Genomic DNA, 144,179 nt, shown 5'->3' on the forward strand with positions numbered 1-144,179 from the left:
AAATCAAAAGTATCCAAAAAAGAAAGTGGAGCAAAAGGTTCAGCAAAGAGTGCTAAAAGTAAACGGGCACCAAAAGAAAAGAAAGCCACAACTACATCATTGGCAGCCAAAAAGCCTAAAGCAAAAAAAGCGACTCCATCATCATCAACTGCTGCTAAAAAAGTTACTGCAAAATCATCAGCGGCATCAAAAAAAGCACCAGTTAAAGCAAAACCAGCAAAAAGTACAAAATCCGCTGCCAAAAGTAGCCCTGCTCGTAAACCGAAAGCACCAAAAGCTAAGAAAGCTTCTGTTGCCAAATCATCTCCTACAAAAATTAAAAAAGCAGCACCAAAAAAGAAATGATCTGTTACTTTAATAATATATTGAAATATTTCATTATTTTTGCTAAAAAATGAAAATAACATAGGCCTTAATACAGGCCACAAATTAATATTTGATAAGAGTAAATTATTTTTTGTATAAATATTTTATAAAATAATAGTTTAGAAACATTTGCCACAGTCAGTACCACGGATGGGTGGCCACTTGAGAATACTGTGTGCGGTTGCATTTTTATTTAAAATATATGGTATAATAAATAAGTATATATTTAAATTGATTACTTCATTGAAAATTTTAATAATATACTTTAATATTAATGATATTTATGAAAAATATATATTTGTAAAAATTTTCATTTATTACTGGCAACAGCCATACCACGTTGAAAACACCGGTTCTCGTCCGATCACCGAAGTTAAGCAACATTGGGCACAGTCAGTACTTGGATGGGTGACCGCTTGGGAACACTGTGTGCGGTTGCCTTTTTATATTAAAAATATAAATTATTTTTCTTCTTTTCTTTTTTTTTACACACCATATATAAATATATGTTATTTAGAAATGTAAACCTTTTATATTATTCGTCAACAAATAAATATTATTTTTTGTATAAAATTTTATTGCATTTATAACTCATATCATGGTTACTTTAAAGCGAGAAGTTTTTTTAATATTTCAAATGAATATAAAATAATATAAATTTTATGAAATTTATTTATTTTTAGAAATAGCAATCGCTTATAATTATAACAAAATTTTAATAATGTTTAATTTTATTTCAATAATTTATATATATATATATATATATATATATTTTTTAATAAAAATAATATACTCTTATTTAATAATATATGTTGGTCCTATATATAGGACCGAAAATATTTCTTATTTGTTTTTTTTTTTTTAAATTGTCATTTAAAACGCTTATGCACGTTCTCCACGAATACGTCTTGCCAATTGTATATCCTTAGGCATAATTGTAACACGCTTTGCATGAATTGCGCATAAATTGGTATCTTCAAATAAACCTACTAAATAGGCTTCACTAGCTTCTTGTAATGCCATAACAGCTGAACTTTGGAAACGTAAATCGGTTTTAAAATCTTGTGCAATTTCACGTACTAAACGTTGGAATGGTAATTTACGAATTAACAATTCAGTACTTTTTTGATAACGACGAATTTCTCGTAAAGCTACTGTACCAGGACGATATCTGTGTGGTTTTTTTACTCCACCAGTTGCTGGTGCACTTTTACGTGCAGCTTTCGTTGCTAATTGTTTTCTTGGTGCTTTACCACCAGTTGATTTACGTGCAGTTTGCTTGGTTCTAGCCATTTTCAAATAATAATGTTTTTACAAAAAAACACACAATTTTAAAAATTATATTCGACAATTTGATACTACAAAGTCAAATGTTTAAATGCGAAATAAATGTGTTGTATTTATATTTATATGAAATTTCAAAATTTTTGTTGTCATATCCTATTGGATAGCTATCAGAGTATGGACTAATCAAATTGTATAGGCGTGGCTTAAAAAATCTTTAATGCTTTATATAAAAAGGCACAATTGTACCGGCGCTCACATACATTACAATACTTGTGAGGTTAACACACGTGTTATCCGTTCGTTAAAATATTGTAAATAATTTTTTATTAAAATGACTGGCAGAGGAAAAGGTGGAAAGGGTCTTGGAAAAGGGGGTGCAAAACGTCATAGAAAAGTTTTGCGTGATAATATCCAAGGTATTACAAAACCTGCAATTCGTCGTTTAGCACGACGAGGTGGAGTAAAACGTATCTCTGGTTTAATTTATGAAGAAACACGTGGTGTACTTAAAGTATTCCTTGAAAATGTTATTCGGGATGCTGTTACATATACTGAACACGCAAAACGTAAAACAGTTACAGCTATGGATGTTGTATATGCATTAAAACGACAAGGTCGTACTTTGTATGGTTTTGGAGGTTAAGAAAATATAATAATTTACTTAAAATATTTAGTAAATTTATTAAAGAATATTTAATACATCCGATAAATTTAAACAGGCTTTCCTTTTTGGGAAGCCACTAATTTTATTTATATAAGAGTAAATAAATTTGTTAATAAATATAACATATTATATAATTTGTTTACAACAAATTATTTTGTTTATAACATACATTACCAAATATTTTTATTTATTTTTTTTTTTTATTGTAATATATCTGCAATAATAACTTATAATTTGTATATTATCTATTTTATTTTACAATAACTTATTGAATTTTTGAAAAAATTTTATTATAAATTAATATACTATTATATTTTTTATATATACAAGTTAAGAGTAACAAGTATCGATAGGAGATTATCGAATTTATAACTAATAAAACATTTCGCCTTAATCAAAGAAAATAAAGATTTTGCTATACCATTTTTTATACTTTCAATAAATAATTTATTATTAAATTTTTATTATTTCATTTATTTTTTAAAATTATTAAAAATATTTTTCTAATAATTATAAGCGTACATAAACAAGTAGTAAATGTAAAATGAAAATAATAAAGGTAATGTAATGCATTTGCATTACACTGATTTACGGTATATATTCCGCGATATCCTTTATTATATTTAAAATTAATAATATTGATATACTAATAATAGATATATTCAAGCTATTAATATATAAAATTTTATATTAAATATGATATTAATAATTGTTTATTTTATTTTTTTGTATATATAAAAATAATTTACTCTTATTTAAAAAATTTGATGGCTCTCTTAAAAAGAGAGCCATTTTTATATGTTGATGTATTTTTATGTTATCAATTAAATAATATTTTCGATTTATTTATTTTGAACTTGTATATTTTGTAACAGCTTTAGTACCTTCACTAACAGCGTGCTTTGCCAATTCACCAGGTAATAATAATCGAACTGCGGTTTGAATTTCCCGACTTGTGATTGTTGAACGTTTATTATAATGTGCTAAACGTGATGCTTCAGCAGCAATACGTTCAAAAATATCATTAACAAAACTGTTCATGATACTCATAGCTTTACTAGAGATACCAGTATCAGGATGCACTTGTTTTAATACTTTGTAAATGTAAATTGCATATGATTCCTTGCGCTTCCTCTTCTTTTTCTTATCACTCTTTGATATATTTTTTTGAGCTTTGCCAGCTTTTTTTGCTGCTTTTCCACTTGTTTTTGGTGGCATTGTTACAAACAATTAATATACACAGATAGTTACAGAACACCAGTCAGTATATGTATGAGCGTGTCGTGTATACAACTAGCGTATTATATACGCGAAGATGGATATAACAATAAAAATGAATACTACTCTCTGATTGGCTGAAAATAATACTATAAGGTGATTGGTTTATTTTTAAAGTTTTATATTTTATAAATATTATAAATTAAAATACCCAAATAACATTTTAAACATTTATGTTACAATCCCCGTAACGTACACATCTGTGTGATTATATTTACAAAAAAAAGTATTAATTAAATAAATTTATTCGCTATGTCTGGACGAGGTAAAGGTGGTAAAGTAAAGGGAAAGGCAAAGTCAAGATCAAGCCGAGCAGGATTACAATTTCCTGTTGGAAGAATTCACAGATTATTACGAAAAGGAAATTATGCTGAACGAGTAGGTGCTGGTGCCCCAGTATATTTGGCTGCTGTTATGGAATATTTGGCTGCAGAAGTTCTCGAGTTAGCTGGTAATGCTGCCCGTGATAACAAAAAAACACGTATCATTCCACGTCATTTACAATTGGCAATTCGTAATGATGAAGAATTAAATAAATTATTATCTGGTGTAACAATTGCTCAAGGTGGTGTATTACCAAACATTCAAGCAGTGTTATTACCAAAGAAAACTGAAAAGAAAGCATAAATTAAAAACATTGCATTAATTTTTATAATAATAATACATCGATCATAGGCCTTTTAATAAAAGGCCACAAATTTATTTAAAATAAGAGTAAAAATTATTTTTATAAATAATATATTATAATATTTTTTTAAAGAATCAATTTAAATAATTATAAATTAATGATTCTTTTTTTTTTTTCTTTTTTTATATGTTATTATGGAAATAATTCATCATATTATGATGACATTTAGGTAACATATTATAAGAATATTCATAAAATATTATCAAAATAATATTGTATTATGATGATATTTAGACAAAATATTATAAGAATATACACAAAATATTATCAAAATAATATCATTAGATAACAAAACTGTTCATGATACTCATACCTTTACTAGAGATAAAAGTATCAGGATGCACTTGTATTAATACATATTATCACAACATCACAAAATATTTTTTAAAAGGAAAAATTTTTTTAAAATTATTATAAAATTTGATTGAATTAAATTTCAATTTATTTTTTTAATAATTAAAGAAAAAAAAAAACAAAGCATATAAACTTTCTATTGAAAATGTTATTTTAAACTAGATGGCCAAGTGAACTTCGTTACACAAACAATATATGACGTATTCGTTATTTAAATAATCAGTATCCTTTGATATTATATCAATACGTTACTCTCTTCTTTTGATACATATTAATAAAATTTCAATTTATAAGATTTTATGTCAATTATATAAATAATATTATAAATTTTCTAAATACATAAGTTAAGTAACAAAAAATTTGAATAACAAGATAAATTTATATATTATGTTTTAATACTCGATACTATAATATATCGCATCCGTTACCAATTATTCGGTATCCTTTGATTTATACACAGAATGAACTAAAAATATATATCAAATTTATTTTATTTATTTATATATTTAATATTATTATTATTATTTTATATTACAAAGTTTCTTAACGAAGCTTACAATGATTTCTCATATCGTACTTAACAAAATTATTTAGATCATATAAAATTTAAATTGTTAAAAAATTTGTATATTTATTATTATTATTATTTATTTTTATTAAAATTACATAACATAAAATTAATAATATTTTAATAATTATATAAATTAATTCTTATTTAAAATAATCTTATATTAATCTCAACAAATACTCTAATAATATATTTTGTCATAAATTTTTTTATATTTAAAATAAATATTATAATATATAAATACTTATATCAGTATAAAATTTCTTTATATAATTATGAAAAAATTAATTTAATAGTTAATTATTGATATTAATGCATAAATAAAAGTATTTTCTAATGAAATATATTTTGTCAATGTTCGATTAACACATTTCATAATAATACGTTTTCATTATTGACAAAAAAAGTTTTTCTAAAAATGAAATCTTATACTATAATATATATATTTATATATTAAATTTTTTAATTATTTATATACTAATAATTTATAATAAATCGATATTAAATAAAAAATAAAAATATATACTTTTTAAGTTTACCTTAAAAATATTATTGTTTTGTATGATTGAAATAATTAATATTAAACTATGTTTATTAATAATTGTTAATAAAAAAATTAAATATATTTTAATTTATAAAATAAATATTATTATTAAATTTATAATTTATTATTTTATATATTATAGAAATTGAAAAAATAAATCATGTTTACTACGACAGTAAATTAGAAATACTATTTAATTTTTATGTGTTTTCTACATGGTACTTTGACTTACATAGGGACTTATATTATTGTGAATAATGATATAATTGAAAACCTTTATTTTTTATTTGATAGAATTATTATATTTTATCATTTAAATATTTATAATAAATACATTATTTTTATAAAGTAAAAAAATATGGCCGAAGAAAATTCTACAGCTGTTGCAGCAACTGCGGTTACTGCTGCTTCTACAACACCAACAAAAAAAGCAACAGCTTCTGGTGCTAAACGTACAAAACAACATTCAAAACCAACACATCCACGTACATCAGAAATGGTTGTTAACGCAATTAAAAATTTAAAAGAACGTGGTGGTTCATCATTACAAGCAATTAAAAAATATTTAGCTGCAAATTATAAAGTGGATTCTGATAAAATTTCACCATTTATTAAAAAATATTTAAAAGCTGCTGTAACTGAGGGAGCCTTGGTACAAACTAAAGGTAAAGGTGCATCTGGTTCATTCAAATTGGCTGCTTCCGCTTCATCTAATTCTTCAGCTAAATCAAAAGTATCCAAAAAAGAAAGTGGAGCAAAAGGTTCAGCAAAGAGTGCTAAAAGTAAACGGGCACCAAAAGAAAAGAAAGCCACAACTACATCATTGGCAGCCAAAAAGCCTAAAGCAAAAAAAGCGACTCCATCATCATCAACTGCTGCTAAAAAAGTTACTGCAAAATCATCAGCGGCATCAAAAAAAGCACCAGTTAAAGCAAAACCAGCAAAAAGTACAAAATCCGCTGCCAAAAGTAGCCCTGCTCGTAAACCGAAAGCACCAAAAGCTAAGAAAGCTTCTGTTGCCAAATCATCTCCTACAAAAATTAAAAAAGCAGCACCAAAAAAGAAATGATCTGTTACTTTAATAATATATTGAAATATTTCATTATTTTTGCTAAAAAATGAAAATAACATAGGCCTTAATACAGGCCACAAATTAATATTTGATAAGAGTAAATTATTTTTTGTATAAATATTTTATAAAATAATAGTTTAGAAACATTTGCCACAGTCAGTACCACGGATGGGTGGCCACTTGAGAATACTGTGTGCGGTTGCATTTTTATTTAAAATATATGGTATAATAAATAAGTATATATTTAAATTGATTACTTCATTGAAAATTTTAATAATATACTTTAATATTAATGATATTTATGAAAAATATATATTTGTAAAAATTTTCATTTATTACTGGCAACAGCCATACCACGTTGAAAACACCGGTTCTCGTCCGATCACCGAAGTTAAGCAACATTGGGCACAGTCAGTACTTGGATGGGTGACCGCTTGGGAACACTGTGTGCGGTTGCCTTTTTATATTAAAAATATATATTATTTTTCTTCTTTTCTTTTTTTTTACACACCATATATAAATATATGTTATTTAGAAATGTAAAACTTTTATATTATTCGTAAACAAATAAATATTATTTTTTGTATAAAATTTTATTGCATTTATAACTCATATCATGGTTACTTTAAAGCGAGAAGTTTTTTTAATATTTCAAATGAATATAAAATAATATAAATTTTATGAAATTTATTTATTTTTAGAAATAGCAATCGCTTATAATTATAACAAAATTTTAATAATGTTTAATTTTATTTCAATAATTTATATATATATATATATATATATATATTTTTTAATAAAAATAATATACTCTTATTTAATAATATATGTTGGTCCTATATATAGGACCGAAAATATTTCTTATTTGTTTTTTTTTTTTTAAATTGTCATTTAAAACGCTTATGCACGTTCTCCACGAATACGTCTTGCCAATTGTATATCCTTAGGCATAATTGTAACACGCTTTGCATGAATTGCGCATAAATTGGTATCTTCAAATAAACCTACTAAATAGGCTTCACTAGCTTCTTGTAATGCCATAACAGCTGAACTTTGGAAACGTAAATCGGTTTTAAAATCTTGTGCAATTTCACGTACTAAACGTTGGAATGGTAATTTACGAATTAACAATTCAGTACTTTTTTGATAACGACGAATTTCTCGTAAAGCTACTGTACCAGGACGATATCTGTGTGGTTTTTTTACTCCACCAGTTGCTGGTGCACTTTTACGTGCAGCTTTCGTTGCTAATTGTTTTCTTGGTGCTTTACCACCAGTTGATTTACGTGCAGTTTGCTTGGTTCTAGCCATTTTCAAATAATAATGTTTTTACAAAAAAACACACAATTTTAAAAATTATATTCGACAATTTGATACTACAAAGTCAAATGTTTAAATGCGAAATAAATGTGTTGTATTTATATTTATATGAAATTTCAAAATTTTTGTTGTCATATCCTATTGGATAGCTATCAGAGTATGGACTAATCAAATTGTATAGGCGTGGCTTAAAAAATCTTTAATGCTTTATATAAAAAGGCACAATTGTACCGGCGCTCACATACATTACAATACTTGTGAGGTTAACACACGTGTTATCCGTTCGTTAAAATATTGTAAATAATTTTTTATTAAAATGACTGGCAGAGGAAAAGGTGGAAAGGGTCTTGGAAAAGGGGGTGCAAAACGTCATAGAAAAGTTTTGCGTGATAATATCCAAGGTATTACAAAACCTGCAATTCGTCGTTTAGCACGACGAGGTGGAGTAAAACGTATCTCTGGTTTAATTTATGAAGAAACACGTGGTGTACTTAAAGTATTCCTTGAAAATGTTATTCGGGATGCTGTTACATATACTGAACACGCAAAACGTAAAACAGTTACAGCTATGGATGTTGTATATGCATTAAAACGACAAGGTCGTACTTTGTATGGTTTTGGAGGTTAAGAAAATATAATAATTTACTTAAAATATTTAGTAAATTTATTAAAGAATATTTAATACATCCGATAAATTTAAACAGGCTTTCCTTTTTGGGAAGCCACTAATTTTATTTATATAAGAGTAAATAAATTTGTTAATAAATATAACATATTATATAATTTGTTTACAACAAATTATTTTGTTTATAACATACATTACCAAATATTTTTATTTTTTTTTTTTTTTTATTGTAATATATCTGCAATAATAACTTATAATTTGTATATTATCTATTTTATTTTACAATAACTTATTGAATTTTTGAAAAAATTTTATTATAAATTAATATACTATTATATTTTTTATATATACAAGTTAAGAGTAACAAGTATCGATAGGAGATTATCGAATTTATAACTAATAAAACATTTCGCCTTAATCAAAGAAAATAAAGATTTTGCTATACCATTTTTTATACTTTCAATAAATAATTTATTATTAAATTTTTATTATTTCATTTATTTTTTAAAATTATTAAAAATATTTTTCTAATAATTATAAGCGTACATAAACAAGTAGTAAATGTAAAATGAAAATAATAAAGGTAATGTAATGCATTTGCATTACACTGATTTACGATATATATTCCGCGATATCCTTTATTATATTTAAAATTAATAATATTGATATACTAATAATAGATATATTCAAGCTATTAATATATAAAATTTTATATTAAATATGATATTAATAATTGTTTATTTAATTTTTTTGTATATATAAAAATAATTTACTCTTATTTAAAAAATTTGATGGCTCTCTTAAAAAGAGAGCCGTTTTTATATGTTGATGTATTTTTATGTTATCAATTAAATAATATTTTCGATTTATTTATTTTGAACTTGTATATTTTGTAACAGCTTTAGTACCTTCACTAACAGCGTGCTTTGCCAATTCACCAGGTAATAATAATCGAACTGCGGTTTGAATTTCCCGACTTGTGATTGTTGAACGTTTATTATAATGTGCTAAACGTGATGCTTCAGCAGCAATACGTTCAAAAATATCATTAACAAAACTGTTCATGATACTCATAGCTTTACTAGAGATACCAGTATCAGGATGCACTTGTTTTAATACTTTGTAAATGTAAATTGCATATGATTCCTTGCGCTTCCTCTTCTTTTTCTTATCACTCTTTGATATATTTTTTTGAGCTTTGCCAGCTTTTTTTGCTGCTTTTCCACTTGTTTTTGGTGGCATTGTTACAAACAATTAATATACACAGATAGTTACAGAACACCAGTCAGTATATGTATGAGCGTGTCGTGTATACAACTAGCGTATTATATACGCGAAGATGGATATAACAATAAAAATGAATACTACTCTCTGATTGGCTGAAAATAATACTATAAGGTGATTGGTTTATTTTTAAAGTTTTATATTTTATAAATATTATAAATTAAAATACCCAAATAACATTTTAAACATTTATGTTACAATCCCCGTAACGTACACATCTGTGTGATTATATTTACAAAAAAAAGTATTAATTAAATAAATTTATTCGCTATGTCTGGACGAGGTAAAGGTGGTAAAGTAAAGGGAAAGGCAAAGTCAAGATCAAGCCGAGCAGGATTACAATTTCCTGTTGGAAGAATTCACAGATTATTACGAAAAGGAAATTATGCTGAACGAGTAGGTGCTGGTGCCCCAGTATATTTGGCTGCTGTTATGGAATATTTGGCTGCAGAAGTTCTCGAGTTAGCTGGTAATGCTGCCCGTGATAACAAAAAAACACGTATCATTCCACGTCATTTACAATTGGCAATTCGTAATGATGAAGAATTAAATAAATTATTATCTGGTGTAACAATTGCTCAAGGTGGTGTATTACCAAACATTCAAGCAGTGTTATTACCAAAGAAAACTGAAAAGAAAGCATAAATTAAAAACATTGCATTAATTTTTATAATAATAATACATCGATCATAGGCCTTTTAATAAAAGGCCACAAATTTTAAATAAGAGTAAAAATTATTTTTATAAATAATATATTATAATATTTTTTTAAAGAATCAATTTAAATAATTATAAATTAATGATTCTTTTTTTTTTTTCTTTTTTTATATGTTATTATGGAAATAATTCATCATATTATGATGACATTTAGGTAACATATTATAAGAATATTCATAAAATATTATCAAAATAATATTGTATTATGATGATATTTAGACAAAATATTATAAGAATATACACAAAATATTATCAAAATAATATCATTAGATAACAAAACTGTTCATGATACTCATACCTTTACTAGAGATAAAAGTATCAGGATGCACTTGTATTAATACATATTATCACAACATCACAAAATATTTTTTAAAAGGAAAAATTTTTTTAAAATTATTATAAAATTTGATTGAATTAAATTTCAATTTATTTTTTTAATAATTAAAGAAAAAAAAAAAAAAAAGCATATAAACTTTCTATTGAAAATGTTATTTTAAACTAGATGGCCAAGTGAACTTCGTTACACAAACAATATATGACGTATTCGTTATTTAAATAATCAGTATCCTTTGATATTATATCAATACGTTACTCTCTTCTTTTGATACATATTAATAAAATTTCAATTTATAAGATTTTATGTCAATTATATAAATAATATTATAAATTTTCTAAATACATAAGTTAAGTAACAAAAAATTTGAATAACAAGATAAATTTATATATTATGTTTTAATACTCGATACTATAATATATCGCATCCGTTACCAATTATTCGGTATCCTTTGATTTATACACAGAATGAACTAAAAATATATATCAAATTTATTTTATTTATTTATATATTTAATATTATTATTATTATTTTATATTACAAAGTTTCTTAACGAAGCTTACAATGATTTCTCATATCGTACTTAACAAAATTATTTAGATCATATAAAATTTAAATTGTTAAAAAATTTGTATATTTATTATTATTATTATTTATTTTTATTAAAATTACATAACATAAAATTAATAATATTTTAATAATTATATAAATTAATTCTTATTTAAAATAATCTTATATTAATCTCAACAAATACTCTAATAATATATTTTGTCATAAATTTTTTTATATTTAAAATAAATATTATAATATATAAATACTTATATCAGTATAAAATTTCTTTATATAATTATGAAAAAATTAATTTAATAGTTAATTATTGATATTAATGCATAAATAAAAGTATTTTCTAATGAAATATATTTTGTCAATGTTCGATTAACACATTTCATAATAATACGTTTTCATTATTGACAAAAAAAGTTTTTCTAAAAATGAAATCTTATACTATAATATATATATTTATATATTAAATTTTTTAATTATTTATATACTAATAATTTATAATAAATCGATATTAAATAAAAAATAAAAATATATACTTTTTAAGTTTACCTTAAAAATATTATTGTTTTGTATGATTGAAATAATTAATATTAAACTATGTTTATTAATAATTGTTAATAAAAAAATTAAATATATTTTAATTTATAAAATAAATATTATTATTAAATTTATAATTTATTTTTTTATATATTATAGAAATTGAAAAAATAAATCATGTTTACTACGACAGTAAATTAGAAATACTATTTAATTTTTATGTGTTTTCTACATGGTACTTTGACTTACATAGGGACTTATATTATTGTGAATAATGATATAATTGAAAACCTTTATTTTTTATTTGATAGAATTATTATATTTTATCATTTAAATATTTATAATAAATACATTATTTTTATAAAGTAAAAAAATATGGCCGAAGAAAATTCTACAGCTGTTGCAGCAACTGCGGTTACTGCTGCTTCTACAACACCAACAAAAAAAGCAACAGCTTCTGGTGCTAAACGTACAAAACAACATTCAAAACCAACACATCCACGTACATCAGAAATGGTTGTTAACGCAATTAAAAATTTAAAAGAACGTGGTGGTTCATCATTACAAGCAATTAAAAAATATTTAGCTGCAAATTATAAAGTGGATTCTGATAAAATTTCACCATTTATTAAAAAATATTTAAAAGCTGCTGTAACTGAGGGAGCCTTGGTACAAACTAAAGGTAAAGGTGCATCTGGTTCATTCAAATTGGCTGCTTCCGCTTCATCTAATTCTTCAGCTAAATCAAAAGTTTCCAAAAAAGAAAGTGGAGCAAAAGGTTCAGCAAAGAGTGCTAAAAGTAAACGGGCACCAAAAGAAAAGAAAGCCACAACTACATCATTGGCAGCCAAAAAGCCTAAAGCAAAAAAAGCGACTCCATCATCATCAACTGCTGCTAAAAAAGTTACTGCAAAATCATCAGCGGCATCAAAAAAAGCACCAGTTAAAGCAAAACCAGCAAAAAGTACAAAATCCGCTGCCAAAAGTAGCCCTGCTCGTAAACCGAAAGCACCAAAAGCTAAGAAAGCTTCTGTTGCCAAATCATCTCCTACAAAAATTAAAAAAGCAGCACCAAAAAAGAAATGATCTGTTACTTTAATAATATATTGAAATATTTCATTATTTTTGCTAAAAAATGAAAATAACATAGGCCTTAATACAGGCCACAAATTAATATTTGATAAGAGTAAATTATTTTTTGTATAAATATTTTATAAAATAATAGTTTAGAAACATTTGCCACAGTCAGTACCACGGATGGGTGGCCACTTGAGAATACTGTGTGCGGTTGCATTTTTATTTAAAATATATGGTATAATAAATAAGTATATATTTAAATTGATTACTTCATTGAAAATTTTAATAATATACTTTAATATTAATGATATTTATGAAAAATATATATTTGTAAAAATTTTCATTTATTACTGGCAACAGCCATACCACGTTGAAAACACCGGTTCTCGTCCGATCACCGAAGTTAAGCAACATTGGGCACAGTCAGTACTTGGATGGGTGACCGCTTGGGAACACTGTGTGCGGTTGCCTTTTTATATTAAAAATATAAATTATTTTTCTTCTTTTCTTTTTTTTTACACACCATATATAAATATATGTTATTTAGAAATGTAAACCTTTTATATTATTCGTCAACAAATAAATATTATTTTTTGTATAAAATTTTATTGCATTTATAACTCATATCATGGTTACTTTAAAGCGAGAAGTTTTTTTAATATTTCAAATGAATATAAAATAATATAAATTTTATGAAATTTATTTATTTTTAGAAATAGCAATCGCTTATAATTATAACAAAATTTTAATAATGTTTAATTTTATTTCAATAATTTATATATATATATATATATATATATATTTTTTAATAAAAATAATATACTCTTATTTAATAATATATGTTGGTCCTATATATAGGACCGAAAATATTTCTTATTTGTTTTTTTTTTTTTAAATTGTCATTTAAAACGCTTATGCACGTTCTCCACGAATACGTCTTGCCAATTGTATATCCTTAGGCATAATTGTAACACGCTTTGCATGAATTGCGCATAAATTGGTATCTTCAAATAAACCTACTAAATAGGCTTCACTAGCTTCTTGTAATGCCATAACAGCTGAACTTTGGAAACGTAAATCGGTTTTAAAATCTTGTGCAATTTCACGTACTAAACGTTGGAATGGTAATTTACGAATTAACAATTCAGTACTTTTTTGATAACGACGAATTTCTCGTAAAGCTACTGTACCAGGACGATATCTGTGTGGTTTTTTTACTCCACCAGTTGCTGGTGCACTTTTACGTGCAGCTTTCGTTGCTAATTGTTTTCTTGGTGCTTTACCACCAGTTGATTTACGTGCAGTTTGCTTGGTTCTAGCCATTTTCAAATAATAATGTTTTTACAAAAAAACACACAATTTTAAAAATTATATTCGACAATTTGATACTACAAAGTCAAATGTTTAAATGCGAAATAAATGTGTTGTATTTATATTTATATGAAATTTCAAAATTTTTGTTGTCATATCCTATTGGATAGCTATCAGAGTATGGACTAATCAAATTGTATAGGCGTGGCTTAAAAAATCTTTAATGCTTTATATAAAAAGGCACAATTGTACCGGCGCTCACATACATTACAATACTTGTGAGGTTAACACACGTGTTATCCGTTCGTTAAAATATTGTAAATAATTTTTTATTAAAATGACTGGCAGAGGAAAAGGTGGAAAGGGTCTTGGAAAAGGGGGTGCAAAACGTCATAGAAAAGTTTTGCGTGATAATATCCAAGGTATTACAAAACCTGCAATTCGTCGTTTAGCACGACGAGGTGGAGTAAAACGTATCTCTGGTTTAATTTATGAAGAAACACGTGGTGTACTTAAAGTATTCCTTGAAAATGTTATTCGGGATGCTGTTACATATACTGAACACGCAAAACGTAAAACAGTTACAGCTATGGATGTTGTATATGCATTAAAACGACAAGGTCGTACTTTGTATGGTTTTGGAGGTTAAGAAAATATAATAATTTACTTAAAATATTTAGTAAATTTATTAAAGAATATTTAATACATCCGATAAATTTAAACAGGCTTTCCTTTTTGGGAAGCCACTAATTTTATTTATATAAGAGTAAATAAATTTGTTAATAAATATAACATATTATATAATTTGTTTACAACAAATTATTTTGTTTATAACATACATTACCAAATATTTTTATTTATTTTTTTTTTTTATTGTAATATATCTGCAATAATAACTTATAATTTGTATATTATCTATTTTATTTTACAATAACTTATTGAATTTTTGAAAAAATTTTATTATAAATTAATATACTATTATATTTTTTATATATACAAGTTAAGAGTAACAAGTATCGATAGGAGATTATCGAATTTATAACTAATAAAACATTTCGCCTTAATCAAAGAAAATAAAGATTTTGCTATACCATTTTTTATACTTTCAATAAATAATTTATTATTAAATTTTTATTATTTCATTTATTTTTTAAAATTATTAAAAATATTTTTCTAATAATTATAAGCGTACATAAACAAGTAGTAAATGTAAAATGAAAATAATAAAGGTAATGTAATGCATTTGCATTACACTGATTTACGGTATATATTCCGCGATATCCTTTATTATATTTAAAATTAATAATATTGATATACTAATAATAGATATATTCAAGCTATTAATATATAAAATTTTATATTAAATATGATATTAATAATTGTTTATTTTATTTTTTTGTATATATAAAAATAATTTACTCTTATTTAAAAAATTTGATGGCTCTCTTAAAAAGAGAGCCATTTTTATATGTTGATGTATTTTTATGTTATCAATTAAATAATATTTTCGATTTATTTATTTTGAACTTGTATATTTTGTAACAGCTTTAGTACCTTCACTAACAGCGTGCTTTGCCAATTCACCAGGTAATAATAATCGAACTGCGGTTTGAATTTCCCGACTTGTGATTGTTGAACGTTTATTATAATGTGCTAAACGTGATGCTTCAGCAGCAATACGTTCAAAAATATCATTAACAAAACTGTTCATGATACTCATAGCTTTACTAGAGATACCAGTATCAGGATGCACTTGTTTTAATACTTTGTAAATGTAAATTGCATATGATTCCTTGCGCTTCCTCTTCTTTTTCTTATCACTCTTTGATATATTTTTTTGAGCTTTGCCAGCTTTTTTTGCTGCTTTTCCACTTGTTTTTGGTGGCATTGTTACAAACAATTAATATACACAGATAGTTACAGAACACCAGTCAGTATATGTATGAGCGTGTCGTGTATACAACTAGCGTATTATATACGCGAAGATGGATATAACAATAAAAATGAATACTACTCTCTGATTGGCTGAAAATAATACTATAAGGTGATTGGTTTATTTTTAAAGTTTTATATTTTATAAATATTATAAATTAAAATACCCAAATAACATTTTAAACATTTATGTTACAATCCCCGTAACGTACACATCTGTGTGATTATATTTACAAAAAAAAATATTAATTAAATAAATTTATTCGCTATGTCTGGACGAGGTAAAGGTGGTAAAGTAAAGGGAAAGGCAAAGTCAAGATCAAGCCGAGCAGGATTACAATTTCCTGTTGGAAGAATTCACAGATTATTACGAAAAGGAAATTATGCTGAACGAGTAGGTGCTGGTGCCCCAGTATATTTGGCTGCTGTTATGGAATATTTGGCTGCAGAAGTTCTCGAGTTAGCTGGTAATGCTGCCCGTGATAACAAAAAAACACGTATCATTCCACGTCATTTACAATTGGCAATTCGTAATGATGAAGAATTAAATAAATTATTATCTGGTGTAACAATTGCTCAAGGTGGTGTATTACCAAACATTCAAGCAGTGTTATTACCAAAGAAAACTGAAAAGAAAGCATAAATTAAAAACATTGCATTAATTTTTATAATAATAATACATCGATCATAGGCCTTTTAATAAAAGGCCACAAATTTATTTAAAATAAGAGTAAAAATTATTTTTATAAATAATATATTATAATATTTTTTTAAAGAATCAATTTAAATAATTATAAATTAATGATTCTTTTTTTTTTTTTTTTTTTTATATGTTATTATGGAAATAATTCATCATATTATGATGACATTTAGGTAACATATTATAAGAATATTCATAAAATATTATCAAAATAATATTGTATTATGATGATATTTAGACAAAATATTATAAGAATATACACAAAATATTATCAAAATAATATCATTAGATAACAAAACTGTTCATGATACTCATACCTTTACTAGAGATAAAAGTATCAGGATGCACTTGTATTAATACATATTATCACAACATCACAAAATATTTTTTAAAAGGAAAAATTTTTTTAAAATTATTATAAAATTTGATTGAATTAAATTTCAATTTATTTTTTTAATAATTAAAGAAAAAAAAAAAAAAAGCATATAAACTTTCTATTGAAAATGTTATTTTAAACTAGATGGCCAAGTGAACTTCGTTACACAAACAATATATGACGTATTCGTTATTTAAATAATCAGTATCCTTTGATATTATATCAATACGTTACTCTCTTCTTTTGATACATATTAATAAAATTTCAATTTATAAGATTTTATGTCAATTATATAAATAATATTATAAATTTTCTAAATACATAAGTTAAGTAACAAAAAATTTGAATAACAAGATAAATTTATATATTATGTTTTAATACTCGATACTATAATATATCGCATCCGTTACCAATTATTCGGTATCCTTTGATTTATACACAGAATGAACTAAAAATATATATCAAATTTATTTTATTTATTTATATATTTAATATTATTATTATTATTTTATATTACAAAGTTTCTTAACGAAGCTTACAATGATTTCTCATATCGTACTTAACAAAATTATTTAGATCATATAAAATTTAAATTGTTAAAAAATTTGTATATTTATTATTATTATTATTTATTTTTATTAAAATTACATAACATAAAATTAATAATATTTTAATAATTATATAAATTAATTCTTATTTAAAATAATCTTATATTAATCTCAACAAATACTCTAATAATATATTTTGTCATAAATTTTTTTATATTTAAAATAAATATTATAATATATAAATACTTATATCAGTATAAAATTTCTTTATATAATTATGAAAAAATTAATTTAATAGTTAATTATTGATATTAATGCATAAATAAAAGTATTTTCTAATGAAATATATTTTGTCAATGTTCGATTAACACATTTCATAATAATACGTTTTCATTATTGACAAAAAAAGTTTTTCTAAAAATGAAATCTTATACTATAATATATATATTTATATATTAAATTTTTTAATTATTTATATACTAATAATTTATAATAAATCGATATTAAATAAAAAATAAAAATATATACTTTTTAAGTTTACCTTAAAAATATTATTGTTTTGTATGATTGAAATAATTAATATTAAACTATGTTTATTAATAATTGTTAATAAAAAAATTAAATATATTTTAATTTATAAAATAAATATTATTATTAAATTTATAATTTATTATTTTATATATTATAGAAATTGAAAAAATAAATCATGTTTACTACGACAGTAAATTAGAAATACTATTTAATTTTTATGTGTTTTCTACATGGTACTTTGACTTACATAGGGACTTATATTATTGTGAATAATGATATAATTGAAAACCTTTATTTTTTATTTGATAGAATTATTATATTTTATCATTTAAATATTTATAATAAATACATTATTTTTATAAAGTAAAAAAATATGGCCGAAGAAAATTCTACAGCTGTTGCAGCAACTGCGGTTACTGCTGCTTCTACAACACCAACAAAAAAAGCAACAGCTTCTGGTGCTAAACGTACAAAACAACATTCAAAACCAACACATCCACGTACATCAGAAATGGTTGTTAACGCAATTAAAAATTTAAAAGAACGTGGTGGTTCATCATTACAAGCAATTAAAAAATATTTAGCTGCAAATTATAAAGTGGATTCTGATAAAATTTCACCATTTATTAAAAAATATTTAAAAGCTGCTGTAACTGAGGGAGCCTTGGTACAAACTAAAGGTAAAGGTGCATCTGGTTCATTCAAATTGGCTGCTTCCGCTTCATCTAATTCTTCAGCTAAATCAAAAGTATCCAAAAAAGAAAGTGGAGCAAAAGGTTCAGCAAAGAGTGCTAAAAGTAAACGGGCACCAAAAGAAAAGAAAGCCACAACTACATCATTGGCAGCCAAAAAGCCTAAAGCAAAAAAAGCGACTCCATCATCATCAACTGCTGCTAAAAAAGTTACTGCAAAATCATCAGCGGCATCAAAAAAAGCACCAGTTAAAGCAAAACCAGCAAAAAGTACAAAATCCGCTGCCAAAAGTAGCCCTGCTCGTAAACCGAAAGCACCAAAAGCTAAGAAAGCTTCTGTTGCCAAATCATCTCCTACAAAAATTAAAAAAGCAGCACCAAAAAAGAAATGATCTGTTACTTTAATAATATATTGAAATATTTCATTATTTTTGCTAAAAAATGAAAATAACATAGGCCTTAATACAGGCCACAAATTAATATTTGATAAGAGTAAATTATTTTTTGTATAAATATTTTATAAAATAATAGTTTAGAAACATTTGCCACAGTCAGTACCACGGATGGGTGGCCACTTGAGAATACTGTGTGCGGTTGCATTTTTATTTAAAATATATGGTATAATAAATAAGTATATATTTAAATTGATTACTTCATTGAAAATTTTAATAATATACTTTAATATTAATGATATTTATGAAAAATATATATTTGTAAAAATTTTCATTTATTACTGGCAACAGCCATACCACGTTGAAAACACCGGTTCTCGTCCGATCACCGAAGTTAAGCAACATTGGGCACAGTCAGTACTTGGATGGGTGACCGCTTGGGAACACTGTGTGCGGTTGCCTTTTTATATTAAAAATATATATTATTTTTCTTCTTTTCTTTTTTTTTACACACCATATATAAATATATGTTATTTAGAAATGTAAACCTTTTATATTATTCGTCAACAAATAAATATTATTTTTTGTATAAAATTTTATTGCATTTATAACTCATATCATGGTTACTTTAAAGCGAGAAGTTTTTTTAATATTTCAAATGAATATAAAATAATATAAATTTTATGAAATTTATTTATTTTTAGAAATAGCAATCGCTTATAATTATAACAAAATTTTAATAATGTTTAATTTTATTTCAATAATTTATATATATATATATATATATATATTTTTTAATAAAAATAATATACTCTTATTTAATAATATATGTTGGTCCTATATATAGGACCGAAAATATTTCTTATTTGTTTTTTTTTTTTTAAATTGTCATTTAAAACGCTTATGCACGTTCTCCACGAATACGTCTTGCCAATTGTATATCCTTAGGCATAATTGTAACACGCTTTGCATGAATTGCGCATAAATTGGTATCTTCAAATAAACCTACTAAATAGGCTTCACTAGCTTCTTGTAATGCCATAACAGCTGAACTTTGGAAACGTAAATCGGTTTTAAAATCTTGTGCAATTTCACGTACTAAACGTTGGAATGGTAATTTACGAATTAACAATTCAGTACTTTTTTGATAACGACGAATTTCTCGTAAAGCTACTGTACCAGGACGATATCTGTGTGGTTTTTTTACTCCACCAGTTGCTGGTGCACTTTTACGTGCAGCTTTCGTTGCTAATTGTTTTCTTGGTGCTTTACCACCAGTTGATTTACGTGCAGTTTGCTTGGTTCTAGCCATTTTCAAATAATAATATTTTTACAAAAAAACACACAATTTTAAAAATTATATTCGACAATTTGATACTACAAAGTCAAATGTTTAAATGCGAAATAAATGTGTTGTATTTATATTTATATGAAATTTCAAAATTTTTGTTGTCATATCCTATTGGATAGCTATCAGAGTATGGACTAATCAAATTGTATAGGCGTGGCTTAAAAAATCTTTAATGCTTTATATAAAAAGGCACAATTGTACCGGCGCTCACATACATTACAATACTTGTGAGGTTAACACACGTGTTATCCGTTCGTTAAAATATTGTAAATAATTTTTTATTAAAATGACTGGCAGAGGAAAAGGTGGAAAGGGTCTTGGAAAAGGGGGTGCAAAACGTCATAGAAAAGTTTTGCGTGATAATATCCAAGGTATTACAAAACCTGCAATTCGTCGTTTAGCACGACGAGGTGGAGTAAAACGTATCTCTGGTTTAATTTATGAAGAAACACGTGGTGTACTTAAAGTATTCCTTGAAAATGTTATTCGGGATGCTGTTACATATACTGAACACGCAAAACGTAAAACAGTTACAGCTATGGATGTTGTATATGCATTAAAACGACAAGGTCGTACTTTGTATGGTTTTGGAGGTTAAGAAAATATAATAATTTACTTAAAATATTTAGTAAATTTATTAAAGAATATTTAATACATCCGATAAATTTAAACAGGCTTTCCTTTTTGGGAAGCCACTAATTTTATTTATATAAGAGTAAATAAATTTGTTAATAAATATAACATATTATATAATTTGTTTACAACAAATTATTTTGTTTATAACATACATTACCAAATATTTTTATTTATTTATTTTTTTTATTGTAATATATCTGCAATAATAACTTATAATTTGTATATTATCTATTTTATTTTACAATAACTTATTGAATTTTTGAAAAAATTTTATTATAAATTAATATACTATTATATTTTTTATATATACAAGTTAAGAGTAACAAGTATCGATAGGAGATTATCGAATTTATAACTAATAAAACATTTCGCCTTAATCAAAGAAAATAAAGATTTTGCTATACCATTTTTTATACTTTCAATAAATAATTTATTATTAAATTTTTATTATTTCATTTATTTTTTAAAATTATTAAAAATATTTTTCTAATAATTATAAGCGTACATAAACAAGTAGTAAATGTAAAATGAAAATAATAAAGGTAATGTAATGCATTTGCATTACACTGATTTACGATATATATTCCGCGATATCCTTTATTATATTTAAAATTAATAATATTGATATACTAATAATAGATATATTCAAGCTATTAATATATAAAATTTTATATTAAATATGATATTAATAATTGTTTATTTTATTTTTTTGTATATATAAAAATAATTTACTCTTATTTAAAAAATTTGATGGCTCTCTTAAAAAGAGAGCCGTTTTTATATGTTGATGTATTTTTATGTTATCAATTAAATAATATTTTCGATTTATTTATTTTGAACTTGTATATTTTGTAACAGCTTTAGTACCTTCACTAACAGCGTGCTTTGCCAATTCACCAGGTAATAATAATCGAACTGCGGTTTGAATTTCCCGACTTGTGATTGTTGAACGTTTATTATAATGTGCTAAACGTGATGCTTCAGCAGCAATACGTTCAAAAATATCATTAACAAAACTGTTCATGATACTCATAGCTTTACTAGAGATACCAGTATCAGGATGCACTTGTTTTAATACTTTGTAAATGTAAATTGCATATGATTCCTTGCGCTTCCTCTTCTTTTTCTTATCACTCTTTGATATATTTTTTTGAGCTTTGCCAGCTTTTTTTGCTGCTTTTCCACTTGTTTTTGGTGGCATTGTTACAAACAATTAATATACACAGATAGTTACAGAACACCAGTCAGTATATGTATGAGCGTGTCGTGTATACAACTAGCGTATTATATACGCGAAGATGGATATAACAATAAAAATGAATACTACTCTCTGAATGGCTGAAAATAATACTATAAGGTGATTGGTTTATTTTTAAAGTTTTATATTTTATAAATATTATAAATTAAAATACCCAAATAACATTTTAAACATTTATGTTACAATCCCCGTAACGTACACATCTGTGTGATTATATTTACAAAAAAAAGTATTAATTAAATAAATTTATTCGCTATGTCTGGACGAGGTAAAGGTGGTAAAGTAAAGGGAAAGGCAAAGTCAAGATCAAGCCGAGCAGGATTACAATTTCCTGTTGGAAGAATTCACAGATTATTACGAAAAGGAAATTATGCTGAACGAGTAGGTGCTGGTGCCCCAGTATATTTGGCTGCTGTTATGGAATATTTGGCTGCAGAAGTTCTCGAGTTAGCTGGTAATGCTGCCCGTGATAACAAAAAAACACGTATCATTCCACGTCATTTACAATTGGCAATTCGTAATGATGAAGAATTAAATAAATTATTATCTGGTGTAACAATTGCTCAAGGTGGTGTATTACCAAACATTCAAGCAGTGTTATTACCAAAGAAAACTGAAAAGAAAGCATAAATTAAAAACATTGCATTAATTTTTATAATAATAATACATCGATCATAGGCCTTTTAATAAAAGGCCACAAATTTATTTAAAATAAGAGTAAAAATTATTTTTATAAATAATATATTATAATATTTTTTTAAAGAATCAATTTAAATAATTATAAATTAATGATTCTTTTTTTTTTTTCTTTTTTTATATGTTATTATGGAAATAATTCATCATATTATGATGACATTTAGGTAACATATTATAAGAATATTCATAAAATATTATCAAAATAATATTGTATTATGATGATATTTAGACAAAATATTATAAGAATATACACAAAATATTATCAAAATAATATCATTAGATAACAAAACTGTTCATGATACTCATACCTTTACTAGAGATAAAAGTATCAGGATGCACTTGTATTAATACATATTATCACAACATCACAAAATATTTTTTAAAAGGAAAAATTTTTTTAAAATTATTATAAAATTTGATTGAATTAAATTTCAATTTATTTTTTTAATAATTAAAGAAAAAAAAAAAAAAAGCATATAAACTTTCTATTGAAAATGTTATTTTAAACTAGATGGCCAAGTGAACTTCGTTACACAAACAATATATGACGTATTCGTTATTTAAATAATCAGTATCCTTTGATATTATATCAATACGTTACTCTCTTCTTTTGATACATATTAATAAAATTTCAATTTATAAGATTTTATGTCAATTATATAAATAATATTATAAATTTTCTAAATACATAAGTTAAGTAACAAAAAATTTGAATAACAAGATAAATTTATATATTATGTTTTAATACTCGATACTATAATATATCGCATCCGTTACCAATTATTCGGTATCCTTTGATTTATACACAGAATGAACTAAAAATATATATCAAATTTATTTTATTTATTTATATATTTAATATTATTATTATTATTTTATATTACAAAGTTTCTTAACGAAGCTTACAATGATTTCTCATATCGTACTTAACAAAATTATTTAGATCATATAAAATTTAAATTGTTAAAAAATTTGTATATTTATTATTATTATTATTTATTTTTATTAAAATTACATAACATAAAATTAATAATATTTTAATAATTATATAAATTAATTCTTATTTAAAATAATCTTATATTAATCTCAACAAATACTCTAATAATATATTTTGTCATAAATTTTTTTATATTTAAAATAAATATTATAATATATAAATACTTATATCAGTATAAAATTTCTTTATATAATTATGAAAAAATTAATTTAATAGTTAATTATTGATATTAATGCATAAATAAAAGTATTTTCTAATGAAATATATTTTGTCAATGTTCGATTAACACATTTCATAATAATACGTTTTCATTATTGACAAAAAAAGTTTTTCTAAAAATGAAATCTTATACTATAATATATATATTTATATATTAAATTTTTTAATTATTTATATACTAATAATTTATAATAAATCGATATTAAATAAAAAATAAAAATATATACTTTTTAAGTTTACCTTAAAAATATTATTGTTTTGTATGATTGAAATAATTAATATTAAACTATGTTTATTAATAATTGTTAATAAAAAAATTAAATATATTTTAATTTATAAAATAAATATTATTATTAAATTTATAATTTATTATTTTATATATTATAGAAATTGAAAAAATAAATCATGTTTACTACGACAGTAAATTAGAAATACTATTTAATTTTTATGTGTTTTCTACATGGTACTTTGACTTACATAGGGACTTATATTATTGTGAATAATGATATAATTGAAAACCTTTATTTTTTATTTGATAGAATTATTATATTTTATCATTTAAATATTTATAATAAATACATTATTTTTATAAAGTAAAAAAATATGGCCGAAGAAAATTCTACAGCTGTTGCAGCAACTGCGGTTACTGCTGCTTCTACAACACCAACAAAAAAAGCAACAGCTTCTGGTGCTAAACGTACAAAACAACATTCAAAACCAACACATCCACGTACATCAGAAATGGTTGTTAACGCAATTAAAAATTTAAAAGAACGTGGTGGTTCATCATTACAAGCAATTAAAAAATATTTAGCTGCAAATTATAAAGTGGATTCTGATAAAATTTCACCATTTATTAAAAAATATTTAAAAGCTGCTGTAACTGAGGGAGCCTTGGTACAAACTAAAGGTAAAGGTGCATCTGGTTCATTCAAATTGGCTGCTTCCGCTTCATCTAATTCTTCAGCTAAATCAAAAGTATCCAAAAAAGAAAGTGGAGCAAAAGGTTCAGCAAAGAGTGCTAAAAGTAAACGGGCACCAAAAGAAAAGAAAGCCACAACTACATCATTGGCAGCCAAAAAGCCTAAAGCAAAAAAAGCGACTCCATCATCATCAACTGCTGCTAAAAAAGTTACTGCAAAATCCTCAGCGGCATCAAAAAAAGCACCAGTTAAAGCAAAACCAGCAAAAAGTACAAAATCCGCTGCCAAAAGTAGCCCTGCTCGTAAACCGAAAGCACCAAAAGCTAAGAAAGCTTCTGTTGCCAAATCATCTCCTACAAAAATTAAAAAAGCAGCACCAAAAAAGAAATGATCTGTTACTTTAATAATATATTGAAATATTTCATTATTTTTGCTAAAAAATGAAAATAACATAGGCCTTAATACAGGCCACAAATTAATATTTGATAAGAGTAAATTATTTTTTGTATAAATATTTTATAAAATAATAGTTAAGAAACATTTGCCACAGTCAGTACCACGGATGGGTGGCCACTTGAGAATACTGTGTGCGGTTGCATTTTTATTTAAAATATATGGTATAATAAATAAGTATATATTTAAATTGATTACTTCATTGAAAATTTTAATAATATACTTTAATATTAATGATATTTATGAAAAATATATATTTGTAAAAATTTTCATTTATTACTGGCAACAGCCATACCACGTTGAAAACACCGGTTCTCGTCCCATTATCTGTACAGCGTTCATACCGTACAGTACAGTGAATTGTTGAAGCAAATTATTGTATAATTACATTCAAAGCGAAAACAATTTCATACACACACCTACAGAACAAGTTAAATCAAATATAAAAAAGTATAAAAACAAACTATAAAATAAGTGACGGGCGTAGCCAAACAAAAAAAAGGGGGCGACCTAGTCGCTCCCCTGCTATCACTAAAATTTTAAAAGTGCAACCCGATGACGTCGGAATACAACAAAGCACCGAAGAAGAAGCCAACAAAATAGAAAAAATAGTTAGTGAAAATAGCGAGAACACAAGTGCAGTGCCTCCAAGAATGGAAAACCAAAACAAAAACAATATACAAAACATTTTCAAAAAACAAACAGAAGTGCAAGTGCAAGTGCCCACAAAAAACAGATTTAATCCCCTAACCACTGAAGAAGGTCAAACAGAGGAAGATGTGGAACAAGAAGGCACAGACCCAAAAGAAATTAATGAAAATGACAAAAACACAGAAAGGACACAAGGAGGTAAGAATAAACCACCTCCAATTGTTATACACAGCACTCCAAATAACCATAAGGAGTTCATGGAGCAAATAAAGGAACATGTGAAAAAGGGATTCCATGTGAAATACACGTTCAAAAAAACGAATCTATTCATCCATGACTCAAATGAATATAAAAACTACGTCAAAATTCTAGACAACGAAAACATGGAGTTCCATACATACACGGAAAGGACAGAAAAACACCACGCCTTCGTATTGGTCGGGCTACCAAGAGGAATCGACGAAGAGGAAATTAAGCAAGACATAGAGAAATGCCTCAAAACAAACATTATTAAAGTATATCCAATGAGATCCTCCTACAGATCTCTATATCTTGTGATCACCGGACAAAGCACGTCCCTAAAACAACTAACCCAAGAAGTTAAATATGTGTACAACGTAAAAATTACCTGGGAAAGGCACAGGAACGCCAAACTAATTATCCAGTGTCACAGATGTCAGGCCTGGTCACATGCCACTACGAACTGTAGAATGAACCCAAAGTGCCTAAAATGCGCAGGACCTCACTGGAGCCGTGACTGTACAATAAAAGAAAAAACGGAAGAAAATAAAAAACTTTTAAAATGTGCAAACTGTGAAAATAACCACCCGGCAAACTCTACAGAATGCCGAATTTATATCAACAAAATCGAGCAGATAGAAAGGAGAAGAAAAACAAACACGGTCCCTGTAAGAAATCAACAAAAATTCGTGACAGCACCACTACCTCCAACAAATCCCTGGGTAATGAGAAACCCATTCACTCAAAATGATAGACCCACCCAAGTGTACGCTCATGTACACAGCCAAGCACCAACACAAACAACATCCATATCTACTACTACTAACATAAACAATTTGGTAAGTGAGTTTGACACATTAAACAAATTAATAGATGTAGAAAGAATGCTAAAATATGTAAAAGACCTAAACCATGACCTTATGAAATGCAAAAACGAATTAGAGAAATTCATGGTTTTCAACAACTTTTGCACAAAAAATTTTAGCCAATGTCCGCCGTAAAATGTGCGACATGGAATGCTAATGGGCTACGCCAAAACCTTGGTGAACTTAGATCGTTCATCAGAGAACAAAAGGTGGACATTATGATGATAAATGAAACCAAATTATCAGGAGAACATAAAATAAAAATTAGAAATTTTAATATAATTAGGAAAGATAGAACAACACAAGGCGGAGGTGTAGCAATAATAATAAAAAATAGCATTCCGTTTCGCACATTTGAAATCAATGGTTCCGTATCCATAGAATGCGTCGGAATCGAACTATTAAATAATATAAAAATTATTGCAGTGTATAACACTCCCGCTAACAAGTTCCCCATGGAGGATCTAGCAAAATTGTTCAGGATGGGTAACAAAATATTAGTAATAGGTGATCTTAATGCTCGCCATACGGCATGGAAGAATCATGTATCAAACACAAACGGACGAACATTACATAAATTCACTAACGACAACAACATCGTCATCCAACACACAGACAACCCCACACATTTTCCAACTAACGGAATGACACCCACCTTCATTGATCTTGTGATTAATAAAAATGTTAACAACATCACGCACCCAACCTCAATACCAGAGTTATCATCAGACCACAACCCGGTAATATTTAATATTACAAACTTAAATAAAGACAACACCAAACACATTGTCACTTCCTATAAATCAACCGATTGGGCAGAGTTTAGAAAAAAATTAAATTCAACAATAAAAATCAATAATAAAATAAACAATGCCCAAGAAGTTGATCAGGAAATAGATAACTTCACAAAAGGGGTGCAACAAGTCCAAAAAGCTCACAGCCGACGGGTCGTGATAGTTGATAACAGGTATCTCCCTGATGACAACACAAAAAACTTAATCAAATATAAAAATGCGATGAGGAAACTGTACCAAAAAAGATTTATACCAGGCCTCAAAGCAGATATAAACAAAATCACGAAAATGATCAGGAGGAACATTAAAAACAAGATCAATGAACAGTGGGAAAAAACACTAACGGACTTGCGACCCGGTGACAGAACAATGTGGCGAATAACGAAGACGTTTAAAAAACCGAGACAACAAATCCCCACAATCACCACGAACGATAATAATTACATGACGGACAAAGACAAAGCTGACATAATAAGTGAAACTTTAGAGGAGATCCAGACTAACGAACAGACTACTCCACTAGAAGAGGACATAAAACGAAGCATACATGAATTCTTTCATACCACACAAACACCACAAAACAACACCAAAATAAAGCTCACAACCCCCCAAGAAATTAAAAACATAATTAAAACCCTCCCAAATAACAAAGCCCCAGGACAAGACGGGATAGACACCAAAATAATCAAAAACTTTACCACCAAAGCTATAGTACAACTTCAGTACATAATAAATGCAATCCTGAGGATAGGATACTTCCCTGAGTCCTGGAGAACGGCAATAGTGATCCCAGTACCGAAACCTAACAAGGATCATAGTAATCCCAAAAATTACAGACCAATAAGCCTCCTGAGCACGCTGTCCAAGATAGCGGAAAAAGTCATTTTGGAAAGAATAAACAAGATAAGTCAGTCCAAAAATATAATAATACACGAACAATTCGGATTCAGAAGAGGTCATGGCACTTGCATGCAAGTTGCCAGAATAGCAAGTGACATAATACAAAATTTTAACAAAAGTAACGTCACGGCCATGGCCCTTCTGGATATTGAGAAAGCCTTTGACACGGTATACATTGATGGACTGATTTACAAACTAATAAATTATGACTTCCCAAGATGGCTAATAGCACTACTGGACAGTTACCTCAGAGGAAGGGGATTCTATGTAAAAATAAACAACAGCACATCGGAACTCCGACACCCAAAAGCAGGTGTGCCACAAGGATCGGTACTTGGGCCCATATTGTTCACCTACTTTATTAATGATATCCCAAAATTTGCCAAAACAAAAACTGCGATATACGCGGATGACACTGCCGTGTACGCCCACTCCTTTAATGCTCAGGTGGCAACAAAACAACTACAAATACACCTGGATATGATACTGAAGTTTGCCAGGGACTGGAAAATCAAAATAAATAACAACAAAACTGAACATATAATTTTTAGCAAAAAATTTACAAATATCAAAATCTACGATCCACTTAAGGTAGACGGCGTAGCCATAGTCCCTGCCAAGCACAAAGTAAAGTACCTAGGTGTGTACCTTGACAAAACATTATCGTTTGTCCCACATATCAACCACCTGATCAGTAAGGGAAATGGGTGTATACGACAACTTTACCCACTCCTGAACAAATACAGCAAACTCAGCACCAAAAATAAAAAAATGTTATACACTGCAATAATAAGACCAACTATAACCTACGGAGCCCCTGTGTGGAACAGCGTTTCAGACACGACATATCTAAGACTGCAACGTATACAGAACAAATGCCTCCGACTTACACTAAACAAAGATAGATACGCTAGAATACAAGACATACATAGAGAGACAGACATACCGACAATCAAAGACTATACCAAACATGTAACGCATTCTTTCTACACTAAGTTGATTAAAAACAGCTACTTAACCAAAAATATGGTGAAGTCAAACTCACTAACCAAAAAACACAAACAAATATATACAAAATATTTAAATAATGTATAACAAAATATTTTACAGTAAATAATAAAGATAAAATACCCATTCCTTACAAGAGCCTGTGGCGTCGTGCCAGCGTTCCCGACTGGCACTCCGAAAGCAGGCGTTCAAGTCCCACGCAAGGCATTAAATTTTTTCTTTTTTTCTTTTCTTTTTAAATCTAATTTTACATGCAAAAACACATAGGCAATGGGCAATATAAGTTTGCCACAGCTATTGCCTAAAACATAAAACAGGTTTTTAAAAAATTTTCCTGTAAAGAGCATATCAACAAAAATTAACTTAACATATACCTGCTCAAACAAATAAATTAAATATCATAAGCATAATTGCGACACAGCAATCTGCATGAAAGAAAAATAAGTTAGGATGAAAGCCTTTTAAGGCTAATAACCTATAATAGTAAATAAAAGTTTTGTAATATATGTTATGTATGTAATGTATTGTATTTTTAAATGTTGATTAATAAACTGTTTTTGAATTTGAATTTGGTTCTCGTCCGATCACCGAAGTTAAGCAACATTGGGCACAGTCAGTACTTGGATGGGTGACCGCTTGGGAACACTGTGTGCGGTTGCCTTTTTATATTAAAAATATATATTATTTTTCTTCTTTTCTTTTTTTTTACACACCATATATAAATATATGTTATTTAGAAATGTAAACCTTTTATATTATTCGTCAACAAATAAATATTATTTTTTGTATAAAATTTTATTGCATTTATAACTCATATCATGGTTACTTTAAAGCGAGAAGTTTTTTTAATATTTCAAATGAATATAAAATAATATAAATTTTATGAAATTTATTTATTTTTAGAAATAGCAATCGCTTATAATTATAACAAAATTTTAATAATGTTTAATTTTATTTCAATAATTTATATATATATATATATATATATATTTTTTAATAAAAATAATATACTCTTATTTAATAATATATGTTGGTCCTATATATAGGACCGAAAATATTTCTTATTTGTTTTTTTTTTTTTAAATTGTCATTTAAAACGCTTATGCACGTTCTCCACGAATACGTCTTGCCAATTGTATATCCTTAGGCATAATTGTAACACGCTTTGCATGAATTGCGCATAAATTGGTATCTTCAAATAAACCTACTAAATAGGCTTCACTAGCTTCTTGTAATGCCATAACAGCTGAACTTTGGAAACGTAAATCGGTTTTAAAATCTTGTGCAATTTCACGTACTAAACGTTGGAATGGTAATTTACGAATTAACAATTCAGTACTTTTTTGATAACGACGAATTTCTCGTAAAGCTACTGTACCAGGACGATATCTGTGTGGTTTTTTTACTCCACCAGTTGCTGGTGCACTTTTACGTGCAGCTTTCGTTGCTAATTGTTTTCTTGGTGCTTTACCACCAGTTGATTTACGTGCAGTTTGCTTGGTTCTAGCCATTTTCAAATAATAATGTTTTTACAAAAAAACACACAATTTTAAAAATTATATTCGACAATTTGATACTACAAAGTCAAATGTTTAAATGCGAAATAAATGTGTTGTATTTATATTTATATGAAATTTCAAAATTTTTGTTGTCATATCCTATTGGATAGCTATCAGAGTATGGACTAATCAAATTGTATAGGCGTGGCTTAAAAAATCTTTAATGCTTTATATAAAAAGGCACAATTGTACCGGCGCTCACATACATTACAATACTTGTGAGGTTAACAAACGTGTTATCCGTTCGTTAAAATATTGTAAATAATTTTTTATTAAAATGACTGGCAGAGGAAAAGGTGGAAAGGGTCTTGGAAAAGGGGGTGCAAAACGTCATAGAAAAGTTTTGCGTGATAATATCCAAGGTATTACAAAACCTGCAATTCGTCGTTTAGCACGACGAGGTGGAGTAAAACGTATCTCTGGTTTAATTTATGAAGAAACACGTGGTGTACTTAAAGTATTCCTTGAAAATGTTATTCGGGATGCTGTTACATATACTGAACACGCAAAACGTAAAACAGTTACAGCTATGGATGTTGTATATGCATTAAAACGACAAGGTCGTACTTTGTATGGTTTTGGAGGTTAAGAAAATATAATAATTTACTTAAAATATTTAGTAAATTTATTAAAGAATATTTAATACATCCGATAAATTTAAACAGGCTTTCCTTTTTGGGAAGCCACTAATTTTATTTATATAAGAGTAAATAAATTTGTTAATATATATAACATATTATATAATTTGTTTACAACAAATTATTTTGTTTATAACATACATTACCAAATATTTTTATTTATTTTTTTTTTTTATTGTAATATATCTGCAATAATAACTTATAATTTGTATATTATCTATTTTATTTTACAATAACTTATTGAATTTTTGAAAAAAATTTTATTATAAATTAATATACTATTATATTTTTTATATATACAAGTTAAGAGTAACAAGTATCGATAGGAGATTATCGAATTTATAACTAATAAAACATTTCGCCTTAATCAAAGAAAATAAAGATTTTGCTATACCATTTTTTATACTTTCAATAAATAATTTATTATTAAATTTTTATTATTTCATTTATTTTTTAAAATTATTAAAAATATTTTTCTAATAATTATAAGCGTACATAAACAAGTAGTAAATGTAAAATGAAAATAATAAAGGTAATGTAATGCATTTGCATTACACTGATTTACGATATATATTCCGCGATATCCTTTATTATATTTAAAATTAATAATATTGATATACTAATAATAGATATATTCAAGCTATTAATATATAAAATTTTATATTAAATATGATATTAATAATTGTTTATTTTATTTTTTTGTATATATAAAAATAATTTACTCTTATTTAAAAAATTTGATGGCTCTCTTAAAAAGAGAGCCGTTTTTATATGTTGATGTATTTTTATGTTATCAATTAAATAATATTTTCGATTTATTTATTTTGAACTTGTATATTTTGTAACAGCTTTAGTACCTTCACTAACAGCGTGCTTTGCCAATTCACCAGGTAATAATAATCGAACTGCGGTTTGAATTTCCCGACTTGTGATTGTTGAACGTTTATTATAATGTGCTAAACGTGATGCTTCAGCAGCAATACGTTCAAAAATATCATTAACAAAACTGTTCATGATACTCATAGCTTTACTAGAGATACCAGTATCAGGATGCACTTGTTTTAATACTTTGTAAATGTAAATTGCATATGATTCCTTGCGCTTCCTCTTCTTTTTCTTATCACTCTTTGATATATTTTTTTGAGCTTTGCCAGCTTTTTTTGCTGCTTTTCCACTTGTTTTTGGTGGCATTGTTACAAACAATTAATATACACAGATAGTTACAGAACACCAGTCAGTATATGTATGAGCGTGTCGTGTATACAACTAGCGTATTATATACGCGAAGATGGATATAACAATAAAAATGAATACTACTCTCTGATTGGCTAAAAATAATACTATAAGGTGATTGGTTTATTTTTAAAGTTTTATATTTTATAAATATTATAAATTAAAATACCCAAATAACATTTTAAACATTTATGTTACAATCCCCGTAACGTACACATCTGTGTGATTATATTTACAAAAAAAAATATTAATTAAATAAATTTATTCGCTATGTCTGGACGAGGTAAAGGTGGTAAAGTAAAGGGAAAGGCAAAGTCAAGATCAAGCCGAGCAGGATTACAATTTCCTGTTGGAAGAATTCACAGATTATTACGAAAAGGAAATTATGCTGAACGAGTAGGTGCTGGTGCCCCAGTATATTTGGCTGCTGTTATGGAATATTTGGCTGCAGAAGTTCTCGAGTTAGCTGGTAATGCTGCCCGTGATAACAAAAAAACACGTATCATTCCACGTCATTTACAATTGGCAATTCGTAATGATGAAGAATTAAATAAATTATTATCTGGTGTAACAATTGCTCAAGGTGGTGTATTACCAAACATTCAAGCAGTGTTATTACCAAAGAAAACTGAAAAGAAAGCATAAATTAAAAACATTGCATTAATTTTTATAATAATAATACATCGATCATAGGCCTTTTAATAAAAGGCCACAAATTTATTTAAAATAAGAGTAAAAATTATTTTTATAAATAATATATTATAATATTTTTTTAAAGAATCAATTTAAATAATTATAAATTAATGATTCTTTTTTTTTTTTCTTTTTTTATATGTTATTATGGAAATAATTCATCATATTATGATGACATTTAGGTAACATATTATAAGAATATTCATAAAATATTATCAAAATAATATTGTATTATGATGATATTTAGACAAAATATTATAAGAATATACACAAAATATTATCAAAATAATATCATTAGATAACAAAACTGTTCATGATACTCATACCTTTACTAGAGATAAAAGTATCAGGATGCACTTGTATTAATACATATTATCACAACATCACAAAATATTTTTTAAAAGGAAAAATTTTTTTAAAATTATTATAAAATTTGATTGAATTAAATTTCAATTTATTTTTTTAATAATTAAAGAAAAAAAAAAAAAAAGCATATAAACTTTCTATTGAAAATGTTATTTTAAACTAGATGGCCAAGTGAACTTCGTTACACAAACAATATATGACGTATTCGTTATTTAAATAATCAGTATCCTTTGATATTATATCAATACGTTACTCTCTTCTTTTGATACATATTAATAAAATTTCAATTTATAAGATTTTATGTCAATTATATAAATAATATTATAAATTTTCTAAATACATAAGTTAAGTAACAAAAAATTTGAATAACAAGATAAATTTATATATAATGTTTTAATACTCGATACTATAATATATCGCATCCGTTACCAATTATTCGGTATCCTTTGATTTATACACAGAATGAACTAAAAATATATATCAAATTTATTTTATTTATTTATATATTTAATATTATTATTATTATTTTATATTACAAAGTTTCTTAACGAAGCTTACAATGATTTCTCATATCGTACTTAACAAAATTATTTAGATCATATAAAATTTAAATTGTTAAAAAATTTGTATATTTATTATTATTATTATTTATTTTTATTAAAATTACATAACATAAAATTAATAATATTTTAATAATTATATAAATTAATTCTTATTTAAAATAATCTTATATTAATCTCAACAAATACTCTAATAATATATTTTGTCATAAATTTTTTTATATTTAAAATAAATATTATAATATATAAATACTTATATCAGTATAAAATTTCTTTATATAATTATGAAAAAATTAATTTAATAGTTAATTATTGATATTAATGCATAAATAAAAGTATTTTCTAATGAAATATATTTTGTCAATGTTCGATTAACACATTTCATAATAATACGTTTTCATTATTGACAAAAAAAGTTTTTCTAAAAATGAAATCTTATACTATAATATATATATTTATATATTAAATTTTTTAATTATTTATATACTAATAATTTATAATAAATCGATATTAAATAAAAAATAAAAATATATACTTTTTAAGTTTACCTTAAAAATATTATTGTTTTGTATGATTGAACTAATTAATATTAAACTATGTTTATTAATAATTGTTAATAAAAAAATTAAATATATTTTAATTTATAAAATAAATATTATTATTAAATTTATAATTTATTATTTTATATATTATAGAAATTGAAAAAATAAATCATGTTTACTACGACAGTAAATTAGAAATACTATTTAATTTTTATGTGTTTTCTACATGGTACTTTGACTTACATAGGGACTTATATTATTGTGAATAATGATATAATTGAAAACCTTTATTTTTTATTTGATAGAATTATTATATTTTATCATTTAAATATTTATAATAAATACATTATTTTTATAAAGTAAAAAAATATGGCCGAAGAAAATTCTACAGCTGTTGCAGCAACTGCGGTTACTGCTGCTTCTACAACACCAACAAAAAAAGCAACAGCTTCTGGTGCTAAACGTACAAAACAACATTCAAAACCAACACATCCACGTACATCAGAAATGGTTGTTAACGCAATTAAAAATTTAAAAGAACGTGGTGGTTCATCATTACAAGCAATTAAAAAATATTTAGCTGCAAATTATAAAGTGGATTCTGATAAAATTTCACCATTTATTAAAAAATATTTAAAAGCTGCTGTAACTGAGGGAGCCTTGGTACAAACTAAAGGTAAAGGTGCATCTGGTTCATTCAAATTGGCTGCTTCCGCTTCATCTAATTCTTCAGCTAAATCAAAAGTATCCAAAAAAGAAAGTGGAGCAAAAGGTTCAGCAAAGAGTGCTAAAAGTAAACGGGCACCAAAAGAAAAGAAAGCCACAACTACATCATTGGCAGCCAAAAAGCCTAAAGCAAAAAAAGCGACTCCATCATCATCAACTGCTGCTAAAAAAGTTACTGCAAAATCATCAGCGGCATCAAAAAAAGCACCAGTTAAAGCAAAACCAGCAAAAAGTACAAAATCCGCTGCCAAAAGTAGCCCTGCTCGTAAACCGAAAGCACCAAAAGCTAAGAAAGCTTCTGTTGCCAAATCATCTCCTACAAAAATTAAAAAAGCAGCACCAAAAAAGAAATGATCTGTTACTTTAATAATATATTGAAATATTTCATTATTTTTGCTAAAAAATGAAAATAACATAGGCCTTAATACAGGCCACAAATTAATATTTGATAAGAGTAAATTATTTTTTGTATAAATATTTTATAAAATAATAGTTTAGAAACATTTGCCACAGTCAGTACCACGGATGGGTGGCCACTTGAGAATACTGTGTGCGGTTGCATTTTTATTTAAAATATATGGTATAATAAATAAGTATATATTTAAATTGATTACTTCATTGAAAATTTTAATAATATACTTTAATATTAATGATATTTATGAAAAAGATATATTTGTAAAAATTTTCATTTATTACTGGCAACAGCCATACCACGTTGAAAACACCGGTTCTCGTCCGATCACCGAAGTTAAGCAACATTGGGCACAGTCAGTACTTGGATGGGTGACCGCTTGGGAACACTGTGTGCGGTTGCCTTTTTATATTAAAAATATATATTATTTTTCTTCTTTTCTTTTTTTTTACACACCATATATAAATATATGTTATTTAGAAATGTAAACCTTTTATATTATTCGTCAACAAATAAATATTATTTTTTGTATAAAATTTTATTGCATTTATAACTCATATCATGGTTACTTTAAAGCGAGAAGTTTTTTTAATATTTCAAATGAATATAAAATAATATAAATTTTATGAAATTTATTTATTTTTAGAAATAGCAATCGCTTATAATTATAACAAAATTTTAATAATGTTTAATTTTATTTCAATAATTTATATATATATATATATATATATATTTTTTAATAAAAATAATATACTCTTATTTAATAATATATGTTGGTCCTATATATAGGACCGAAAATATTTCTTATTTGTTTTTTTTTTTTTAAATTGTCATTTAAAACGCTTATGCACGTTCTCCACGAATACGTCTTGCCAATTGTATATCCTTAGGCATAATTGTAACACGCTTTGCATGAATTGCGCATAAATTGGTATCTTCAAATAAACCTACTAAATAGGCTTCACTAGCTTCTTGTAATGCCATAACAGCTGAACTTTGGAAACGTAAATCGGTTTTAAAATCTTGTGCAATTTCACGTACTAAACGTTGGAATGGTAATTTACGAATTAACAATTCAGTACTTTTTTGATAACGACGAATTTCTCGTAAAGCTACTGTACCAGGACGATATCTGTGTGGTTTTTTTACTCCACCAGTTGCTGGTGCACTTTTACGTGCAGCTTTCGTTGCTAATTGTTTTCTTGGTGCTTTACCACCAGTTGATTTACGTGCAGTTTGCTTGGTTCTAGCCATTTTCAAATAATAATGTTTTTACAAAAAAACACACAATTTTAAAAATTATATTCGACAATTTGATACTACAAAGTCAAATGTTTAAATGCGAAATAAATGTGTTGTATTTATATTTATATGAAATTTCAAAATTTTTGTTGTCATATCCTATTGGATAGCTATCAGAGTATGGACTAATCAAATTGTATAGGCGTGGCTTAAAAAATCTTTAATGCTTTATATAAAAAGGCACAATTGTACCGGCGCTCACATACATTACAATACTTGTGAGGTTAACACACGTGTTATCCGTTCGTTAAAATATTGTAAATAATTTTTTATTAAAATGACTGGCAGAGGAAAAGGTGGAAAGGGTCTTGGAAAAGGGGGTGCAAAACGTCATAGAAAAGTTTTGCGTGATAATATCCAAGGTATTACAAAACCTGCAATTCGTCGTTTAGCACGACGAGGTGGAGTAAAACGTATCTCTGGTTTAATTTATGAAGAAACACGTGGTGTACTTAAAGTATTCCTTGAAAATGTTATTCGGGATGCTGTTACATATACTGAACACGCAAAACGTAAAACAGTTACAGCTATGGATGTGGTATATGCATTAAAACGACAAGGTCGTACTTTGTATGGTTTTGGAGGTTAAGAAAATATAATAATTTACTTAAAATATTTAGTAAATTTATTAAAGAATATTTAATACATCCGATAAATTTAAACAGGCTTTCCTTTTTGGGAAGCCACTAATTTTATTTATATAAGAGTAAATAAATTTGTTAATAAATATAACATATTATATAATTTGTTTACAACAAATTATTTTGTTTATAACATACATTACCAAATATTTTTATTTATTTTTTTTTTTTATTGTAATATATCTGCAATAATAACTTATAATTTGTATATTATCTATTTTATTTTACAATAACTTATTGAATTTTTGAAAAAATTTTATTATAAATTAATATACTATTATATTTTTTATATATACAAGTTAAGAGTAACAAGTATCGATAGGAGATTATCGAATTTATAACTAATAAAACATTTCGCCTTAATCAAAGAAAATAAAGATTTTGCTATACCATTTTTTATACTTTCAATAAATAATTTATTATTAAATTTTTATTATTTCATTTATTTTTTAAAATTATTAAAAATATTTTTCTAATAATTATAAGCGTACATAAACAAGTAGTAAATGTAAAATGAAAATAATAAAGGTAATGTAATGCATTTGCATTACACTGATTTACGATATATATTCCGCGATATCCTTTATTATATTTAAAATTAATAATATTGATATACTAATAATAGATATATTCAAGCTATTAATATATAAAATTTTATATTAAATATGATATTAATAATTGTTTATTTTATTTTTTTGTATATATAAAAATAATTTACTCTTATTTAAAAAATTTGATGGCTCTCTTAAAAAGAGAGCCGTTTTTATATGTTGATGTATTTTTATGTTATCAATTAAATAATATTTTCGATTTATTTATTTTGAACTTGTATATTTTGTAACAGCTTTAGTACCTTCACTAACAGCGTGCTTTGCCAATTCACCAGGTAATAATAATCGAACTGCGGTTTGAATTTCCCGACTTGTGATTGTTGAACGTTTATTATAATGTGCTAAACGTGATGCTTCAGCAGCAATACGTTCAAAAATATCATTAACAAAACTGTTCATGATACTCATAGCTTTACTAGAGATACCAGTATCAGGATGCACTTGTTTTAATACTTTGTAAATGTAAATTGCATATGATTCCTTGCGCTTCCTCTTCTTTTTCTTATCACTCTTTGATATATTTTTTTGAGCTTTGCCAGCTTTTTTTGCTGCTTTTCCACTTGTTTTTGGTGGCATTGTTACAAACAATTAATATACACAGATAGTTACAGAACACCAGTCAGTATATGTATGAGCGTGTCGTGTATACAACTAGCGTATTATATACGCGAAGATGGATATAACAATAAAAATGAATACTACTCTCTGATTGGCTAAAAATAATACTATAAGGTGATTGGTTTATTTTTAAAGTTTTATATTTTATAAATATTATAAATTAAAATACCCAAATAACATTTTAAACATTTATGTTACAATCCCCGTAACGTACACATCTGTGTGATTATATTTACAAAAAAAAGTATTAATTAAATAAATTTATTCGCTATGTCTGGACGAGGTAAAGGTGGTAAAGTAAAGGGAAAGGCAAAGTCAAGATCAAGCCGAGCAGGATTACAATTTCCTGTTGGAAGAATTCACAGATTATTACGAAAAGGAAATTATGCTGAACGAGTAGGTGCTGGTGCCCCAGTATATTTGGCTGCTGTTATGGAATATTTGGCTGCAGAAGTTCTCGAGTTAGCTGGTAATGCTGCCCGTGATAACAAAAAAACACGTATCATTCCACGTCATTTACAATTGGCAATTCGTAATGATGAAGAATTAAATAAATTATTATCTGGTGTAACAATTGCTCAAGGTGGTGTATTACCAAACATTCAAGCAGTGTTATTACCAAAGAAAACTGAAAAGAAAGCATAAATTAAAAACATTGCATTAATTTTTATAATAATAATACATCGATCATAGGCCTTTTAATAAAAGGCCACAAATTTAAAATAAGAGTAAAAATTATTTTTATAAATAATATATTATAATATTTTTTTAAAGAATCAATTTAAATAATTATAAATTAATGATTCTTTTTTTTTTTTCTTTTTTTATATGTTATTATGGAAATAATTCATCATATTATGATGACATTTAGGTAACATATTATAAGAATATTCATAAAATATTATCAAAATAATATTGTATTATGATGATATTTAGACAAAATATTATAAGAATATACACAAAATATTATCAAAATAATATCATTAGATAACAAAACTGTTCATGATACTCATACCTTTACTAGAGATAAAAGTATCAGGATGCACTTGTATTAATACATATTATCACAACATCACAAAATATTTTTTAAAAGGAAAAATTTTTTTAAAATTATTATAAAATTTGATTGAATTAAATTTCAATTTATTTTTTTAATAATTAAAGAAAAAAAAAAAAAAAAGCATATAAACTTTCTATTGAAAATGTTATTTTAAACTAGATGGCCAAGTGAACTTCGTTACACAAACAATATATGACGTATTCGTTATTTAAATAATCAGTATCCTTTGATATTATATCAATACGTTACTCTCTTCTTTTGATACATATTAATAAAATTTCAATTTATAAGATTTTATGTCAATTATATAAATAATATTATAAATTTTCTAAATACATAAGTTAAGTAACAAAAAATTTGAATAACAAGATAAATTTATATATTATGTTTTAATACTCGATACTATAATATATCGCATCCGTTACCAATTATTCGGTATCCTTTGATTTATACACAGAATGAACTAAAAATATATATCAAATTTATTTTATTTATTTATATATTTAATATTATTATTATTATTTTATATTACAAAGTTTCTTAACGAAGCTTACAATGATTTCTCATATCGTACTTAACAAAATTATTTAGATCATATAAAATTTAAATTGTTAAAAAATTTGTATATTTATTATTATTATTATTTATTTTTATTAAAATTACATAACATAAAATTAATAATATTTTAATAATTATATAAATTAATTCTTATTTAAAATAATCTTATATTAATCTCAACAAATACTCTAATAATATATTTTGTCATAAATTTTTTTATATTTAAAATAAATATTATAATATATAAATACTTATATCAGTATAAAATTTCTTTATATAATTATGAAAAAATTAATTTAATAGTTAATTATTGATATTAATGCATAAATAAAAGTATTTTCTAATGAAATATATTTTGTCAATGTTCGATTAACACATTTCATAATAATACGTTTTCATTATTGACAAAAAAAGTTTTTCTAAAAATGAAATCTTATACTATAATATATATATTTATATATTAAATTTTTTAATTATTTATATACTAATAATTTATAATAAATCGATATTAAATAAAAAATAAAAATATATACTTTTTAAGTTTACCTTAAAAATATTATTGTTTTGTATGATTGAAATAATTAATATTAAACTATGTTTATTAATAATTGTTAATAAAAAAATTAAATATATTTTAATTTATAAAATAAATATTATTATTAAATTTATAATTTATTATTTTATATATTATAGAAATTGAAAAAATAAATCATGTTTACTACGACAGTAAATTAGAAATACTATTTAATTTTTATGTGTTTTCTACATGGTACTTTGACTTACATAGGGACTTATATTATTGTGAATAATGATATAATTGAAAACCTTTATTTTTTATTTGATAGAATTATTATATTTTATCATTTAAATATTTATAATAAATACATTATTTTTATAAAGTAAAAAAATATGGCCGAAGAAAATTCTACAGCTGTTGCAGCAACTGCGGTTACTGCTGCTTCTACAACACCAACAAAAAAAGCAACAGCTTCTGGTGCTAAACGTACAAAACAACATTCAAAACCAACACATCCACGTACATCAGAAATGGTTGTTAACGCAATTAAAAATTTAAAAGAACGTGGTGGTTCATCATTACAAGCAATTAAAAAATATTTAGCTGCAAATTATAAAGTGGATTCTGATAAAATTTCACCATTTATTAAAAAATATTTAAAAGCTGCTGTAACTGAGGGAGCCTTGGTACAAACTAAAGGTAAAGGTGCATCTGGTTCATTCAAATTGGCTGCTTCCGCTTCATCTAATTCTTCAGCTAAATCAAAAGTATCCAAAAAAGAAAGTGGAGCAAAAGGTTCAGCAAAGAGTGCTAAAAGTAAACGGGCACCAAAAGAAAAGAAAGCCACAACTACATCATTGGCAGCCAAAAAGCCTAAAGCAAAAAAAGCGACTCCATCATCATCAACTGCTGCTAAAAAAGTTACTGCAAAATCATCAGCGGCATCAAAAAAAGCACCAGTTAAAGCAAAACCAGCAAAAAGTACAAAATCCGCTGCCAAAAGTAGCCCTGCTCGTAAACCGAAAGCACCAAAAGCTAAGAAAGCTTCTGTTGCCAAATCATCTCCTACAAAAATTAAAAAAGCAGCACCAAAAAAGAAATGATCTGTTACTTTAATAATATATTGAAATATTTCATTATTTTTGCTAAAAAATGAAAATAACATAGGCCTTAATACAGGCCACAAATTAATATTTGATAAGAGTAAATTATTTTTTGTATAAATATTTTATAAAATAATAGTTAAGAAACATTTGCCACAGTCAGTACCACGGATGGGTGGCCACTTGAGAATACTGTGTGCGGTTGCATTTTTATTTAAAATATATGGTATAATAAATAAGTATATATTTAAATTGATTACTTCATTGAAAATTTTAATAATATACTTTAATATTAATGATATTTATGAAAAATATATATTTGTAAAAATTTTCATTTATTACTGGCAACAGCCATACCACGTTGAAAACACCGGTTCTCGTCCCATTATCTGTACAGCGTTCATACCGTACAGTACAGTGAATTGTTGAAGCAAATTATTGTATAATTACATTCAAAGCGAAAACAATTTCATACACACACCTACAGAACAAGTTAAATCAAATATAAAAAAGTATAAAAACAAACTATAAAATAAGTGACGGGCGTAGCCAAACAAAAAAAAGGGGGCGACCTAGTCGCTCCCCTGCTATCACTAAAATTTTAAAAGTGCAACCCGATGACGTCGGAATACAACAAAGCACCGAAGAAGAAGCCAACAAAATAGAAAAAATAGTTAGTGAAAATAGCGAGAACACAAGTGCAGTGCCTCCAAGAATGGAAAACCAAAACAAAAACAATATACAAAACATTTTCAAAAAACAAACAGAAGTGCAAGTGCAAGTGCCCACAAAAAACAGATTTAATCCCCTAACCACTGAAGAAGGTCAAACAGAGGAAGATGTGGAACAAGAAGGCACAGACCCAAAAGAAATTAATGAAAATGACAAAAACACAGAAAGGACACAAGGAGGTAAGAATAAACCACCTCCAATTGTTATACACAGCACTCCAAATAACCATAAGGAGTTCATGGAGCAAATAAAGGAACATGTGAAAAAGGGATTCCATGTGAAATACACGTTCAAAAAAACGAATCTATTCATCCATGACTCAAATGAATATAAAAACTACGTCAAAATTCTAGACAACGAAAACATGGAGTTCCATACATACACGGAAAGGACAGAAAAACACCACGCCTTCGTATTGGTCGGGCTACCAAGAGGAATCGACGAAGAGGAAATTAAGCAAGACATAGAGAAATGCCTCAAAACAAACATTATTAAAGTATATCCAATGAGATCCTCCTACAGATCTCTATATCTTGTGATCACCGGACAAAGCACGTCCCTAAAACAACTAACCCAAGAAGTTAAATATGTGTACAACGTAAAAATTACCTGGGAAAGGCACAGGAACGCCAAACTAATTATCCAGTGTCACAGATGTCAGGCCTGGTCACATGCCACTACGAACTGTAGAATGAACCCAAAGTGCCTAAAATGCGCAGGACCTCACTGGAGCCGTGACTGTACAATAAAAGAAAACACGGAAGAAAATAAAAAACTTTTAAAATGTGCAAACTGTGAAAATAACCACCCGGCAAACTCTACAGAATGCCGAATTTATATCAACAAAATCGAGCAGATAGAAAGGAGAAGAAAAACAAACACGGTCCCTGTAAGAAATCAACAAAAATTCGTGACAGCACCACTACCTCCAACAAATCCCTGGGTAATGAGAAACCCATTCACTCAAAATGATAGACCCACCCAAGTGTACGCTCATGTACACAGCCAAGCACCAACACAAACAACATCCATATCTACTACTACTAACATAAACAATTTGGTAAGTGAGTTTGACACATTAAACAAATTAATAGATGTAGAAAGAATGCTAAAATATGTAAAAGACCTAAACCATGACCTTATGAAATGCAAAAACGAATTAGAGAAATTCATGGTTTTCAACAACTTTTGCACAAAAAATTTTAGCCAATGTCCGCCGTAAAATGTGCGACATGGAATGCTAATGGGCTACGCCAAAACCTTGGTGAACTTAGATCGTTCATCAGAGAACAAAAGGTGGACATTATGATGATAAATGAAACCAAATTATCAGGAGAACATAAAATAAAAATTAGAAATTTTAATATAATTAGGAAAGATAGAACAACACAAGGCGGAGGTGTAGCAATAATAATAAAAAATAGCATTCCGTTTCGCACATTTGAAATCAATGGTTCCGTATCCATAGAATGCGTCGGAATCGAACTATTAAATAATATAAAAATTATTGCAGTGTATAACACTCCCGCTAACAAGTTCCCCATGGAGGATCTAGCAAAATTGTTCAGGATGGGTAACAAAATATTAGTAATAGGTGATCTTAATGCTCGCCATACGGCATGGAAGAATCATGTATCAAACACAAACGGACGAACATTACATAAATTCACTAACGACAACAACATCGTCATCCAACACACAGACAACCCCACACATTTTCCAACTAACGGAATGACACCCACCTTCATTGATCTTGTGATTAATAAAAATGTTAACAACATCACGCACCCAACCTCAATACCAGAGTTATCATCAGACCACAACCCGGTAATATTTAATATTACAAACTTAAATAAAGACAACACCAAACACATTGTCACTTCCTATAAATCAACCGATTGGGCAGAGTTTAGAAAAAAATTAAATTCAACAATAAAAATCAATAATAAAATAAACAATGCCCAAGAAGTTGATCAGGAAATAGATAACTTCACAAAAGGGGTGCAACAAGTCCAAAAAGCTCACAGCCGACGGGTCGTGATAGTTGATAACAGGTATCTCCCTGATGACAACACAAAAAACTTAATCAAATATAAAAATGCGATGAGGAAACTGTACCAAAAAAGATTTATACCAGGCCTCAAAGCAGATATAAACAAAATCACGAAAATGATCAGGAGGAACATTAAAAACAAGATCAATGAACAGTGGGAAAAAACACTAACGGACTTACGACCCGGTGACAGAACAATGTGGCGAATAACGAAGACGTTTAAAAAACCGAGACAACAAATCCCCACAATCACCACGAACGATAATAATTACATGACGGACAAAGACAAAGCTGACATAATAAGTGAAACTTTAGAGGAGATCCAGACTAACGAACAGACTACTCCACTAGAAGAGGACATAAAACGAAGAATACATGAATTCTTTCATACCACACAAACACCACAAAACAACACCAAAATAAAGCTCACAACCCCCCAAGAAATTAAAAACATAATTAAAACCCTCCCAAATAACAAAGCCCCAGGACAAGACGGGATAGACACCAAAATAATCAAAAACTTTACCACCAAAGCTATAGTACAACTTCAGTACATAATAAATGCAATCCTGAGGATAGGATACTTCCCTGAGTCCTGGAGAACGGCAATAGTGATCCCAGTACCGAAACCTAACAAGGATCATAGTAATCCCAAAAATTACAGACCAATAAGCCTCCTGAGCACGCTGTCCAAGATAGCGGAAAAAGTCATTTTGGAAAGAATAAACAAGATAAGTCAGTCCAAAAATATAATAATACACGAACAATTCGGATTCAGAAGAGGTCATGGCACTTGCATGCAAGTTGCCAGAATAGCAAGTGACATAATACAAAATTTTAACAAAAGTAACGTCACGGCCATGGCCCTTCTGGATATTGAGAAAGCCTTTGACACGGTATACATTGATGGACTGATTTACAAACTAATAAATTATGACTTCCCAAGATGGCTAATAGCACTACTGGACAGTTACCTCAGAGGAAGGGGATTCTATGTAAAAATAAACAACAGCACATCGGAACTCCGACACCCAAAAGCAGGTGTGCCACAAGGATCGGTACTTGGGCCCATATTGTTCACCTACTTTATTAATGATATCCCAAAATTTGCCAAAACAAAAACTGCGATATACGCGGATGACACTGCCGTGTACGCCCACTCCTTTAATGCTCAGGTGGCAACAAAACAACTACAAATACACCTGGATATGATACTGAAGTTTGCCAGGGACTGGAAAATCAAAATAAATAACAACAAAACTGAACATATAATTTTTAGCAAAAAATTTACAAATATCAAAATCTACGATCCACTTAAGGTAGACGGCGTAGCCATAGTCCCTGCCAAGCACAAAGTAAAGTACCTAGGTGTGTACCTTGACAAAACATTATCGTTTGTCCCACATATCAACCACCTGATCAGTAAGGGAAATGGGTGTATACGACAACTTTACCCACTCCTGAACAAATACAGCAAACTCAGCACCAAAAATAAAAAAATGTTATACACTGCAATAATAAGACCAACTATAACCTACGGAGCCCCTGTGTGGAACAGCGTTTCAGACACGACATATCTAAGACTGCAACGTATACAGAACAAATGCCTCCGACTTACACTAAACAAAGATAGATACGCTAGAATACAAGACATACATAGAGAGACAGACATACCGACAATCAAAGACTATACCAAACATGTAACGCATTCTTTCTACACTAAGTTGATTAAAAACAGCTACTTAACCAAAAATATGGTGAAGTCAAACTCACTAACCAAAAAACACAAACAAATATATACAAAATATTTAAATAATGTATAACAAAATATTTTACAGTAAATAATAAAGATAAAATACCCATTCCTTACAAGAGCCTGTGGCGTCGTGCCAGCGTTCCCGACTGGCACTCCGAAAGCAGGCGTTCAAGTCCCACGCAAGGCATTAAATTTTTTCTTTTTTTCTTTTCTTTTTAAATCTAATTTTACATGCAAAAACACATAGGCAATGGGCAATATAAGTTTGCCACAGCTATTGCCTAAAACATAAAACAGGTTTTTAAAAAATTTTCCTGTAAAGAGCATATCAACAAAAATTAACTTAACATATACCTGCTCAAACAAATAAATTAAATATCATAAGCATAATTGCGACACAGCAATCTGCATGAAAGAAAAATAAGTTAGGATGAAAGCCTTTTAAGGCTAATAACCTATAATAGTAAATAAAAGTTTTGTAATATATGTTATGTATGTAATGTATTGTATTTTTAAATGTTGATTAATAAACTGTTTTTGAATTTGAATTTGGTTCTCGTCCGATCACCGAAGTTAAGCAACATTGGGCACAGTCAGTACTTGGATGGGTGACCGCTTGGGAACACTGTGTGCGGTTGCCTTTTTATATTAAAAATATATATTATTTTTCTTCTTTTCTTTTTTTTTACACACCATATATAAATATATGTTATTTAGAAATGTAAACCTTTTATATTATTCGTCAACAAATAAATATTATTTTTTGTATAAAATTTTATTGCATTTATAACTCATATCATGGTTACTTTAAAGCGAGAAGTTTTTTTAATATTTCAAATGAATATAAAATAATATAAATTTTATGAAATTTATTTATTTTTAGAAATAGCAATCGCTTATAATTATAACAAAATTTTAATAATGTTTAATTTTATTTCAATAATTTATATATATATATATATATATATATATTTTTTAATAAAAATAATATACTCTTATTTAATAATATATGTTGGTCCTATATATAGGACCGAAAATATTTCTTATTTGTTTTTTTTTTTTTAAATTGTCATTTAAAACGCTTATGCACGTTCTCCACGAATACGTCTTGCCAATTGTATATCCTTAGGCATAATTGTAACACGCTTTGCATGAATTGCGCATAAATTGGTATCTTCAAATAAACCTACTAAATAGGCTTCACTAGCTTCTTGTAATGCCATAACAGCTGAACTTTGGAAACGTAAATCGGTTTTAAAATCTTGTGCAATTTCACGTACTAAACGTTGGAATGGTAATTTACGAATTAACAATTCAGTACTTTTTTGATAACGACGAATTTCTCGTAAAGCTACTGTACCAGGACGATATCTGTGTGGTTTTTTTACTCCACCAGTTGCTGGTGCACTTTTACGTGCAGCTTTCGTTGCTAATTGTTTTCTTGGTGCTTTACCACCAGTTGATTTACGTGCAGTTTGCTTGGTTCTAGCCATTTTCAAATAATAATGTTTTTACAAAAAAACACACAATTTTAAAAATTATATTCGACAATTTGATACTACAAAGTCAAATGTTTAAATGCGAAATAAATGTGTTGTATTTATATTTATATGAAATTTCAAAATTTTTGTTGTCATATCCTATTGGATAGCTATCAGAGTATGGACTAATCAAATTGTATAGGCGTGGCTTAAAAAATCTTTAATGCTTTATATAAAAAGGCACAATTGTACCGGCGCTCACATACATTACAATACTTGTGAGGTTAACACACGTGTTATCCGTTCGTTAAAATATTGTAAATAATTTTTTATTAAAATGACTGGCAGAGGAAAAGGTGGAAAGGGTCTTGGAAAAGGGGGTGCAAAACGTCATAGAAAAGTTTTGCGTGATAATATCCAAGGTATTACAAAACCTGCAATTCGTCGTTTAGCACGACGAGGTGGAGTAAAACGTATCTCTGGTTTAATTTATGAAGAAACACGTGGTGTACTTTAAGTATTCCTTGAAAATGTTATTCGGGATGCTGTTACATATACTGAACACGCAAAACGTAAAACAGTTACAGCTATGGATGTTGTATATGCATTAAAACGACAAGGTCGTACTTTGTATGGTTTTGGAGGTTAAGAAAATATAATAATTTACTTAAAATATTTAGTAAATTTATTAAAGAATATTTAATACATCCGATAAATTTAAACAGGCTTTCCTTTTTGGGAAGCCACTAATTTTATTTATATAAGAGTAAATAAATTTGTTAATAAATATAACATATTATATAATTTGTTTACAACAAATTATTTTGTTTATAACATACATTACCAAATATTTTTATTTATTTTTTTTTTTTATTGTAATATATCTGCAATAATAACTTATAATTTGTATATTATCTATTTTATTTTACAATAACTTATTGAATTTTTGAAAAAATTTTATTATAAATTAATATACTATTATATTTTTTATATATACAAGTTAAGAGTAACAAGTATCGATAGGAGATTATCGAATTTATAACTAATAAAACATTTCGCCTTAATCAAAGAAAATAAAGATTTTGCTATACCATTTTTTATACTTTCAATAAATAATTTATTATTAAATTTTTATTATTTCATTTATTTTTTAAAATTATTAAAAATATTTTTCTAATAATTATAAGCGTACATAAACAAGTAGTAAATGTAAAATGAAAATAATAAAGGTAATGTAATGCATTTGCATTACACTGATTTACGATATATATTCCGCGATATCCTTTATTATATTTAAAATTAATAATATTGATATACTAATAATAGATATATTCAAGCTATTAATATATAAAATTTTATATTAAATATGATATTAATAATTGTTTATTTTATTTTTTTGTATATATAAAAATAATTTACTCTTATTTAAAAAATTTGATGGCTCTCTTAAAAAGAGAGCCATTTTTATATGTTGATGTATTTTTATGTTATCAATTAAATAATATTTTCGATTTATTTATTTTGAACTTGTATATTTTGTAACAGCTTTAGTACCTTCACTAACAGCGTGCTTTGCCAATTCACCAGGTAATAATAATCGAACTGCGGTTTGAATTTCCCGACTTGTGATTGTTGAACGTTTATTATAATGTGCTAAACGTGATGCTTCAGCAGCAATACGTTCAAAAATATCATTAACAAAACTGTTCATGATACTCATAGCTTTACTAGAGATACCAGTATCAGGATGCACTTGTTTTAATACTTTGTAAATGTAAATTGCATATGATTCCTTGCGCTTCCTCTTCTTTTTCTTATCACTCTTTGATATATTTTTTTGAGCTTTGCCAGCTTTTTTTGCTGCTTTTCCACTTGTTTTTGGTGGCATTGTTACAAACAATTAATATACACAGATAGTTACAGAACACCAGTCAGTATATGTATGAGCGTGTCGTGTATACAACTAGCGTATTATATACGCGAAGATGGATATAACAATAAAAATGAATACTACTCTCTGATTGGCTGAAAATAATACTATAAGGTGATTGGTTTATTTTTAAAGTTTTATATTTTATAAATATTATAAATTAAAATACCCAAATAACATTTTAAACATTTATGTTACAATCCCCGTAACGTACACATCTGTGTGATTATATTTACAAAAAAAAGTATTAATTAAATAAATTTATTCGCTATGTCTGGACGAGGTAAAGGTGGTAAAGTAAAGGGAAAGGCAAAGTCAAGATCAAGCCGAGCAGGATTACAATTTCCTGTTGGAAGAATTCACAGATTATTACGAAAAGGAAATTATGCTGAACGAGTAGGTGCTGGTGCCCCAGTATATTTGGCTGCTGTTATGGAATATTTGGCTGCAGAAGTTCTCGAGTTAGCTGGTAATGCTGCCCGTGATAACAAAAAAACACGTATCATTCCACGTCATTTACAATTGGCAATTCGTAATGATGAAGAATTAAATAAATTATTATCTGGTGTAACAATTGCTCAAGGTGGTGTATTACCAAACATTCAAGCAGTGTTATTACCAAAGAAAACTGAAAAGAAAGCATAAATTAAAAACATTGCATTAATTTTTATAATAATAATACATCGATCATAGGCCTTTTAATAAAAGGCCACAAATTTATTTAAAATAAGAGTAAAAATTATTTTTATAAATAATATATTATAATATTTTTTTAAAGAATCAATTTAAATAATTATAAATTAATGATTCTTTTTTTTTTTTCTTTTTTTATATGTTATTATGGAAATAATTCATCATATTATGATGACATTTAGGTAACATATTATAAGAATATTCATAAAATATTATCAAAATAATATTGTATTATGATGATATTTAGACAAAATATTATAAGAATATACACAAAATATTATCAAAATAATATCATTAGATAACAAAACTGTTCATGATACTCATACCTTTACTAGAGATAAAAGTATCAGGATGCACTTGTATTAATACATATTATCACAACATCACAAAATATTTTTTAAAAGGAAAAATTTTTTTAAAATTATTATAAAATTTGATTGAATTAAATTTCAATTTATTTTTTTAATAATTAAAGAAAAAAAAAAAAAAAGCATATAAACTTTCTATTGAAAATGTTATTTTAAACTAGATGGCCAAGTGAACTTCGTTACACAAACAATATATGACGTATTCGTTATTTAAATAATCAGTATCCTTTGATATTATATCAATACGTTACTCTCTTCTTTTGATACATATTAATAAAATTTCAATTTATAAGATTTTATGTCAATTATATAAATAATATTATAAATTTTCTAAATACATAAGTTAAGTAACAAAAAATTTGAATAACAAGATAAATTTATATATTATGTTTTAATACTCGATACTATAATATATCGCATCCGTTACCAATTATTCGGTATCCTTTGATTTATACACAGAATGAACTAAAAATATATATCAAATTTATTTTATTTATTTATATATTTAATATTATTATTATTATTTTATATTACAAAGTTTCTTAACGAAGCTTACAATGATTTCTCATATCGTACTTAACAAAATTATTTAGATCATATAAAATTTAAATTGTTAAAAAATTTGTATATTTATTATTATTATTATTTATTTTTATTAAAATTACATAACATAAAATTAATAATATTTTAATAATTATATAAATTAATTCTTATTTAAAATAATCTTATATTAATCTCAACAAATACTCTAATAATATATTTTGTCATAAATTTTTTTATATTTAAAATAAATATTATAATATATAAATACTTATATCAGTATAAAATTTCTTTATATAATTATGAAAAAATTAATTTAATAGTTAATTATTGATATTAATGCATAAATAAAAGTATTTTCTAATGAAATATATTTTGTCAATGTTCGATTAACACATTTCATAATAATACGTTTTCATTATTGACAAAAAAAGTTTTTCTAAAAATGAAATCTTATACTATAATATATATATTTATATATTAAATTTTTTAATTATTTATATACTAATAATTTATAATAAATCGATATTAAATAAAAAATAAAAATATATACTTTTTAAGTTTACCTTAAAAATATTATTGTTTTGTATGATTGAAATAATTAATATTAAACTATGTTTATTAATAATTGTTAATAAAAAAATTAAATATATTTTAATTTATAAAATAAATATTATTATTAAATTTATAATTTATTATTTTATATATTATAGAAATTGAAAAAATAAATCATGTTTACTACGACAGTAAATTAGAAATACTATTTAATTTTTATGTGTTTTCTACATGGTACTTTGACTTACATAGGGACTTATATTATTGTGAATAATGATATAATTGAAAACCTTTATTTTTTATTTGATAGAATTATTATATTTTATCATTTAAATATTTATAATAAATACATTATTTTTATAAAGTAAAAAAATATGGCCGAAGAAAATTCTACAGCTGTTGCAGCAACTGCGGTTACTGCTGCTTCTACAACACCAACAAAAAAAGCAACAGCTTCTGGTGCTAAACGTACAAAACAACATTCAAAACCAACACATCCACGTACATCAGAAATGGTTGTTAACGCAATTAAAAATTTAAAAGAACGTGGTGGTTCATCATTACAAGCAATTAAAAAATATTTAGCTGCAAATTATAAAGTGGATTCTGATAAAATTTCACCATTTATTAAAAAATATTTAAAAGCTGCTGTAACTGAGGGAGCCTTGGTACAAACTAAAGGTAAAGGTGCATCTGGTTCATTCAAATTGGCTGCTTCCGCTTCATCTAATTCTTCAGCTAAATCAAAAGTATCCAAAAAAGAAAGTGGAGCAAAAGGTTCAGCAAAGAGTGCTAAAAGTAAACGGGCACCAAAAGAAAAGAAAGCCACAACTACATCATTGGCAGCCAAAAAGCCTAAAGCAAAAAAAGCGACTCCATCATCATCAACTGCTGCTAAAAAAGTTACTGCAAAATCATCAGCGGCATCAAAAAAAGCACCAGTTAAAGCAAAACCAGCAAAAAGTACAAAATCCGCTGCCAAAAGTAGCCCTGCTCGTAAACCGAAAGCACCAAAAGCTAAGAAAGCTTCTGTTGCCAAATCATCTCCTACAAAAATTAAAAAAGCAGCACCAAAAAAGAAATGATCTGTTACTTTAATAATATATTGAAATATTTCATTATTTTTGCTAAAAAATGAAAATAACATAGGCCTTAATACAGGCCACAAATTAATATTTGATAAGAGTAAATTATTTTTTGTATAAATATTTTATAAAATAATAGTTTAGAAACATTTGCCACAGTCAGTACCACGGATGGGTGGCCACTTGAGAATACTGTGTGCGGTTGCATTTTTATTTAAAATATATGGTATAATAAATAAGTATATATTTAAATTGATTACTTCATTGAAAATTTTAATAATATACTTTAATATTAATGATATTTATGAAAAATATATATTTGTAAAAATTTTCATTTATTACTGGCAACAGCCATACCACGTTGAAAACACCGGTTCTCGTCCGATCACCGAAGTTAAGCAACATTGGGCACAGTCAGTACTTGGATGGGTGACCGCTTGGGAACACTGTGTGCGGTTGCCTTTTTATATTAAAAATATAAATTATTTTTCTTCTTTTCTTTTTTTTTACACACCATATATAAATATATGTTATTTAGAAATGTAAACCTTTTATATTATTCGTCAACAAATAAATATTATTTTTTGTATAAAATTTTATTGCATTTATAACTCATATCATGGTTACTTTAAAGCGAGAAGTTTTTTTAATATTTCAAATGAATATAAAATAATATAAATTTTATGAAATTTATTTATTTTTAGAAATAGCAATCGCTTATAATTATAACAAAATTTTAATAATGTTTAATTTTATTTCAATAATTTATATATATATATATATATATATATATATATTTTTTAATAAAAATAATATACTCTTATTTAATAATATATGTTGGTCCTATATATAGGACCGAAAATATTTCTTATTTGTTTTTTTTTTTTTAAATTGTCATTTAAAACGCTTATGCACGTTCTCCACGAATACGTCTTGCCAATTGTATATCCTTAGGCATAATTGTAACACGCTTTGCATGAATTGCGCATAAATTGGTATCTTCAAATAAACCTACTAAATAGGCTTCACTAGCTTCTTGTAATGCCATAACAGCTGAACTTTGGAAACGTAAATCGGTTTTAAAATCTTGTGCAATTTCACGTACTAAACGTTGGAATGGTAATTTACGAATTAACAATTCAGTACTTTTTTGATAACGACGAATTTCTCGTAAAGCTACTGTACCAGGACGATATCTGTGTGGTTTTTTTACTCCACCAGTTGCTGGTGCACTTTTACGTGCAGCTTTCGTTGCTAATTGTTTTCTTGGTGCTTTACCACCAGTTGATTTACGTGCAGTTTGCTTGGTTCTAGCCATTTTCAAATAATAATGTTTTTACAAAAAAACACACAATTTTAAAAATTATATTCGACAATTTGATACTACAAAGTCAAATGTTTAAATGCGAAATAAATGTGTTGTATTTATATTTATATGAAATTTCAAAATTTTTGTTGTCATATCCTATTGGATAGCTATCAGAGTATGGACTAATCAAATTGTATAGGCGTGGCTTAAAAAATCTTTAATGCTTTATATAAAAAGGCACAATTGTACCGGCGCTCACATACATTACAATACTTGTGAGGTTAACACACGTGTTATCCGTTCGTTAAAATATTGTAAATAATTTTTTATTAAAATGACTGGCAGAGGAAAAGGTGGAAAGGGTCTTGGAAAAGGGGGTGCAAAACGTCATAGAAAAGTTTTGCGTGATAATATCCAAGGTATTACAAAACCTGCAATTCGTCGTTTAGCACGACGAGGTGGAGTAAAACGTATCTCTGGTTTAATTTATGAAGAAACACGTGGTGTACTTAAAGTATTCCTTGAAAATGTTATTCGGGATGCTGTTACATATACTGAACACGCAAAACGTAAAACAGTTACAGCTATGGATGTTGTATATGCATTAAAACGACAAGGTCGTACTTTGTATGGTTTTGGAGGTTAAGAAAATATAATAATTTACTTAAAATATTTAGTAAATTTATTAAAGAATATTTAATACATCCGATAAATTTAAACAGGCTTTCCTTTTTGGGAAGCCACTAATTTTATTTATATAAGAGTAAATAAATTTGTTAATAAATATAACATATTATATAATTTGTTTACAACAAATTATTTTGTTTATAACATACATTACCAAATATTTTTATTTATTTTTTTTTTTTATTGTAATATATCTGCAATAATAACTTATAATTTGTATATTATCTATTTTATTTTACAATAACTTATTGAATTTTTGAAAAAATTTTATTATAAATTAATATACTATTATATTTTTTATATATACAAGTTAAGAGTAACAAGTATCGATAGGAGATTATCGAATTTATAACTAATAAAACATTTCGCCTTAATCAAAGAAAATAAAGATTTTGCTATACCATTTTTTATACTTTCAATAAATAATTTATTATTAAATTTTTATTATTTCATTTATTTTTTAAAATTATTAAAAATATTTTTCTAATAATTATAAGCGTACATAAACAAGTAGTAAATGTAAAATGAAAATAATAAAGGTAATGTAATGCATTTGCATTACACTGATTTACGATATATATTCCGCGATATCCTTTATTATATTTAAAATTAATAATATTGACATACTAATAATAGATATATTCAAGCTATTAATATATAAAATTTTATATTAAATATGATATTAATAATTGTTTATTTTATTTTTTTGTATATATAAAAATAATTTACTCTTATTTAAAAAATTTGATGGCTCTCTTAAAAAGAGAGCCGTTTTTATATGTTGATGTATTTTTATGTTATCAATTAAATAATATTTTCGATTTATTTATTTTGAACTTGTATATTTTGTAACAGCTTTAGTACCTTCACTAACAGCGTGCTTTGCCAATTCACCAGGTAATAATAATCGAACTGCGGTTTGAATTTCCCGACTTGTGATTGTTGAACGTTTATTATAATGTGCTAAACGTGATGCTTCAGCAGCAATACGTTCAAAAATATCATTAACAAAACTGTTCATGATACTCATAGCTTTACTAGAGATACCAGTATCAGGATGCACTTGTTTTAATACTTTGTAAATGTAAATTGCATATGATTCCTTGCGCTTCCTCTTCTTTTTCTTATCACTCTTTGATATATTTTTTTGAGCTTTGCCAGCTTTTTTTGCTGCTTTTCCACTTGTTTTTGGTGGCATTGTTACAAACAATTAATATACACAGATAGTTACAGAACACCAGTCAGTATATGTATGAGCGTGTCGTGTATACAACTAGCGTATTATATACGCGAAGATGGATATAACAATAAAAATGAATACTACTCTCTGATTGGCTGAAAATAATACTATAAGGTGATTGGTTTATTTTTAAAGTTTTATATTTTATAAATATTATAAATTAAAATACCCAAATAACATTTTAAACATTTATGTTACAATCCCCGTAACGTACACATCTGTGTGATTATATTTACAAAAAAAAGTATTAATTAAATAAATTTATTCGCTATGTCTGGACGAGGTAAAGGTGGTAAAGTAAAGGGAAAGGCAAAGTCAAGATCAAGCCGAGCAGGATTACAATTTCCTGTTGGAAGAATTCACAGATTATTACGAAAAGGAAATTATGCTGAACGAGTAGGTGCTGGTGCCCCAGTATATTTGGCTGCTGTTATGGAATATTTGGCTGCAGAAGTTCTCGAGTTAGCTGGTAATGCTGCCCGTGATAACAAAAAAACACGTATCATTCCACGTCATTTACAATTGGCAATTCGTAATGATGAAGAATTAAATAAATTATTATCTGGTGTAACAATTGCTCAAGGTGGTGTATTACCAAACATTCAAGCAGTGTTATTACCAAAGAAAACTGAAAAGAAAGCATAAATTAAAAACATTGCATTAATTTTTATAATAATAATACATCGATCATAGGCCTTTTAATAAAAGGCCACAAATTTATTTAAAATAAGAGTAAAAATTATTTTTATAAATAATATATTATAATATTTTTTTAAAGAATCAATTTAAATAATTATAAATTAATGATTCTTTTTTTTTTTTCTTTTTTTATATGTTATTATGGAAATAATTCATCATATTATGATGACATTTAGGTAACATATTATAAGAATATTCATAAAATATTATCAAAATAATATTGTATTATGATGATATTTAGACAAAATATTATAAGAATATACACAAAATATTATCAAAATAATATCATTAGATAACAAAACTGTTCATGATACTCATACCTTTACTAGAGATAAAAGTATCAGGATGCACTTGTATTAATACATATTATCACAACATCACAAAATATTTTTTAAAAGGAAAAATTTTTTTAAAATTATTATAAAATTTGATTGAATTAAATTTCAATTTATTTTTTTAATAATTAAAGAAAAAAAAAAAAAAAGCATATAAACTTTCTATTGAAAATGTTATTTTAAACTAGATGGCCAAGTGAACTTCGTTACACAAACAATATATGACGTATTCGTTATTTAAATAATCAGTATCCTTTGATATTATATCAATACGTTACTCTCTTCTTTTGATACATATTAATAAAATTTCAATTTATAAGATTTTATGTCAATTATATAAATAATATTATAAATTTTCTAAATACATAAGTTAAGTAACAAAAAATTTGAATAACAAGATAAATTTATATATTATGTTTTAATACTCGATACTATAATATATCGCATCCGTTACCAATTATTCGGTATCCTTTGATTTATACACAGAATGAACTAAAAATATATATCAAATTTATTTTATTTATTTATATATTTAATATTATTATTATTATTTTATATTACAAAGTTTCTTAACGAAGCTTACAATGATTTCTCATATCGTACTTAACAAAATTATTTAGATCATATAAAATTTAAATTGTTAAAAAATTTGTATATTTATTATTATTATTATTTATTTTTATTAAAATTACATAACATAAAATTAATAATATTTTAATAATTATATAAATTAATTCTTATTTAAAATAATCTTATATTAATCTCAACAAATACTCTAATAATATATTTTGTCATAAATTTTTTTATATTTAAAATAAATATTATAATATATAAATACTTATATCAGTATAAAATTTCTTTATATAATTATGAAAAAATTAATTTAATAGTTAATTATTGATATTAATGCATAAATAAAAGTATTTTCTAATGAAATATATTTTGTCAATGTTCGATTAACACATTTCATAATAATACGTTTTCATTATTGACAAAAAAAGTTTTTCTAAAAATGAAATCTTATACTATAATATATATATTTATATATTAAATTTTTTAATTATTTATATACTAATAATTTATAATAAATCGATATTAAATAAAAAATAAAAATATATACTTTTTAAGTTTACCTTAAAAATATTATTGTTTTGTATGATTGAAATAATTAATATTAAACTATGTTTATTAATAATTGTTAATAAAAAAATTAAATATATTTTAATTTATAAAATAAATATTATTATTAAATTTATAATTTATTATTTTATATATTATAGAAATTGAAAAAATAAATCATGTTTACTACGACAGTAAATTAGAAATACTATTTAATTTTTATGTGTTTTCTACATGGTACTTTGACTTACATAGGGACTTATATTATTGTGAATAATGATATAATTGAAAACCTTTATTTTTTATTTGATAGAATTATTATATTTTATCATTTAAATATTTATAATAAATACATTATTTTTATAAAGTAAAAAAATATGGCCGAAGAAAATTCTACAGCTGTTGCAGCAACTGCGGTTACTGCTGCTTCTACAACACCAACAAAAAAAGCAACAGCTTCTGGTGCTAAACGTACAAAACAACATTCAAAACCAACACATCCACGTACATCAGAAATGGTTGTTAACGCAATTAAAAATTTAAAAGAACGTGGTGGTTCATCATTACAAGCAATTAAAAAATATTTAGCTGCAAATTATAAAGTGGATTCTGATAAAATTTCACCATTTATTAAAAAATATTTAAAAGCTGCTGTAACTGAGGGAGCCTTGGTACAAACTAAAGGTAAAGGTGCATCTGGTTCATTCAAATTGGCTGCTTCCGCTTCATCTAATTCTTCAGCTAAATCAAAAGTATCCAAAAAAGAAAGTGGAGCAAAAGGTTCAGCAAAGAGTGCTAAAAGTAAACGGGCACCAAAAGAAAAGAAAGCCACAACTACATCATTGGCAGCCAAAAAGCCTAAAGCAAAAAAAGCGACTCCATCATCATCAACTGCTGCTAAAAAAGTTACTGCAAAATCATCAGCGGCATCAAAAAAAGCACCAGTTAAAGCAAAACCAGCAAAAAGTACAAAATCCGCTGCCAAAAGTAGCCCTGCTCGTAAACCGAAAGCACCAAAAGCTAAGAAAGCTTCTGTTGCCAAATCATCTCCTACAAAAATTAAAAAAGCAGCACCAAAAAAGAAATGATCTGTTACTTTAATAATATATTGAAATATTTCATTATTTTTGCTAAAAAATGAAAATAACATAGGCCTTAATACAGGCCACAAATTAATATTTGATAAGAGTAAATTATTTTTTGTATAAATATTTTATAAAATAATAGTTTAGAAACATTTGCCACAGTCAGTACCACGGATGGGTGGCCACTTGAGAATACTGTGTGCGGTTGCATTTTTATTTAAAATATATGGTATAATAAATAAGTATATATTTAAATTGATTACTTCATTGAAAATTTTAATAATATACTTTAATATTAATGATATTTATGAAAAATATATATTTGTAAAAATTTTCATTTATTACTGGCAACAGCCATACCACGTTGAAAACACCGGTTCTCGTCCGATCACCGAAGTTAAGCAACATTGGGCACAGTCAGTACTTGGATGGGTGACCGCTTGGGAACACTGTGTGCGGTTGCCTTTTTATATTAAAAATATATATTATTTTTCTTCTTTTCTTTTTTTTTACACACCATATATAAATATATGTTATTTAGAAATGTAAACCTTTTATATTATTCGTCAACAAATAAATATTATTTTTTGTATAAAATTTTATTGCATTTATAACTCATATCATGGTTACTTTAAAGCGAGAAGTTTTTTTAATATTTCAAATGAATATAAAATAATATAAATTTCATAAAATTTATTTATTTTTAGAAATAGCAATCGCTTATAATTATAACAAAATTTTAATAATGTTTAATTTTATTTCAATAATTTATATATATATATATATATATATATATATTTTTAATAAAAATAATATACTCTTATTTAATAATATATGTTGGTCCTATATATAGGACCGAAAATATTTCTTATTTGTTTTTTTTTTTTTAAATTGTCATTTAAAACGCTTATGCACGTTCTCCACGAATACGTCTTGCCAATTGTATATCCTTAGGCATAATTGTAACACGCTTTGCATGAATTGCGCATAAATTGGTATCTTCAAATAAACCTACTAAATAGGCTTCACTAGCTTCTTGTAATGCCATAACAGCTGAACTTTGGAAACGTAAATCGGTTTTAAAATCTTGTGCAATTTCACGTACTAAACGTTGGAATGGTAATTTACGAATTAACAATTCAGTACTTTTTTGATAACGACGAATTTCTCGTAAAGCTACTGTACCAGGACGATATCTGTGTGGTTTTTTTACTCCACCAGTTGCTGGTGCACTTTTACGTGCAGCTTTCGTTGCTAATTGTTTTCTTGGTGCTTTACCACCAGTTGATTTACGTGCAGTTTGCTTGGTTCTAGCCATTTTCAAATAATAATGTTTTTACAAAAAAACACACAATTTTAAAAATTATATTCGACAATTTGATACTACAAAGTCAAATGTTTAAATGCGAAATAAATGTGTTGTATTTATATTTATATGAAATTTCAAAATTTTTGTTGTCATATCCTATTGGATAGCTATCAGAGTATGGACTAATCAAATTGTATAGGCGTGGCTTAAAAAATCTTTAATGCTTTATATAAAAAGGCACAATTGTACCGGCGCTCACATACAGTACAATACTTGTGAGGTTAACACACGTGTTATCCGTTCGTTAAAATATTGTAAATAATTTTTTATTAAAATGACTGGCAGAGGAAAAGGTGGAAAGGGTCTTGGAAAAGGGGGTGCAAAACGTCATAGAAAAGTTTTGCGTGATAATATCCAAGGTATTACAAAACCTGCAATTCGTCGTTTAGCACGACGAGGTGGAGTAAAACGTATCTCTGGTTTAATTTATGAAGAAACACGTGGTGTACTTAAAGTATTCCTTGAAAATGTTATTCGGGATGCTGTTACATATACTGAACACGCAAAACGTAAAACAGTTACAGCTATGGATGTTGTATATGCATTAAAACGACAAGGTCGTACTTTGTATGGTTTTGGAGGTTAAGAAAATATAATAATTTACTTAAAATATTTAGTAAATTTATTAAAGAATATTTAATACATCCGATAAATTTAAACAGGCTTTCCTTTTTGGGAAGCCACTAATTTTATTTATATAAGAGTAAATAAATTTGTTAATAAATATAACATATTATATAATTTGTTTACAACAAATTATTTTGTTTATAACATACATTACCAAATATTTTTATTTATTTTTTTTTTTTATTGTAATATATCTGCAATAATAACTTATAATTTGTATATTATCTATTTTATTTTACAATAACTTATTGAATTTTTGAAAAAATTTTATTATAAATTAATATACTATTATATTTTTTATATATACAAGTTAAGAGTAACAAGTATCGATAGGAGATTATCGAATTTATAACTAATAAAACATTTCGCCTTAATCAAAGAAAATAAAGATTTTGCTATACCATTTTTTATACTTTCAATAAATAATTTATTATTAAATTTTTATTATTTCATTTATTTTTTAAAATTATTAAAAATATTTTTCTAATAATTATAAGCGTACATAAACAAGTAGTAAATGTAAAATGAAAATAATAAAGGTAATGTAATGCATTTGCATTACACTGATTTACGATATATATTCCGCGATATCCTTTATTATATTTAAAATTAATAATATTGACATACTAATAATAGATATATTCAAGCTATTAATATATAAAATTTTATATTAAATATGATATTAATAATTGTTTATTTTATTTTTTTGTATATATAAAAATAATTTACTCTTATTTAAAAAATTTGATGGCTCTCTTAAAAAGAGAGCCGTTTTTATATGTTGATGTATTTTTATGTTATCAATTAAATAATATTTTCGATTTATTTATTTTGAACTTGTATATTTTGTAACAGCTTTAGTACCTTCACTAACAGCGTGCTTTGCCAATTCACCAGGTAATAATAATCGAACTGCGGTTTGAATTTCCCGACTTGTGATTGTTGAACGTTTATTATAATGTGCTAAACGTGATGCTTCAGCAGCAATACGTTCAAAAATATCATTAACAAAACTGTTCATGATACTCATAGCTTTACTAGAGATACCAGTATCAGGATGCACTTGTTTTAATACTTTGTAAATGTAAATTGCATATGATTCCTTGCGCTTCCTCTTCTTTTTCTTATCACTCTTTGATATATTTTTTTGAGCTTTGCCAGCTTTTTTTGCTGCTTTTCCACTTGTTTTTGGTGGCATTGTTACAAACAATTAATATACACAGATAGTTACAGAACACCAGTCAGTATATGTATGAGCGTGTCGTGTATACAACTAGCGTATTATATACGCGAAGATGGATATAACAATAAAAATGAATACTACTCTCTGATTGGCTGAAAATAATACTATAAGGTGATTGGTTTATTTTTAAAGTTTTATATTTTATAAATATTATAAATTAAAATACCCAAATAACATTTTAAACATTTATGTTACAATCCCCGTAACGTACACATCTGTGTGATTATATTTACAAAAAAAAGTATTAATTAAATAAATTTATTCGCTATGTCTGGACGAGGTAAAGGTGGTAAAGTAAAGGGAAAGGCAAAGTCAAGATCAAGCCGAGCAGGATTACAATTTCCTGTTGGAAGAATTCACAGATTATTACGAAAAGGAAATTATGCTGAACGAGTAGGTGCTGGTGCCCCAGTATATTTGGCTGCTGTTATGGAATATTTGGCTGCAGAAGTTCTTGAGTTAGCTGGTAATGCTGCCCGTGATAACAAAAAAACACGTATCATTCCACGTCATTTACAATTGGCAATTCGTAATGATGAAGAATTAAATAAATTATTATCTGGTGTAACAATTGCTCAAGGTGGTGTATTACCAAACATTCAAGCAGTGTTATTACCAAAGAAAACTGAAAAGAAAGCATAAATTAAAAACATTGCATTAATTTTTATAATAATAATACATCGATCATAGGCCTTTTAATAAAAGGCCACAAATTTATTTAAAATAAGAGTAAAAATTATTTTTATAAATAATATATTATAATATTTTTTTAAAGAATCAATTTAAATAATTATAAATTAATGATTCTTTTTTTTTTTTCTTTTTTTATATGTTATTATGGAAATAATTCATCATATTATGATGACATTTAGGTAACATATTATAAGAATATTCATAAAATATTATCAAAATAATATTGTATTATGATGATATTTAGACAAAATATTATAAGAATATACACAAAATATTATCAAAATAATATCATTAGATAACAAAACTGTTCATGATACTCATACCTTTACTAGAGATAAAAGTATCAGGATGCACTTGTATTAATACATATTATCACAACATCACAAAATATTTTTTAAAAGGAAAAATTTTTTTAAAATTATTATAAAATTTGATTGAATTAAATTTCAATTTATTTTTTTAATAATTAAAGAAAAAAAAAAAAAAAGCATATAAACTTTCTATTGAAAATGTTATTTTAAACTAGATGGCCAAGTGAACTTCGTTACACAAACAATATATGACGTATTCGTTATTTAAATAATCAGTATCCTTTGATATTATATCAATACGTTACTCTCTTCTTTTGATACATATTAATAAAATTTCAATTTATAAGATTTTATGTCAATTATATAAATAATATTATAAATTTTCTAAATACATAAGTTAAGTAACAAAAAATTTGAATAACAAGATAAATTTATATATTATGTTTTAATACTCGATACTATAATATATCGCATCCGTTACCAATTATTCGGTATCCTTTGATTTATACACAGAATGAACTAAAAATATATATCAAATTTATTTTATTTATTTATATATTTAATATTATTATTATTATTTTATATTACAAAGTTTCTTAACGAAGCTTACAATGATTTCTCATATCGTACTTAACAAAATTATTTAGATCATATAAAATTTAAATTGTTAAAAAATTTGTATATTTATTATTATTATTATTTATTTTTATTAAAATTACATAACATAAAATTAATAATATTTTAATAATTATATAAATTAATTCTTATTTAAAATAATCTTATATTAATCTCAACAAATACTCTAATAATATATTTTGTCATAAATTTTTTTATATTTAAAATAAATATTATAATATATAAATACTTATATCAGTATAAAATTTCTTTATATAATTATGAAAAAATTAATTTAATAGTTAATTATTGATATTAATGCATAAATAAAAGTATTTTCTAATGAAATATATTTTGTCAATGTTCGATTAACACATTTCATAATAATACGTTTTCATTATTGACAAAAAAAGTTTTTCTAAAAATGAAATCTTATACTATAATATATAAATATATATATTAAATTTTTTAATTATTTATATACTAATAATTTATAATAAATCGATATTAAATAAAAAATAAAAATATATACTTTTTAAGTTTACCTTAAAAATATTATTGTTTTGTATGATTGAAATAATTAATATTAAACTATGTTTATTAATAATTGTTAATAAAAAAATTAAATATATTTTAATTTATAAAATAAATATTATTATTAAATTTATAATTTATTATTTTATATATTATAGAAATTGAAAAAATAAATCATGTTTACTACGACAGTAAATTAGAAATACTATTTAATTTTTATGTGTTTTCTACATGGTACTTTGACTTACATAGGGACTTATATTATTGTGAATAATGATATAATTGAAAACCTTTATTTTTTATTTGATAGAATTATTATATTTTATCATTTAAATATTTATAATAAATACATTATTTTTATAAAGTAAAAAAATATGGCCGAAGAAAATTCTACAGCTGTTGCAGCAACTGCGGTTACTGCTGCTTCTACAACACCAACAAAAAAAGCAACAGCTTCTGGTGCTAAACGTACAAAACAACATTCAAAACCAACACATCCACGTACATCAGAAATGGTTGTTAACGCAATTAAAAATTTAAAAGAACGTGGTGGTTCATCATTACAAGCAATTAAAAAATATTTAGCTGCAAATTATAAAGTGGATTCTGATAAAATTTCACCATTTATTAAAAAATATTTAAAAGCTGCTGTAACTGAGGGAGCCTTGGTACAAACTAAAGGTAAAGGTGCATCTGGTTCATTCAAATTGGCTGCTTCCGCTTCATCTAATTCTTCAGCTAAATCAAAAGTATCCAAAAAAGAAAGTGGAGCAAAAGGTTCAGCAAAGAGTGCTAAAAGTAAACGGGCACCAAAAGAAAAGAAAGCCACAACTACATCATTGGCAGCCAAAAAGCCTAAAGCAAAAAAAGCGACTCCATCATCATCAACTGCTGCTAAAAAAGTTACTGCAAAATCATCAGCGGCATCAAAAAAAGCACCAGTTAAAGCAAAACCAGCAAAAAGTACAAAATCCGCTGCCAAAAGTAGCCCTGCTCGTAAACCGAAAGCACCAAAAGCTAAGAAAGCTTCTGTTGCCAAATCATCTCCTACAAAAATTAAAAAAGCAGCACCAAAAAAGAAATGATCTGTTACTTTAATAATATATTGAAATATTTCATTATTTTTGCTAAAAAATGAAAATAACATAGGCCTTAATACAGGCCACAAATTAATATTTGATAAGAGTAAATTATTTTTTGTATAAATATTTTATAAAATAATAGTTTAGAAACATTTGCCACAGTCAGTACCACGGATGGGTGGCCACTTGAGAATACTGTGTGCGGTTGCATTTTTATTTAAAATATATGGTATAATAAATAAGTATATATTTAAATTGATTACTTCATTGAAAATTTTAATAATATACTTTAATATTAATGATATTTATGAAAAATATATATTTGTAAAAATTTTCATTTATTACTGGCAACAGCCATACCACGTTGAAAACACCGGTTCTCGTCCGATCACCGAAGTTAAGCAACATTGGGCACAGTCAGTACTTGGATGGGTGACCGCTTGGGAACACTGTGTGCGGTTGCCTTTTTATATTAAAAATATATATTATTTTTCTTCTTTTCTTTTTTTTTACACACCATATATAAATATATGTTATTTAGAAATGTAAACCTTTTATATTATTCGTCAACAAATAAATATTATTTTTTGTATAAAATTTTATTGCATTTATAACTCATATCATGGTTACTTTAAAGCGAGAAGTTTTTTTAATATTTCAAATGAATATAAAATAATATAAATTTTATGAAATTTATTTATTTTTAGAAATAGCAATCGCTTATAATTATAACAAAATTTTAATAATGTTTAATTTTATTTCAATAATTTATATATATATATATATATATATATTTTTTAATAAAAATAATATACTCTTATTTAATAATATATGTTGGTCCTATATATAGGACCGAAAATATTTCTTATTTGTTTTTTTTTTTTTAAATTGTCATTTAAAACGCTTATGCACGTTCTCCACGAATACGTCTTGCCAATTGTATATCCTTAGGCATAATTGTAACACGCTTTGCATGAATTGCGCATAAATTGGTATCTTCAAATAAACCTACTAAATAGGCTTCACTAGCTTCTTGTAATGCCATAACAGCTGAACTTTGGAAACGTAAATCGGTTTTAAAATCTTGTGCAATTTCACGTACTAAACGTTGGAATGGTAATTTACGAATTAACAATTCAGTACTTTTTTGATAACGACGAATTTCTCGTAAAGCTACTGTACCAGGACGATATCTGTGTGGTTTTTTTACTCCACCAGTTGCTGGTGCACTTTTACGTGCAGCTTTCGTTGCTAATTGTTTTCTTGGTGCTTTACCACCAGTTGATTTACGTGCAGTTTGCTTGGTTCTAGCCATTTTCAAATAATAATGTTTTTACAAAAAAACACACAATTTTAAAAATTATATTCGACAATTTGATACTACAAAGTCAAATGTTTAAATGCGAAATAAATGTGTTGTATTTATATTTATATGAAATTTCAAAATTTTTGTTGTCATATCCTATTGGATAGCTATCAGAGTATGGACTAATCAAATTGTATAGGCGTGGCTTAAAAAATCTTTAATGCTTTATATAAAAAGGCACAATTGTACCGGCGCTCACATACATTACAATACTTGTGAGGTTAACACACGTGTTATCCGTTCGTTAAAATATTGTAAATAATTTTTTATTAAAATGACTGGCAGAGGAAAAGGTGGAAAGGGTCTTGGAAAAGGGGGTGCAAAACGTCATAGAAAAGTTTTGCGTGATAATATCCAAGGTATTACAAAACCTGCAATTCGTCGTTTAGCACGACGAGGTGGAGTAAAACGTATCTCTGGTTTAATTTATGAAGAAACACGTGGTGTACTTAAAGTATTCCTTGAAAATGTTATTCGGGATGCTGTTACATATACTGAACACGCAAAACGTAAAACAGTTACAGCTATGGATGTTGTATATGCATTAAAACGACAAGGTCGTACTTTGTATGGTTTTGGAGGTTAAGAAAATATAATAATTTACTTAAAATATTTAGTAAATTTATTAAAGAATATTTAATACATCCGATAAATTTAAACAGGCTTTCCTTTTTGGGAAGCCACTAATTTTATTTATATAAGAGTAAATAAATTTGTTAATAAATATAACATATTATATAATTTGTTTACAACAAATTATTTTGTTTATAACATACATTACCAAATATTTTTATTTATTTTTTTTTTTTATTGTAATATATCTGCAATAATAACTTATAATTTGTATATTATCTATTTTATTTTACAATAACTTATTGAATTTTTGAAAAAATTTTATTATAAATTAATATACTATTATATTTTTTATATATACAAGTTAAGAGTAACAAGTATCGATAGGAGATTATCGAATTTATAACTAATAAAACATTTCGCCTTAATCAAAGAAAATAAAGATTTTGCTATACCATTTTTTATACTTTCAATAAATAATTTATTATTAAATTTTTATTATTTCATTTATTTTTTAAAATTATTAAAAATATTTTTCTAATAATTATAAGCGTACATAAACAAGTAGTAAATGTAAAATGAAAATAATAAAGGTAATGTAATGCATTTGCATTACACTGATTTACGATATATATTCCGCGATATCCTTTATTATATTTAAAATTAATAATATTGATATACTAATAATAGATATATTCAAGCTATTAATATATAAAATTTTATATTAAATATGATATTAATAATTGTTTATTTTATTTTTTTGTATATATAAAAATAATTTACTCTTATTTAAAAAATTTGATGGCTCTCTTAAAAAGAGAGCCGTTTTTATATGTTGATGTATTTTTATGTTATCAATTAAATAATATTTTCGATTTATTTATTTTGAACTTGTATATTTTGTAACAGCTTTAGTACCTTCACTAACAGCGTGCTTTGCCAATTCACCAGGTAATAATAATCGAACTGCGGTTTGAATTTCCCGACTTGTGATTGTTGAACGTTTATTATAATGTGCTAAACGTGATGCTTCAGCAGCAATACGTTCAAAAATATCATTAACAAAACTGTTCATGATACTCATAGCTTTACTAGAGATACCAGTATCAGGATGCACTTGTTTTAATACTTTGTAAATGTAAATTGCATATGATTCCTTGCGCTTCCTCTTCTTTTTCTTATCACTCTTTGATATATTTTTTTGAGCTTTGCCAGCTTTTTTTGCTGCTTTTCCACTTGTTTTTGGTGGCATTGTTACAAACAATTAATATACACAGATAGTTACAGAACACCAGTCAGTATATGTATGAGCGTGTCGTGTATACAACTAGCGTATTATATACGCGAAGATGGATATAACAATAAAAATGAATACTACTCTCTGATTGGCTGAAAATAATACTATAAGGTGATTGGTTTATTTTTAAAGTTTTATATTTTATAAATATTATAAATTAAAATACCCAAATAACATTTTAAACATTTATGTTACAATCCCCGTAACGTACACATCTGTGTGATTATATTTACAAAAAAAAGTATTAATTAAATAAATTTATTCGCTATGTCTGGACGAGGTAAAGGTGGTAAAGTAAAGGGAAAGGCAAAGTCAAGATCAAGCCGAGCAGGATTACAATTTCCTGTTGGAAGAATTCACAGATTATTACGAAAAGGAAATTATGCTGAACGAGTAGGTGCTGGTGCCCCAGTATATTTGGCTGCTGTTATGGAATATTTGGCTGCAGAAGTTCTCGAGTTAGCTGGTAATGCTGCCCGTGATAACAAAAAAACACGTATCATTCCACGTCATTTACAATTGGCAATTCGTAATGATGAAGAATTAAATAAATTATTATCTGGTGTAACAATTGCTCAAGGTGGTGTATTACCAAACATTCAAGCAGTGTTATTACCAAAGAAAACTGAAAAGAAAGCATAAATTAAAAACATTGCATTAATTTTTATAATAATAATACATCGATCATAGGCCTTTTAATAAAAGGCCACAAATTTATTTAAAATAAGAGTAAAAATTATTTTTATAAATAATATATTATAATATTTTTTTAAAGAATCAATTTAAATAATTATAAATTAATGATTCTTTTTTTTTTTTCTTTTTTTATATGTTATTATGGAAATAATTCATCATATTATGATGACATTTAGGTAACATATTATAAGAATATTCATAAAATATTATCAAAATAATATTGTATTATGATGATATTTAGACAAAATATTATAAGAATATACACAAAATATTATCAAAATAATATCATTAGATAACAAAACTGTTCATGATACTCATACCTTTACTAGAGATAAAAGTATCAGGATGCACTTGTATTAATACATATTATCACAACATCACAAAATATTTTTTAAAAGGAAAAATTTTTTTAAAATTATTATAAAATTTGATTGAATTAAATTTCAATTTATTTTTTTAATAATTAAAGAAAAAAAAAAAAAAAGCATATAAACTTTCTATTGATAATGTTATTTTAAACTAGATGGCCAAGTGAACTTCGTTACACAAACAATATATGACGTATTCGTTATTTAAATAATCAGTATCCTTTGATATTATATCAATACGTTACTCTCTTCTTTTGATACATATTAATAAAATTTCAATTTATAAGATTTTATGTCAATTATATAAATAATATTATAAATTTTCTAAATACATAAGTTAAGTAACAAAAAATTTGAATAACAAGATAAATTTATATATTATGTTTTAATACTCGATACTATAATATATCGCATCCGTTACCAATTATTCGGTATCCTTTGATTTATACACAGAATGAACTAAAAATATATATCAAATTTATTTTATTTATTTATATATTTAATATTATTATTATTATTTTATATTACAAAGTTTCTTAACGAAGCTTACAATGATTTCTCATATCGTACTTAACAAAATTATTTAGATCATATAAAATTTAAATTGTTAAAAAATTTGTATATTTATTATTATTATTATTTATTTTTATTAAAATTACATAACATAAAATTAATAATATTTTAATAATTATATAAATTAATTCTTATTTAAAATAATCTTATATTAATCTCAACAAATACTCTAATAATATATTTTGTCATAAATTTTTTTATATTTAAAATAAATATTATAATATATAAATACTTATATCAGTATAAAATTTCTTTATATAATTATGAAAAAATTAATTTAATAGTTAATTATTGATATTAATGAATAAATAAAAGTATTTTCTAATGAAATATATTTTGTCAATGTTCGATTAACACATTTCATAATAATACGTTTTCATTATTGACAAAAAAAGTTTTTCTAAAAATGAAATCTTATACTATAATATATATATTTATATATTAAATTTTTTAATTATTTATATACTAATAATTTATAATAAATCGATATTAAATAAAAAATAAAAATATATACTTTTTAAGTTTACCTTAAAAATATTATTGTTTTGTATGATTGAAATAATTAATATTAAACTATGTTTATTAATAATTGTTAATAAAAAAATTAAATATATTTTAATTTATAAAATAAATATTATTATTAAATTTATAATTTATTATTTTATATATTATAGAAATTGAAAAAATAAATCATGTTTACTACGACAGTAAATTAGAAATACTATTTAATTTTTATGTGTTTTCTACATGGTACTTTGACTTACATAGGGACTTATATTATTGTGAATAATGATATAATTGAAAACCTTTATTTTTTATTTGATAGAATTATTATATTTTATCATTTAAATATTTATAATAAATACATTATTTTTATAAAGTAAAAAAATATGGCCGAAGAAAATTCTACAGCTGTTGCAGCAACTGCGGTTACTGCTGCTTCTACAACACCAACAAAAAAAGCAACAGCTTCTGGTGCTAAACGTACAAAACAACATTCAAAACCAACACATCCACGTACATCAGAAATGGTTGTTAACGCAATTAAAAATTTAAAAGAACGTGGTGGTTCATCATTACAAGCAATTAAAAAATATTTAGCTGCAAATTATAAAGTGGATTCTGATAAAATTTCACCATTTATTAAAAAATATTTAAAAGCTGCTGTAACTGAGGGAGCCTTGGTACAAACTAAAGGTAAAGGTGCATCTGGTTCATTCAAATTGGCTGCTTCCGCTTCATCTAATTCTTCAGCTAAATCAAAAGTATCCAAAAAAGAAAGTGGAGCAAAAGGTTCAGCAAAGAGTGCTAAAAGTAAACGGGCACCAAAAGAAAAGAAAGCCACAACTACATCATTGGCAGCCAAAAAGCCTAAAGCAAAAAAAGCGACTCCATCATCATCAACTGCTGCTAAAAAAGTTACTGCAAAATCATCAGCGGCATCAAAAAAAGCACCAGTTAAAGCAAAACCAGCAAAAAGTACAAAATCCGCTGCCAAAAGTAGCCCTGCTCGTAAACCGAAAGCACCAAAAGCTAAGAAAGCTTCTGTTGCCAAATCATCTCCTACAAAAATTAAAAAAGCAGCACCAAAAAAGAAATGATCTGTTACTTTAATAATATATTGAAATATTTCATTATTTTTGCTAAAAAATGAAAATAACATAGGCCTTAATACAGGCCACAAATTAATATTTGATAAGAGTAAATTATTTTTTGTATAAATATTTTATAAAATAATAGTTTAGAAACATTTGCCACAGTCAGTACCACGGATGGGTGGCCACTTGAGAATACTGTGTGCGGTTGCATTTTTATTTAAAATATATGGTATAATAAATAAGTATATATTTAAATTGATTACTTCATTGAAAATTTTAATAATATACTTTAATATTAATGATATTTATGAAAAATATATATTTGTAAAAATTTTCATTTATTACTGGCAACAGCCATACCACGTTGAAAACACCGGTTCTCGTCCGATCACCGAAGTTAAGCAACATTGGGCACAGTCAGTACTTGGATGGGTGACCGCTTGGGAACACTGTGTGCGGTTGCCTTTTTATATTAAAAATATATATTATTTTTCTTCTTTTCTTTTTTTTTACACACCATATATAAATATATGTTATTTAGAAATGTAAACCTTTTATATTATTCGTCAACAAATAAATATTATTTTTTGTATAAAATTTTATTGCATTTATAACTCATATCATGGTTACTTTAAAGCGAGAAGTTTTTTTAATATTTCAAATGAATATAAAATAATATAAATTTTATGAAATTTATTTATTTTTAGAAATAGCAATCGCTTATAATTATAACAAAATTTTAATAATGTTTAATTTTATTTCAATAATTTATATATATATATATATATATATATATTTTAATAAAAATAATATACTCTTATTTAATAATATATGTTGGTCCTATATATAGGACCGAAAATATTTCTTATTTGTTTTTTTTTTTTTAAATTGTCATTTAAAACGCTTATGCACGTTCTCCACGAATACGTCTTGCCAATTGTATATCCTTAGGCATAATTGTAACACGCTTTGCATGAATTGCGCATAAATTGGTATCTTCAAATAAACCTACTAAATAGGCTTCACTAGCTTCTTGTAATGCCATAACAGCTGAACTTTGGAAACGTAAATCGGTTTTAAAATCTTGTGCAATTTCACGTACTAAACGTTGGAATGGTAATTTACGAATTAACAATTCAGTACTTTTTTGATAACGACGAATTTCTCGTAAAGCTACTGTACCAGGACGATATCTGTGTGGTTTTTTTACTCCACCAGTTGCTGGTGCACTTTTACGTGCAGCTTTCGTTGCTAATTGTTTTCTTGGTGCTTTACCACCAGTTGATTTACGTGCAGTTTGCTTGGTTCTAGCCATTTTCAAATAATAATGTTTTTACAAAAAAACACACAATTTTAAAAATTATATTCGACAATTTGATACTACAAAGTCAAATGTTTAAATGCGAAATAAATGTGTTGTATTTATATTTATATGAAATTTCAAAATTTTTGTTGTCATATCCTATTGGATAGCTATCAGAGTATGGACTAATCAAATTGTATAGGCGTGGCTTAAAAAATCTTTAATGCTTTATATAAAAAGGCACAATTGTACCGGCGCTCACATACATTACAATACTTGTGAGGTTAACACACGTGTTATCCGTTCGTTAAAATATTGTAAATAATTTTTTATTAAAATGACTGGCAGAGGAAAAGGTGGAAAGGGTCTTGGAAAAGGGGGTGCAAAACGTCATAGAAAAGTTTTGCGTGATAATATCCAAGGTATTACAAAACCTGCAATTCGTCGTTTAGCACGACGAGGTGGAGTAAAACGTATCTCTGGTTTAATTTATGAAGAAACACGTGGTGTACTTAAAGTATTCCTTGAAAATGTTATTCGGGATGCTGTTACATATACTGAACACGCAAAACGTAAAACAGTTACAGCTATGGATGTTGTATATGCATTAAAACGACAAGGTCGTACTTTGTATGGTTTTGGAGGTTAAGAAAATATAATAATTTACTTAAAATATTTAGTAAATTTATTAAAGAATATTTAATACATCCGATAAATTTAAACAGGCTTTCCTTTTTGGGAAGCCACTAATTTTATTTATATAAGAGTAAATAAATTTGTTAATAAATATAACATATTATATAATTTGTTTACAACAAATTATTTTGTTTATAACATACATTACCAAATATTTTTATTTATTTTTTTTTTTATTGTAATATATCTGCAATAATAACTTATAATTTGTATATTATCTATTTTATTTTACAATAACTTATTGAATTTTTGAAAAAATTTTATTATAAATTAATATACTATTATATTTTTTATATATACAAGTTAAGAGTAACAAGTATCGATAGGAGATTATCGAATTTATAACTAATAAAACATTTCGCCTTAATCAAAGAAAATAAAGATTTTGCTATACCATTTTTTATACTTTCAATAAATAATTTATTATTAAATTTTTATTATTTCATTTATTTTTTAAAATTATTAAAAATATTTTTCTAATAATTATAAGCGTACATAAACAAGTAGTAAATGTAAAATGAAAATAATAAAGGTAATGTAATGCATTTGCATTACACTGATTTACGATATATATTCCGCGATATCCTTTATTATATTTAAAATTAATAATATTGATATACTAATAATAGATATATTCAAGCTATTAATATATAAAATTTTATATTAAATATGATATTAATAATTGTTTATTTTATTTTTTTGTATATATAAAAATAATTTACTCTTATTTAAAAAATTTGATGGCTCTCTTAAAAAGAGAGCCGTTTTTATATGTTGATGTATTTTTATGTTATCAATTAAATAATATTTTCGATTTATTTATTTTGAACTTGTATATTTTGTAACAGCTTTAGTACCTTCACTAACAGCGTGCTTTTCCAATTCACCAGGTAATAATAATCGAACTGCGGTTTGAATTTCCCGACTTGTGATTGTTGAACGTTTATTATAATGTGCTAAACGTGATGCTTCAGCAGCAATACGTTCAAAAATATCATTAACAAAACTGTTCATGATACTCATAGCTTTACTAGAGATACCAGTATCAGGATGCACTTGTTTTAATACTTTGTAAATGTAAATTGCATATGATTCCTTGCGCTTCCTCTTCTTTTTCTTATCACTCTTTGATATATTTTTTTGAGCTTTGCCAGCTTTTTTTGCTGCTTTTCCACTTGTTTTTGGTGGCATTGTTACAAACAATTAATATACACAGATAGTTACAGAACACCAGTCAGTATATGTATGAGCGTGTCGTGTATACAACTAGCGTATTATATACGCGAAGATGGATATAACAATAAAAATGAATACTACTCTCTGATTGGCTGAAAATAATACTATAAGGTGATTGGTTTATTTTTAAAGTTTTATATTTTATAAATATTATAAATTAAAATACCCAAATAACATTTTAAACATTTATGTTACAATCCCCGTAACGTACACATCTGTGTGATTATATTTACAAAAAAAAGTATTAATTAAATAAATTTATTCGCTATGTCTGGACGAGGTAAAGGTGGTAAAGTAAAGGGAAAGGCAAAGTCAAGATCAAGCCGAGCAGGATTACAATTTCCTGTTGGAAGAATTCACAGATTATTACGAAAAGGAAATTATGCTGAACGAGTAGGTGCTGGTGCCCCAGTATATTTGGCTGCTGTTATGGAATATTTGGCTGCAGAAGTTCTCGAGTTAGCTGGTAATGCTGCCCGTGATAACAAAAAAACACGTATCATTCCACGTCATTTACAATTGGCAATTCGTAATGATGAAGAATTAAATAAATTATTATCTGGTGTAACAATTGCTCAAGGTGGTGTATTACCAAACATTCAAGCAGTGTTATTACCAAAGAAAACTGAAAAGAAAGCATAAATTAAAAACATTGCATTAATTTTTATAATAATAATACATCGATCATAGGCCTTTTAATAAAAGGCCACAAATTTATTTAAAATAAGAGTAAAAATTATTTTTATAAATAATATATTATAATATTTTTTTAAAGAATCAATTTAAATAATTATAAATTAATGATTCTTTTTTTTTTTTCTTTTTTTATATGTTATTATGGAAATAATTCATCATATTATGATGACATTTAGGTAACATATTATAAGAATATTCATAAAATATTATCAAAATAATATTGTATTATGATGATATTTAGACAAAATATTATAAGAATATACACAAAATATTATCAAAATAATATCATTAGATAACAAAACTGTTCATGATACTCATACCTTTACTAGAGATAAAAGTATCAGGATGCACTTGTATTAATACATATTATCACAACATCACAAAATATTTTTTAAAAGGAAAAATTTTTTTAAAATTATTATAAAATTTGATTGAATTAAATTTCAATTTATTTTTTTAATAATTAAAGAAAAAAAAAAAAAAAGCATATAAACTTTCTATTGAAAATGTTATTTTAAACTAGATGGCCAAGTGAACTTCGTTACACAAACAATATATGACGTATTCGTTATTTAAATAATCAGTATCCTTTGATATTATATCAATACGTTACTCTCTTCTTTTGATACATATTAATAAAATTTCAATTTATAAGATTTTATGTCAATTATATAAATAATATTATAAATTTTCTAAATACATAAGTTAAGTAACAAAAAATTTGAATAACAAGATAAATTTATATATTATGTTTTAATACTCGATACTATAATATATCGCATCCGTTACCAATTATTCGGTATCCTTTGATTTATACACAGAATGAACTAAAAATATATATCAAATTTATTTTATTTATTTATATATTTAATATTATTATTATTATTTTATATTACAAAGTTTCTTAACGAAGCTTACAATGATTTCTCATATCGTACTTAACAAAATTATTTAGATCATATAAAATTTAAATTGTTAAAAAATTTGTATATTTATTATTATTATTATTTATTTTTATTAAAATTACATAACATAAAATTAATATTATTTTAATAATTATATAAATATATTTTTAAATATATTTATATATTTTTTAATAAAAATAATATACTCTTATTTAATAATATATGTTGGTCCTATATATAGGACCGAAAATATTTCTTATTTGTTTTTTTTTTTTTAAATTGTCATTTAAAACGCTTATGCACGTTCTCCACGAATACGTCTTGCCAATTGTATATCCTTAGGCATAATTGTAACACGCTTTGCATGAATTGCGCATAAATTGGTATCTTCAAATAAACCTACTAAATAGGCTTCACTAGCTTCTTGTAATGCCATAACAGCTGAACTTTGGAAACGTAAATCGGTTTTAAAATCTTGTGCAATTTCACGTACTAAACGTTGGAATGGTAATTTACGAATTAACAATTCAGTACTTTTTTGATAACGACGAATTTCTCGTAAAGCTACTGTACCAGGACGATATCTGTGTGGTTTTTTTACTCCACCAGTTGCTGGTGCACTTTTACGTGCAGCTTTCGTTGCTAATTGTTTTCTTGGTGCTTTACCACCAGTTGATTTACGTGCAGTTTGCTTGGTTCTAGCCATTTTCAAATAATAATGTTTTTACAAAAAAACACACAATTTTAAAAATTATATTCGACAATTTGATACTACAAAGTCAAATGTTTAAATGCGAAATAAATGTGTTGTATTTATATTTATATGAAATTTCAAAATTTTTGTTGTCATATCCTATTGGATAGCTATCAGAGTATGGACTAATCAAATTGTATAGGCGTGGCTTAAAAAATCTTTAATGCTTTATATAAAAAGGCACAATTGTACCGGCGCTCACATACATTACAATACTTGTGAGGTTAACACACGTGTTATCCGTTCGTTAAAATATTGTAAATAATTTTTTATTAAAATGACTGGCAGAGGAAAAGGTGGAAAGGGTCTTGGAAAAGGGGGTGCAAAACGTCATAGAAAAGTTTTGCGTGATAATATCCAAGGTATTACAAAACCTGCAATTCGTCGTTTAGCACGACGAGGTGGAGTAAAACGTATCTCTGGTTTAATTTATGAAGAAACACGTGGTGTACTTAAAGTATTCCTTGAAAATGTTATTCGGGATGCTGTTACATATACTGAACACGCAAAACGTAAAACAGTTACAGCTATGGATGTTGTATATGCATTAAAACGACAAGGTCGTACTTTGTATGGTTTTGGAGGTTAAGAAAATATAATAATTTACTTAAAATATTTAGTAAATTTATTAAAGAATATTTAATACATCCGATAAATTTAAACAGGCTTTCCTTTTTGGGAAGCCACTAATTTTATTTATATAAGAGTAAATAAATTTGTTAATAAATATAACATATTATATAATTTGTTTACAACAAATTATTTTGTTTATAACATACATTACCAAATATTTTTATTTATTTTTTTTTTTTATTGTAATATATCTGCAATAATAACTTATAATTTGTATATTATCTATTTTATTTTACAATAACTTATTGAATTTTTGAAAAAATTTTATTATAAATTAATATACTATTATATTTTTTATATATACAAGTTAAGAGTAACAAGTATCGATAGGAGATTATCGAATTTATAACTAATAAAACATTTCGCCTTAATCAAAGAAAATAAAGATTTTGCTATACCATTTTTTATACTTTCAATAAATAATTTATTATTAAATTTTTATTATTTCATTTATTTTTTAAAATTATTAAAAATATTTTTCTAATAATTATAAGCGTACATAAACAAGTAGTAAATGTAAAATGAAAATAATAAAGGTAATGTAATGCATTTGCATTACACTGATTTACGATATATATTCCGCGATATCCTTTATTATATTTAAAATTAATAATATTGATATACTAATAATAGATATATTCTAGCTATTAATATATAAAATTTTATATTAAATATGATATTAATAATTGTTTATTTTATTTTTTTGTATATATAAAAATAATTTACTCTTATTTAAAAAATTTGATGGCTCTCTTAAAAAGAGAGCCGTTTTTATATGTTGATGTATTTTTATGTTATCAATTAAATAATATTTTCGATTTATTTATTTTGAACTTGTATATTTTGTAACAGCTTTAGTACCTTCACTAACAGCGTGCTTTGCCAATTCACCAGGTAATAATAATCGAACTGCGGTTTGAATTTCCCGACTTGTGATTGTTGAACGTTTATTATAATGTGCTAAACGTGATGCTTCAGCAGCAATACGTTCAAAAATATCATTAACAAAACTGTTCATGATACTCATAGCTTTACTAGAGATACCAGTATCAGGATGCACTTGTTTTAATACTTTGTAAATGTAAATTGCATATGATTCCTTGCGCTTCCTCTTCTTTTTCTTATCACTCTTTGATATATTTTTTTGAGCTTTGCCAGCTTTTTTTGCTGCTTTTCCACTTGTTTTTGGTGGCATTGTTACAAACAATTAATATACACAGATAGTTACAGAACACCAGTCAGTATATGTATGAGCGTGTCGTGTATACAACTAGCGTATTATATACGCGAAGATGGATATAACAATAAAAATGAATACTACTCTCTGATTGGCTGAAAATAATACTATAAGGTGATTGGTTTATTTTTAAAGTTTTATATTTTATAAATATTATAAATTAAAATACCCAAATAACATTTTAAACATTTATGTTACAATCCCCGTAACGTACACATCTGTGTGATTATATTTACAAAAAAAAGTATTAATTAAATAAATTTATTCGCTATGTCTGGACGAGGTAAAGGTGGTAAAGTAAAGGGAAAGGCAAAGTCAAGATCAAGCCGAGCAGGATTACAATTTCCTGTTGGAAGAATTCACAGATTATTACGAAAAGGAAATTATGCTGAACGAGTAGGTGCTGGTGCCCCAGATATTTGGCTGCTGTTATGGAATATTTGGCTGCAGAAGTTCTCGAGTTAGCTGGTAATGCTGCCCGTGATAACAAAAAAACACGTATCATTCCACGTCATTTACAATTGGCAATTCGTAATGATGAAGAATTAAATAAATTATTATCTGGTGTAACAATTGCTCAAGGTGGTGTATTACCAAACATTCAAGCAGTGTTATTACCAAAGAAAACTGAAAAGAAAGCATAAATTAAAAACATTGCATTAATTTTTATAATAATAATACATCGATCATAGGCCTTTTAATAAAAGGCCACAAATTTATTTAAAATAAGAGTAAAAATTATTTTTATAAATAATATATTATAATATTTTTTTAAAGAATCAATTTAAATAATTATAAATTAATGATTCTTTTTTTTTTTTCTTTTTTTATATGTTATTATGGAAATAATTCATCATATTATGATGACATTTAGGTAACATATTATAAGAATATTCATAAAATATTATCAAAATAATATTGTATTATGATGATATTTAGACAAAATATTATAAGAATATACACAAAATATTATCAAAATAATATCATTAGATAACAAAACTGTTCATGATACTCATACCTTTACTAGAGATAAAAGTATCAGGATGCACTTGTATTAATACATATTATCACAACATCACAAAATATTTTTTAAAAGGAAAAATTTTTTTAAAATTATTATAAAATTTGATTGAATTAAATTTCAATTTATTTTTTTAATAATTAAAGAAAAAAAAAAAAAAAGCATATAAACTTTCTATTGAAAATGTTATTTTAAACTAGATGGCCAAGTGAACTTCGTTACACAAACAATATATGACGTATTCGTTATTTAAATAATCAGTATCCTTTGATATTATATCAATACGTTACTCTCTTCTTTTGATACATATTAATAAAATTTCAATTTATAAGATTTTATGTCAATTATATAAATAATATTATAAATTTTCTAAATACATAAGTTAAGTAACAAAAAATTTGAATAACAAGATAAATTTATATATTATGTTTTAATACTCGATACTATAATATATCGCATCCGTTACCAATTATTCGGTATCCTTTGATTTATACACAGAATGAACTAAAAATATATATCAAATTTATTTTATTTATTTATATATTTAATATTATTATTATTATTTTATATTACAAAGTTTCTTAACGAAGCTTACAATGATTTCTCATATCGTACTTAACAAAATTATTTAGATCATATAAAATTTAAATTGTTAAAAAATTTGTATATTTATTATTATTATTATTTATTTTTATTAAAATTACATAACATAAAATTAATAATATTTTAATAATTATATAAATTAATTCTTATTTAAAATAATCTTATATTAATCTCAACAAATACTCTAATAATATATTTTGTCATAAATTTTTTTATATTTAAAATAAATATTATAATATATAAATACTTATATCAGTATAAAATTTCTTTATATAATTATGAAAAAATTAATTTAATAGTTAATTATTGATATTAATGCATAAATAAAAGTATTTTCTAATGAAATATATTTTGTCAATGTTCGATTAACACATTTCATAATAATACGTTTTCATTATTGACAAAAAAAGTTTTTCTAAAAATGAAATCTTATACTATAATATATATATTTATATATTAAATTTTTTAATTATTTATATACTAATAATTTATAATAAATCGATATTAAATAAAAAATAAAAATATATACTTTTTAAGTTTACCTTAAAAATATTATTGTTTTGTATGATTGAAATAATTAATATTAAACTATGTTTATTAATAATTGTTAATAAAAAAATTAAATATATTTTAATTTATAAAATAAATATTATTATTAAATTTATAATTTATTATTTTATATATTATAGAAATTGAAAAAATAAATCATGTTTACTACGACAGTAAATTAGAAATACTATTTAATTTTTATGTGTTTTCTACATGGTACTTTGACTTACATAGGGACTTATATTATTGTGAATAATGATATAATTGAAAACCTTTATTTTTTATTTGATAGAATTATTATATTTTATCATTTAAATATTTATAATAAATACATTATTTTTATAAAGTAAAAAAATATGGCCGAAGAAAATTCTACAGCTGTTGCAGCAACTGCGGTTACTGCTGCTTCTACAACACCAACAAAAAAAGCAACAGCTTCTGGTGCTAAACGTACAAAACAACATTCAAAACCAACACATCCACGTACATCAGAAATGGTTGTTAACGCAATTAAAAATTTAAAAGAACGTGGTGGTTCATCATTACAAGCAATTAAAAAATATTTAGCTGCAAATTATAAAGTGGATTCTGATAAAATTTCACCATTTATTAAAAAATATTTAAAAGCTGCTGTAACTGAGGGAGCCTTGGTACAAACTAAAGGTAAAGGTGCATCTGGTTCATTCAAATTGGCTGCTTCCGCTTCATCTAATTCTTCAGCTAAATCAAAAGTATCCAAAAAAGAAAGTGGAGCAAAAGGTTCAGCAAAGAGTGCTAAAAGTAAACGGGCACCAAAAGAAAAGAAAGCCACAACTACATCATTGGCAGCCAAAAAGCCTAAAGCAAAAAAAGCGACTCCATCATCATCAACTGCTGCTAAAAAAGTTACTGCAAAATCATCAGCGGCATCAAAAAAAGCACCAGTTAAAGCAAAACCAGCAAAAAGTACAAAATCCGCTGCCAAAAGTAGCCCTGCTCGTAAACCGAAAGCACCAAAAGCTAAGAAAGCTTCTGTTGCCAAATCATCTCCTACAAAAATTAAAAAAGCAGCACCAAAAAAGAAATGATCTGTTACTTTAATAATATATTGAAATATTTCATTATTTTTGCTAAAAAATGAAAATAACATAGGCCTTAATACAGGCCACAAATTAATATTTGATAAGAGTAAATTATTTTTTGTATAAATATTTTATAAAATAATAGTTTAGAAACATTTGCCACAGTCAGTACCACGGATGGGTGGCCACTTGAGAATACTGTGTGCGGTTGCATTTTTATTTAAAATATATGGTATAATAAATAAGTATATATTTAAATTGATTACTTCATTGAAAATTTTAATAATATACTTTAATATTAATGATATTTATGAAAAATATATATTTGTAAAAATTTTCATTTATTACTGGCAACAGCCATACCACGTTGAAAACACCGGTTCTCGTCCGATCACCGAAGTTAAGCAACATTGGGCACAGTCAGTACTTGGATGGGTGACCGCTTGGGAACACTGTGTGCGGTTGCCTTTTTATATTAAAAATATATATTATTTTTCTTCTTTTCTTTTTTTTTACACACCATATATAAATATATGTTATTTAGAAATGTAAACCTTTTATATTATTCGTCAACAAATAAATATTATTTTTTGTATAAAATTTTATTGCATTTATAACTCATATCATGGTTACTTTAAAGCGAGAAGTTTTTTTAATATTTCAAATGAATATAAAATAATATAAATTTTATGAAATTTATTTATTTTTAGAAATAGCAATCGCTTATAATTATAACAAAATTTTAATAATGTTTAATTTTATTTCAATAATTTATATATATATATATATATATATATATATATTTTTAATAAAAATAATATACTCTTATTTAATAATATATGTTGGTCCTATATATAGGACCGAAAATATTTCTTATTTGTTTTTTTTTTTTTAAATTGTCATTTAAAACGCTTATGCACGTTCTCCACGAATACGTCTTGCCAATTGTATATCCTTAGGCATAATTGTAACACGCTTTGCATGAATTGCGCATAAATTGGTATCTTCAAATAAACCTACTAAATAGGCTTCACTAGCTTCTTGTAATGCCATAACAGCTGAACTTTGGAAACGTAAATCGGTTTTAAAATCTTGTGCAATTTCACGTACTAAACGTTGGAATGGTAATTTACGAATTAACAATTCAGTACTTTTTTGATAACGACGAATTTCTCGTAAAGCTACTGTACCAGGACGATATCTGTGTGGTTTTTTTACTCCACCAGTTGCTGGTGCACTTTTACGTGCAGCTTTCGTTGCTAATTGTTTTCTTGGTGCTTTACCACCAGTTGATTTACGTGCAGTTTGCTTGGTTCTAGCCATTTTCAAATAATAATGTTTTTACAAAAAAACACACAATTTTAAAAATTATATTCGACAATTTGATACTACAAAGTCAAATGTTTAAATGCGAAATAAATGTGTTGTATTTATATTTATATGAAATTTCAAAATTTTTGTTGTCATATCCTATTGGATAGCTATCAGAGTATGGACTAATCAAATTGTATAGGCGTGGCTTAAAAAATCTTTAATGCTTTATATAAAAAGGCACAATTGTACCGGCGCTCACATACATTACAATACTTGTGAGGTTAACACACGTGTTATCCGTTCGTTAAAATATTGTAAATAATTTTTTATTAAAATGACTGGCAGAGGAAAAGGTGGAAAGGGTCTTGGAAAAGGGGGTGCAAAACGTCATAGAAAAGTTTTGCGTGATAATATCCAAGGTATTACAAAACCTGCAATTCGTCGTTTAGCACGACGAGGTGGAGTAAAACGTATCTCTGGTTTAATTTATGAAGAAACACGTGGTGTACTTAAAGTATTCCTTGAAAATGTTATTCGGGATGCTGTTACATATACTGAACACGCAAAACGTAAAACAGTTACAGCTATGGATGTTGTATATGCATTAAAACGACAAGGTCGTACTTTGTATGGTTTTGGAGGTTAAGAAAATATAATAATTTACTTAAAATATTTAGTAAATTTATTAAAGAATATTTAATACATCCGATAAATTTAAACAGGCTTTCCTTTTTGGGAAGCCACTAATTTTATTTATATAAGAGTAAATAAATTTGTTAATAAATATAACATATTATATAATTTGTTTACAACAAATTATTTTGTTTATAACATACATTACCAAATATTTTTATTTATTTTTTTTTTTTATTGTAATATATCTGCAATAATAACTTATAATTTGTATATTATCTATTTTATTTTACAATAACTTATTGAATTTTTGAAAAAATTTTATTATAAATTAATATACTATTATATTTTTTATATATACAAGTTAAGAGTAACAAGTATCGATAGGAGATTATCGAATTTATAACTAATAAAACATTTCGCCTTAATCAAAGAAAATAAAGATTTTGCTATACCATTTTTTATACTTTCAATAAATAATTTATTATTAAATTTTTATTATTTCATTTATTTTTTAAAATTATTAAAAATATTTTTCTAATAATTATAAGCGTACATAAACAAGTAGTAAATGTAAAATGAAAATAATAAAGGTAATGTAATGCATTTGCATTACACTGATTTACGATATATATTCCGCGATATCCTTTATTATATTTAAAATTAATAATATTGATATACTAATAATAGATATATTCAAGCTATTAATATATAAAATTTTATATTAAATATGATATTAATAATTGTTTATTTTATTTTTTTGTATATATAAAAATAATTTACTCTTATTTAAAAAATTTGATGGCTCTCTTAAAAAGAGAGCCGTTTTTATATGTTGATGTATTTTTATGTTATCAATTAAATAATATTTTCGATTTATTTATTTTGAACTTGTATATTTTGTAACAGCTTTAGTACCTTCACTAACAGCGTGCTTTGCCAATTCACCAGGTAATAATAATCGAACTGCGGTTTGAATTTCCCGACTTGTGATTGTTGAACGTTTATTATAATGTGCTAAACGTGATGCTTCAGCAGCAATACGTTCAAAAATATCATTAACAAAACTGTTCATGATACTCATAGCTTTACTAGAGATACCAGTATCAGGATGCACTTGTTTTAATACTTTGTAAATGTAAATTGCATATGATTCCTTGCGCTTCCTCTTCTTTTTCTTATCACTCTTTGATATATTTTTTTGAGCTTTGCCAGCTTTTTTTGCTGCTTTTCCACTTGTTTTTGGTGGCATTGTTACAAACAATTAATATACACAGATAGTTACAGAACACCAGTCAGTATATGTATGAGCGTGTCGTGTATACAACTAGCGTATTATATACGCGAAGATGGATATAACAATAAAAATGAATACTACTCTCTGATTGGCTGAAAACAATACTATAAGGTGATTGGTTTATTTTTAAAGTTTTATATTTTATAAATATTATAAATTAAAATACCCAAATAACATTTTAAACATTTATGTTACAATCCCCGTAACGTACACATCTGTGTGATTATATTTACAAAAAAAAGTATTAATTAAATAAATTTATTCGCTATGTCTGGACGAGGTAAAGGTGGTAAAGTAAAGGGAAAGGCAAAGTCAAGATCAAGCCGAGCAGGATTACAATTTCCTGTTGGAAGAATTCACAGATTATTACGAAAAGGAAATTATGCTGAACGAGTAGGTGCTGGTGCCCCAGTATATTTGGCTGCTGTTATGGAATATTTGGCTGCAGAAGTTCTCGAGTTAGCTGGTAATGCTGCCCGTGATAACAAAAAAACACGTATCATTCCACGTCATTTACAATTGGCAATTCGTAATGATGAAGAATTAAATAAATTATTATCTGGTGTAACAATTGCTCAAGGTGGTGTATTACCAAACATTCAAGCAGTGTTATTACCAAAGAAAACTGAAAAGAAAGCATAAATTAAAAACATTGCATTAATTTTTATAATAATAATACATCGATCATAGGCCTTTTAATAAAAGGCCACAAATTTATTTAAAATAAGAGTAAAAATTATTTTTATAAATAATATATTATAATATTTTTTTAAAGAATCAATTTAAATAATTATAAATTAATGATTCTTTTTTTTTTTTCTTTTTTTATATGTTATTATGGAAATAATTCATCATATTATGATGACATTTAGGTAACATATTATAAGAATATTCATAAAATATTATCAAAATAATATTGTATTATGATGATATTTAGACAAAATATTATAAGAATATACACAAAATATTATCAAAATAATATCATTAGATAACAAAACTGTTCATGATACTCATACCTTTACTAGAGATAAAAGTATCAGGATGCACTTGTATTAATACATATTATCACAACATCACAAAATATTTTTTAAAAGGAAAAATTTTTTTAAAATTATTATAAAATTTGATTGAATTAAATTTCAATTTATTTTTTTAATAATTAAAGAAAAAAAAAAAAAAAGCATATAAACTTTCTATTGAAAATGTTATTTTAAACTAGATGGCCAAGTGAACTTCGTTACACAAACAATATATGACGTATTCGTTATTTAAATAATCAGTATCCTTTGATATTATATCAATACGTTACTCTCTTCTTTTGATACATATTAATAAAATTTCAATTTATAAGATTTTATGTCAATTATATAAATAATATTATAAATTTTCTAAATACATAAGTTAAGTAACAAAAAATTTGAATAACAAGATAAATTTATATATTATGTTTTAATACTCGATACTATAATATATCGCATCCGTTACCAATTATTCGGTATCCTTTGATTTATACACAGAATGAACTAAAAATATATATCAAATTTATTTTATTTATTTATATATTTAATATTATTATTATTATTTTATATTACAAAGTTTCTTAACGAAGCTTACAATGATTTCTCATATCGTACTTAACAAAATTATTTAGATCATATAAAATTTAAATTGTTAAAAAATTTGTATATTTATTATTATTATTATTTATTTTTATTAAAATTACATAACATAAAATTAATAATATTTTAATAATTATATAAATTAATTCTTATTTAAAATAATCTTATATTAATCTCAACAAATACTCTAATAATATATTTTGTCATAAATTTTTTTATATTTAAAATAAATATTATAATATATAAATACTTATATCAGTATAAAATTTCTTTATATAATTATGAAAAAATTAATTTAATAGTTAATTATTGATATTAATGCATAAATAAAAGTATTTTCTAATGAAATATATTTTGTCAATGTTCGATTAACACATTTCATAATAATACGTTTTCATTATTGACAAAAAAAGTTTTTCTAAAAATGAAATCTTATACTATAATATATATATTTATATATTAAATTTTTTAATTATTTATATACTAATAATTTATAATAAATCGATATTAAATAAAAAATAAAAATATATACTTTTTAAGTTTACCTTAAAAATATTATTGTTTTGTATGATTGAAATAATTAATATTAAACTATGTTTATTAATAATTGTTAATAAAAAAATTAAATATATTTTAATTTATAAAATAAATATTATTATTAAATTTATAATTTATTATTTTATATATTATAGAAATTGAAAAAATAAATCATGTTTACTACGACAGTAAATTAGAAATACTATTTAATTTTTATGTGTTTTCTACATGGTACTTTGACTTACATAGGGACTTATATTATTGTGAATAATGATATAATTGAAAACCTTTATTTTTTATTTGATAGAATTATTATATTTTATCATTTAAATATTTATAATAAATACATTATTTTTATAAAGTAAAAAAATATGGCCGAAGAAAATTCTACAGCTGTTGCAGCAACTGCGGTTACTGCTGCTTCTACAACACCAACAAAAAAAGCAACAGCTTCTGGTGCTAAACGTACAAAACAACATTCAAAACCAACACATCCACGTACATCAGAAATGGTTGTTAACGCAATTAAAAATTTAAAAGAACGTGGTGGTTCATCATTACAAGCAATTAAAAAATATTTAGCTGCAAATTATAAAGTGGATTCTGATAAAATTTCACCATTTATTAAAAAATATTTAAAAGCTGCTGTAACTGAGGGAGCCTTGGTACAAACTAAAGGTAAAGGTGCATCTGGTTCATTCAAATTGGCTGCTTCCGCTTCATCTAATTCTTCAGCTAAATCAAAAGTATCCAAAAAAGAAAGTGGAGCAAAAGGTTCAGCAAAGAGTGCTAAAAGTAAACGGGCACCAAAAGAAAAGAAAGCCACAACTACATCATTGGCAGCCAAAAAGCCTAAAGCAAAAAAAGCGACTCCATCATCATCAACTGCTGCTAAAAAAGTTACTGCAAAATCATCAGCGGCATCAAAAAAAGCACCAGTTAAAGCAAAACCAGCAAAAAGTACAAAATCCGCTGCCAAAAGTAGCCCTGCTCGTAAACCGAAAGCACCAAAAGCTAAGAAAGCTTCTGTTGCCAAATCATCTCCTACAAAAATTAAAAAAGCAGCACCAAAAAAGAAATGATCTGTTACTTTAATAATATATTGAAATATTTCATTATTTTTGCTAAAAAATGAAAATAACATAGGCCTTAATACAGGCCACAAATTAATATTTGATAAGAGTAAATTATTTTTTGTATAAATATTTTATAAAATAATAGTTTAGAAACATTTGCCACAGTCAGTACCACGGATGGGTGGCCACTTGAGAATACTGTGTGCGGTTGCATTTTTATTTAAAATATATGGTATAATAAATAAGTATATATTTAAATTGATTACTTCATTGAAAATTTTAATAATATACTTTAATATTAATGATATTTATGAAAAATATATATTTGTAAAAATTTTCATTTATTACTGGCAACAGCCATACCACGTTGAAAACACCGGTTCTCGTCCCATTATCTGTACAGCGTTCATACCGTACAGTACAGTGAATTGTTGAAGCAAATTATTGTATAATTACATTCAAAGCGAAAACAATTTCATACACACACCTACAGAACAAGTTAAATCAAATATAAAAAAGTATAAAAACAAACTATAAAATAAGTGACGGGCGTAGCCAAACAAAAAAAAGGGGGCGACCTAGTCGCTCCCCTGCTATCACTAAAATTTTAAAAGTGCAACCCGATGACGTCGGAATACAACAAAGCACCGAAGAAGAAGCCAACAAAATAGAAAAAATAGTTAGTGAAAATAGCGAGAACACAAGTGCAGTGCCTCCAAGAATGGAAAACCAAAACAAAAACAATATACAAAACATTTTCAAAAAACAAACAGAAGTGCAAGTGCAAGTGCCCACAAAAAACAGATTTAATCCCCTAACCACTGAAGAAGGTCAAACAGAGGAAGATGTGGAACAAGAAGGCACAGACCCAAAAGAAATTAATGAAAATGACAAAAACACAGAAAGGACACAAGGAGGTAAGAATAAACCACCTCCAATTGTTATACACAGCACTCCAAATAACCATAAGGAGTTCATGGAGCAAATAAAGGAACATCTGAAAAAGGGATTCCATGTGAAATACACGTTCAAAAAAACGAATCTATTCATCCATGACTCAAATGAATATAAAAACTACGTCAAAATTCTAGACAACGAAAACATGGAGTTCCATACATACACGGAAAGGACAGAAAAACACCACGCCTTCGTATTGGTCGGGCTACCAAGAGGAATCGACGAAGAGGAAATTAAGCAAGACATAGAGAAATGCCTCAAAACAAACATTATTAAAGTATATCCAATGAGATCCTCCTACAGATCTCTATATCTTGTGATCACCGGACAAAGCACGTCCCTAAAACAACTAACCCAAGAAGTTAAATATGTGTACAACGTAAAAATTACCTGGGAAAGGCACAGGAACGCCAAACTAATTATCCAGTGTCACAGATGTCAGGCCTGGTCACATGCCACTACGAACTGTAGAATGAACCCAAAGTGCCTAAAATGCGCAGGACCTCACTGGAGCCGTGACTGTACAATAAAAGAAAACACGGAAGAAAATAAAAAACTTTTAAAATGTGCAAACTGTGAAAATAACCACCCGGCAAACTCTACAGAATGCCGAATTTATATCAACAAAATCGAGCAGATAGAAAGGAGAAGAAAAACAAACACGGTCCCTGTAAGAAATCAACAAAAATTCGTGACAGCACCACTACCTCCAACAAATCCCTGGGCAATGAGAAACCCATTCACTCAAAATGATAGACCCACCCAAGTGTACGCTCATGTACACAGCCAAGCACCAACACAAACAACATCCATATCTACTACTACTAACATAAACAATTTGGTAAGTGAGTTTGACACATTAAACAAATTAATAGATGTAGAAAGAATGCTAAAATATGTAAAAGACCTAAACCATGACCTTATGAAATGCAAAAACGAATTAGAGAAATTCATGGTTTTCAACAACTTTTGCACAAAAAATTTTAGCCAATGTCCGCCGTAAAATGTGCGACATGGAATGCTAATGGGCTACGCCAAAACCTTGGTGAACTTAGATCGTTCATCAGAGAACAAAAGGTGGACATTATGATGATAAATGAAACCAAATTATCAGGAGAACATAAAATAAAAATTAGAAATTTTAATATAATTAGGAAAGATAGAACAACACAAGGCGGAGGTGTAGCAATAATAATAAAAAATAGCATTCCGTTTCGCACATTTGAAATCAATGGTTCCGTATCCATAGAATGCGTCGGAATCGAACTATTAAATAATATAAAAATTATTGCAGTGTATAACACTCCCGCTAACAAGTTCCCCATGGAGGATCTAGCAAAATTGTTCAGGATGGGTAACAAAATATTAGTAATAGGTGATCTTAATGCTCGCCATACGGCATGGAAGAATCATGTATCAAACACAAACGGACGAACATTACATAAATTCACTAACGACAACAACATCGTCATCCAACACACAGACAACCCCACACATTTTCCAACTAACGGAATGACACCCACCTTCATTGATCTTGTGATTAATAAAAATGTTAACAACATCACGCACCCAACCTCAATACCAGAGTTATCATCAGACCACAACCCGGTAATATTTAATATTACAAACTTAAATAAAGACAACACCAAACACATTGTCACTTCCTATAAATCAACCGATTGGGCAGAGTTTAGAAAAAAATTAAATTCAACAATAAAAATCAATAATAAAATAAACAATGCCCAAGAAGTTGATCAGGAAATAGATAACTTCACAAAAGGGGTGCAACAAGTCCAAAAAGCTCACAGCCGACGGGTCGTGATAGTTGATAACAGGTATCTCCCTGATGACAACACAAAAAACTTAATCAAATATAAAAATGCGATGAGGAAACTGTACCAAAAAAGATTTATACCAGGCCTCAAAGCAGATATAAACAAAATCACGAAAATGATCAGGAGGAACATTAAAAACAAGATCAATGAACAGTGGGAAAAAACACTAACGGACTTACGACCCGGTGACAGAACAATGTGGCGAATAACGAAGACGTTTAAAAAACCGAGACAACAAATCCCCACAATCACCACGAACGATAATAATTACATGACGGACAAAGACAAAGCTGACATAATAAGTGAAACTTTAGAGGAGATCCAGACTAACGAACAGACTACTCCACTAGAAGAGGACATAAAACGAAGAATACATGAATTCTTTCATACCACACAAACACCACAAAACAACACCAAAATAAAGCTCACAACCCCCCAAGAAATTAAAAACATAATTAAAACCCTCCCAAATAACAAAGCCCCAGGACAAGACGGGATAGACACCAAAATAATCAAAAACTTTACCACCAAAGCTATAGTACAACTTCAGTACATAATAAATGCAATCCTGAGGATAGGATACTTCCCTGAGTCCTGGAGAACGGCAATAGTGATCCCAGTACCGAAACCTAACAAGGATCATAGTAATCCCAAAAATTACAGACCAATAAGCCTCCTGAGCACGCTGTCCAAGATAGCGGAAAAAGTCATTTTGGAAAGAATAAACAAGATAAGTCAGTCCAAAAATATAATAATACACGAACAATTCGGATTCAGAAGAGGTCATGGCACTTGCATGCAAGTTGCCAGAATAGCAAGTGACATAATACAAAATTTTAACAAAAGTAACGTCACGGCCATGGCCCTTCTGGATATTGAGAAAGCCTTTGACACGGTATATATTGATGGACTGATTTACAAACTAATAAATTATGACTTCCCAAGATGGCTAATAGCACTACTGGACAGTTACCTCAGAGGAAGGGGATTCTATGTAAAAATAAACAACAGCACATCGGAACTCCGACACCCAAAAGCAGGTGTGCCACAAGGATCGGTACTTGGGCCCATATTGTTCACCTACTTTATTAATGATATCCCAAAATTTGCCAAAACAAAAACTGCGATATACGCGGATGACACTGCCGTGTACGCCCACTCCTTTAATGCTCAGGTGGCAACAAAACAACTACAAATACACCTGGATATGATACTGAAGTTTGCCAGGGACTGGAAAATCAAAATAAATAACAACAAAACTGAACATATAATTTTTAGCAAAAAATTTACAAATATCAAAATCTACGATCCACTTAAGGTAGACGGCGTAGCCATAGTCCCTGCCAAGCACAAAGTAAAGTACCTAGGTGTGTACCTTGACAAAACATTATCGTTTGTCCCACATATCAACCACCTGATCAGTAAAGGAAATGGGTGTATACGACAACTTTACCCACTCCTGAACAAATACAGCAAACTCAGCACCAAAAATAAAAAAATGTTATACACTGCAATAATAAGACCAACTATAACCTACGGAGCCCCTGTGTGGAACAGCGTTTCAGACACGACATATCTAAGACTGCAACGTATACAGAACAAATGCCTCCGACTTACACTAAACAAAGATAGATACGCTAGAATACAAGACATACATAGAGAGACAGACATACCGACAATCAAAGACTATACCAAACATGTAACGCATTCTTTCTACACTAAGTTGATTAAAAACAGCTACTTAACCAAAAATATGGTGAAGTCAAACTCACTAACCAAAAAACACAAACAAATATATACAAAATATTTAAATAATGTATAACAAAATATTTTACAGTAAATAATAAAGATAAAATACCCATTCCTTACAAGAGCCTGTGGCGTCGTGCCAGCGTTCCCGACTGGCACTCCGAAAGCAGGCGTTCAAGTCCCACGCAAGGCATTAAATTTTTTTTTTCTTTTTAAATCTAATTTTACATGCAAAAACACATAGGCAATGGGCAATATAAGTTTGCCACAGCTATTGCCTAAAACATAAAACAGGTTTTTAAAAATTTTCCTGTAAAGAGCATATCAACAAAAATTAACTTAACATATACCTGCTCAAACAAATAAATTAAATATCATAAGCATAATTGCGACACAGCAATCTGCATGAAAGAAAAATAAGTTAGGATGAAAGCCTTTTAAGGCTAATAACCTATAATAGTAAATACAAGTTTTGTAATATATGTTATGTATGTAATGTATTGTATTTTTAAATGTTGATTAATAAACTGTTTTTGAATTTGAATTTGGTTCTCGTCCGATCACCGAAGTTAAGCAACATTGGGCACAGTCAGTACTTGGATGGGTGACCGCTTGGGAACACTGTGTGCGGTTGCCTTTTTATATTAAAAATATATATTATTTTTCTTCTTTTCTTTTTTTTTACACACCATATATAAATATATGTTATTTAGAAATGTAAACCTTTTATCCCACCAAAAACATAAATGTGTAAAAAGGCGTAGATGAATTCCAATAAACTCAATTACGTCAGCCCAAAAAAGTTGTGAAATCCCGTAGAGAAAAAAATTATTCGAAAAAAAATTATAAAAATGGCATAAATTTATTGAGTAACTTTTCCGTAAAGAAACATTAAAGTATTACATTAGCAACTTTTCGGTGACTTCATACCTACACGCACCTGTATAGGAGAACAAAAGATAATCGTTAACCCCCTACTATCTCCCTCCTCCCCTCTAATGTTATGACGTTATAATTTTTTCACAACTTTTATTAAACATCAAAATTTAAATTTAAAGAATCAAAGTATTCTTTAGATTAAAGTCAAGCACCTACTTAACAAAGGCCTAATTTTTTTACTAAAGTACGAAAATTGTTGGTTTAAATTTCTTGTGTAAGTTTCTCCTTAGTACGTATTTATTTAATATTTTACTTCGCAAGTTTTCGGAATACAAAAAACGAATCTAAAAATAAAAAACTTGCGAAGTAAAATATTAAATAAATACGTACTAAGGAGAAACTTACACAAGAAATTTAAACCAACAATTTTCGTACTTTAGTAAAAAAATTAGGCCTTTGTTAAGTAGGTGCTTGACTTTAATCTAAAGAATACTTTGATTGTTTAAATTTAAATTTTGATGTTTAATAAAAGTTGTGAAAAAATTATAACGTCATAACATTAGAGGGGAGGAGGGAGATAGTAGGGGGTTAACGATTATCTTTTGTTCTCCTATACAGGTGCGTGTAGGTATGAAGTCACCGAAAAGTTGCTAATGTAATACTTTAATGTTTCTTTACGGAAAAGTTACTCAATAAATTTATGCCATTTTTATAATTTTTTTTCGAATAATTTTTTTCTCTACGGGATTTCACAACTTTTTTGGGCTGACGTAATTGAGTTTATTGGAATTCATCTACGCCTTTTTACACATTTATGTTTTTGGTGGGATATCACTTCTTTTTGCCAGGCAATAGTATTTAAGTTGAAAGTGTTTGTAACAATTTTAACTCACCATTATGCATACATTGAATTACTGTTGAATACTGAGCCTCGTACGTCAAGAAATATGCCGAACAAGATGTCATCAAAATAGTGTTATTTATAAATATTATAATGAAAATTTCCTTTTCATATAACTGATATTGATTATTATATAATGCATTCTATATAATTTACGCCTAATTTGCGTCCGCATGGGTAAACAGTCATGTTTTCGAAAAAATGTTTTATGCAAAAGTTGGTTATTTCTTTATAAGGAATATTTTTTACATTAAAATTTTTGTTATATCTCTAACGGTTTACAAGATGGGTTCCACAGACCCAGAAATCAATTGACGTATAATGATCATTTACGAACTTGACCTCACTTTTTACGTCCTGAGTACGCTATAAAAATTTCATCTTAATATCTCTTTTCGTTTTTGAGTTATCGTTTTGGCAGACAGATGTGCATATGGACAGACAGATATTATGTAACTGCAAATATTTAGGCCTTATTTATGGGTAATACGCACAGCTTGATTTCATAAAATAGTTCTGCACATGGATTGATCCTGAATATTACAACGGCTCATACAGGGGCCTTATATTTTGTAAGTGCGCATATTTGGGTCTTATATATTGGTATTGCGCACACTTTGATCCCATATAATTGTTCTGCGCATGGGATAATCTGGAATACAACAACTGCGCACACATTGACCTTAAATTTTGTAAGTGTGCATATTTGGGTCTTATATATTGGAAGTACGTACAGATTTATCACAAATTATAGTTCGGCCCATGCATTTATCCTAAATCTTACAACTACGCATACGCTGAATTTATATTTTGTTACTGCGCGTATGTAGGCCTAATACATTGCTAGTGCACGCATGTGGATTACATGAAATATTACTGCACATGGGTTGATTCTAAATATTACAACTGCGCAAACAGGGACCTTATATTTTGTTAATGGGCATATTTGGTCCTTAAATATTGAAAATGCGCATAAATTAATCTCAAATTATAGTTCTGCGCATGCATTTTACCTGAATCTTAGAACTGCGCATTAGTTTCATTAATATTTTGCTACTGCGCATATATTGGCCTTATATATTGCTAGTGCGCACATGTGGATTACATGTAATAGTACTGCGCATGGGTTGATCCTGAATATTACAACTGCGCATACAGGGACTTTATATTTTGTTAGTGCGCATATTTGAGTATTATATCCGGCAAGTGCGCACAGATTAATCAATAATTATAGTTGTGCGTATGCATTTATCCTGAATCTTACAACTACGCATACGTTGAATTTATATTTTGTTACTGCGCGTATATAGGCCTTATATATTGCTAGTACACGCATGTGGATTACATGATGTAGTACTGCGCATGGGTTGATTCTAAATATTACAACTGCGCAAACGGGAACCCTATATTTTGTAAATGGGCATATTTGGTCCTTAAATATTGAAAATGCGCATAAATTAATCACAAATGATAGTTCTGCGCATGCATTTTACCTGAATCTTAGAACTGCGCATTACCTTGGTTAATATTTTGCTACTGCGCATATGTAGGCCTTATATATTGCATGTGCGCACATGTGGATTACATGTAATAATACTGCGCATGGGTTGATCCTGAATATTACAACTGCACATACAGGGACTTTATATTTTGTTAGTGCGCATATTTGGGTATTATATCCGGGAAGTGCCCACAGATTAATCAATAATTATAGTTGTGCGCATGCATTTATCCTGAATCTTGCAACTGCGCATACGCTAAATTTATATTTTGTTACTGCGCACATGTAGGCCTTAAAAATTGCTTGTGCGCACACGAGGATTACATGTAATAGTACTGCGCTTAGGTTGACCCTCAATTCAAGCAAGTCTCTGTCGAATGTCCAAAATCGCATCTTTCTATAATTTAGAAGTCCCTTAGAATCGGTATAGCTGAATCATTTATAGATAAATCAATTATAGTGGAAGTGATGGAAAAATAATAACGCCACTAACCTTACCATGTTTTGTTATCAAATCTAAACGTGTATACAAAATTTCAACTCAATCGGTTGAAGATATCTGCTTTAAAATTGAGTACTAACATCCCCCCCCCCCCATTTAACAAAATATGGCGGAAGCGAAGAGAAAATTTGATCAAGTCAACCATAAAAATTCAATGTCATTCAAAGTCAGCGTGCTTACAAAATTTCAACGTAATCGATTGAGGGTGTCGGCTTCAAAATTGGGTTGCAAGATTTATATTGTTGAACATAACAATACCATTGTTTTTAAGAAAATAAAATTCGTTGTCATTGCAACAATTAGTAGTAAACACTACAAGCCATTTAAGCAAAATGGTTTAAAACTTCTTGTAAAATTATATTTATACTTTTTTTAAATTTAAGGACAAAAATAGTTGGATTTTGCATTAACGAAAAAAACAGGACTGGTTATTTACTTTCTCGAGGGAAAATGATTGTTTTTTCGAAAAAATGTTTCAAACAAAAGTTGTTTATTTTTATGTAAGGAACATTTTTTACATTTAAACTTTTGTTCTATCTCTTACCGTTTTTCCGAAAATTGCAATTTAATTTTTTACTTTATTTGCTTTTCACGGGAAAACAATTACCTTTACAACAAAATTTTTCATACAGAATTGTTTAATTTTATGCAAGGAACATTTTTTGCATTTAAACTTTTGTTCTATCTCTTACAGTTTTCGCTATAAAAGCAAATTAAAATTTTCCTAATTAATGCAACATAATAATTTTAATATGTTTTCTACATGGTACTTTGAATTTCATAGGGTCTTAGTAATAAGATATATTTTATTTAATTTTTATAATATTTTAAGTTGGAAATATTGAAATACACAATTAATTTTTGAATATTTATATAATATTTATTCAAATTTAATCAATATTTAATTAAAATTATATAAATAACAAATTTTTAAGCGTATTTAAGTTTTACCATACAAATTGTATAGGAAAAAAAACTAGCCTTCTGATTGGTTCATATTTTACCATGTATTTTTAAATAGGGAAAAAATGCACTTTTAATTAGCGAAATTTCCCATTTCCCGTTAAAAATTTTGATATTTGGAAGTTTTTCTGGGGTATGATTTTTCTCTAATTTAATTTAATGAAAACCGCATCTTTCTATCATTTCTCAGTTTTGCTGTGAATTTATGTCAGTCAGTAACAAAATTTCGGGGCGTGGCCGTTTTTTGACGCGTTATTGCTCGGAAACGATGAGAGCCGTGAACGTGAGCTTTGATTTACGGCGTCCCAGGGTATATATCTCCTTAAGTTGAAAAGCGCAACATTATAGCTCAAGTAGTTTCTGAGATATAAGGGTGTGAAAAAGGGCTATTTGACGTCCTGTATATATAGTCACAGCAAAAGCATACACATTTCACATATACATTCACATATACATCATCATACATTACACTTTCAATTTTCGATTTTCCATTTTAAACTAATCTACGATTCGCACTGCTGTGCTATATGATATTATTCGTCAACAAATAAATATTATTTTTTGTATAAAATTTTATTGCATTTATAACTCATATCATGGTTACTTTAAAGCGAGAAGTTTTTTTAATATTTCAAATGAATATAAAATAATATAAATTTTATGAAATTTATTTATTTTTAGAAATAGCAATCGCTTATAATTATAACAAAATTTTAATAATGTTTCATTTTATTTCAATAATTTATATATATATATATATATATATATTTTTTAATAAAAATAATATACTCTTATTTAATAATATATGTTGGTCCTATATATAGGACCGAAAATATTTCTTATTTGTTTTTTTTTTTTTTAAATTGTCATTTAAAACGCTTATGCACGTTCTCCACGAATACGTCTTGCCAATTGTATATCCTTAGGCATAATTGTAACACGCTTTGCATGAATTGCGCATAAATTGGTATCTTCAAATAAACCTACTAAATAGGCTTCACTAGCTTCTTGTAATGCCATAACAGCTGAACTTTGGAAACGTAAATCGGTTTTAAAATCTTGTGCAATTTCACGTACTAAACGTTGGAATGGTAATTTACGAATTAACAATTCAGTACTTTTTTGATAACGACGAATTTCTCGTAAAGCTACTGTCCCAGGACGATATCTGTGTGGTTTTTTTACTCCACCAGTTGCTGGTGCACTTTTACGTGCAGCTTTCGTTGCTAATTGTTTTCTTGGTGCTTTACCACCAGTTGATTTACGTGCAGTTTGCTTGGTTCTAGCCATTTTCAAATAATAATGTTTTTACAAAAAAACACACAATTTTAAAAATTATATTCGACAATTTGATACTACAAAGTCAAATGTTTAAATGCGAAATAAATGTGTTGTATTTATATTTATATGAAATTTCAAAATTTTTGTTGTCATATCCTATTGGATAGCTATCAGAGTATGGACTAATCAAATTGTATAGGCGTGGCTTAAAAAATCTTTAATGCTTTATATAAAAAGGCACAATTGTACCGGCGCTCACATACATTACAATACTTGTGAGGTTAACACACGTGTTATCCGTTCGTTAAAATATTGTAAATAATTTTTTATTAAAATGACTGGCAGAGGAAAAGGTGGAAAGGGTCTTGGAAAAGGGGGTGCAAAACGTCATAGAAAAGTTTTGCGTGATAATATCCAAGGTATTACAAAACCTGCAATTCGTCGTTTAGCACGACGAGGTGGAGTAAAACGTATCTCTGGTTTAATTTATGAAGAAACACGTGGTGTACTTAAAGTATTCCTTGAAAATGTTATTCGGGATGCTGTTACATATACTGAACACGCAAAACGTAAAACAGTTACAGCTATGGATGTTGTATATGCATTAAAACGACAAGGTCGTACTTTGTATGGTTTTGGAGGTTAAGAAAATATAATAATTTACTTAAAATATTTAGTAAATTTATTAAAGAATATTTAATACATCCGATAAATTTAAACAGGCTTTCCTTTTTGGGAAGCCACTAATTTTATTTATATAAGAGTAAATAAATTTGTTAATAAATATAACATATTATATAATTTGTTTACAACAAATTATTTTGTTTATAACATACATTACCAAATATTTTTATTTATTTTTTTTTTTTATTGTAATATATCTGCAATAATAACTTATAATTTGTATATTATCTATTTTATTTTACAATAACTTATTGAATTTTTGAAAAAATTTTATTATAAATTAATATACTATTATATTTTTTATATATACAAGTTAAGAGTAACAAGTATCGATAGGAGATTATCGAATTTATAACTAATAAAACATTTCGCCTTAATCAAAGAAAATAAAGATTTTGCTATACCATTTTTTATACTTTCAATAAATAATTTATTATTAAATTTTTATTATTTCATTTATTTTTTAAAATTATTAAAAATATTTTTCTAATAATTATAAGCGTACATAAACAAGTAGTAAATGTAAAATGAAAATAATAAAGGTAATGTAATGCATTTGCATTACACTGATTTACGATATATATTCCGCGATATCCTTTATTATATTTAAAATTAATAATATTGATATACTAATAATAGATATATTCAAGCTATTAATATATAAAATTTTATATTAAATATGATATTAATAATTGTTTATTTTATTTTTTTGTATATATAAAAATAATTTACTCTTATTTAAAAAATTTGATGGCTCTCTTAAAAAGAGAGCCGTTTTTATATGTTGATGTATTTTTATGTTATCAATTAAATAATATTTTCGATTTATTTATTTTGAACTTGTATATTTTGTAACAGCTTTAGTACCTTCACTAACAGCGTGCTTTGCCAATTCACCAGGTAATAATAATCGAACTGCGGTTTGAATTTCCCGACTTGTGATTGTTGAACGTTTATTATAATGTGCTAAACGTGATGCTTCAGCAGCAATACGTTCAAAAATATCATTAACAAAACTGTTCATGATACTCATAGCTTTACTAGAGATACCAGTATCAGGATGCACTTGTTTTAATACTTTGTAAATGTAAATTGCATATGATTCCTTGCGCTTCCTCTTCTTTTTCTTATCACTCTTTGATATATTTTTTTGAGCTTTGCCAGCTTTTTTTGCTGCTTTTCCACTTGTTTTTGGTGGCATTGTTACAAACAATTAATATACACAGATAGTTACAGAACACCAGTCAGTATATGTATGAGCGTGTCGTGTATACAACTAGCGTATTATATACGCGAAGATGGATATAACAATAAAAATGAATACTACTCTCTGATTGGCTGAAAATAATACTATAAGGTGATTGGTTTATTTTTAAAGTTTTATATTTTATAAATATTATAAATTAAAATACCCAAATAACATTTTAAACATTTATGTTACAATCCCCGTAACGTACACATCTGTGTGATTATATTTACAAAAAAAAGTATTAATTAAATAAATTTATTCGCTATGTCTGGACGAGGTAAAGGTGGTAAAGTAAAGGGAAAGGCAAAGTCAAGATCAAGCCGAGCAGGATTACAATTTCCTGTTGGAAGAATTCACAGATTATTACGAAAAGGAAATTATGCTGAACGAGTAGGTGCTGGTGCCCCAGTATATTTGGCTGCTGTTATGGAATATTTGGCTGCAGAAGTTCTCGAGTTAGCTGGTAATGCTGCCCGTGATAACAAAAAAACACGTATCATTCCACGTCATTTACAATTGGCAATTCGTAATGATGAAGAATTAAATAAATTATTATCTGGTGTAACAATTGCTCAAGGTGGTGTATTACCAAACATTCAAGCAGTGTTATTACCAAAGAAAACTGAAAAGAAAGCATAAATTAAAAACATTGCATTAATTTTTATAATAATAATACATCGATCATAGGCCTTTTAATAAAAGGCCACAAATTTATTTAAAATAAGAGTAAAAATTATTTTTATAAATAATATATTATAATATTTTTTTAAAGAATCAATTTAAATAATTATAAATTAATGATTCTTTTTTTTTTTTCTTTTTTTATATGTTATTATGGAAATAATTCATCATATTATGATGACATTTAGGTAACATATTATAAGAATATTCATAAAATATTATCAAAATAATATTGTATTATGATGATATTTAGACAAAATATTATAAGAATATACACAAAATATTATCAAAATAATATCATTAGATAACAAAACTGTTCATGATACTCATACCTTTACTAGAGATAAAAGTATCAGGATGCACTTGTATTAATACATATTATCACAACATCACAAAATATTTTTTAAAAGGAAAAATTTTTTTAAAATTATTATAAAATTTGATTGAATTAAATTTCAATTTATTTTTTTAATAATTAAAGAAAAAAAAAAAAAAATCATATAAACTTTCTATTGAAAATGTTATTTTAAACTAGATGGCCAAGTGAACTTCGTTACACAAACAATATATGACGTATTCGTTATTTAAATAATCAGTATCCTTTGATATTATATCAATACGTTACTCTCTTCTTTTGATACATATTAATAAAATTTCAATTTATAAGATTTTATGTCAATTATATAAATAATATTATAAATTTTCTAAATACATAAGTTAAGTAACAAAAAATTTGAATAACAAGATAAATTTATATATTATGTTTTAATACTCGATACTATAATATATCGCATCCGTTACCAATTATTCGGTATCCTTTGATTTATACACAGAATGAACTAAAAATATATATCAAATTTATTTTATTTATTTATATATTTAATATTATTATTATTATTTTATATTACAAAGTTTCTTAACGAAGCTTACAATGATTTCTCATATCGTACTTAACAAAATTATTTAGATCATATAAAATTTAAATTGTTAAAAAATTTGTATATTTATTATTATTATTATTTATTTTTATTAAAATTACATAACATAAAATTAATAATATTTTAATAATTATATAAATTAATTCTTATTTAAAATAATCTTATATTAATCTCAACAAATACTCTAATAATATATTTTGTCATAAATTTTTTTATATTTAAAATAAATATTATAATATATAAATACTTATATCAGTATAAAATTTCTTTATATAATTATGAAAAAATTAATTTAATAGTTAATTATTGATATTAATGCATAAATAAAAGTATTTTCTAATGAAATATATTTTGTCAATGTTCGATTAACACATTTCATAATAATACGTTTTCATTATTGACAAAAAAAGTTTTTCTAAAAATGAAATCTTATACTATAATATATATATTTATATATTAAATTTTTTAATTATTTATATACTAATAATTTATAATAAATCGATATTAAATAAAAAATAAAAATATATACTTTTTAAGTTTACCTTAAAAATATTATTGTTTTGTATGATTGAAATAATTAATATTAAACTATGTTTATTAATAATTGTTAATAAAAAAATTAAATATATTTTAATTTATAAAATAAATATTATTATTAAATTTATAATTTATTATTTTATATATTATAGAAATTGAAAAAATAAATCATGTTTACTACGACAGTAAATTAGAAATACTATTTAATTTTTATGTGTTTTCTACATGGTACTTTGACTTACATAGGGACTTATATTATTGTGAATAATGATATAATTGAAAACCTTTATTTTTTATTTGATAGAATTATTATATTTTATCATTTAAATATTTATAATAAATACATTATTTTTATAAAGTAAAAAAATATGGCCGAAGAAAATTCTACAGCTGTTGCAGCAACTGCGGTTACTGCTGCTTCTACAACACCAACAAAAAAAGCAACAGCTTCTGGTGCTAAACGTACAAAACAACATTCAAAACCAACACATCCACGTACATCAGAAATGGTTGTTAACGCAATTAAAAATTTAAAAGAACGTGGTGGTTCATCATTACAAGCAATTAAAAAATATTTAGCTGCAAATTATAAAGTGGATTCTGATAAAATTTCACCATTTATTAAAAAATATTTAAAAGCTGCTGTAACTGAGGGAGCCTTGGTACAAACTAAAGGTAAAGGTGCATCTGGTTCATTCAAATTGGCTGCTTCCGCTTCATCTAATTCTTCAGCTAAATCAAAAGTATCCAAAAAAGAAAGTGGAGCAAAAGGTTCAGCAAAGAGTGCTAAAAGTAAACGGGCACCAAAAGAAAAGAAAGCCACAACTACATCATTGGCAGCCAAAAAGCCTAAAGCAAAAAAAGCGACTCCATCATCATCAACTGCTGCTAAAAAAGTTACTGCAAAATCATCAGCGGCATCAAAAAAAGCACCAGTTAAAGCAAAACCAGCAAAAAGTACAAAATCCGCTGCCAAAAGTAGCCCTGCTCGTAAACCGAAAGCACCAAAAGCTAAGAAAGCTTCTGTTGCCAAATCATCTCCTACAAAAATTAAAAAAGCAGCACCAAAAAAAAAAAAAAAAAAAAAAAAAAAAAAAAAAAAAAAAAAAAAAAAAAAAGAAATGATCTGTTACTTTAATAATATATTGAAATATTTCATTATTTTTGCTAAAAAATGAAAATAACATAGGCCTTAATACAGGCCACAAATTAATATTTGATAAGAGTAAATTATTTTTTGTATAAATATTTTATAAAATAATAGTTTAGAAACATTTGCCACAGTCAGTACCACGGATGGGTGGCCACTTGAGAATACTGTGTGCGGTTGCATTTTTATTTAAAATATATGGTATAATAAATAAGTATATATTTAAATTGATTACTTCATTGAAAATTTTAATAATATACTTTAATATTAATGATATTTATGAAAAATATATATTTGTAAAAATTTTCATTTATTACTGGCAACAGCCATACCACGTTGAAAACACCGGTTCTCGTCCATTATCTGTACAGCGTTCATACCGTACAGTACAGTGAATTGTTGAAGCAAATTATTGTATAATTACATTCAAAGCGAAAACAATTTCATACACACACCTACAGAACAAGTTAAATCAAATATAAAAAAGTATAAAAACAAACTATAAAATAAGTGACGGGCGTAGCCAAACAAAAAAAAAGGGGGCGACCTAGTCGCTCCCCTGCTATCACTAAAATTTTAAAAGTGCAACCCGATGACGTCGGAATACAACAAAGCACCGAAGAAGAAGCCAACAAAATAGAAAAAATAGTTAGTGAAAATAGCGAGAACACAAGTGCAGTGCCTCCAAGAATGGAAAACCAAAACAAAAACAATATACAAAACATTTTCAAAAAACAAACAGAAGTGCAAGTGCAAGTGCCCACAAAAAACAGATTTAATCCCCTAACCACTGAAGAAGGTCAAACAGAGGAAGATGTGGAACAAGAAGGCACAGACCCAAAAGAAATTAATGAAAATGACAAAAACACAGAAAGGACACAAGGAGGTAAGAATAAACCACCTCCAATTGTTATACACAGCACTCCAAATAACCATAAGGAGTTCATGGAGCAAATAAAGGAACATGTGAAAAAGGGATTCCATGTGAAATACACGTTCAAAAAAACGAATCTATTCATCCATGACTCAAATGAATATAAAAACTACGTCAAAATTCTAGACAACGAAAACATGGAGTTCCATACATACACGGAAAGGACAGAAAAACACCACGCCTTCGTATTGGTCGGGCTACCAAGAGGAATCGACGAAGAGGAAATTAAGCAAGACATAGAGAAATGCCTCAAAACAAACATTATTAAAGTATATCCAATGAGATCCTCCTACAGATCTCTATATCTTGTGATCACCGGACAAAGCACGTCCCTAAAACAACTAACCCAAGAAGTTAAATATGTGTACAACGTAAAAATTACCTGGGAAAGGCACAGGAACGCCAAACTAATTATCCAGTGTCACAGATGTCAGGCCTGGTCACATGCCACTACGAACTGTAGAATGAACCCAAAGTGCCTAAAATGCGCAGGACCTCACTGGAGCCGTGACTGTACAATAAAAGAAAACACGGAAGAAAATAAAAAACTTTTAAAATGTGCAAACTGTGAAAATAACCACCCGGCAAACTCTACAGAATGCCGAATTTATATCAACAAAATCGAGCAGATAGAAAGGAGAAGAAAAACAAACACGGTCCCTGTAAGAAATCAACAAAAATTCGTGACAGCACCACTACCTCCAACAAATCCCTGGGCAATGAGAAACCCATTCACTCAAAATGATAGACCCACCCAAGTGTACGCTCATGTACACAGCCAAGCACCAACACAAACAACATCCATATCTACTACTACTAACATAAACAATTTGGTAAGTGAGTTTGACACATTAAACAAATTAATAGATGTAGAAAGAATGCTAAAATATGTAAAAGACCTAAACCATGACCTTATGAAATGCAAAAACGAATTAGAGAAATTCATGGTTTTCAACAACTTTTGCACAAAAAATTTTAGCCAATGTCCGCCGTAAAATGTGCGACATGGAATGCTAATGGGCTACGCCAAAACCTTGGCGAACTTAGATCGTTCATCAGAGAACAAAAGGTGGACATTATGATGATAAATGAAACCAAATTATCAGGAGAACATAAAATAAAAATTAGAAATTTTAATATAATTAGGAAAGATAGAACAACACAAGGCGGAGGTGTAGCAATAATAATAAAAAATAGCATTCCGTTTCGCACATTTGAAATCAATGGTTCCGTATCCATAGAATGCGTCGGAATCGAACTATTAAATAATATAAAAATTATTGCAGTGTATAACACTCCCGCTAACAAGTTCCCCATGGAGGATCTAGCAAAATTGTTCAGGATGGGTAACAAAATATTAGTAATAGGTGATCTTAATGCTCGCCATACGGCATGGAAGAATCATGTATCAAACACAAACGGACGAACATTACATAAATTCACTAACGACAACAACATCGTCATCCAACACACAGACAACCCCACACATTTTCCAACTAACGGAATGACACCCACCTTCATTGATCTTGTGATTAATAAAAATGTTAACAACATCACGCACCCAACCTCAATACCAGAGTTATCATCAGACCACAACCCGGTAATATTTAATATTACAAACTTAAATAAAGACAACACCAAACACATTGTCACTTCCTATAAATCAACCGATTGGGCAGAGTTTAGAAAAAAAATTAAATTCAACAATAAAAATCAATAATAAAATAAACAATGCCCAAGAAGTTGATCAGGAAATAGATAACTTCACAAAAGGGGTGCAACAAGTCCAAAAAGCTCACAGCCGACGGGTCGTGATAGTTGATAACAGGTATCTCCCTGATGACAACACAAAAAACTTAATCAAATATAAAAATGCGATGAGGAAACTGTACCAAAAAAGATTTATACCAGGCCTCAAAGCAGATATAAACAAAATCACGAAAATGATCAGGAGGAACATTAAAAACAAGATCAATGAACAGTGGGAAAAAACACTAACGGACTTACGACCCGGTGACAGAACAATGTGGCGAATAACGAAGACGTTTAAAAAACCGAGACAACAAATCCCCACAATCACCACGAACGATAATAATTACATGACGGACAAAGACAAAGCTGACATAATAAGTGAAACTTTAGAGGAGATCCAGACTAACGAACAGACTACTCCACTAGAAGAGGACATAAAACGAAGAATACATGAATTCTTTCATACCACACAAACACCACAAAACAACACCAAAATAAAGCTCACAACCCCCCAAGAAATTAAAAACATAATTAAAACCCTCCCAAATAACAAAGCCCCAGGACAAGACGGGATAGACACCAAAATAATCAAAAACTTGACCACCAAAGCTATAGTACAACTTCAGTACATAATAAATGCAATCCTGAGGATAGGATACTTCCCTGAGTCCTGGAGAACGGCAATAGTGATCCCAGTACCGAAACCTAACAAGGATCATAGTAATCCCAAAAATTACAGACCAATAAGCCTCCTGAGCACGCTGTCCAAGATAGCGGAAAAAGTCATTTTGGAAAGAATAAACAAGATAAGTCAGTCCAAAAATATAATAATACACGAACAATTCGGATTCAGAAGTGGTCATGGCACTTGCATGCAAGTTGCCAGAATAGCAAGTGACATAATACAAAATTTTAACAAAAGTAACGTCACGGCCATGGCCCTTCTGGATATTGAGAAAGCCTTTGACACGGTATATATTGATGGACTGATTTACAAACTAATAAATTATGACTTCCCAAGATGGCTAATAGCACTACTGGACAGTTACCTCAGAGGAAGGGGATTCTATGTAAAAATAAACAACAGCACATCGGAACTCCGACACCCAAAAGCAGGTGTGCCACAAGGATCGGTACTTGGGCCCATATTGTTCACCTACTTTATTAATGATATCCCAAAATTTGCCAAAACAAAAACTGCGATATACGCGGATGACACTGCCGTGTACGCCCACTCCTTTAATGCTCAGGTGGCAACAAAACAACTACAAATACACCTGGATATGATACTGAAGTTTGCCAGGGACTGGAAAATCAAAATAAATAACAACAAAACTGAACATATAATTTTTAGCAAAAAATTTACAAATATCAAAATCTACGATCCACTTAAGGTAGACGGCGTAGCCATAGTCCCTGCCAAGCACAAAGTAAAGTACCTAGGTGTGTACCTTGACAAAACATTATCGTTTGTCCCACATATCAACCACCTGATCAGTAAAGGAAATGGGTGTATACGACAACTTTACCCACTCCTGAACAAATACAGCAAACTCAGCACCAAAAATAAAAAAATGTTATACACTGCAATAATAAGACCAACTATAACCTACGGAGCCCCTGTGTGGAACAGCGTTTCAGACACGACATATCTAAGACTGCAACGTATACAGAACAAATGCCTCCGACTTACACTAAACAAAGATAGATACGCTAGAATACAAGACATACATAGAGAGACAGACATACCGACAATCAAAGACTATACCAAACATGTAACGCATTCTTTCTACACTAAGTTGATTAAAAACAGCTACTTAACCAAAAATATGGTGAAGTCAAACTCACTAACCAAAAAACACAAACAAATATATACAAAATATTTAAATAATGTATAACAAAATATTTTACAGTAAATAATAAAGATAAAATACCCATTCCTTACAAGAGCCTGTGGCGTCGTGCCAGCGTTCCCGACTGGCACTCCGAAAGCAGGCGTTCAAGTCCCACGCAAGGCATTAAATTTTTTCTTTTTTTTCTTTTCTTTTTAAATCTAATTTTACATGCAAAAACACATAGGCAATGGGCAATATAAGTTTGCCACAGCTATTGCCTAAAACATAAAACAGGTTTTTAAAAATTTTCCTGTAAAGAGCATATCAACAAAAATTAACTTAACATATACCTGCTCAAACAAATAAATTAAATATCATAAGCATAATTGCGACACAGCAATCTGCATGAAAGAAAAATAAGTTAGGATGAAAGCCTTTTAAGGCTAATAACCTATAATAGTAAATAAAAGTTTTGTAATATATGTTATGTATGTAATGTATTGTATTTTTAAATGTTGATTAATAAACTGTTTTTGAATTTGAATTTGAATTTGGTTCTCGTCCGATCACCGAAGTTAAGCAACATTGGGCACAGTCAGTACTTGGATGGGTGACCGCTTGGGAACACTGTGTGCGGTTGCCTTTTTATATTAAAAATATATATTATTTTTCTTCTTTTCTTTTTTTTTACACACCATATATAAATATATGTTATTTAGAAATGTAAACCTTTTATATTATTCGTCAACAAATAAATATTATTTTTTGTATAAAATTTTATTGCATTTATAACTCATATCATGGTTACTTTAAAGCGAGAAGTTTTTTTAATATTTCAAATGAATATAAAATAATATAAATTTTATGAAATTTATTTATTTTTAGAAATAGCAATCGCTTATAATTATAACAAAATTTTAATAATGTTTAATTTTATTTCAATAATTTATATATATATATATATATATATATTTTTTAATAAAAATAATATACTCTTATTTAATAATATATGTTGGTCCTATATATAGGACCGAAAATATTTCTTATTTGTTTTTTTTTTTTTAAATTGTCATTTAAAACGCTTATGCACGTTCTCCACGAATACGTCTTGCCAATTGTATATCCTTAGGCATAATTGTAACACGCTTTGCATGAATTGCGCATAAATTGGTATCTTCAAATAAACCTACTAAATAGGCTTCACTAGCTTCTTGTAATGCCATAACAGCTGAACTTTGGAAACGTAAATCGGTTTTAAAATCTTGTGCAATTTCACGTACTAAACGTTGGAATGGTAATTTACGAATTAACAATTCAGTACTTTTTTGATAACGACGAATTTCTCGTAAAGCTACTGTACCAGGACGATATCTGTGTGGTTTTTTTACTCCACCAGTTGCTGGTGCACTTTTACGTGCAGCTTTCGTTGCTAATTGTTTTCTTGGTGCTTTACCACCAGTTGATTTACGTGCAGTTTGCTTGGTTCTAGCCATTTTCAAATAATAATGTTTTTACAAAAAAACACACAATTTTAAAAATTATATTCGACAATTTGATACTACAAAGTCAAATGTTTAAATGCGAAATAAATGTGTTGTATTTATATTTATATGAAATTTCAAAATTTTTGTTGTCATATCCTATTGGATAGCTATCAGAGTATGGACTAATCAAATTGTATAGGCGTGGCTTAAAAAATCTTTAATGCTTTATATAAAAAGGCACAATTGTACCGGCGCTCACATACATTACAATACTTGTGAGGTTAACACACGTGTTATCCGTTCGTTAAAATATTGTAAATAATTTTTTATTAAAATGACTGGCAGAGGAAAAGGTGGAAAGGGTCTTGGAAAAGGGGGTGCAAAACGTCATAGAAAAGTTTTGCGTGATAATATCCAAGGTATTACAAAACCTGCAATTCGTCGTTTAGCACGACGAGGTGGAGTAAAACGTATCTCTGGTTTAATTTATGAAGAAACACGTGGTGTACTTAAAGTATTCCTTGAAAATGTTATTCGGGATGCTGTTACATATACTGAACACGCAAAACGTAAAACAGTTACAGCTATGGATGTTGTATATGCATTAAAACGACAAGGTCGTACTTTGTATGGTTTTGGAGGTTAAGAAAATATAATAATTTACTTAAAATATTTAGTAAATTTATTAAAGAATATTTAATACATCCGATAAATTTAAACAGGCTTTCCTTTTTGGGAAGCCACTAATTTTATTTATATAAGAGTAAATAAATTTGTTAATAAATATAACATATTATATAATTTGTTTACAACAAATTATTTTGTTTATAACATACATTACCAAATATTTTTATTTATTTTTTTTTTTTTATTGTAATATATCTGCAATAATAACTTATAATTTGTATATTATCTATTTTATTTTACAATAACTTATTGAATTTTTGAAAAAATTTTATTATAAATTAATATACTATTATATTTTTTATATATACAAGTTAAGAGTAACAAGTATCGATAGGAGATTATCGAATTTATAACTAATAAAACATTTCGCCTTAATCAAAGAAAATAAAGATTTTGCTATACCATTTTTTATACTTTCAATAAATAATTTATTATTAAATTTTTATTATTTCATTTATTTTTTAAAATTATTAAAAATATTTTTCTAATAATTATAAGCGTACATAAACAAGTAGTAAATGTAAAATGAAAATAATAAAGGTAATGTAATGCATTTGCATTACACTGATTTACGATATATATTCCGCGATATCCTTTATTATATTTAAAATTAATAATATTGATATACTAATAATAGATATATTCAAGCTATTAATATATAAAATTTTATATTAAATATGATATTAATAATTGTTTATTTTATTTTTTTGTATATATAAAAATAATTTACTCTTATTTAAAAAATTTGATGGCTCTCTTAAAAAGAGAGCCATTTTTATATGTTGATGTATTTTTATGTTATCAATTAAATAATATTTTCGATTTATTTATTTTGAACTTGTATATTTTGTAACAGCTTTAGTACCTTCACTAACAGCGTGCTTTGCCAATTCACCAGGTAATAATAATCGAACTGCGGTTTGAATTTCCCGACTTGTGATTGTTGAACGTTTATTATAATGTGCTAAACGTGATGCTTCAGCAGCAATACGTTCAAAAATATCATTAACAAAACTGTTCATGATACTCATAGCTTTACTAGAGATACCAGTATCAGGATGCACTTGTTTTAATACTTTGTAAATGTAAATTGCATATGATTCCTTGCGCTTCCTCTTCTTTTTCTTATCACTCTTTGATATATTTTTTTGAGCTTTGCCAGCTTTTTTTGCTGCTTTTCCACTTGTTTTTGGTGGCATTGTTACAAACAATTAATATACACAGATAGTTACAGAACACCAGTCAGTATATGTATGAGCGTGTCGTGTATACAACTAGCGTATTATATACGCGAAGATGGATATAACAATAAAAATGAATACTACTCTCTGATTGGCTGAAAATAATACTATAAGGTGATTGGTTTATTTTTAAAGTTTTATATTTTATAAATATTATAAATTAAAATACCCAAATAACATTTTAAACATTTATGTTACAATCCCCGTAACGTACACATCTGTGTGATTATATTTACAAAAAAAAGTATTAATTAAATAAATTTATTCGCTATGTCTGGACGAGGTAAAGGTGGTAAAGTAAAGGGAAAGGCAAAGTCAAGATCAAGCCGAGCAGGATTACAATTTCCTGTTGGAAGAATTCACAGATTATTACGAAAAGGAAATTATGCTGAACGAGTAGGTGCTGGTGCCCCAGTATATTTGGCTGCTGTTATGGAATATTTGGCTGCAGAAGTTCTCGAGTTAGCTGGTAATGCTGCCCGTGATAACAAAAAAACACGTATCATTCCACGTCATTTACAATTGGCAATTCGTAATGATGAAGAATTAAATAAATTATTATCTGGTGTAACAATTGCTCAAGGTGGTGTATTACCAAACATTCAAGCAGTGTTATTACCAAAGAAAACTGAAAAGAAAGCATAAATTAAAAACATTGCATTAATTTTTATAATAATAATACATCGATCATAGGCCTTTTAATAAAAGGCCACAAATTTATTTAAAATAAGAGTAAAAATTATTTTTATAAATAATATATTATAATATTTTTTTAAAGAATCAATTTAAATAATTATAAATTAATGATTCTTTTTTTTTTTTCTTTTTTTATATGTTATTATGGAAATAATTCATCATATTATGATGACATTTAGGTAACATATTATAAGAATATTCATAAAATATTATCAAAATAATATTGTATTATGATGATATTTAGACAAAATATTATAAGAATATACACAAAATATTATCAAAATAATATCATTAGATAACAAAACTGTTCATGATACTCATACCTTTACTAGAGATAAAAGTATCAGGATGCACTTGTATTAATACATATTATCACAACATCACAAAATATTTTTTAAAAGGAAAAATTTTTTTAAAATTATTATAAAATTTGATTGAATTAAATTTCAATTTATTTTTTTAATAATTAAAGAAAAAAAAAAAAAAGCATATAAACTTTCTATTGAAAATGTTATTTTAAACTAGATGGCCAAGTGAACTTCGTTACACAAACAATATATGACGTATTCGTTATTTAAATAATCAGTATCCTTTGATATTATATCAATACGTTACTCTCTTCTTTTGATACATATTAATAAAATTTCAATTTATAAGATTTTATGTCAATTATATAAATAATATTATAAATTTTCTAAATACATAAGTTAAGTAACAAAAAATTTGAATAACAAGATAAATTTATATATTATGTTTTAATACTCGATACTATAATATATCGCATCCGTTACCAATTATTCGGTATCCTTTGATTTATACACAGAATGAACTAAAAATATATATCAAATTTATTTTATTTATTTATATATTTAATATTATTATTATTATTTTATATTACAAAGTTTCTTAACGAAGCTTACAATGATTTCTCATATCGTACTTAACAAAATTATTTAGATCATATAAAATTTAAATTGTTAAAAAATTTGTATATTTATTATTATTATTATTTATTTTTATTAAAATTACATAACATAAAATTAATAATATTTTAATAATTATATAAATTAATTCTTGTTTAAAATAATCTTATATTAATCTCAACAAATACTCTAATAATATATTTTGTCATAAATTTTTTTATATTTAAAATAAATATTATAATATATAAATACTTATATCAGTATAAAATTTCTTTATATAATTATGAAAAAATTAATTTAATAGTTAATTATTGATATTAATGCATAAATAAAAGTATTTTCTAATGAAATATATTTTGTCAATGTTCGATTAACACATTTCATAATAATACGTTTTCATTATTGACAAAAAAAGTTTTTCTAAAAATGAAATCTTATACTATAATATATATATTTATATATTAAATTTTTTAATTATTTATATACTAATAATTTATAATAAATCGATATTAAATAAAAAATAAAAATATATACTTTTTAAGTTTACCTTAAAAATATTATTGTTTTGTATGATTGAAATAATTAATATTAAACTATGTTTATTAATAATTGTTAATAAAAAAATTAAATATATTTTAATTTATAAAATAAATATTATTATTAAATTTATAATTTATTATTTTATATATTATAGAAATTGAAAAAATAAATCATGTTTACTACGACAGTAAATTAGAAATACTATTTAATTTTTATGTGTTTTCTACATGGTACTTTGACTTACATAGGGACTTATATTATTGTGAATAATGATATAATTGAAAACCTTTATTTTTTATTTGATAGAATTATTATATTTTATCATTTAAATATTTATAATAAATACATTATTTTTATAAAGTAAAAAAATATGGCCGAAGAAAATTCTACAGCTGTTGCAGCAACTGCGGTTACTGCTGCTTCTACAACACCAACAAAAAAAGCAACAGCTTCTGGTGCTAAACGTACAAAACAACATTCAAAACCAACACATCCACGTACATCAGAAATGGTTGTTAACGCAATTAAAAATTTAAAAGAACGTGGTGGTTCATCATTACAAGCAATTAAAAAATATTTAGCTGCAAATTATAAAGTGGATTCTGATAAAATTTCACCATTTATTAAAAAATATTTAAAAGCTGCTGTAACTGAGGGAGCCTTGGTACAAACTAAAGGTAAAGGTGCATCTGGTTCATTCAAATTGGCTGCTTCCGCTTCATCTAATTCTTCAGCTAAATCAAAAGTATCCAAAAAAGAAAGTGGAGCAAAAGGTTCAGCAAAGAGTGCTAAAAGTAAACGGGCACCAAAAGAAAAGAAAGCCACAACTACATCATTGGCAGCCAAAAAGCCTAAAGCAAAAAAAGCGACTCCATCATCATCAACTGCTGCTAAAAAAGTTACTGCAAAATCATCAGCGGCATCAAAAAAAGCACCAGTTAAAGCAAAACCAGCAAAAAGTACAAAATCCGCTGCCAAAAGTAGCCCTGCTCGTAAACCGAAAGCACCAAAAGCTAAGAAAGCTTCTGTTGCCAAATCATCTCCTACAAAAATTAAAAAAGCAGCACCAAAAAAGAAATGATCTGTTACTTTAATAATATATTGAAATATTTCATTATTTTTGCTAAAAAATGAAAATAACATAGGCCTTAATACAGGCCACAAATTAATATTTGATAAGAGTAAATTATTTTTTGTATAAATATTTTATAAAATAATAGTTTAGAAACATTTGCCACAGTCAGTACCACGGATGGGTGGCCACTTGAGAATACTGTGTGCGGTTGCATTTTTATTTAAAATATATGGTATAATAAATAAGTATATATTTAAATTGATTACTTCATTGAAAATTTTAATAATATACTTTAATATTAATGATATTTATGAAAAATATATATTTGTAAAAATTTTCATTTATTACTGGCAACAGCCATACCACGTTGAAAACACCGGTTCTCGTCCGATCACCGAAGTTAAGCAACATTGGGCACAGTCAGTACTTGGATGGGTGACCGCTTGGGAACACTGTGTGCGGTTGCCTTTTTATATTAAAAATATATATTATTTTTCTTCTTTTCTTTTTTTTTACACACCATATATAAATATATGTTATTTAGAAATGTAAACCTTTTATATTATTCGTCAACAAATAAATATTATTTTTTGTATAAAATTTTATTGCATTTATAACTCATATCATGGTTACTTTAAAGCGAGAAGTTTTTTTAATATTTCAAATGAATATAAAATAATATAAATTTTATGAAATTTATTTATTTTTAGAAATAGCAATCGCTTATAATTATAACAAAATTTTAATAATGTTTAATTTTATTTCAATAATTTATATATATATATATATATATATATTTTTTAATAAAAATAATATACTCTTATTTAATAATATATGTTGGTCCTATATATAGGACCGAAAATATTTCTTATTTGTTTTTTTTTTTTTAAATTGTCATTTAAAACGCTTATGCACGTTCTCCACGAATACGTCTTGCCAATTGTATATCCTTAGGCATAATTGTAACACGCTTTGCATGAATTGCGCATAAATTGGTATCTTCAAATAAACCTACTAAATAGGCTTCACTAGCTTCTTGTAATGCCATAACAGCTGAACTTTGGAAACGTAAATCGGTTTTAAAATCTTGTGCAATTTCACGTACTAAACGTTGGAATGGTAATTTACGAATTAACAATTCAGTACTTTTTTGATAACGACGAATTTCTCGTAAAGCTACTGTACCAGGACGATATCTGTGTGGTTTTTTTACTCCACCAGTTGCTGGTGCACTTTTACGTGCAGCTTTCGTTGCTAATTGTTTTCTTGGTGCTTTACCACCAGTTGATTTACGTGCAGTTTGCTTGGTTCTAGCCATTTTCAAATAATAATGTTTTTACAAAAAAACACACAATTTTAAAAATTATATTCGACAATTTGATACTACAAAGTCAAATGTTTAAATGCGAAATAAATGTGTTGTATTTATATTTATATGAAATTTCAAAATTTTTGTTGTCATATCCTATTGGATAGCTATCAGAGTATGGACTAATCAAATTGTATAGGCGTGGCTTAAAAAATCTTTAATGCTTTATATAAAAAGGCACAATTGTACCGGCGCTCACATACATTACAATACTTGTGAGGTTAACACACGTGTTATCCGTTCGTTAAAATATTGTAAATAATTTTTTATTAAAATGACTGGCAGAGGAAAAGGTGGAAAGGGTCTTGGAAAAGGGGGTGCAAAACGTCATAGAAAAGTTTTGCGTGATAATATCCAAGGTATTACAAAACCTGCAATTCGTCGTTTAGCACGACGAGGTGGAGGAAAACGTATCTCTGGTTTAATTTATGAAGAAACACGTGGTGTACTTAAAGTATTCCTTGAAAATGTTATTCGGGATGCTGTTACATATACTGAACACGCAAAACGTAAAACAGTTACAGCTATGGATGTTGTATATGCATTAAAACGACAAGGTCGTACTTTGTATGGTTTTGGAGGTTAAGAAAATATAATAATTTACTTAAAATATTTAGTAAATTTATTAAAGAATATTTAATACATCCGATAAATTTAAACAGGCTTTCCTTTTTGGGAAGCCACTAATTTTATTTATATAAGAGTAAATAAATTTGTTAATAAATATAACATATTATATAATTTGTTTACAACAAATTATTTTGTTTATAACATACATTACCAAATATTTTTATTTATTTTTTTTTTTTATTGTAATATATCTGCAATAATAACTTATAATTTGTATATTATCTATTTTATTTTACAATAACTTATTGAATTTTTGAAAAAATTTTATTATAAATTAATATACTATTATATTTTTTATATATACAAGTTAAGAGTAACAAGTATCGATAGGAGATTATCGAATTTATAACTAATAAAACATTTCGCCTTAATCAAAGAAAATAAAGATTTTGCTATACCATTTTTTATACTTTCAATAAATAATTTATTATTAAATTTTTATTATTTCATTTATTTTTTAAAATTATTAAAAATATTTTTCTAATAATTATAAGCGTACATAAACAAGTAGTAAATGTAAAATGAAAATAATAAAGGTAATGTAATGCATTTGCATTACACTGATTTACGATATATATTCCGCGATATCCTTTATTATATTTAAAATTAATAATATTGATATACTAATAATAGATATATTCAAGCTATTAATATATAAAATTTTATATTAAATATGATATTAATAATTGTTTATTTTATTTTTTTGTATATATAAAAATAATTTACTCTTATTTAAAAAATTTGATGGCTCTCTTAAAAAGAGAGCCGTTTTTATATGTTGATGTATTTTTATGTTATCAATTAAATAATATTTTCGATTTATTTATTTTGAACTTGTATATTTTGTAACAGCTTTAGTACCTTCACTAACAGCGTGCTTTGCCAATTCACCAGGTAATAATAATCGAACTGCGGTTTGAATTTCCCGACTTGTGATTGTTGAACGTTTATTATAATGTGCTAAACGTGATGCTTCAGCAGCAATACGTTCAAAAATATCATTAACAAAACTGTTCATGATACTCATAGCTTTACTAGAGATACCAGTATCAGGATGCACTTGTTTTAATACTTTGTAAATGTAAATTGCATATGATTCCTTGCGCTTCCTCTTCTTTTTCTTATCACTCTTTGATATATTTTTTTGAGCTTTGCCAGCTTTTTTTGCTGCTTTTCCACTTGTTTTTGGTGGCATTGTTACAAACAATTAATATACACAGATAGTTACAGAACACCAGTCAGTATATGTATGAGCGTGTCGTGTATACAACTAGCGTATTATATACGCGAAGATGGATATAACAATAAAAATGAATACTACTCTCTGATTGGCTGAAAATAATACTATAAGGTGATTGGTTTATTTTTAAAGTTTTATATTTTATAAATATTATAAATTAAAATACCCAAATAACATTTTAAACATTTATGTTACAATCCCCGTAACGTACACATCTGTGTGATTATATTTACAAAAAAAAGTATTAATTAAATAAATTTATTCGCTATGTCTGGACGAGGTAAAGGTGGTAAAGTAAAGGGAAAGGCAAAGTCAAGATCAAGCCGAGCAGGATTACAATTTCCTGTTGGAAGAATTCACAGATTATTACGAAAAGGAAATTATGCTGAACGAGTAGGTGCTGGTGCCCCAGTATATTTGGCTGCTGTTATGGAATATTTGGCTGCAGAAGTTCTCGAGTTAGCTGGTAATGCTGCCCGTGATAACAAAAAAACACGTATCATTCCACGTCATTTACAATTGGCAATTCGTAATGATGAAGAATTAAATAAATTATTATCTGGTGTAACAATTGCTCAAGGTGGTGTATTACCAAACATTCAAGCAGTGTTATTACCAAAGAAAACTGAAAAGAAAGCATAAATTAAAAACATTGCATTAATTTTTATAATAATAATACATCGATCATAGGCCTTTTAATAAAAGGCCACAAATTTATTTAAAATAAGAGTAAAAATTATTTTTATAAATAATATATTATAATATTTTTTTAAAGAATCAATTTAAATAATTATAAATTAATGATTCTTTTTTTTTTTTTTTTTTTTATATGTTATTATGGAAATAATTCATCATATTATGATGACATTTAGGTAACATATTATAAGAATATTCATAAAATATTATCAAAATAATATTGTATTATGATGATATTTAGACAAAATATTATAAGAATATACACAAAATATTATCAAAATAATATCATTAGATAACAAAACTGTTCATGATACTCATACCTTTACTAGAGATAAAAGTATCAGGATGCACTTGTATTAATACATATTATCACAACATCACAAAATATTTTTTAAAAGGAAAAATTTTTTTAAAATTATTATAAAATTTGATTGAATTAAATTTCAATTTATTTTTTTAATAATTAAAGAAAAAAAAAAAAAAAGCATATAAACTTTCTATTGAAAATGTTATTTTAAACTAGATGGCCAAGTGAACTTCGTTACACAAACAATATATGACGTATTCGTTATTTAAATAATCAGTATCCTTTGATATTATATCAATACGTTACTCTCTTCTTTTGATACATATTAATAAAATTTCAATTTATAAGATTTTATGTCAATTATATAAATAATATTATAAATTTTCTAAATACATAAGTTAAGTAACAAAAAATTTGAATAACAAGATAAATTTATATATTATGTTTTAATACTCGATACTATAATATATCGCATCCGTTACCAATTATTCGGTATCCTTTGATTTATACACAGAATGAACTAAAAATATATATCAAATTTATTTTATTTATTTATATATTTAATATTATTATTATTATTTTATATTACAAAGTTTCTTAACGAAGCTTACAATGATTTCTCATATCGTACTTAACAAAATTATTTAGATCATATAAAATTTAAATTGTTAAAAAATTTGTATATTTATTATTATTATTATTTATTTTTATTAAAATTACATAACATAAAATTAATAATATTTTAATAATTATATAAATTAATTCTTATTTAAAATAATCTTATATTAATCTCAACAAATACTCTAATAATATATTTTGTCATAAATTTTTTTATATTTAAAATAAATATTATAATATATAAATACTTATATCAGTATAAAATTTCTTTATATAATTATGAAAAAATTAATTTAATAGTTAATTATTGATATTAATGCATAAATAAAAGTATTTTCTAATGAAATATATTTTGTCAATGTTCGATTAACACATTTCATAATAATACGTTTTCATTATTGACAAAAAAAGTTTTTCTAAAAATGAAATCTTATACTATAATATATATATTTATATATTAAATTTTTTAATTATTTATATACTAATAATTTATAATAAATCGATATTAAATAAAAAATAAAAATATATACTTTTTAAGTTTACCTTAAAAATATTATTGTTTTGTATGATTGAAATAATTAATATTAAACTATGTTTATTAATAATTGTTAATAAAAAAATTAAATATATTTTAATTTATAAAATAAATATTATTATTAAATTTATAATTTATTATTTTATATATTATAGAAATTGAAAAAATAAATCATGTTTACTACGACAGTAAATTAGAAATACTATTTAATTTTTATGTGTTTTCTACATGGTACTTTGACTTACATAGGGACTTATATTATTGTGAATAATGATATAATTGAAAACCTTTATTTTTTATTTGATAGAATTATTATATTTTATCATTTAAATATTTATAATAAATACATTATTTTTATAAAGTAAAAAAATATGGCCGAAGAAAATTCTACAGCTGTTGCAGCAACTGCGGTTACTGCTGCTTCTACAACACCAACAAAAAAAGCAACAGCTTCTGGTGCTAAACGTACAAAACAACATTCAAAACCAACACATCCACGTACATCAGAAATGGTTGTTAACGCAATTAAAAATTTAAAAGAACGTGGTGGTTCATCATTACAAGCAATTAAAAAATATTTAGCTGCAAATTATAAAGTGGATTCTGATAAAATTTCACCATTTATTAAAAAATATTTAAAAGCTGCTGTAACTGAGGGAGCCTTGGTACAAACTAAAGGTAAAGGTGCATCTGGTTCATTCAAATTGGCTGCTTCCGCTTCATCTAATTCTTCAGCTAAATCAAAAGTATCCAAAAAAGAAAGTGGAGCAAAAGGTTCAGCAAAGAGTGCTAAAAGTAAACGGGCACCAAAAGAAAAGAAAGCCACAACTACATCATTGGCAGCCAAAAAGCCTAAAGCAAAAAAAGCGACTCCATCATCATCAACTGCTGCTAAAAAAGTTACTGCAAAATCATCAGCGGCATCAAAAAAAGCACCAGTTAAAGCAAAACCAGCAAAAAGTACAAAATCCGCTGCCAAAAGTAGCCCTGCTCGTAAACCGAAAGCACCAAAAGCTAAGAAAGCTTCTGTTGCCAAATCATCTCCTACAAAAATTAAAAAAGCAGCACCAAAAAAGAAATGATCTGTTACTTTAATAATATATTGAAATATTTCATTATTTTTGCTAAAAAATGAAAATAACATAGGCCTTAATACAGGCCACAAATTAATATTTGATAAGAGTAAATTATTTTTTGTATAAATATTTTATAAAATAATAGTTTAGAAACATTTGCCACAGTCAGTACCACGGATGGGTGGCCACTTGAGAATACTGTGTGCGGTTGCATTTTTATTTAAAATATATGGTATAATAAATAAGTATATATTTAAATTGATTACTTCATTGAAAATTTTAATAATATACTTTAATATTAATGATATTTATGAAAAATATATATTTGTAAAAATTTTCATTTATTACTGGCAACAGCCATACCACGTTGAAAACACCGGTTCTCGTCCGATCACCGAAGTTAAGCAACATTGGGCACAGTCAGTACTTGGATGGGTGACCGCTTGGGAACACTGTGTGCGGTTGCCTTTTTATATTAAAAATATATATTATTTTTCTTCTTTTCTTTTTTTTTACACACCATATATAAATATATGTTATTTAGAAATGTAAACCTTTTATATTATTCGTCAACAAATAAATATTATTTTTTGTATAAAATTTTATTGCATTTATAACTCATATCATGGTTACTTTAAAGCGAGAAGTTTTTTTAATATTTCAAATGAATATAAAATAATATAAATTTTATGAAATTTATTTATTTTTAGAAATAGCAATCGCTTATAATTATAACAAAATTTTAATAATGTTTAATTTTATTTCAATAATTTATATATATATATATATATATATATTTTTTTTAATAAAAATAATATACTCTTATTTAATAATATATGTTGGTCCTATATATAGGACCGAAAATATTTCTTATTTGTTTTTTTTTTTTTAAATTGTCATTTAAAACGCTTATGCACGTTCTCCACGAATACGTCTTGCCAATTGTATATCCTTAGGCATAATTGTAACACGCTTTGCATGAATTGCGCATAAATTGGTATCTTCAAATAAACCTACTAAATAGGCTTCACTAGCTTCTTGTAATGCCATAACAGCTGAACTTTGGAAACGTAAATCGGTTTTAAAATCTTGTGCAATTTCACGTACTAAACGTTGGAATGGTAATTTACGAATTAACAATTCAGTACTTTTTTGATAACGACGAATTTCTCGTAAAGCTACTGTACCAGGACGATATCTGTGTGGTTTTTTTACTCCACCAGTTGCTGGTGCACTTTTACGTGCAGCTTTCGTTGCTAATTGTTTTCTTGGTGCTTTACCACCAGTTGATTTACGTGCAGTTTGCTTGGTTCTAGCCATTTTCAAATAATAATGTTTTTACAAAAAAACACACAATTTTAAAAATTATATTCGACAATTTGATACTACAAAGTCAAATGTTTAAATGCGAAATAAATGTGTTGTATTTATATTTATATGAAATTTCAAAATTTTTGTTGTCATATCCTATTGGATAGCTATCAGAGTATGGACTAATCAAATTGTATAGGCGTGGCTTAAAAAATCTTTAATGCTTTATATAAAAAGGCACAATTGTACCGGCGCTCACATACATTACAATACTTGTGAGGTTAACACACGTGTTATCCGTTCGTTAAAATATTGTAAATAATTTTTTATTAAAATGACTGGCAGAGGAAAAGGTGGAAAGGGTCTTGGAAAAGGGGGTGCAAAACGTCATAGAAAAGTTTTGCGTGATAATATCCAAGGTATTACAAAACCTGCAATTCGTCGTTTAGCACGACGAGGTGGAGTAAAACGTATCTCTGGTTTAATTTATGAAGAAACACGTGGTGTACTTAAAGTATTCCTTGAAAATGTTATTCGGGATGCTGTTACATATACTGAACACGCAAAACGTAAAACAGTTACAGCTATGGATGTTGTATATGCATTAAAACGACAAGGTCGTACTTTGTATGGTTTTGGAGGTTAAGAAAATATAATAATTTACTTAAAATATTTAGTAAATTTATTAAAGAATATTTAATACATCCGATAAATTTAAACAGGCTTTCCTTTTTGGGAAGCCACTAATTTTATTTATATAAGAGTAAATAAATTTGTTAATAAATATAACATATTATATAATTTGTTTACAACAAATTATTTTGTTTATAACATACATTACCAAATATTTTTATTTATTTTTTTTTTTTATTGTAATATATCTGCAATAATAACTTATAATTTGTATATTATCTATTTTATTTTACAATAACTTATTGAATTTTTGAAAAAATTTTATTATAAAAATTTTATTACTATTATATTTTTTATATATACAAGTTAAGAGTAACAAGTATCGATAGGAGATTATCGAATTTATAACTAATAAAACATTTCGCCTTAATCAAAGAAAATAAAGATTTTGCTATACCATTTTTTATACTTTCAATAAATAATTTATTATTAAATTTTTATTATTTCATTTATTTTTTAAAATTATTAAAAATATTTTTCTAATAATTATAAGCGTACATAAACAAGTAGTAAATGTAAAATGAAAATAATAAAGGTAATGTAATGCATTTGCATTACACTGATTTACGATATATATTCCGCGATATCCTTTATTATATTTAAAATTAATAATATTGATATACTAATAATAGATATATTCAAGCTATTAATATATAAAATTTTATATTAAATATGATATTAATAATTGTTTATTTTATTTTTTTGTATATATAAAAATAATTTACTCTTATTTAAAAAATTTGATGGCTCTCTTAAAAAGAGAGCCGTTTTTATATGTTGATGTATTTTTATGTTATCAATTAAATAATATTTTCGATTTATTTATTTTGAACTTGTATATTTTGTAACAGCTTTAGTACCTTCACTAACAGCGTGCTTTGCCAATTCACCAGGTAATAATAATCGAACTGCGGTTTGAATTTCCCGACTTGTGATTGTTGAACGTTTATTATAATGTGCTAAACGTGATGCTTCAGCAGCAATACGTTCAAAAATATCATTAACAAAACTGTTCATGATACTCATAGCTTTACTAGAGATACCAGTATCAGGATGCACTTGTTTTAATACTTTGTAAATGTAAATTGCATATGATTCCTTGCGCTTCCTCTTCTTTTTCTTATCACTCTTTGATATATTTTTTTGAGCTTTGCCAGCTTTTTTTGCTGCTTTTCCACTTGTTTTTGGTGGCATTGTTACAAACAATTAATATACACAGATAGTTACAGAACACCAGTCAGTATATGTATGAGCGTGTCGTGTATACAACTAGCGTATTATATACGCGAAGATGGATATAACAATAAAAATGAATACTACTCTCTGATTGGCTGAAAATAATACTATAAGGTGATTGGTTTATTTTTAAAGTTTTATATTTTATAAATATTATAAATTAAAATACCCAAATAACATTTTAAACATTTATGTTACAATCCCCGTAACGTACACATCTGTGTGATTATATTTACAAAAAAAAGTATTAATTAAATAAATTTATTCGCTATGTCTGGACGAGGTAAAGGTGGTAAAGTAAAGGGAAAGGCAAAGTCAAGATCAAGCCGAGCAGGATTACAATTTCCTGTTGGAAGAATTCACAGATTATTACGAAAAGGAAATTATGCTGAACGAGTAGGTGCTGGTGCCCCAGTATATTTGGCTGCTGTTATGGAATATTTGGCTGCAGAAGTTCTCGAGTTAGCTGGTAATGCTGCCCGTGATAACAAAAAAACACGTATCATTCCACGTCATTTACAATTGGCAATTCGTAATGATGAAGAATTAAATAAATTATTATCTGGTGTAACAATTGCTCAAGGTGGTGTATTACCAAACATTCAAGCAGTGTTATTACCAAAGAAAACTGAAAAGAAAGCATAAATTAAAAACATTGCATTAATTTTTATAATAATAATACATCGATCATAGGCCTTTTAATAAAAGGCCACAAATTTATTTAAAATAAGAGTAAAAATTATTTTTATAAATAATATATTATAATATTTTTTTAAAGAATCAATTTAAATAATTATAAATTAATGATTCTTTTTTTTTTTTCTTTTTTTATATGTTATTATGGAAATAATTCATCATATTATGATGACATTTAGGTAACATATTATAAGAATATTCATAAAATATTATCAAAATAATATTGTATTATGATGATATTTAGACAAAATATTATAAGAATATACACAAAATATTATCAAAATAATATCATTAGATAACAAAACTGTTCATGATACTCATACCTTTACTAGAGATAAAAGTATCAGGATGCACTTGTATTAATACATATTATCACAACATCACAAAATATTTTTTAAAAGGAAAAATTTTTTTAAAATTATTATAAAATTTGATTGAATTAAATTTCAATTTATTTTTTTAATAATTAAAGAAAAAAAAAAAAAAAGCATATAAACTTTCTATTGAAAATGTTATTTTAAACTAGATGGCCAAGTGAACTTCGTTACACAAACAATATATGACGTATTCGTTATTTAAATAATCAGTATCCTTTGATATTATATCAATACGTTACTCTCTTCTTTTGATACATATTAATAAAATTTCAATTTATAAGATTTTATGTCAATTATATAAATAATATTATAAATTTTCTAAATACATAAGTTAAGTAACAAAAAATTTGAATAACAAGATAAATTTATATATTATGTTTTAATACTCGATACTATAATATATCGCATCCGTTACCAATTATTCGGTATCCTTTGATTTATACACAGAATGAACTAAAAATATATATCAAATTTATTTTATTTATTTATATATTTAATATTATTATTATTATTTTATATTACAAAGTTTCTTAACGAAGCTTACAATGATTTCTCATATCGTACTTAACAAAATTATTTAGATCATATAAAATTTAAATTGTTAAAAAATTTGTATATTTATTATTATTATTATTTATTTTTATTAAAATTACATAACATAAAATTAATAATATTTTAATAATTATATAAATTAATTCTTATTTAAAATAATCTTATATTAATCTCAACAAATACTCTAATAATATATTTTGTCATAAATTTTTTTATATTTAAAATAAATATTATAATATATAAATACTTATATCAGTATAAAATTTCTTTATATAATTATGAAAAAATTAATTTAATAGTTAATTATTGATATTAATGCATAAATAAAAGTATTTTCTAATGAAATATATTTTGTCAATGTTCGATTAACACATTTCATAATAATACGTTTTCATTATTGACAAAAAAAGTTTTTCTAAAAATGAAATCTTATACTATAATATATATATTTATATATTAAATTTTTTAATTATTTATATACTAATAATTTATAATAAATCGATATTAAATAAAAAATAAAAATATATACTTTTTAAGTTTACCTTAAAAATATTATTGTTTTGTATGATTGAAATAATTAATATTAAACTATGTTTATTAATAATTGTTAATAAAAAAATTAAATATATTTTAATTTATAAAATAAATATTATTATTAAATTTATAATTTATTATTTTATATATTATAGAAATTGAAAAAATAAATCATGTTTACTACGACAGTAAATTAGAAATACTATTTAATTTTTATGTGTTTTCTACATGGTACTTTGACTTACATAGGGACTTATATTATTGTGAATAATGATATAATTGAAAACCTTTATTTTTTATTTGATAGAATTATTATATTTTATCATTTAAATATTTATAATAAATACATTATTTTTATAAAGTAAAAAAATATGGCCGAAGAAAATTCTACAGCTGTTGCAGCAACTGCGGTTACTGCTGCTTCTACAACACCAACAAAAAAAGCAACAGCTTCTGGTGCTAAACGTACAAAACAACATTCAAAACCAACACATCCACGTACATCAGAAATGGTTGTTAACGCAATTAAAAATTTAAAAGAACGTGGTGGTTCATCATTACAAGCAATTAAAAAATATTTAGCTGCAAATTATAAAGTGGATTCTGATAAAATTTCACCATTTATTAAAAAATATTTAAAAGCTGCTGTAACTGAGGGAGCCTTGGTACAAACTAAAGGTAAAGGTGCATCTGGTTCATTCAAATTGGCTGCTTCCGCTTCATCTAATTCTTCAGCTAAATCAAAAGTATCCAAAAAAGAAAGTGGAGCAAAAGGTTCAGCAAAGAGTGCTAAAAGTAAACGGGCACCAAAAGAAAAGAAAGCCACAACTACATCATTGGCAGCCAAAAAGCCTAAAGCAAAAAAAGCGACTCCATCATCATCAACTGCTGCTAAAAAAGTTACTGCAAAATCATCAGCGGCATCAAAAAAAGCACCAGTTAAAGCAAAACCAGCAAAAAGTACAAAATCCGCTGCCAAAAGTAGCCCTGCTCGTAAACCGAAAGCACCAAAAGCTAAGAAAGCTTCTGTTGCCAAATCATCTCCTACAAAAATTAAAAAAGCAGCACCAAAAAAGAAATGATCTGTTACTTTAATAATATATTGAAATATTTCATTATTTTTGCTAAAAAATGAAAATAACATAGGCCTTAATACAGGCCACAAATTAATATTTGATAAGAGTAAATTATTTTTTGTATAAATATTTTATAAAATAATAGTTTAGAAACATTTGCCACAGTCAGTACCACGGATGGGTGGCCACTTGAGAATACTGTGTGCGGTTGCATTTTTATTTAAAATATATGGTATAATAAATAAGTATATATTTAAATTGATTACTTCATTGAAAATTTTAATAATATACTTTAATATTAATGATATTTATGAAAAATATATATTTGTAAAAATTTTCATTTATTACTGGCAACAGCCATACCACGTTGAAAACACCGGTTCTCGTCCGATCACCGAAGTTAAGCAACATTGGGCACAGTCAGTACTTGGATGGGTGACCGCTTGGGAACACTGTGTGCGGTTGCCTTTTTATATTAAAAATATATATTATTTTTCTTCTTTTCTTTTTTTTTACACACCATATATAAATATATGTTATTTAGAAATGTAAACCTTTTATATTATTCGTCAACAAATAAATATTATTTTTTGTATAAAATTTTATTGCATTTATAACTCATATCATGGTTACTTTAAAGCGAGAAGTTTTTTTAATATTTCAAATGAATATAAAATAATATAAATTTTATGAAATTTATTTATTTTTAGAAATAGCAATCGCTTATAATTATAACAAAATTTTAATAATGTTTAATTTTATTTCAATAATTTATATATATATATATATATATATATTTTTTAATAAAAATAATATACTCTTATTTAATAATATATGTTGGTCCTATATATAGGACCGAAAATATTTCTTATTTGTTTTTTTTTTTTTAAATTGTCATTTAAAACGCTTATGCACGTTCTCCACGAATACGTCTTGCCAATTGTATATCCTTAGGCATAATTGTAACACGCTTTGCATGAATTGCGCATAAATTGGTATCTTCAAATAAACCTACTAAATAGGCTTCACTAGCTTCTTGTAATGCCATAACAGCTGAACTTTGGAAACGTAAATCGGTTTTAAAATCTTGTGCAATTTCACGTACTAAACGTTGGAATGGTAATTTACGAATTAACAATTCAGTACTTTTTTGATAACGACGAATTTCTCGTAAAGCTACTGTACCAGGACGATATCTGTGTGGTTTTTTTACTCCACCAGTTGCTGGTGCACTTTTACGTGCAGCTTTCGTTGCTAATTGTTTTCTTGGTGCTTTACCACCAGTTGATTTACGTGCAGTTTGCTTGGTTCTAGCCATTTTCAAATAATAATGTTTTTACAAAAAAACACACAATTTTAAAAATTATATTCGACAATTTGATACTACAAAGTCAAATGTTTAAATGCGAAATAAATGTGTTGTATTTATATTTATATGAAATTTCAAAATTTTTGTTGTCATATCCTATTGGATAGCTATCAGAGTATGGACTAATCAAATTGTATAGGCGTGGCTTAAAAAATCTTTAATGCTTTATATAAAAAGGCACAATTGTACCGGCGCTCACATACATTACAATACTTGTGAGGTTAACACACGTGTTATCCGTTCGTTAAAATATTGTAAATAATTTTTTATTAAAATGACTGGCAGAGGAAAAGGTGGAAAGGGTCTTGGAAAAGGGGGTGCAAAACGTCATAGAAAAGTTTTGCGTGATAATATCCAAGGTATTACAAAACCTGCAATTCGTCGTTTAGCACGACGAGGTGGAGTAAAACGTATCTCTGGTTTAATTTATGAAGAAACACGTGGTGTACTTAAAGTATTCCTTGAAAATGTTATTCGGGATGCTGTTACATATACTGAACACGCAAAACGTAAAACAGTTACAGCTATGGATGTTGTATATGCATTAAAACGACAAGGTCGTACTTTGTATGGTTTTGGAGGTTAAGAAAATATAATAATTTACTTAAAATATTTAGTAAATTTATTAAAGAATATTTAATACATCCGATAAATTTAAACAGGCTTTCCTTTTTGGGAAGCCACTAATTTTATTTATATAAGAGTAAATAAATTTGTTAATAAATATAACATATTATATAATTTGTTTACAACAAATTATTTTGTTTATAACATACATTACCAAATATTTTTATTTATTTTTTTTTTTTATTGTAATATATCTGCAATAATAACTTATAATTTGTATATTATCTATTTTATTTTACAATAACTTATTGAATTTTTGAAAAAATTTTATTATAAATTAATATACTATTATATTTTTTATATATACAAGTTAAGAGTAACAAGTATCGATAGGAGATTATCGAATTTATAACTAATAAAACATTTCGCCTTAATCAAAGAAAATAAAGATTTTGCTATACCATTTTTTATACTTTCAATAAATAATTTATTATTAAATTTTTATTATTTCATTTATTTTTTAAAATTATTAAAAATATTTTTCTAATAATTATAAGCGTACATAAACAAGTAGTAAATGTAAAATGAAAATAATAAAGGTAATGTAATGCATTTGCATTACACTGATTTACGATATATATTCCGCGATATCCTTTATTATATTTAAAATTAATAATATTGATATACTAATAATAGATATATTCAAGCTATTAATATATAAAATTTTATATTAAATATGATATTAATAATTGTTTATTTTATTTTTTTGTATATATAAAAATAATTTACTCTTATTTAAAAAATTTGATGGCTCTCTTAAAAAGAGAGCCGTTTTTATATGTTGATGTATTTTTATGTTATCAATTAAATAATATTTTCGATTTATTTATTTTGAACTTGTATATTTTGTAACAGCTTTAGTACCTTCACTAACAGCGTGCTTTGCCAATTCACCAGGTAATAATAATCGAACTGCGGTTTGAATTTCCCGACTTGTGATTGTTGAACGTTTATTATAATGTGCTAAACGTGATGCTTCAGCAGCAATACGTTCAAAAATATCATTAACAAAACTGTTCATGATACTCATAGCTTTACTAGAGATACCAGTATCAGGATGCACTTGTTTTAATACTTTGTAAATGTAAATTGCATATGATTCCTTGCGCTTCCTCTTCTTTTTCTTATCACTCTTTGATATATTTTTTTGAGCTTTGCCAGCTTTTTTTGCTGCTTTTCCACTTGTTTTTGGTGGCATTGTTACAAACAATTAATATACACAGATAGTTACAGAACACCAGTCAGTATATGTATGAGCGTGTCGTGTATACAACTAGCGTATTATATACGCGAAGATGGATATAACAATAAAAATGAATACTACTCTCTGATTGGCTGAAAATAATACTATAAGGTGATTGGTTTATTTTTAAAGTTTTATATTTTATAAATATTATAAATTAAAATACCCAAATAACATTTTAAACATTTATGTTACAATCCCCGTAACGTACACATCTGTGTGATTATATTTACAAAAAAAAGTATTAATTAAATAAATTTATTCGCTATGTCTGGACGAGGTAAAGGTGGTAAAGTAAAGGGAAAGGCAAAGTCAAGATCAAGCCGAGCAGGATTACAATTTCCTGTTGGAAGAATTCACAGATTATTACGAAAAGGAAATTATGCTGAACGAGTAGGTGCTGGTGCCCCAGTATATTTGGCTGCTGTTATGGAATATTTGGCTGCAGAAGTTCTCGAGTTAGCTGGTAATGCTGCCCGTGATAACAAAAAAACACGTATCATTCCACGTCATTTACAATTGGCAATTCGTAATGATGAAGAATTAAATAAATTATTATCTGGTGTAACAATTGCTCAAGGTGGTGTATTACCAAACATTCAAGCAGTGTTATTACCAAAGAAAACTGAAAAGAAAGCATAAATTAAAAACATTGCATTAATTTTTATAATAATAATACATCGATCATAGGCCTTTTAATAAAAGGCCACAAATTTATTTAAAATAAGAGTAAAAATTATTTTTATAAATAATATATTATAATATTTTTTTAAAGAATCAATTTAAATAATTATAAATTAATGATTCTTTTTTTTTTTTCTTTTTTTATATGTTATTATGGAAATAATTCATCATATTATGATGACATTTAGGTAACATATTATAAGAATATTCATAAAATATTATCAAAATAATATTGTATTATGATGATATTTAGACAAAATATTATAAGAATATACACAAAATATTATCAAAATAATATCATTAGATAACAAAACTGTTCATGATACTCATACCTTTACTAGAGATAAAAGTATCAGGATGCACTTGTATTAATACATATTATCACAACATCACAAAATATTTTTTAAAAGGAAAAATTTTTTTAAAATTATTATAAAATTTGATTGAATTAAATTTCAATTTATTTTTTTAATAATTAAAGAAAAAAAAAAAAAAAGCATATAAACTTTCTATTGAAAATGTTATTTTAAACTAGATGGCCAAGTGAACTTCGTTACACAAACAATATATGACGTATTCGTTATTTAAATAATCAGTATCCTTTGATATTATATCAATACGTTACTCTCTTCTTTTGATACATATTAATAAAATTTCAATTTATAAGATTTTATGTCAATTATATAAATAATATTATAAATTTTCTAAATACATAAGTTAAGTAACAAAAAATTTGAATAACAAGATAAATTTATATATTATGTTTTAATACTCGATACTATAATATATCGCATCCGTTACCAATTATTCGGTATCCTTTGATTTATACACAGAATGAACTAAAAATATATATCAAATTTATTTTATTTATTTATATATTTAATATTATTATTATTATTTTATATTACAAAGTTTCTTAACGAAGCTTACAATGATTTCTCATATCGTACTTAACAAAATTATTTAGATCATATAAAATTTAAATTGTTAAAAAATTTGTATATTTATTATTATTATTATTTATTTTTATTAAAATTACATAACATAAAATTAATAATATTTTAATAATTATATAAATTAATTCTTATTTAAAATAATCTTATATTAATCTCAACAAATACTCTAATAATATATTTTGTCATAAATTTTTTTATATTTAAAATAAATATTATAATATATAAATACTTATATCAGTATAAAATTTCTTTATATAATTATGAAAAAATTAATTTAATAGTTAATTATTGATATTAATGCATAAATAAAAGTATTTTCTAATGAAATATATTTTGTCAATGTTCGATTAACACATTTCATAATAATACGTTTTCATTATTGACAAAAAAAGTTTTTCTAAAAATGAAATCTTATACTATAATATATATATTTATATATTAAATTTTTTAATTATTTATATACTAATAATTTATAATAAATCGATATTAAATAAAAAATAAAAATATATACTTTTTAAGTTTACCTTAAAAATATTATTGTTTTGTATGATTGAAATAATTAATATTAAACTATGTTTATTAATAATTGTTAATAAAAAAATTAAATATATTTTAATTTATAAAATAAATATTATTATTAAATTTATAATTTATTATTTTATATATTATAGAAATTGAAAAAATAAATCATGTTTACTACGACAGTAAATTAGAAATACTATTTAATTTTTATGTGTTTTCTACATGGTACTTTGACTTACATAGGGACTTATATTATTGTGAATAATGATATAATTGAAAACCTTTATTTTTTATTTGATAGAATTATTATATTTTATCATTTAAATATTTATAATAAATACATTATTTTTATAAAGTAAAAAAATATGGCCGAAGAAAATTCTACAGCTGTTGCAGCAACTGCGGTTACTGCTGCTTCTACAACACCAACAAAAAAAGCAACAGCTTCTGGTGCTAAACGTACAAAACAACATTCAAAACCAACACATCCACGTACATCAGAAATGGTTGTTACCGCAATTAAAAATTTAAAAGAACGTGGTGGTTCATCATTACAAGCAATTAAAAAATATTTAGCTGCAAATTATAAAGTGGATTCTGATAAAATTTCACCATTTATTAAAAAATATTTAAAAGCTGCTGTAACTGAGGGAGCCTTGGTACAAACTAAAGGTAAAGGTGCATCTGGTTCATTCAAATTGGCTGCTTCCGCTTCATCTAATTCTTCAGCTAAATCAAAAGTATCCAAAAAAGAAAGTGGAGCAAAAGGTTCAGCAAAGAGTGCTAAAAGTAAACGGGCACCAAAAGAAAAGAAAGCCACAACTACATCATTGGCAGCCAAAAAGCCTAAAGCAAAAAAAGCGACTCCATCATCATCAACTGCTGCTAAAAAAGTTACTGCAAAATCATCAGCGGCATCAAAAAAAGCACCAGTTAAAGCAAAACCAGCAAAAAGTACAAAATCCGCTGCCAAAAGTAGCCCTGCTCGTAAACCGAAAGCACCAAAAGCTAAGAAAGCTTCTGTTGCCAAATCATCTCCTACAAAAATTAAAAAAGCAGCACCAAAAAAGAAATGATCTGTTACTTTAATAATATATTGAAATATTTCATTATTTTTGCTAAAAAATGAAAATAACATAGGCCTTAATACAGGCCACAAATTAATATTTGATAAGAGTAAATTATTTTTTGTATAAATATTTTATAAAATAATAGTTTAGAAACATTTGCCACAGTCAGTACCACGGATGGGTGGCCACTTGAGAATACTGTGTGCGGTTGCATTTTTATTTAAAATATATGGTATAATAAATAAGTATATATTTAAATTGATTACTTCATTGAAAATTTTAATAATATACTTTAATATTAATGATATTTATGAAAAATATATATTTGTAAAAATTTTCATTTATTACTGGCAACAGCCATACCACGTTGAAAACACCGGTTCTCGTCCGATCACCGAAGTTAAGCAACATTGGGCACAGTCAGTACTTGGATGGGTGACCGCTTGGGAACACTGTGTGCGGTTGCCTTTTTATATTAAAAATATATATTATTTTTCTTCTTTTCTTTTTGAAGTTATACTTCTTTTGGCGCGTTTGGATGAGAGTGAATTTGTGAGCTGCGCGCGCACGAACGACATGATGAAGTTAGCCACAGAATTGAAATAATAAAAAAATATATCAACACTGAATATAGTTACAGTACAGTGTATAGTTACAGTGTTTTCCAATATTAGAGGTTAATTTTGTAAGTATAATATATAGATATATTTCTAAAGAACTTATTTTTCTAACAAATAATCAAATAATAATAAAATTTAATTATTTATTATTTATTATTTATTACTTTAGATAATAATATTTTATCATTTTGTGAATCGAATCGAATAATTTTAATCATCTCTTTTTAATTTATATTACAGATTACTTGACAAATCTTTAACAAAATCTTTTTGATTGATTTTAATATTTATTGTCGATTACTACTGCATTTGAGTTATTTTAAATTTTTTTCATACGCCAAAGAAGTATAACTTCTAACGCGTGTACATAAGTACACACACTCTTTTTTTTTTTTTACACACCATATATAAATATATGTTATTTAGAAATGTAAACCTTTTATATTATTCGTCAACAAATAAATATTATTTTTTGTATAAAATTTTATTGCATTTATAACTCATATCATGGTTACTTTAAAGCGAGAAGTTTTTTTAATATTTCAAATGAATATAAAATAATATAAATTTTATGAAATTTATTTATTTTTAGAAATAGCAATCGCTTATAATTATAACAAAATTTTAATAATGTTTAATTTTATTTCAATAATTTATATATATATATATATATATATATTTTTTAATAAAAATAATATACTCTTATTTAATAATATATGTTGGTCCTATATATAGGACCGAAAATATTTCTTATTTGTTTTTTTTTTTTTAAATTGTCATTTAAAACGCTTATGCACGTTCTCCACGAATACGTCTTGCCAATTGTATATCCTTAGGCATAATTGTAACACGCTTTGCATGAATTGCGCATAAATTGGTATCTTCAAATAAACCTACTAAATAGGCTTCACTAGCTTCTTGTAATGCCATAACAGCTGAACTTTGGAAACGTAAATCGGTTTTAAAGTCTTGTGCAATTTCACGTACTAAACGTTGGAATGGTAATTTACGAATTAACAATTCAGTACTTTTTTGATAACGACGAATTTCTCGTAAAGCTACTGTACCAGGACGATATCTGTGTGGTTTTTTTACTCCACCAGTTGCTGGTGCACTTTTACGTGCAGCTTTCGTTGCTAATTGTTTTCTTGGTGCTTTACCACCAGTTGATTTACGTGCAGTTTGCTTGGTTCTAGCCATTTTCAAATAATAATGTTTTTACAAAAAAACACACAATTTTAAAAATTATATTCGACAATTTGATACTACAAAGTCAAATGTTTAAATGCGAAATAAATGTGTTGTATTTATATTTATATGAAATTTCAAAATTTTTGTTGTCATATCCTATTGGATAGCTATCAGAGTATGGACTAATCAAATTGTATAGGCGTGGCTTAAAAAATCTTTAATGCTTTATATAAAAAGGCACAATTGTACCGGCGCTCACATACATTACAATACTTGTGAGGTTAACACACGTGTTATCCGTTCGTTAAAATATTGTAAATAATTTTTTATTAAAATGACTGGCAGAGGAAAAGGTGGAAAGGGTCTTGGAAAAGGGGGTGCAAAACGTCATAGAAAAGTTTTGCGTGATAATATCCAAGGTATTACAAAACCTGCAATTCGTCGTTTAGCACGACGAGGTGGAGTAAAACGTATCTCTGGTTTAATTTATGAAGAAACACGTGGTGTACTTAAAGTATTCCTTGAAAATGTTATTCGGGATGCTGTTACATATACTGAACACGCAAAACGTAAAACAGTTACAGCTATGGATGTTGTATATGCATTAAAACGACAAGGTCGTACTTTGTATGGTTTTGGAGGTTAAGAAAATATAATAATTTACTTAAAATATTTAGTAAATTTATTAAAGAATATTTAATACATCCGATAAATTTAAACAGGCTTTCCTTTTTGGGAAGCCACTAATTTTATTTATATAAGAGTAAATAAATTTGTTAATAAATATAACATATTATATAATTTGTTTACAACAAATTATTTTGTTTATAACATACATTACCAAATATTTTTATTTATTTTTTTTTTTTATTGTAATATATCTGCAATAATAACTTATAATTTGTATATTATCTATTTTATTTTACAATAACTTATTGAATTTTTGAAAAAATTTTATTATAAATTAATATACTATTATATTTTTTATATATACAAGTTAAGAGTAACAAGTATCGATAGGAGATTATCGAATTTATAACTAATAAAACATTTCGCCTTAATCAAAGAAAATAAAGATTTTGCTATACCATTTTTTATACTTTCAATAAATAATTTATTATTAAATTTTTATTATTTCATTTATTTTTTAAAATTATTAAAAATATTTTTCTAATAATTATAAGCGTACATAAACAAGTAGTAAATGTAAAATGAAAATAATAAAGGTAATGTAATGCATTTGCATTACACTGATTTACGATATATATTCCGCGATATCCTTTATTATATTTAAAATTAATAATATTGATATACTAATAATAGATATATTCAAGCTATTAATATATAAAATTTTATATTAAATATGATATTAATAATTGTTTATTTTATTTTTTTGTATATATAAAAATAATTTACTCTTATTTAAAAAATTTGATGGCTCTCTTAAAAAGAGAGCCGTTTTTATATGTTGATGTATTTTTATGTTATCAATTAAATAATATTTTCGATTTATTTATTTTGAACTTGTATATTTTGTAACAGCTTTAGTACCTTCACTAACAGCGTGCTTTGCCAATTCACCAGGTAATAATAATCGAACTGCGGTTTGAATTTCCCGACTTGTGATTGTTGAACGTTTATTATAATGTGCTAAACGTGATGCTTCAGCAGCAATACGTTCAAAAATATCATTAACAAAACTGTTCATGATACTCATAGCTTTACTAGAGATACCAGTATCAGGATGCACTTGTTTTAATACTTTGTAAATGTAAATTGCATATGATTCCTTGCGCTTCCTCTTCTTTTTCTTATCACTCTTTGATATATTTTTTTGAGCTTTGCCAGCTTTTTTTGCTGCTTTTCCACTTGTTTTTGGTGGCATTGTTACAAACAATTAATATACACAGATAGTTACAGAACACCAGTCAGTATATGTATGAGCGTGTCGTGTATACAACTAGCGTATTATATACGCGAAGATGGATATAACAATAAAAATGAATACTACTTTCTGATTGGCTGAAAATAATACTATAAGGTGATTGGTTTATTTTTAAAGTTTTATATTTTATAAATATTATAAATTAAAATACCCAAATAACATTTTAAACATTTATGTTACAATCCCCGTAACGTACACATCTGTGTGATTATATTTACAAAAAAAAGTATTAATTAAATAAATTTATTCGCTATGTCTGGACGAGGTAAAGGTGGTAAAGTAAAGGGAAAGGCAAAGTCAAGATCAAGCCGAGCAGGATTACAATTTCCTGTTGGAAGAATTCACAGATTATTACGAAAAGGAAATTATGCTGAACGAGTAGGTGCTGGTGCCCCAGTATATTTGGCTGCTGTTATGGAATATTTGGCTGCAGAAGTTCTCGAGTTAGCTGGTAATGCTGCCCGTGATAACAAAAAAGCACGTATCATTCCACGTCATTTACAATTGGCAATTCGTAATGATGAAGAATTAAATAAATTATTATCTGGTGTAACAATTGCTCAAGGTGGTGTATTACCAAACATTCAAGCAGTGTTATTACCAAAGAAAACTGAAAAGAAAGCATAAATTAAAAACATTGCATTAATTTTTATAATAATAATACATCGATCATAGGCCTTTTAATAAAAGGCCACAAATTTATTTAAAATAAGAGTAAAAATTATTTTTATAAATAATATATTATAATATTTTTTTAAAGAATCAATTTAAATAATTATAAATTAATGATTCTTTTTTTTTTTTCTTTTTTTATATGTTATTATGGAAATAATTCATCATATTATGATGACATTTAGGTAACATATTATAAGAATATTCATAAAATATTATCAAAATAATATTGTATTATGATGATATTTAGACAAAATATTATAAGAATATACACAAAATATTATCAAAATAATATCATTAGATAACAAAACTGTTCATGATACTCATACCTTTACTAGAGATAAAAGTATCAGGATGCACTTGTATTAATACATATTATCACAACATCACAAAATATTTTTTAAAAGGAAAAATTTTTTTAAAATTATTATAAAATTTGATTGAATTAAATTTCAATTTATTTTTTTAATAATTAAAGAAAAAAAAAAAAAAAGCATATAAACTTTCTATTGAAAATGTTATTTTAAACTAGATGGCCAAGTGAACTTCGTTACACAAACAATATATGACGTATTCGTTATTTAAATAATCAGTATCCTTTGATATTATATCAATACGTTACTCTCTTCTTTTGATACATATTAATAAAATTTCAATTTATAAGATTTTATGTCAATTATATAAATAATATTATAAATTTTCTAAATACATAAGTTAAGTAACAAAAAATTTGAATAACAAGATAAATTTATATATTATGTTTTAATACTCGATACTATAATATATCGCATCCGTTACCAATTATTCGGTATCCTTTGATTTATACACAGAATGAACTAAAAATATATATCAAATTTATTTTATTTATTTATATATTTAATATTATTATTATTATTTTATATTACAAAGTTTCTTAACGAAGCTTACAATGATTTCTCATATCGTACTTAACAAAATTATTTAGATCATATAAAATTTAAATTGTTAAAAAATTTGTATATTTATTATTATTATTATTTATTTTTATTAAAATTACATAACATAAAATTAATAATATTTTAATAATTATATAAATTAATTCTTATTTAAAATAATCTTATATTAATCTCAACAAATACTCTAATAATATATTTTGTCATAAATTTTTTTATATTTAAAATAAATATTATAATATATAAATACTTATATCAGTATAAAATTTCTTTATATAATTATGAAAAAATTAATTTAATAGTTAATTATTGATATTAATGCATAAATAAAAGTATTTTCTAATGAAATATATTTTGTCAATGTTCGATTAACACATTTCATAATAATACGTTTTCATTATTGACAAAAAAAGTTTTTCTAAAAATGAAATCTTATACTATAATATATATATTTATATATTAAATTTTTTAATTATTTATATACTAATAATTTATAATAAATCGATATTAAATAAAAAATAAAAATATATACTTTTTAAGTTTACCTTAAAAATATTATTGTTTTGTATGATTGAAATAATTAATATTAAACTATGTTTATTAATAATTGTTAATAAAAAAATTAAATATATTTTAATTTATAAAATAAATATTATTATTAAATTTATAATTTATTATTTTATATATTATAGAAATTGAAAAAATAAATCATGTTTACTACGACAGTAAATTAGAAATACTATTTAATTTTTAT

At 25.9% G+C, this 144,179-nt stretch overlaps 14 non-coding genes across 14 annotated transcripts; all 14 read left to right on the forward strand.

Moving 5' to 3' along the window:
- The first annotated feature begins 688 nt into the window (after positions 1 to 688).
- On the forward strand, positions 689 to 807 carry LOC123304077. The gene has a single exon (XR_006536130.1). It is a non-coding gene; the product is annotated as a 5S ribosomal RNA (ribosomal RNA).
- Positions 808 to 7,161: 6,354 nt separating this feature from the next.
- Positions 7,162 to 7,280, forward strand: LOC123304092. Its single transcript, XR_006536144.1, has one exon. It is a non-coding gene; the product is annotated as a 5S ribosomal RNA (ribosomal RNA).
- A 6,351-nt stretch (positions 7,281 to 13,631) lies between these two features.
- On the forward strand, positions 13,632 to 13,750 carry LOC123304103. Its single transcript, XR_006536153.1, has one exon. It is a non-coding gene; the product is annotated as a 5S ribosomal RNA (ribosomal RNA).
- A 6,354-nt stretch (positions 13,751 to 20,104) lies between these two features.
- LOC123304104 lies at positions 20,105 to 20,223 on the forward strand. Its single transcript, XR_006536154.1, has one exon. It is a non-coding gene; the product is annotated as a 5S ribosomal RNA (ribosomal RNA).
- A 17,544-nt stretch (positions 20,224 to 37,767) lies between these two features.
- Positions 37,768 to 37,886, forward strand: LOC123304106. Its single transcript, XR_006536156.1, has one exon. It is a non-coding gene; the product is annotated as a 5S ribosomal RNA (ribosomal RNA).
- A 17,542-nt stretch (positions 37,887 to 55,428) lies between these two features.
- On the forward strand, positions 55,429 to 55,547 carry LOC123304081. Its single transcript, XR_006536134.1, has one exon. It is a non-coding gene; the product is annotated as a 5S ribosomal RNA (ribosomal RNA).
- A 6,358-nt stretch (positions 55,548 to 61,905) lies between these two features.
- On the forward strand, positions 61,906 to 62,024 carry LOC123304082. Its single transcript, XR_006536135.1, has one exon. It is a non-coding gene; the product is annotated as a 5S ribosomal RNA (ribosomal RNA).
- A 6,355-nt stretch (positions 62,025 to 68,379) lies between these two features.
- LOC123304083 lies at positions 68,380 to 68,498 on the forward strand. The gene has a single exon (XR_006536136.1). It is a non-coding gene; the product is annotated as a 5S ribosomal RNA (ribosomal RNA).
- A 6,352-nt stretch (positions 68,499 to 74,850) lies between these two features.
- Positions 74,851 to 74,969, forward strand: LOC123304084. The gene has a single exon (XR_006536137.1). It is a non-coding gene; the product is annotated as a 5S ribosomal RNA (ribosomal RNA).
- Positions 74,970 to 85,547: 10,578 nt separating this feature from the next.
- Positions 85,548 to 85,666, forward strand: LOC123304085. The gene has a single exon (XR_006536138.1). It is a non-coding gene; the product is annotated as a 5S ribosomal RNA (ribosomal RNA).
- Positions 85,667 to 118,997: 33,331 nt separating this feature from the next.
- LOC123304087 lies at positions 118,998 to 119,116 on the forward strand. The gene has a single exon (XR_006536139.1). It is a non-coding gene; the product is annotated as a 5S ribosomal RNA (ribosomal RNA).
- Positions 119,117 to 125,468: 6,352 nt separating this feature from the next.
- LOC123304088 lies at positions 125,469 to 125,587 on the forward strand. Its single transcript, XR_006536140.1, has one exon. It is a non-coding gene; the product is annotated as a 5S ribosomal RNA (ribosomal RNA).
- A 6,356-nt stretch (positions 125,588 to 131,943) lies between these two features.
- Positions 131,944 to 132,062, forward strand: LOC123304089. Its single transcript, XR_006536141.1, has one exon. It is a non-coding gene; the product is annotated as a 5S ribosomal RNA (ribosomal RNA).
- A 6,352-nt stretch (positions 132,063 to 138,414) lies between these two features.
- Positions 138,415 to 138,533, forward strand: LOC123304090. Its single transcript, XR_006536142.1, has one exon. It is a non-coding gene; the product is annotated as a 5S ribosomal RNA (ribosomal RNA).
- Positions 138,534 to 144,179: the final 5,646 nt, after the last annotated feature.

This window comes from Chrysoperla carnea, assembly GCF_905475395.1.
Source record: "Chrysoperla carnea chromosome X unlocalized genomic scaffold, inChrCarn1.1 SUPER_X_unloc_2, whole genome shotgun sequence".
NCBI classification, from domain to species: Eukaryota; Metazoa; Arthropoda; class Insecta; order Neuroptera; family Chrysopidae; genus Chrysoperla; species Chrysoperla carnea.